Source organism: Peromyscus maniculatus, chromosome 13 (genome assembly GCF_049852395.1).
Source record: "Peromyscus maniculatus bairdii isolate BWxNUB_F1_BW_parent chromosome 13, HU_Pman_BW_mat_3.1, whole genome shotgun sequence".
In the NCBI taxonomy this organism is placed as follows: Eukaryota; Metazoa; Chordata; class Mammalia; order Rodentia; family Cricetidae; genus Peromyscus; species Peromyscus maniculatus.
Genome location: NC_134864.1, coordinates 8912604 through 9037500, shown reverse-complemented (window position 1 = coordinate 9037500; position 124897 = coordinate 8912604). Strand labels below are relative to the sequence as shown.

At 50.7% G+C, this 124897-nt stretch overlaps 4 protein-coding genes across 43 annotated transcripts in view; 1 reads left to right on the top strand and 3 right to left on the bottom strand.

Annotated features, from left to right (window-relative positions):
• Positions 1-10094, bottom strand: part of Lrrfip1 (LRR binding FLII interacting protein 1) — a 132310-nt gene extending 122216 nt beyond the window's left edge. For 19 of the 38 annotated variants that reach the window (XM_006988679.4, XM_076549571.1, XM_042259824.2 and 16 more), the window contains exon 1: positions 9921-10077. In XM_006988679.4, the coding sequence (XP_006988741.1) occupies positions 9921-10016 (96 nt within the window). In that variant the 5' untranslated portion in view covers positions 10017-10077. Of the gene's footprint in view, positions 1-9920 lie in introns of all 38 variants that reach the window. The other 19 variants (XM_076549585.1, XM_006988676.4, XM_042259840.2 and 16 more) reach the window with 6 other exon arrangements.
• Positions 10095-36050: 25956 nt separating this feature from the next.
• Rab17 (RAB17, member RAS oncogene family) lies at positions 36051-50767 on the top strand. The gene is made up of 6 exons (XM_006988659.4): positions 36051-36252; positions 41607-41766; positions 47753-47904; positions 48879-49004; positions 49677-49770; positions 49924-50767. The coding sequence occupies exons 2-6, from the start codon at positions 41610-41612 to the stop codon at positions 50037-50039; spliced, it is 645 nt and encodes a 214-aa protein (XP_006988721.1). The 5' UTR covers positions 36051-36252; positions 41607-41609; the 3' UTR covers positions 50040-50767.
• A 3832-nt stretch (positions 50768-54599) lies between these two features.
• On the bottom strand, positions 54600-56828 carry Prlh (prolactin releasing hormone). The gene is made up of 3 exons (XM_042259673.2): positions 56657-56828; positions 55302-55458; positions 54600-54835 (listed from the first exon to the last, which is right to left on the bottom strand). The coding sequence occupies exons 2-3, from the start codon at positions 55399-55401 to the stop codon at positions 54675-54677; spliced, it is 261 nt and encodes an 86-aa protein (XP_042115607.1). The 5' UTR covers positions 55402-55458; positions 56657-56828; the 3' UTR covers positions 54600-54674.
• Positions 56829-57639: 811 nt separating this feature from the next.
• Mlph (melanophilin) lies at positions 57640-104314 on the bottom strand. Of its 3 annotated transcripts, XM_076549569.1 has the most exons (17): positions 104133-104270; positions 97412-97498; positions 96569-96702; positions 83801-84022; positions 83574-83686; positions 81037-81140; positions 79604-79726; positions 78071-78275; positions 76126-76265; positions 73549-73632; positions 71733-71885; positions 71346-71501; positions 69544-69636; positions 67974-68060; positions 66556-66607; positions 64119-64219; positions 57640-60851 (listed from the first exon to the last, which is right to left on the bottom strand). In XM_076549569.1, exons 3-17 carry the CDS (start codon positions 96676-96678, stop codon positions 60825-60827), a joined length of 1770 nt encoding a protein of 589 aa, XP_076405684.1. In that variant the 5' UTR covers positions 96679-96702; positions 97412-97498; positions 104133-104270; the 3' UTR covers positions 57640-60824. The 3 variants fall into 3 exon arrangements, with proteins under 3 accessions (XP_076405684.1, XP_015862603.1, XP_015862602.1); XM_016007117.3 differs by lacking the exon at positions 97412-97498 and having other exon boundaries at positions 79604-79723; positions 104133-104314; XM_016007116.3 differs by lacking the exon at positions 97412-97498 and having other exon boundaries at positions 104133-104288.
• Positions 104315-124897: the final 20583 nt, after the last annotated feature.

Genomic DNA, 124897 nt, shown 5'->3' with positions numbered 1-124897 from the left:
GGGGGGAGGGAAGCCTCCAGAAATTAACATTAAATATAGCTCAGGTATATTTAGTAGGAGTAGATTCATCTGAATACTCTCCCAGACAATCCAACAAAAGTCAGAAAGGTAGAAAAAAAAAAACCAAAAGGAAGATCTGTGCAGACAATAGGCATGCCTGGAAGAGAGGAGGGAGCTAACGGGATTGGGATACCCACAGACCTCTCAGAACAGGAGTGTCACCTCTCAGAACTTCTGGATAGTCATTTCCAGATGGAAGGAAGCTAGCCATGCTCAATACACACGGGCAAAGCCCAGGATGGCAAGAATAAAGGGGCTGCTATGGGACCCAGGCAATGAAAGCAGATTACCACATTGAAACCGTGGACAGCACTACCATCCTCAGAACAGCCCCAGGTGCCAGAATAAAACAGGAAGATGTATTGGGATGACGGCAGAAATCCATTTTCAATTTTACTTTTCCATGTTGATTTACTGACTTATTAGGTAACACCGGCAAGTCCTTGGCAAATCTGCCAGCCCTACTTCCCACACTCCTCTGGTGTGGTTCTGTTAGCGTTTCAAGTGAATGCCAGCAAATGCAGCCTTCCCCCCCACAGAGGATGGCCTTCCCCCCCAGAGGACGGCCTTCCCCCCACAGAGGATGGCCTTTCCCCCCAGAGGACGGCCTTTCCCCCACAGAGGACGGCCATCCCCCCCCACAGAGGACGGCCTTCCCCCCACAGAGGACAGTCTTCCCCCCACAGAGGACAGCCTTCCCCCGACAGAGGACGGCCTTCCCCCACAGAGGACTGCCTTCCCCCCACAGAGGACGGTTTTCCCCCACAGAGGACAGCCTTCCCCCCACAGAGGACAGCCTTCCCCCCACAGAGGACGGCCTTCCCCCCACAGAGGATGGCCTTCCCCCCACAGAGGATGGCCTTCCCCCCACAGAGGACGGCCTTCCCCCCACAGAGGACGGTCTTCCTCCCAAAGAGGACAGCCTTCCCCCCACAGAGGACGGAGCTCCACCCCTTCCCTTTCTGTACAGGACTCTTTTCAATCAACAGTGCCAACTGGGAGCCACTTCCGAGGACAGAGAAATTGTTGACATTTTCCAGAACCTTATTTTTAACCTAGATCTCTCTATAGAACCAAACTATCCATCAAGCATGAGAGTGGAATAAGGCTTTTTTAGATGTGCAAATATTTGGAAAGGGTACTCTTGTTCAGAAAGTGACTGAAGGATGTGTTCCAGCAAAACGCATTTTGATCCGAGAAAGACAATGTACAATCCAGGAGACAGGGACTGAACCCTTCCACCCAAAAGGGCAAAAGGATCCTTCAGAGCTGTAAAAAGGGAGTAAGTGCCGGGGTGGGCAAAGCCTGGGGCACCCAGACCTGACTAGATGAGTTGTGGGTAACAAATGGAATGACATGATGATCTGACTTGTCTAATTATATTACAAAATGGGTCCATAAAGAATTCTGTTAAGACTTTGAAGAATTACAGATCAGGTGAGCAATTTAAATAAAAAGAAATAACTCTAGGAAAAACAGAAAGGTGGATGAGATGGCTCAACAGTCAAAGTGATTTGTAGTATGCAAAATGGTCACCTTCCTTGGCATTTCCTGAACACTAACTTTGGCCTTTGGCCATTGTTCTGAGATTTTTACATGACATCCCTCATTTGTCCTCATAACCACCTCACGGGAAGTGGACTATTAACATTTCCCTACTGTACTTATGGGGAGACCACATGCTTATGCAATTAGCTTTTGATCATGAATAGAGGACAGATTTGAACCCATGAAACCTTATGGTAATATTTCATTTGTACTGAAATGTGACTTTATTTGTATGTTAATAAATAAAGTTGTCTGGGGGTCAGAGCTAACAGCAAGCCATAGCAGAAGCCGGGCTGTGATGGTGCACACCTTTAATCCCAATCACATGACAGGCGGATCTCTGTGTGTTCAAGGATACAGCCAGCATGGAGACACACGCCTTTAATCTCAATACCAACTATAGAGACCTGGAGGTCTGAATAGGCAGGCAATGACAAGGAGGAGGTCATGTGGTTGGGTTTACAAGCAATGAGAAGGCAGAACAGAAAGTCAATAAAAAGACAGACACACAGGAAGTAAGTCTCTTTCTGAGGGGAAGGATGACAGCAGCAGTGAAGGGTAAGAAAGGGTTTTTAGTATCAGCTCTTAGCTACTGCTCTGAACTCTTGGGCTTTTAACTCTGCATTTGGCTCTGTGTTTCTTATTTAATAGGATGGTTACATCTACAAAACCTGACTCTAGTGCCCATACCTCAATCACCCTGTCATTACACCAATGAGCATATTATTTAACCCACAACAGTGGAAATACACTATGGAGATGTGGGGATGGAGAGAGGCCTTACTTGGGTCCACGGATACCCACTCTGATTCTTCAACCCAGGAAGCCAACATCGTCATCTAAACTTGATAAATCCATAAAGAGTATTCTTTTTCAAGACAGGGTTTCTCTGTGTAGCCTTGGCTGTCCTGGAACTCACTTTGTAGACCAGGCTGGCCTTGAGCTGACAGAAATCCACATGCCTATGCCTCCCAAGTGCTGGGGGGGGATCAAAGGCATGTGCCACCACCACCTGGCTGAGTATTTTTTATAAGTAGTATTTTAGTAATAGAATATCTATTTATATGCATAATATCTGTGAAAATTTTGATACTCACCAGGGCATTCAGGAACTTATGGGCCCTTTAAATATTTGTCTTTTATAGGGTTGTGGCAATGTAATATTTATGAAAATATCTCTTATAGTCTAGAAACAAACTCTTGCTGGACCTCACCTTTGAGCTGGATGATGGTGGCGCATGCCTTTAACCCTAGCACTTGGGAGGCAGAGGCAGGTGGATTTCTGTGAGTTGGAGGCTAGCCTGGTCTACAGAGAGAATTCCAGGACAGTCAGGGCTACACTAAGAAACCCTGTCTCGAAAAACCAATACACACACACAACATACAATACACACACACAACACACAACACACACACACACACACACACACACACACACACACACACACACACACACACACACACTGTCTTAGTTAGGGTTTCTATTGTTGCGATTAAACACCATGACCATAAAGCAAGTTGGGGAGAAAAGAGTTTATTTGGCTTACACTTCAGCATTGCTGTTCATCACTAAAGGAAGCGAGGACAGGAACTCAAACAGGGCAGAATCCCGGAGGCAGAAGCTGATACAGAGGCCATGGAGGGGAGCTACTTACTGGCTTGCTTCCCCTGGCTTGCTCAGCCTGTTACAGAACCAGGACCAGCAGCCCAGGGATGGCACCACCCACAGTGGCTTGGCCCTCTCCCATTGATCACTAAATGAGAAAATGCCCTACAGTTGGATCTAATCAGGTATTTCTTCAACTGAAGCTCCTTCTGCTGATGACCCTCACTTGTGTCTGGTTGACACGGAAAAGCACACAGCACTCATACCTTGAGGTCATGGAAGGCTCAAGGCTGCTATCCTACTGTGTGCTCAGCCTGTTTGTTTAATTTGCCTTCTAGAAAACAATGTAACAATCAACCTTACTTGCCTTGGATTTCCCATGTAATCAGCGTTTACAACCTAAGTCAATGCATGGCTGTAATATTAAATTACTACTCTTCCATGACCCTGACCCAGAGAGCAATGTGTGTGTGTTATGATATTCATTTGCTAAAAAACAGCAACTATAGGTTGAAAACAATCTTGTAAACTGAACATCTACCATTAATATAGCACACAACATTTGCATATCGCTTGATAAACAATTCTGTTTCTAGTACTGTCTGCTCATTGGGGTCAGCTGAAGTTTGTGACTTAAGTCCCTTGTAAACTCCGTTAAAGACTTCTGTAAAGTATCCCTCATTCCTCCCCGAAGTGACGCCTCCTGGGCTGCTCAATAAAAGGTAGCGCAAAGCCCTTTGTGAGACACCTACAGACACAGACAAGGGCCCAGATTCAGACTCACACGACAGACAGGAGTAACAGAAGACAGAAAGAACGAAGAAGGCAATTAAAACCTGGACTGGCTGGCCGGGCGGTGGTGGCGCACACCTTTAATCCCAGCACTCGGGAGGCAGAGGCAGGCGGATCTCTGTGAGTTCGAGGCCAGCCTGGACTACCAAGTGAGTTCCAGGAAAAGGCGCAAAGCTACATGGAGAAACCGTGTCTCAAAAAACAAAAACAAAAACAAAACAAAAAAACCTGGACTGGCTATTGGCTGCATGACACCAAGGGGGAGATTCTGTCCTTACTGTGACACCATGGCACTATTGGTGACTCTGAGCTTATTACTAATGCTTTCAAACCAACATACACAGTCTTGTAAGAAGAAGCCATGGGAGAGTTCTCACTAGAGAACTTGTCAGGGTCTGACAAGTATTAAAAGGACAGTTCAGGAAGCAGAGATAGCTCAGCCATTAAGAACCTTATCGCTTCTGCAAAGAACCTGGGTTTGGTTCCCAGCACCCTATATGGTGGCTCACAAGTGCCTGGAACTCCAGTTCCAGGGGATTGAATGCTTTCTGCCCTCCTACATGCATACGGTGCACATAAACTCACACAGATACACACAAATACATACACTTAAAAAAACACCCTACATCTTAAAAATGATTAAGAGAACTCTCCAGCTGTGTGAATCACGGCCTGAGAACTTGGCAAAGGTAAAACCGCACATTAGTTTGCTGGAAAAAAAATTAAGTTTTTACAGATGTAGGAGTGAAAGAAGAAGGTGCCGGATATAGGAAGGCAGAGGACACTGGTGTCTGCCTCATGGAAGGCTATGCTGAGGGCTCACAGGTCAGTTGGGGACAGCTGCCCTAGGGACAGGTGCAGCTGGCCTGACTGCAGGATGTCATCTGCGGTGAAGTCTTAGATGGGGCGTCAAACGCTCTGCTCTTCTCATGGACTCAGCACACACGGGATGAAACGCCTGAGGATGGCTGGCTCGCTATGGTCCCCTCTTCCTCCTTTTGTGCCCCACACTTTGACAGGATCTCTAGGTTGACAAGCTTGATTACAGTCCAGGACCGTGGTCTTTACTATTCACTCTGGTCTCTTCAGCCTTTCCTAGTAAAATCCCAACACTGAGCATGAAGCCAGGACTCATGGAGACTCCACAGATGGAGGAAGAGACAGCTGGCTCTGGTAGAAATAGCTGTGGGTGGGGCCCAGAGGCCACCAGAGACAGCAGGCTGTCCAGCCGAGGCCCTGAATCCTCTCTAGTCTCTTCCATCTTTTGGCAATCACATCAACAGTCCAAGCTCACAGGCCCAGGAACTCCTGTTCTGGCCATTCATAATACCTCACAGATGACGTCCATCCTCCAGATCTGTGTCTCTCTTAGGAAGGCCACCCAGGGTGGCTTCATTAGTAGTTGAGGTGGGGAAGTTCTTCACATTGAACAATGAACAGCCATATGTTTTCCCACCCTATGGAAGTTGGGGTACCACCACTTCCTGACAGTACTAGCCACCCTGGATGGCACTGCCAGCCAGTGTCCATCAGGTTCTTACCAGCTGACCCGACTTACAGAGACAATGGTTCAAGTCAAGTGGCTGGGTAACAAAAAGGACTACTTTTCGTCTTTGTCTCCTCCTCCTCCTCCTCCTCCTCCTCCTCCTCCTCCTCCTCCTCCTCTCTTTGTCAAATCCAGGCAATAGCTGGCCTCAGTGTGCTGTCACAATGGGCATGGGGATTATGACAGAGGCCAGGAGTAAGAATTCCTCCCAGATCCCTCAATCCAAGAAAGCCAGGTCAGCTGGATGCTGTAGGTGGTGGAGGGAATGGGTCTCCAATGAGCTAACCCATGAGCACACCCCAACCCATGGCAATCTCAATGGCCTTGAAGCTTGAGAAGACACAGAGGCAGGGTCGCTTCACGAAGGCTGAGCTCTGAGGCCTACTGGAAGGGTGGTAAGGAGACAGCATGTGGAAGGATTATCTTAATGGGCTTGCCAATACAGATGTGGTGCTCATAGCAGGTTCCCCAGAAGTAGAGCTTGCAGCAGGCATGTGGCTGCTAGTGGTTTCTTGCAAGAGCCCTAGAGGCAAGCAGGATGGAGCGTGGGCTCATCAGGGTGCACATGCACAAGTACCACCAGCCTGATCTTGCTGTGAGCCTATGGCAGGAGGTCACCAGAGTGGGAGGTGACATGCTCTGTCCTCACGTGAGCTAATGGCTGCAGGCTCCCTGTTCCAGGAACTCTGCTGGCTGCAGGACCTCTCCTTCCACACATTAGGAGCTTTGCCCAGTGAAGGTGAAGTTGGGGGGTCGGCTCTAAGCTTTCAACATTCAATGCTCCTGGACCACATGACAGGGGGATGCACTTACAAGTGGGTTCCTTGGACAAGAGGCTTCAGGAACAGTTATGGACTAGAGTCCCCCTCCCCGCTTCCTGCCCTGCCCTGCTGAATGAGGAAAGGCATCTCTTATGGGCCACAGAGGGAGGGACCAACTCACCACCCGAGGAGATGCCTTCACCAGCTCATAACAGACTGACCCATATGAAGCCAGCTGCTGTGACAGCAGCTGGAAAGGCCTGAAGAGGACCCTGAACAGCCTTGGGCAGAGTGCTGAAGGGGAAGTCCAGGCACTCCCAAAGTCCTTGGCAGAAGCTCCAAGTGGGAGGAGGGGAGACTCAGCCCTGGGATTTACCTTCTGAGAACTTCAGAAGCACGTCTGCCCAGATGTGAGATCTGGCACTCCTAACCTCCTAGAAGGCCATGTCTTAATGTCTGAAGAATGCTGGCAGGCCCCTTTCCCAGCATCATGCTAGAAGTCTACCTCCCAAAGACCATCCAATTAATGCTGATGGGCCAGAGGCATATTAGAGGACAGCCTGTCTGCTTGCTGGGTTGGAGCCAGGTGGGACCCGTGGATGTGCAAAGACAAGGCAGGCTGTGGAGGGGACACTAAAAAGTTCTCCTCTGTCTCAGAGAACTTCAGACCCCCAGGAGAACTGAACATGGCTCAGGATTTCTGATGACCTTGACCCAGAATCTCCACTTGTTTTCTTGAAGGCCACCCACCCCTTGTCACTTTCATAACCACTCTGCCACTTTCAGGTCTCTACAACATCTTAAAAAAAAATTCAGGGCAAGCTGGCCCACCCCAGCTCCAGGCCGGGCATGGGTAGTCCTGTCTCCTTTTGTCACAGGGAATTCATGGAAGCCAGCAATCTGTGGCCTTGGAATTTGGAGCAAGAGAGCCATAGAGACCTGCAGAAGTTCCCTAAAGAGATGCTTCTAGCTCTCTGGAGAGAGTCAGGCAGAGGAGACCGCACATTTCAGGGGGCCAGCTTGGGATGATTCCTTTTGTCCACCCGGAGGCCAGTGAACTTGCACACAACACCTCTCCACCTGTGGATGGGGTGAGCATTCAGGAGCCTGTAGTGTTGAGATACGAGTACCAGCAGGAGGGGAATCCTGCCTCCCCTAGGATTTTTGTACTCCATTGGTATGTGTCCCCCATCTAGGTCAAGTGGTTAGGGTTTTTGTCCTGGCAGCCGAACCATCTAGCTGGTAGATACATCCTTCCAGAGCTCAAAATGCCATTTCCTCCAGGAAGCAGCCTCTGATCCCATCTGCTAGCTGGAATTCTCTCTCATTCCAGACCTCCAGGCCCTTCCGTGCCCTTTCCGATCAGATCGTGTCTTTTACGGGCATTGTGGACCTACAGGTTCCAACCCACCCTTCTCTTCTGTGAGACAGAGTCTCACTATGTAGCCCATGCTGGCCTCCAATTCTGTATCCTCCCAGCTTAGCCTCCCCAGTGCTAGGATCACAAGAGAATTCTACTTATCTTGCCAGACCCAGTTTTGATCCAAATCCTTGCCAGTTTCCCCACTAACTGGTGTATTTAGGATAGGGCATTGGATACCACGATCCAATTAAAGAGTGAATAGCAAAGTACCAAACCTGAGACAATTTGGCTAATGTTCATAAGAATGCTCAACAACTCAGGGAATAGATATTTGCCATCTGAATTCTGATTTAATTTCACAGTTGGGCAACAGACTTTAATTGCAGAGCAGACAGTATCACCTGCTCCCTGCAATCTTTCCAATGACTGTCACTAGGTCTGGGTACGGGCCGCATCTGTGGCTGACTTTCACTGGGGCTTTGGGGGCATGTGGCGGTGGTGGTGGGGTACACTCATTTCCAGAGTTAGTTGGATATACTTTATCTGCTGTTCCTTTTCGTCTCCCACAGCCTCGGGGAGTCTGTCCCTCTTTCAGAGATGAGAATGGGGCTAAGAGGGGGGCTGGGGAGCTGGCTTTTCTAGACCAGCACAGCTGGTACAGAATGGTCCGTCTAGTCTGCAAGCTCAGGTCTGACTCCTGCCCGTCTTTATAACTGCTGACTGCAGCTCCCTGGGTGCAAGGCAGAACCATTCCCCGGCCTCGCGTCCAATCTATTTTTATAACAACCAGCCGATAAGAGACTGGTTGACGGGACTCCCAATCTTCTCATTCCTTTGTCCTGCAGCCACCGGGATTTGTGGGGCACTCTGGCTCTCCCAGGGACACTTGTCTGCTGTGTGGTCACATACTCATGTAAGAGACTGTTGTGACCAGGACATTAATTACAGCCCAAGGTCCTGTAACCAACACCATTAATCAATCACCTACCGTCCACCTGTCTCTATGAGCCCTTGGTGTAAGATATTGCCTGACTGGATGGCACCTTCTACAGATTACCAACTACAGGCAGCCCCAGCACATTCTGTCAACTGCACCAGGTACCCACCATGCTCCGGGAGGGCTAAGTGTCAGAAAGCCTCACAGAGGATAGAGCTGTACGGTGGACTTCAGGGGATGGATAGGAGTTTGCTGAAAAGACCTCTCCTGTCTTGTACAGAGAAAATCCTTTCCCAACTCAGTGTTCTGCAAACACGAATCCACATACCAGTAAAAGTGAAGTCAAGCATTTTACAACTACCAACTAGAAGAGCCCTTCCTGGGCAGACCCCAGCCACTACCGGTACCATATAACAGCACTCTAGATTGCTGGGAAGTTTTTCCACGTGGAAATAATATGTAGGCTAACTCTCCATCACAACCTGCACGGAAGAGATGGGAGGAGCCCGGATTTCATCTGCATTGACTTTTTTTTTTTAAGTTAGTATGTGCACAAGACACTCAAAGGGAACAGAAAAGCAGTAGAAATTTCTCTGATTCCTTTGTCCACCCTACGTCTTAACCAGTCGGCCCCCTCCCCCAGAGCGGCTGCCACCAGTTTGCTCAAGTCTTTCCACGTGTCACGCATGCTGTTGCAGCCTGAAGGGTTGCATCTTTGTGGGAGAAAAACGGGGCGTTTGTGCAGACACGCACACCCATGCGCCCTCCTTTGCCACACCAGAAGTTCATTAAAGAACCGGTTTGCCGTTGTAATGAACTGTCCAGGAAACTTTATGAAACCTCCAAACATACCCTGGCTTGCTTTCAGACTGGTCTAGACACGGGACCCCGAAGTTACCCACAAGCTGATCCTTATGTGGCAATGGTCACCAACCAACTGAGGCCATTTCAGCAAGGCCATGTGGCTTCTGGGGCCGCTACTGGTCAGCAGGGTCGTCCTAACCTTCTTTCCCGGTACAATGAGGGGCACTGGGGCCCCACTCGACTGGCACCCGACTACCTTGAGCCGCTGGTGGCCCGATTCAGCCAGTCCCCGGGACTAGAGGCCCACAAGGACCAGGGGCTGCGGCTGAGGGTAGCAGCGCCACCGGCGTGTGGCGGGCGCGGAGTGGTCCGCAGGCCATGATGGGAGCTGGGGCCCAGTGCTTCTGCCCCACGGGCCCGGCCCAGAGCGCGACCGCTGGGGACCGCTGGGGGCGGCTGGGGACCGCGGGGGACACTGACAGCTGTGGCCGAGCCTCGCTTACCTCGCGCGCGATCTGATTCAGAGCGTCGTCCTCCGCCGTCAGCCGCTCCCGGTTGGGGAGCCGCTTGCGCCCCGATCCCTGCGTACCCATGTCCATCGGCCACGGCGCACAGCTGCTGCGGGACCGGTCTCGGAGCCGCGCTCGCCCGCCTGCCCGCTCCGCCCCTCGCTCCGCCGCGGCGTCATGGCGTCAGCAGCGCGGGGCTGGGGACGCGGGGGGACGCGGGAGGCTGGGGCCAGGACCACTGGGATCTCCGGGTACCCTGGAGACCGCGAGGTGGGATGCAGGAAGGCAAGGTGGTGATGGAGATGCTGAAACGGTGGCGATGAGAAAGCTGGAGGACAGAGACGAGGGTGACCCCCACGTGGGGCACTCGGGGCAAGGCAGAAGCAGAGGATACTGAAAGTAGCATGGACCCACAAAAGAGCCTCCCTCATAGGGGCGGGCCAGGCAGGGACCTAGGAGTAGCAGATTGTGGAGGCGATGTATTGGAATACCAGAACACTGGGGTCTGGGCTCGAGGGATACTGTGAGACCAGGGGCTGTTGGTGGTGCTCAGGGGTGTGAGTTGTGGAGGGCATACTGCTTGGAACTGGCATGACACACGTCATGGTTGGAACAGTGGACAGTTGAGTGGAAACCTCTGCTGGGGTCATACGAAGGCTTTCAGAAGACTGAATGGTCTGGAAGAGTTTGCATTGAGGGATGGGCCCAGGCTAGGGTTTAAGCTGGCATCCCTGTCTCAGCCAGTTAAGATAAAAGTCCATCCCCAAGGAGAGAGGGCCTTGCTCTGGAATCAGGTCCAGGTGCCTTCAGATGGCAGTCCAGGTACCAGTGACTTCCCAGCTCTCTGTGCTCTGGGAACCATCCTGTGAGAGGATGCAGTTCTGTGGGCCTGTCTTTCTGCCGATCTTTCTGCTCACACTGCCTACAGTCTGCCCCTGACTGGCTATGGCCACTTGCCTAGTGTGTCTCCAGAATCTGAGAAATGGCCGGGCGTATTCCCTGCTGTCCGTGGAAACTGATGCTCTGAAGCTCTCCGGGTGCCCCAGTGAGGAAGCTGGAAAGGCTGCCCTGGGGCTAGGCTAGGCACACAAAGTTCTTCTGCCCCGCCTTGTCTCCCTTGGCAGACTTTTTTTTTTTAATTAGACAGGGCACCTGTAGAAGTTCAGGCTGGGAAAGGCATTGGGGTACCTGAAGTTTGGGTGAAATTCAAGGTGGCTGGACTCGGGGGAGGACAGGAGGAAAGATGGCCTTCTGAAGGACAAGCCTTCTGAAGTCACTGGTGGTAGCCCTGCCCCCACTGGAATCAGGACGGCTAACATTCTAACGTGTTTCCGACCGAGTTGTATGACCAAGTGGGTGGGAGCCCTTAGAAACATCATGTGGGAACTGAAGGGGATAAGAAGCAGACCCCTCCTCAGTGACAGGGAAGCTGCTGGAAGTGTGTGCCAGGGAGGAAAAGATGGTGAGAAATTCTGGTTACATCGCTCAGGGTGTGAGTAGACCCAGCTGGTGCCCTGCTTGGCACACTGTAGGCACAAGGGAGATACCTGTCGGCTGAATCCCCGATGCCATCTTCACACCATGTGGGGCCCCCTACTCCGTAGTGATGTAATCCTGCTCCGAGAAGTCACAACCATTGTCTTTCTTTGCCCAGACCGGCTGGGGGCTGCTCATCGTCTGCTCTAGCCAAGGCGCATTAAGATGAGCCCATGCCTGCCAAGGCTGTGTCCTGCCAACCTGTTCCTGACCTCACACCTGCTCCACACCTGCTGCCTGTCAACCGCTTGGCCAGGCTCTTCAGCACAACCATAAAGGAGACGGGCCTGGTGCCGCCCTCTCAAGGCTAAGGAAATGCTGGGTGTTCCTTATCCACAGCCAGTTCCAAGTTCTAGCATCTCCCTTCTGGGAGAAGCCTGCTGGATGCCTAAGACCTTTCCTTCTACCTTAGATCCTCAGCCTGCCCACCTGGCACCCCAGCATACTGGTCCTTTTATTCTGAGAGGTGTTCTACCAGCCGGGCTGGCACAGTCTTCCTCCATAGCTCTCTCCTGCCCCACACAGTTACATCAGTAGATTGTTTCAGAGCAGTGAGAGAAGACACCTCAGAGATCTAGAGTCCAGGGCCACCATGCTCATCTCCAAGACCATCTCTGATGTCCTCCATAAATACAAACGCCACCTTAGAAAGGGTCCAGGGAAAGTGTGTGTGGGGGGGGCAGTCTTCATAAAGGCCACTGTATAGTTGAATGCTATGGAGTTTTCCACCCTGGATGTCTTTGTTCACTGGGTAAGCCCGGCGGGAGGCTTGAAAGTTACAAGCAGTCTAGTCCAGTCTGCGTGAGGACTGAGAGCTTCTGGGAGAAGAGGTTCCCATGAACTGTCACAAGGCTCAAGCTGGGTGCACTGAGTCACCATGTGATCCTATCCCTGCCTCCTCTGCTGTCCTCCACCAGCAAAGGATGGAAAGATCTCTCTTGGACTATAGTGGAAAGAGTCAGGGGAGCTACAAACCCTCCCAGGGATGGCTGGCATAATGGAGCAACGCCTCTCATGCTAGAACATGGGGCCAAATTTATGGCCACCAGTGGGGCTTGAGAACAGGGGCTGTGTCCTGCCAGGGGGGTTGGCGGCTTTGACCAGCCACCCATTTTCAGTTGCTTCTTTCAATGGCTCACACATATATTTCCAAAAGAGCAAAATGGTTTAGCTCGCTCACTCTGATGCTGCCATCTTCGATATCTGTGGACAAACATTTCCTGCAAACTTCAGGTTTGCTGGAGGAAACACTGAGGGGTTGTCTTGGGCTCTTTCTCTCCCCCTCCCCAACCCAACCAGATGCCCGAACTTGTTTTTTCCCCTCACCTCTGATCAGTTCCCCTACCTCTTCTGCATCCCACCACGGCCAGTTCCCAGCTCAGTTAGACTCCGCCCAGTTAGACTCCGCCTCTCTAGATTGCTGGGGTGGATGGCTTCCTGAGTGGACTGTATGAACCAACCACAGGGGGTTCAGTAGGAAAGTACTAGAACTCCTATTAATAGCCAGAATGGTCTATATAAGGATGCTGTGCTTCAGAAACAGGGATCTGGTGCAAGCTGCTGGGTTCCTCTTTCAGGGCAGGAAAGGAGCACATGGGCATGAAGTCCGAGTAGGATTCGAGTGGGTTTCATTAGGAGGCCCCACAAAGGCCGTCTGAATGCCATCGAGACTGATGCCATTCATTCTGTTCTAAAAGTCCCCTTCCATCAAGCTGCCCACTCGGATCTGCAGAATGGCATCTCTGTGGCTGTCACAGCAGCTCCGGAGGGGACCAGGAGGTGTGACTGTGTTGCTAACTTGTGACTAGTTAGAATGCTGAAGCTCTCGAAGCCATTTAAAGTGTTATTCCCGTGGAATCTCACACTCCCAAGTGCTACCTAGTTCAGGAATTTTCTAGAAACGAGGAGGCTGAGTGGGAGGGTGTGATGCTTGGACATGCCATGCGTGTCTCTGGGAGGAGGAGAACTGTGAAGGTGGCTGTTCTGAGCATAGCCAACTCCTCAGAACATTGTCTTTCTCCTCTTCCACCCCCTCCTCCTCCTTCTCCCTCTCCTCCTCTTCCTCCTCCTTCTCATCCTCCTCTTTCTGGCCTTTGATCAAAGTCAGGACTCTGTACCTGCTAAGCATGCTGCCTGTCATTCTTAGAGCATCCCTGTGTAGCTCTCTCAGGCAGTTTCCTGAGGCCTAGGACCTTGCCTTTTTATTCCCCCAAGAACCTCGCTCAGGCTTGTGGGTCCATGAGTGTTTAGAAAATGTACTTGAGGGGCTGGAGAGATATCTCAGCAGTTAAGAGCACCATCTGCTCCTGCAGAGGACCTGGGTTCAGTTCCCAGAACCCACATGGTGGCTCCCAACCATATATGACGCCAGTTCCAGGGGATCCGATGTCCTCTTTTGACCTCCTTAGGCACCAGGAATGAACATGATGCACACACATATATACATTCAGGCAAAACACTCATAGACATAAAATAAAATAGATCTTTTAAAAAAGAAAATGCACTTGACTGCATACAGATTCTTTTTTTTATATTGCTGTGTATAGTAGGTATGAAAACCAATATTCACTTTACTTGTGAAAGAGAAATGCTACAAAGCCTTGTTGATTAGTGATGGAATTAACTTTCTCCGGTGTGGGATTCATTAGCTATTGAATCCGTTGGCTTTTAAAAAAACACAGGACAGGGAAATTCCCAGGCCTAGCAATGAAGACTAAGCTACATAAAAAAAAAAATCATTCTTCGAATAATAGCAATGCAAACCTGTCTGTACAAAGAGGGGCCATTGGAGAGCACCAGGGAGTCAGATGCAGACAAGAATCCAAATGGACGCAGCCTTCACAGTAAGGGAAAGCAAAGGAGGTGACATCTCCCCTATGAGACGTTTGCTATCGTTGAGACATGTTGTAGGATAGTTGATCACATCGTGAACCCTGAGATTGTGTCACTTACTGGAAAAACCTGCCTCTAGCTGTGGTGTGGCCCAGTTCTAGTACACACCCTTAATCCAAGAGCTTTCTGTTTATTGTAAACAGGATTAGATAAAAGCAACCACCGGTCAAGAGGTAGAGCAAGCAACTAGTTGACAGGAAGTAGCCACAGAGAGTAAGAGGGAGTCAGGGAGACAGATAGAAAGGCACACAGGAGGTAGTAGGGAGGAACTTTGAGTTTGGTGGTCCTCTTGAATTTGGGATGGCAAAAGAGTAGCTCTCTGTCTGGGACACTGGTGAAGAAGGAAGGTCATCTGGCTGCTTTCTCTGTCTCTCTGAGCTAGCAGGTTTCCACCCCGGCATCTGTCCCAAGTCTTTATTGGTAAAATAAATGATAAGGACTTAGTTAAAACGACATTTGTCTCCCTATGTGGAGCTGAGGAGGCTGTGATGGGCCTCTGCCTGAGGAGTTGAGGTGCACTCAGGTGCTGAGACAGCAGTAGGTTTAGGTGTAGCCACTGTGCCACAGATATAAAACAACAGAGATATGCCAGGAACAAGTCTCAAGATGGTGGACTCAAGAGTTACATGTCAGAGTCTGGGACTATAAAATCAAGGGGGAAATCAAAGAAATGGGGAACCATGGAAGAAGCAAGTTACAGGATGCTAAATATCCTGAGACCTGAACTGCACATGTGTGGCTGACTCCAAGAAACCTAGAAGAATGTAACAGCTAGAATCCTGAAAGAGCTGAGCAGAGATTGTTAGCAACTGCCTAGTACTAGGGAGATAAAGACAGAAGCTTGGGTCCAGTGGAGCTACCAGGGCCTGGGGCTGTGGTTTGGAACTGTCTCCCAAAGGTGTTTTGAAAGCTCACCCAACAGCCACTGACACCTCTGGAGAGGTTGTGCTGGTTAGTTTTTTTCAACTTGACAAAAACTAGAGTCATTTGAGAAGAGGGAGCCTCAGTTGAGGAATTGCCTCTATCAGATTGCCCCGAGGGCCTGTCTGTGGGATATTTTCTTGATTAGTGGTTTGATGTGGGAGGGCTCAGCCTACTGTAGGCGGGGCCATCCCTGGGCAGGTGGTCCTGGATGGTATAAGAAAGCAGGATGAGCAAGACATGGAAAGCAAGCCAGTAAGAAGCATTCCTCCATGGTCTCTGCATCAGTTTCTGCCTTCAGGTTCCTGCCCCAACTTCCCTCAGTGATGGACAGTGACCTAAGATGAGATAACACTTTCCTCCTCTAAGTTGTTTTGGTCAGTGTTTTATCACAGAGAAGCAAACTACAACAGAGGTGATGGAACCCTTAGAAGGCAGGACCTGATGGGAGGGAGTTAGGTCATTGGTCCATGTTCTTGAAGAGCAGAGTAGGACTCTTGACCCTTCTTGTCTCTTTGCTTCTGAATACTATGAGGGAAGCAGTCCCGTCTCAGCAAGGTGTGTTGCCTTGCCACAGGCTATAAACCAACAGAAACGATTGACTATGATTTGCAACTTCTAAAACCATGAGCCCAACAAAACCTTTCTTCCTTACAAGTTTCTTCCCTCAGGTATTTTGTCATAGTGACAAGACTGTTGACTGTTACACCTGGAGGACACCTCGAAATCCCAACCACGCCTTAATGGTGAGGCCACATATTTTGGTTAAAAAGTATGATAGGAAAACCCAAACAGATACATTGCTACAAAACCTGGAACCAAGTCTCAATAGGACCAAGGTGACAGTCAGGCTGTGGAAAGTCAACTTACTGCTGGGATTCACATTCTTCAAAAGAAGACAACAGAATCCAGACTCTGCAAAATAATGCCAGCACCATACACCATCCTAAGGAATTACTAGACAAGAAAGAGATTCACAGTCGGGAGGCACAGTCAATTGGGAAAAATTCAGAGATGACATAGATGTTGGAGTTAGCAGAGAAGCAGCATAAAATAGCTATGAAAGGTGTGGGGATAAAGAATGTAGAGACGTGGGAATTCTAAACATGAACATGCCAAGACATGGTGGTACATGTAGAAGTTCCAGTTCCTCATGAGCTGAAGGGGAAGACACACTTAAATCTATGCTTGTGTGAGTGTATGCCACTTGAGTGTAGGTGCCTATGGAGAGCAGAAGAGGGTGTTGGATCCCCTGAGATACAGGCAGTTGTGAACCATCTGATGTGGGTCCTCTGGAAGAATAGCAAGCACTCTCAACCACTCCCCAGCCCAAATACATTTTAGCAAAAATATATGGAATAGTATTATGAAGAGTTTGGATAATATATAAGAAAGGACTAGGAAACTTGAGGAATAATCAATAAAATTACCAAAACAGAATGACACATTGAAAAAATGTAAACAAACAAAAGTGGGTTCTAGGGATTCAGGCTCCCATGGTGGTCAATGCATTTTCAACAGAGGCACCATGAGGATTCAATGAAGAAGAGGGACTGGAGCTACTGGGAATCCATATGGGTAGGGGTGGGCACCTTGAATTTTACCCTCTGTCTCAGTTAGGGTTTCTATTGCTGGGAAGATTAACCATGACCACAACAACTCTTATAAAGGAAAACACTGGGTGGCTATTAGTTGAGTTCAGTCCATTATCATCATGGTGGGACATGGCAGCATGCATGCAGACATGGTGCTAGAGAAGGAGCTGAGATCCTACATCTTGATCCTGTAGGCAACAGGAAGTGGTCTGAGATACTGGGTGTGGCTTGAGCATATATGAGATCTCAAAGCCTGCCTTCAAGTGACGCATTTCCTCTAACAAAGCCACACCTCCTAATAGAGTCACTCCCAGTGAGCTTATGGGAGCTAGTGACATGCAAACTACCACTCCTTCCCTCACACTGTATATAATTATGTCACAATAGATTTTAGACTCATACTTAAAAAGTTTCTAGAAGAAAATGAATGAGAACATCTCTCAGACCATATAAAAGACCAAAATTTCATAAATAGTACACAGAAAGCACAGATCTAAAATGAAAATTTACAAAAGTCTAAAAAAATTTAGATTCTGCTGATTTATGAATTTCATTATGAAAATGAAAAGACAATCCACAGATCTGGAGGCAATTTCCATAACAGACTGTGGTGACAAAGTACCTGTTTCCAGAATAAAGGTTTCTGAAGCAGTACTGCCAAGAAGTAACCAAAAAGGTGTTCAACAGTGGTCTTAGTTAGGGTTTCTATAGATATGAAGAGATGCCATGACCATGATAACTCTTATAAAAAAACATGTAATTGGGGCTGGCTTACATTTTCAGAGATTTAGTCCGTTATTATCATGGTGGGAAGCATGGCAGCATGCAGGCAGACATGGTACTGGAGAGGTAGCTGAAAGTTCTACGTCTTGATCCGCAGGCAACCAACAGGAAGTGAACTGTCACACTGGATGTAGCTTGAGCACAGCAGACCTCAAAGCCTGCCTCCACGATGACACACTTCCTCCAACAAAGCCACACCTATTCCAACAAGGCTACACCTCCTAACAGTGCCCCCTCCCTATGGGGGTCCATTTTCATTCAAACCACCACAGGCAGTACTGTTAGGGAGGTGGAAAATTAGTACCAGGCTCCTGTTAGAACATTTACATCCAAAAAGACTGACAAGCCCAAATGGTGAGGATGCTGAGCCAAGGTGGGCATAAATCAGGCAGCCATTGTAAACTCCCACGGGCAGTTGCTTTGAAACATAATACATCAGTTACTTTTCTTTTTGTTGTGACACCCAACAAGAGTGACCTAAGGGAGGGAGGGTTTATTCGGGCTCATGGTTCTAGGGATGCAGTCCATCCGAGCTGGAGAAGTCACAACAGTAGGGGTGGGGGCAGTTGGTCATGCTGCATCGTAGTCAGTAAGCAGAGAGACAAACGCTGGCGCTCAGCTTGACTTCTCCTTTTTATTCATCCAGGGACTCCAGTTGTTGGAACAGAGCCACCCATGTTTAGGGTGGGTTTTCCCACCTCTATGAACCTGATCTAAATCTCCCTCACAGACATACCCAGTGGTTTGGCTTCCAGCTCCTCCCAAGTTGACAGTACCATCACACATAAACTGCCACGAGATGCAGCCATTCTACTCCTAAGGATTTACTGAAGACAGATGAAAATATGCCCTAAAAGACACACACCAGAATGTCTGTGGATGTTTGATTCACAGCTACCAGAAGCTGAGAACAACCCACTGTCTGTTGACAGGTAAATGGACAAGAGCAATGTAGAATGCACAGTCAGTTCTCTTTGGTAGCAACAAACATAATAATGTAGACAACGATGATGGATTCTAGAATGGCTGTTTTGCTGCTAATCCCCGGGGGTACCATGCCCACAGGGAGCCCTGATGTGGACTGGCTCCCCTGCACCCTTAGAGCATTCACACACATCTGCACATCTGGATACAAATCCACCATTCCTCCGAGGCTTCTGGCTACCTATCACCAGCAAAACTGTGCCCAGAGCATCTCAGTATTTATACGAAAAGCACCACCCTTATCAGTCACACAAGCCTCTTCCTCCACAATGGAAACTGAGCACAGATGTTTCAGCTCTCTTTTCTGGGTCTGGAAGATGCGTCTCATATTTTTGGCAGTGACTTTTAAAGCACGTCATGTCCTTGATTTGGCAATTTTAAAATAGCACAAACATTTCATCAAGTTTTTTGTTCGCTGAATAATGCCCTGGAGACTTTTTTTTCTTTTTTTCTTTTTTTTTTTTTTTGGTGAGAAAAATCACTGGAAATTTCCCCCACATTAAGATAACGCTGACAACGCAACCACTTTGAAAGCCTTACTCTGCCTGGCTTCACTCAGCCTAACTCTAGGGAAGGTTCGAGGTGAAGCATTCCACACCAGCATCCAATCTATTTTAAGAGCATACCAGAAAAAATAGCTCCTGGAGCTGGAGAGACGGCTCAGCAGTTAAGAGCACTGCCTACTCTTACAAAGGACTTGGGTTTCTGGCCTGAGTGTCCACATAGTGGGGATCACAACTGTCTATATACCCAGTTTCAGGGGGGTCTGATGCCCTCTTTTGGTTTCCTTGGGCACTGCACATATGTGGGTGCACTTATATACAGGCAGGCAAAACATGCATTCACGCACACACACAAAAAAATAAAAATAAATAAAGCTTCTGATAAAAGAGGAACAGCTTCTCACTTATTCATTTGTGTGGTATGTTCAAGTTGAATTTTTTGTGGTAACATCTTTAGGCAAAGAACAGCTAATAAAATATGCTGTGATTTATCAAATTTAGATCGACTCAGAGTAGAGGAAAGGTCGTGGAGGTTCTTTGCTGTGGAAGGCTTTTCTCGCAGTGGAGTATGATAAAACACAAGGTAGGATCATTGAGGAGATTTGTGGGAGTAGATTTGTTTGAAAATATCTCATGCCTTCAGAAATTGAATGCTTGCCAGATCTTGCAACCAAGCTCATAATATGCCTGAAAATCATTTAAAACTCTGCATTCTGCTTCTCTACTACGCACTCTGCTTGTTCAATTTGCATTTAAGAAAACAATGTAACCAATCTTACTACGCCCTAGACTTCTTATGTAATCAGCCTTTACAATCTAAGCTAAATACTTAGCTTTAATCTTGAATTATGTACTCTTCCATGCCCCAAGCTCAGAATAGTGCATGAGCGCATGTGTGCGTGCGTGCGTGCGTGTGTGCGTGTGTGTGTGTGTGTGTGTGTGTGTGTTGTGGTAATAATTTAGCTAATAGGTTGAAAGCAGCCTTAAGGAAAACAGGTATCCACCATAAAGGCTGGAGATGAGGTGTGGATATAGGCTTGTAACATCTGTTTGCAGCTTGAGTGTTCTTCTGTGTCGACTGGAGTCAGGCAAATGACTTCTTCCCTTGTGAAACTGTTAAGGATTTCTGTAGAAGAGAACTCATCACTCCCCATGCCATGCTTCCTGTGCTGTTCAATACATGCAGAGCAAACCCCTTTTTTGGGGGGCAGAGGCTGGACAGACATCGAACACAAACGATAGACAGACAACACACAGGCCATAGACCACAGATGACAGACAGATGGAAGGTACAGGGAGAGAAGTGGAGATGTCACATTTGGGCTCAGTCTCAGTTTAAACTACTCCAGGAGGACGACCCTTTTCATTCTTGGATGCTGTGTTGACATAGGATCCCCTGAAACTTCTTCTGTTGGGTCTGCCGTGACCCAGATCCTAGGACACTGTAAACGTACAGCAGAGTGACTCCTGAGAGGAGGTCTGGGATGAGCTGGGCTCATAGCTACCTGTGGTGTGTCTCAAGGTATTAAGGCAGAGTGATGTATGTGGGGAACTAGGGATGCTCCTTGGGAAGAGGGTCGGGTAGATGCTGAGGCAGGGGGATGTACACTGGTTCTCTGTACCTGCCTTCTCTTCCTTACAGTGACTTTTCTAAACCCTGTGTCCCCATCAGGACTTGGCCTTTTCAAGAAAGCAGGTCAGGATCCTTGCTCAGCCTGAGGCCTCAGCTGCTGCCCAGCTCCGAAGCTGCCCTGGTGGAGTGGAGAAGAGATGTTCTCTTGGGAAGAGAGGAAGGTTTTAGACTCTAAGAAAGTATTCTGAGTTGAAGAATATCCCTCCCCAATCCATGCCCATGTGGACCCTTGAGAAAATCTAGGTGCAGTAGTTACCCCTGAATTCCCAGGGCCCAGAAAGCTGAGGAAAGATGTTTGCTATGAGTGTTGAGGCCAGCATGGGCTACATAGTGAGTTCTATGCAAACCTGGGTTACAGTGTGAGACCTTATCTAAAACCAAAACCAAAACCAAAACAGCAACTAACAGATGGGCCTGGAGAGATGGCTCAGTGGTTAAGAGCACTCATTGCTCTTCCAAAGGTCCTGAGTTCAATTCCCAGCACCCACATGGCAGCTCACAACTGTCTGATGCCCTCTTCTGGTGTGCAGATGTACATGCAGACAAAGTCTCCATATACATAAAAAAATAAAAAGAAAAAGAAAAGCCAGAGCTAAGAATGGTTGTTTATACCTGTAATCCCAGTATTTGGGAGACTGAGGCAGCAAGGTTTCTATGAGTTTGATGACAGACTGGGAAGAAAGAGATGGTTCTCACATATGCTGGAAGAGGCATTCCTTCACCTTGAACTTGACCGAGGGGGCATGAAACCTTTATCTCATACCTAGGACATCCAGAAAACAGTAGTTGAATTTGCAAGTGAGCAAACAGTTGGGTGCATGAAAAACAAACCCAGAGTCAGAACTCCCACTGAAGCATGCCTGGCCTGTGCAGACCTGAATGGCTTCTGGAGGGAGTATGTGGATAAATGAATGACCCTCCTTACACACACACACACACACACACACACACACACACACACACACACCAGTGCGTTCTCTTTCATATCAAGGCACTGATACGTCTTCATCCTCTTATCTGGCTTGTTTGAAGGGTCATCTTATTCCCTGAGGTCAGGCCTGGTCCTGCCCATCCACCCTAGCTCCTCTCCAAGGCCTCAGTCTCCTAAGTACTGGGATTACAAGTATAACCAAGCATTCTTGGCTCTATTTTTATCTATCTATCTATTTATTTGTCTGCATGTACATCTGCAGGGCATCAGACCATTGTGAGCTGCCATGTGGGTGCTGGGAATTGAACTCAGGACCTTTGGAAGAGCAGTGAGTGCTCTTAACCACTGAGCCATCTCTCCAGCCCTAATCTGTTCATTTTTTTCTGAGGTAACATTTCACACTGTAGCCCAGGTTTGCACAGAACTCACTATGTAGCCCATGCTGGCCCCAAACTCCTAGCAATCCTTTTTCCCCAAGGGTCCACATGGGCATATTCTTCAACTCAGAATATGTTCTTAGAGTATAAAACCTTCCTCCCTGGCTCACAAACCCTCAGAGGACAAGTCCTTGGGAAATGTGCACACAGGCTCATCTTCTCATGAATATTGAAGACACATCATGAATATTTATCACTGGGATCGTGTCTCCCCAGGATGATCTGTTTGAATTCCTAATATGTGCCCCTTAGAATGTGACCAGACCAGAAACAGAGACTTTTCAGAGCTAATCAAGTTAAGATGACGTCACTAGGGGGTGCCCTAATTGAGCAGGACTAGGGGTATTAGAAAAGGGAAGCTTGGTGACAGGCACTAGCACAGGGAGAAGCTGTGTGAAGATGAAGGCAGACGTTAGGATGCTGCTTGACAGGCCAAGGGTACCCAAGGTTGCCAGCAGTCTCCAGGAGGAGGACCAGCTACTCCTGAGAACTTCCAGACACCTTGACCTTGGGCATCTGGCCTCCTGACTATGAGACAATATAGTTTTAGTGTTTAAGAAAGTCAGTTTGTGGGTCTTCTGCAGCTGTTTTAGCAGATGCACACACAAGGGTTGAGGGGAGCACAATTTCTCTGCTTTCTGTAAGATGGGTCTTCCTTTATACCGGACCTTCTCCAGGCCTGCCTGGGTCTCTATGATTTTGGCTGTGAGCCTCATTTCTGGAGGAGCCCTAGCCTCAACATTTATCCTACATGTGGATATGGGCGTAACAGCCCTGGAGACTCAGGAGTGAGTGTGGCTCTTTGTTGTTAGATATTTGTTTGTTCTTGTGGGTGGTAGGGGGGGCCGCCACCCAGCTCCCAAATAAATCACACAAGGAGGCCTATTCTTACTTATAAATGCCCAGCCTTAGCTAGGTTTATTTCTTGCCAGCTTTCCTTAACTTATCCAATCTACCTTTTGCCTCTGGGCTTTTTCCGTTCTCTTACTTCTGTAAATCTTACTCTTACTCCATGGCTTGCTGTGTAGCTGGGTGGCTGGCCCCTGGCATCCTCCTCCTTCTCTGGCTACTTCTCTTTCCTCCCAGATTTCTCCTTCTAAATATTCTCTCTGCCTGCCAGCCCCACCTAGCCTTTCTCCTGCCTCGCTGTTGGCCGTTCAATTCTTTATTAGACCATCAGTAACACAGTAACACAGTTTCACAGAGTTAAACATTAAATGCAACATAAACAAAAGTAACACACCTTAAAATAATATTCTACAACAGCTTTTTCCACTGACCCTCCAGGTTTGGGAAGGGTCACAGGTGCCTGAGAAGGCTTCCTTCGGAGCCTGTTAGATGGGTCATTGTGGGAATGTCAGTGATATGCAAGAAGCCATCAACTGGACACCCAATAACTTGGGACTCAGACAGTCACCAGTGCCTTCAGCTCAGGTCCCAGGTGATAATTAAAACTCAGCTGGATCTGTGCCCTTGTTCTGCCACCCCCCCCCCCCGTGGCCCCTTTTACTGAGTTTCCAAAAGGCTTTCATAATGCATGCTTTGGCAGGCTGGCATGAGGGTGAGCAATGCTGCCATCAGCATTAATGAAGCTTTGAGCAACAAAAGAACCAGAGGACTGAGTCACTTGTGCCACTGTGCCCGCTGGGCTCCGGATGCGCTCCGAGAGTGTGACCACAGCACTGAGTGCTGCTTCTCCCCGGGCAACTGCTGAGTCAAAGGCTGTATTGTTACCCGGCCCATTGATGGACATTCCTGTGTGTCTCTCAGCAAACAGCTGCCCTGGTGTGTGAGCTGCAGCTTGTGGAAGTGCCATCCGCCCGCTCTCTTGCCAACCTTGGATACGATGGCTCTGTTGATCTGCTTTCTGTGGGGCCTGGACCAGTGTTGTGTACACTGGCCAAGTGGGATGCTTGTGTGCTTACTGCCCATCTCTGACCTGTTTTCAGTGAATTGTTTGTGCCTTTGTCTTTTGTTTTTTTCTTTCTTTCAGATTATTAAATTAAGGATTCAACAGCTCTACAGAAGTCATTTCCTCGGTGTTTCGTGGGAAGATGGCTTTGATTGGCAGGAGCTCATTTCCCCTTAGGGGAATGCATTCAGCTGTGTGGTGTAGTAGTCGGCAAATGTGAAAATGTGAATCTTGCTTCAATAGCTGCATGGCTGTGGGTATGTATTTGTGCTCTCCCGAGCCTCAATTTTTCTACCCTTGAAGTGGAGATAACAATCTAGGGCTTCTTGGGATGTTGTGAGGATTCTTGTTATAATTTATGTAAACACTGAGCTGAGCAGGTGCCCTTTAGGCATTCTGAAAACAAGAGTTCAAGGCAAAGGTGCTGTTCTTGGGGGTGAAGGGAAGAGAAAAACAGAGTTGCTGGGCCTTCTGTTTGTGCCTTCTGGACAACAACATTGGACAGGGGTGTTAGTGTGGAAGTGAGTAGGCGAGACAGTGAGACCATGTCCAAGAAAAACAACATGTGCTGTAGAAAAGTGCTTGCCTAGCCAGTACAAGGCCCAGGATTCCACCTTCAGCACTGTAAAACCAAAACCCAAACCAGGAACTAAACAATGGAAACAGACCCGTCGTGGAATAGAATCTTTGTTTAACTATGTGGAGATGTGTTGTTTTTGTTTATGTTGTACTTGTTTAACTATGTAAAGATGTGTTACTGTTTCACCTTGCCTGCCTAAGGCACCTGATAGGTCTAATAAAAAGCTGAATGGCCAATAGCTAGGCAGAGGAGGGACAGGCAGGGATTGTGGGCAGAGAAAAGGGGAGCCAGCTAGCTAGATGCTGATGAAGCAGGAAAGCAGGATGGACAGTATGTAGATGAGGTAAATGAGCCTCGGGGCAGCACATAGATTATTAGAAATGTTTAATTTAAGTTAAAGAAAAAGAGCTATCTAGAAATAAGCCTAAGCTAAGGCTAAGCGTTCATAATTAATGATAAGTCTCCATGTCATGATTTGGGGGCTGTTGGTCCAAGAACGCCTGCTACATAGATCCACGAAGCACACAAGTACAATGAATGGATATGGAATCTAAGATACTATGTGTAATACAACAACAACAAATCTGTAAGAGAAATGTGTGCACAACAGGCAAATGAGTGGATTTCAAGAGAGATTTAGCAATCTGTGAATAGAACCATGTAGAAACAACAGGACTGAAAATCTGCAATCTAGTTCACCTAAGAACCCAGTAAGGAAAGAGAATGGAAAATAAGGATGTTTAGTTACATTAGAAGGAGAAGGAAAGGAAGAAAAAAGAATAGAGAGCACAAGACTGTATTGTTGCTGAGCTCTGACAACCGGAAGCCGTGGTGAATTGATGATGTTACTGGTCAGCTGACTTGGGTTCTTTTGTGAGGAGAAAGTGCTCAGTGTTGGTCTTCAGAGCTTCGGTCTCCCTCCGACACCTAGCCACAGGGAACAGGGGCAACAGGCCCCCAGGAGCAGCGGCAGGTGGCTCTTTCTAGTATTAGAGCACTCCTGTGCAGACCTGGGATGTCAGGACATTGGGCCACTATACAGGCCTAAGGCAGGATTCTTCAGTGGCCAGTGTTTGGTTTCTCAGGCCTGAGCTGTTTGAGACCCTCGGCCCTAACGACTGGACAACTCTCTAGAACTCTCCCGGGCTATCTCTGGCTCGTTACAGCCTGTGTCCTTCAGCTGCACCTCTCTTCTCTGCCCTCCTTGTTCTTGCACTGGTTGCTCTCTTGAATCGCTTAGCTGCCTTCCATTGCTACGGCCATCGGTCATCGTCACAGCCGCTGCCACCTGAGCAGCTGTTGCTGCTGGCAGCGCCGCTGTCAGCCTGGGTCTTGTGGTGCTGCTTGTGGTGCTGCTGTCAGGGCAACTGGCAGTCCTGCTGTGTCTGCAGCTCAGCCTGCTGCCGGCTTAGCTTTGCCTGCTTGGCTGTCAATTAGCCATGGCTTTGCCCCTTCGGTGGCTTGTTCTGTCATCTGGTCAACCACTGTAGACACGCTACTCCTTCTGCTTCTGCTTCCTCTTCCTCTTCTTCTTCCTTCTTTTCTCCTCCTCTTCTTCTTCCTCCTCCTCCTTCTCTTCTTCTTCTTCTTCGTCCTCCTCCTCCTCCTCCTCTGCTATGCTACAAGAGCTACCCATGTGTGCTGGCTAATTTTATGTCAACTTGACACAAGCTAGAGTCATTGGAGAGGAGGGAGTCTCAGTTGAGAAAATGCCTCCATAAGGTTATAAGCAAGCCAGTAGATGTAGAGTGTTTTCTTAATTAGTGATTGATGGGGAAGGGCCCAGCACATTGTGGGTGGAGCCACTTCCTGGACAGATGGTTCTGAGTTCTATAAGGAAGCAGGCTGAGCAAGCCATGGGGAGCAAGCCAGTAAGCAGCTCCCCTCCATGGCCTCTGCATCAGCTCCTGCCTCCAGGATCCTGCCCTGCTTGAGTTCCTGTCCTGATTTCCTTCAGTGATGAACAGTGATATCGAAATGTAAGCCAAGCAAAGCCTTTCCTCCCCAAGTTGCTTTGGTCATGGTGTCTCATCACAGCAATAGAAATTCTAAGATACTGCGATGATACTAAAAGTAGCCAAGAAAAGACCACTTCAGAGAAACCTTGTGTTGAGCTTAATGTTGTATATCGGCACAGGAGGGCACCCTTCAGCCAGCTGACTTTGTCAACCAAGCATTGTGCTTGTGTAGCTAGAAAGGGGATATTTGGATCAATCACAAGCAACCTCTCATGCAAAGGAGGCTTGATGATTGCATCAATCACAACATTATCCCTTTTACACCAGTCATAGTGTCCTTGTGCATGGCCACTTGGGGAAATGCTTTCCATTCTGGCTAAGATAGAATAATTTCAGGGTCATCTAGAGCTCGCCAAAGTGTGTGAGAGCAGAAAGTCCTGTATGAACTGTCCCAATCCTGGCTGGGGCTGTGCCTTAGCGAGCTGGAGCATCATTATCACTAATGCTGATTTTTAACAGATTTTAATGCACTTTTACTTGGCCAAACATCTCTCCAGTGACCCAGGGAGAGGGCACTCTCCCTGATCTGTCTTATGGAAACCTTTTCAGTGATGGGAAGGTGGAGCAGGTTCCAGAGTGAATGGGAAGCCAGGCACAGTGAGCTGAGGGCCGAGGGTAAAGGTGCTGGGAGGGAACCATGGCACATCTGGCTACTCTAGAAAGGTCATGTAAGAGATCGGAATGTCCTTTCTCGGGCTGATTGTGTAGCATCGGTGGAGGAGTATGCATGCTCCCCTATTGAAGAACAGCCTTCTTGAGAACATCTAAGTCTTCCTCCATAGGCCAGGCAGAAGGGCAGAGTGGGCCAGACCACCCACAGGATCAGAGGCTGCTCCATCCCCTGCTCTAACCACAGAGCTCTTGCACTGGTTTTTTTCTGTGGGGCCTTGGGTCAGTCTGGGCTTCCCTTTCCTCACCTGTGAGATGAACTGAAAGAGTTGAATGCTGTCCCCCAGCACTGATGGGGACTGAGTGCAAGAGATAGCCCAGGTTCCCGGGATATAAGGAGTTAACAGTTACACAGAAAGCTGAGAGCACTGAGGATGGAGCACACCCCAACCCTCCCCTGGTAATATTGTTGGTTTTGGTGCTGACTTGCCACAAATTAGCATCACCCGAGTAGGGATCCTCACCTGAAGAACCATCTTGACGGTTTTCACTGACATGGACAGCGTAGTCTAGGGGCAGTCCAGATTAAAAAAAAAAAAAAAAAAAAAAAAGCATGGCAGGGCTGGAGAGATGGCTCAGTTAGGAGCATTGGCTGCTGTTCCAGAAGACCTGGGTTCAGTTCCCAGCACCCACATGACAGCTCATAACTGTCTGTAATTCTAGTTCCAAGGGGCTTGACACCCAAAACAGAACATCAAGGCACACAAAACAAAAATAAACAAATTTTAAAAAGAGCACGGCAGAAGGAAGATTACTCACCTTTAGCTCTATTAACCTTCCCTCTGGTCGGCTCAGATCTCCCTCTTGCTAACAATTGATTCACCCTGTTGTTGCTGATCCTTCGCTGATACCACTAATCCCAGAAAGCAGTATTTCTAGGCTTCCATTGTGGACTAAAGGTCAGAAGCTCTCCAGGAAACTTCCAGGTTTTTGGCACAAGATTGGGACTTAGCCATGTGGGCAGAGCAACTATGGAGTTATCAGTCTCTTCAGGGAGAGACAGCCACTGTGGGATGACTCCCACAGCTGAGGCAGTCAGCCTCAGGGACTGAATAACTACTGGGTTCTCAGCCTTTCAGGTGCAATTCAGCTGGTGCTGCTATTTTAACATAAGCTGACTTAATCAATTCACACACACACACACACACACACATCGGTTCAGTTCCTCCAAAGAACCCCACACTGCTATACTTACATACCTTTGCTGTGGGATGGTCTATATGTTAAATTGCTCTGATTGGTCAATAAATAAAACACTGATTGGCCAGTGGCCAGGCAGGAAGTATAGGCGGGACTAATAGAGAGGAGAACTGAGGGAACAGGAAGGCAGAGGAGTCACTGCCAGCCACCGCCATGACAAGTAGCATGTGAAGACACCGGTAAGCCACGAGCCATGTGGCAAGGTATAGATTTATAGAAGTGGATTAATTTAAGCTATAAGAACAGTTAGCAAGAAGCCTGCCATGGCCATACAGTTTGTAAGCAATATAAGTCTCTGTGCTTACTTGGTTGGGTCTGAGTGGCTGTGGGACCTGACGGGTGACAGAGATTTGTCCTGACTGTGGGCAAGGCGGGAAAACTCTAGCTACATACCTTCCTGCCACCAAGAATCCCAAGTTTGTATCTGGAACCTTAGAACACTGGCCAGGATGGACTAGCCTGGCCTAACTGCTGCCTCTCTGTCCTACCAGGTCCATCCACACCAGGATAAACGTGTGGGTCCCTTGCTACATATCCATCCATGCTTTAGGTACACTCCCAACAAGCAGCTGCTCCTTGCTATGACTGGCCAGGGACCCATGATGGTGCTTCTGGGAGGGTGGATCCAGGGCAGAGTTCCTGGAAGACCCCAGATGTGGACTTGGGGCTACTTGGGTGGGGAACTTGGGTTGGTTGGTCCCAGGATGTGGGAGCACAATCTGGAAGTAGTGTTCTTTGGTCCCAAGTACTCTGCATCCAGTAGTTCATAGCAGGGGGACAAGCTTGGACAAAGCATCCAGACCCAGCTTTGCCGCCTGCCCCTCCTGTTGCCCACTCAGTTCTGCCTGCTGACACATCCCCTGCCTAGCACACACTTGGCCTTACCCTGCTCATTCTGCTCCTGGGATGAGGGCACCTCTGCCCTCTTGGCTGTGCCCACGTAAGCATTTCCTCCTGGGAAGGGTCTTCTCTTGACCTTTCCCAATCCTTTCTGGCCTGGGGCTCCTGAAGCCTGCACAGTGACCTGTCGCTCGGCGGGGCTCTGTCTCCCCCTGCTGGGGTATCTGAGGCAGGACCTGACCTTCTTGGTTTCCTGCTGCGTTGACTGTCAGCCATGCGCAGCAGCATTGATCACCGACCTGAGGAATTTAGCTCGGCCCTCAGGAACCACTGCTGGAATTTTACACTGCGATAAGAAAGAGAGATAAAAAGGATGAAAGGGAGAGGCAGTCCCCAGCTCCTGCCTATCTCAAGGGCTGCAGGAGATGAGAGCATTGCGGAAGAGGGGATCTCAGAGGATTATCAGTCTGTTTGTCCTTAGCCACCAGCTCTGCGGGGAAGCCCAAGAAAGAAGTGGCTTGGGTCTCCCTCCCTGCTTCTGCCTGTCTCTCCCCTACCCCCACCCCCAGGAGGGCACCAGCATGCCTGGCTAGCCAGAGCTTGGTCATCTGGCTGCTTCTGTTGGAAAGGTGGCTACATTAGCGACGGGGCCCACAGCTGTGGTCTGTGCACACAGAACAGGGGCGCTGGTCTGCTGCAACCCAGAGAACTGCTTGGAAGTCCCACTTGAGGGGCTGGTGAGATGGCTCCGTGGGTAATTCCAGACACTTAACGCCCAGCCTGGTGACTAGATTCCACCTCCAGGACCTGTTCCCTCAAGTTGTCCTCTGACCTCAGCAAGTTCACCGTGGCATGTGCACGCATGTATGTACATACACACAAAATGAATGAAAACATAATAAAAAAAGGGGCCTGGAGAGACGGCTTAGGGGTTAAGAGCGCTTGCTCTTCTTCCAGAGGGTCTGAGTTCAGTTCCCAGTACTGAACTCATGCTGGGCTCACAACTCCAGCTCTGGGGGATCTGAAGCCCTCTTTCAGACCTTTCTGGCCTCCACAGCACTGCATGCACAAGCCCACACAGAGACACACATGCATGCATCTGTTTACAAGTGCAGTCAAAAGTGTTTACAAAACTCTCATGCATGTTTAAGCAGCATTGGGTCTGGCTGCTTCTGTGGGGCACAGAGTAGGAATTCTGGAGGTCATAGTTCTAGAGGTCATAGGTCAGCAAGGAGCGCACACAGAAGAGCTGTCTATGGAAACAGAAAATTCCTGTCACGGAGTATTTGAACAGAGGTTGGGGGTGTGGTGATATTTTGCTTGTGCTCTGACAAATAAAGCTCGCTTGAAGACAAACGCAGGAGCTAGCCACTAGTTAACCATAGAGGTCTGGAGGTCTGTATAGACAGGAGACAGGAAGTGATATGACTGGGCAGACAGAGGAATATAAGGCAGACAGAGAGAAGAGCTCAGTCCTTTTCAGTCTGAGGAGTTGTGGAGGTAAGAGGCGACTTTCGCTCTTCCTTTATTTCTCTGACCTTTCAGAATTTACCCTGATATCTGACTTCAGGTTTTTATTATTAAGACCAATTAAAATTAATGCTACATTGGGAAGGGTTTGCATAGGCTCTGAAGCCCTTACAGTTGTACTGGATTCTATTATTTTTTTTTTCCTTTTGAGATAGCATCTCATGAAGCCAAGGCTATCTTGTACCCTGAGTACTGGAACTTTAGGTGTGTGTCACCAGTCACTAAGCCTGACTTCTCTTAAAAGGTGACTGTGTGCCCTGGAAGTTAAGTGCGTGTAGATGTGACCTACTGAAGTGGCTTAGTGAGGATTCTTGTCAGGGCCCAGGCAGCAAGGCTGATGAGCTGTCTGGAAATGTAAAAAGTAATAGAACATTATAAAAATAATGCTAATTTTGTCCACATACTCGAATTACTTAGGAACCGGTTTGTTTTATTTCCACTGCCAGCAACTATGGTGTTGGGTACAATCTGAATTTTTGAGTTGTGGGTCCTCATCACCCTGAAGTAGAGTTTATCACGTCTAAGCCCGGAGGACACAGCCTTTGGTTCATAGAGCCCTGGAAGTTTCTCTCACAGCGGGCCGCTCTCAGCACCTGGTAGAATGACCTGGTCACACACAGCAGAGAGGCAGGCCTGGGATTGCCTGCTCCAACCTCTGCCTTCAGGAGTGAGGAGACGGGTGTGGGGTAGGGGCTGACTGGCCCAACGTCTCCAAGAGAGGACCTTGCAGGGGAAGACCGCCCTAATGACCTTTGGTACAGGGTAACCTCAAACAGAGAGAAGGAATGCCCTGCCTCTAGTTCCTGTCAAATGTCTGGATTCTGGCTTATCCTGGTACACCCTGGGAGAATATCATCAGGTTGCTTGAAATCAGCTAGAATACCAGGGCCCCAGTATACTGCTAGAATTAGTAGCAGAATTCTAGGAGGGGAGCCTGGTGCACACACCTCTTCCTGCTCAGGCCTGTGATACCATGGGCAGCACTCCTGAGGTTAGGTCATGTTACAGGAACAAGGTGAAGATGGGTTGCTAAGTCATTGGAGGCCTTGTCAGCTGACTCTGAGTTGAGCCAAAGGACTGTGCTTCGTGGGCCTGTCCTAACCAGGCAAGCCCTCTAAGAGAGGGGTCTAGTGCTCAGAGGGGGCCTCTTCTGACTTTGAGATGGTAGCCTGCCATGTGAGAGAGGCCTATGTGGGGATCTGCCACCCTAAAAGCTTCAAGCAGTCAACAGGAATGGGGGACCCAGTCCCTCCATCCCAAAGCACTAAGAACGTTCTGTTAGCATCAGGCGAACTCAGGAGGACTGTCCTGGTTGCCTTATTTGATGAGGGAAGACCCACCCCCATCGTGGGCAGCACCTTCTGGTAGCAGCCCACATATAAAGAGCACGGCAAAAGGAAGATTATTTACCTTCTCTCTTGCCTCTGAGTTGACTCCTTCACTGACGTCAGAACCAGCATTTCCAGCCTTTCCCCGTGGACTGGGGACCAGTAGTTTCCCAGCATTTCCAGCCTTCCACTGTAGATTGGGGACCAGCAGCTCCCCAGCATTTCCAGCCTTCCCCCGTGGACTGGGACCAGCAGTTCCCCAGCATTTCCAGCCTTTCCCTGTGGACTGGGACCAGCAGTTCCCCAGAAACCTTCCAGATTTGCAGCACCACACTAGGACTGCTAAGGCACCCCAGCAGTTCCAGAACCTCATTACAATTTACCCGGCATGATCCTTAGCCTTTAAAAAACGGTCATTTCTTATCGGCTCTGTGTCAGACCTAACACCCTGCGACTAGACAGACCTCATACACTGACAACAGGTAAAATACTTTTGAAACTTGAAAGAACTCCACCAACCAAAGGGCTGGGTGCTGTCGTATAACATCTGAAGTCTGTAGTTGAGGTTCCCCCATCTTCCTGTAACCGCCTGCTTACTGTTTCCACCAGCGTATTCTAGAATTGGCTTCCCCGACAACTTTCTTTGTTCTGTTGTTTTAAAACTCCATAAAAGTGCGTCCATGTTCTAGACATGGACTTGGTAGCTGAAACTTGGGATCCCGGCGTTAGCATTCTGAACTGCCTCTTAGGGACCCACCCAGAGTCTGATGCCATCTTATGTAAAGCCTCCTTTAAGAGGAAAAAACCCTCCCCCTCTTCTCCTTCTTCCTCCTCTTCCTCTTCTTCCCCCCTCTCTCTCTGTCTTTCTCTCCCCTTCTCCTCCCTTCTCCCTTTCCCCTTTAATACTAAAACTTTCCACGTGGATGCCGTGTCTGCGTGGTGTGAGTAACTTTCCGTGCCCCCTTGGCTGCCTCCCACATGGTGTGTCTCCTTGGCTCAAACCCGCCAAGGCCTTTTGAGCGCCATTTCTCAACACCCTGGGTCCATAATCACTCATATTTTGGCTCCTGAATAAACTACCTCCTATTCCCCTTGAGGCGAGGACTGTGTTTCTGGGTTGACTTTCTGTTCCTCTAGAGAACTCTGACTAGTGAAAACAGCGAGTACTTTAGCTGCTGGGCCATCCTCCCAGGCTTTTACCTGACACAGTCTTGGCTGACAGATAACCTTGTTGAAACACATCAGTAAGCTTAGAAGGCCTCCCCCGGTCCCAACCCTAAAGCTCCTGCATGTGACATCTGAGTCCTGTGATGGGATTCCCCTGCTCTGCTGCAGCCCCCATCTGATGCTCCACCAGTGTCACTGGCAAACATGTCGATGTCTGTCTTTCTTCTCTCCCGTAGCTGTAAAAGCTCATGTCACCTCTTTTCTAGTGGAAGTGCCATCCCAGGGGACTTGCATCTGTTTTCCTGGACCGCAGTCCGTCACATCTGGCTCAGAATAAAGTCTGTTTTTGTTTGTTTAATCATTCATTCATTGAGGCAGGGTCTTGACCTGGATCCTAGGTTGTCTTAGAATTTGCTATGTAGCTCAACTGGGCCTCAAACTCTTGCGGATGGGAAAAACACAGCATTCATCTCAAAGGGAATAAAAGGCAGTTCATTCTGAAGCCAAATCTGAGTGGTCATGGCCTGGGAAACACAGAGCTAGGTGATCCCAGTTTCCATGTTCTCATATGGAAGCAGTTTGGGGGAGTTTTTATAGAGTGGTGGGTTGAATCAAAATGGCTCCCAGAGGTTCATATTTTTGAATACTTAGTCACCAGGGAGTGGCACTGTTTGAGAAGGATTAGGAGGTGTGGCCTTGTTGGAGGAGGTGTGTCACTGGGCGTCAGCTTTGTGGTTTCAAAGGCCCGCACCAGGGCTAGTGTCTCTCTCTGTCTGCTCCCTGTGGATCTGGATATAAAGCTCCGAGCTTCTGCTCCAGCACTGTGTCTGCCTGCTTCCTACCATGAGGATCATGGACTAACCTTGTGAAACTGAAGGCAAGCATCTAGTTACATGGTTTCTTTTGATAAGAGTTGCTTTGGTCATGGTGTTTCTCCACAGCAATAGAACAGTGACTGAGACACATAGTAATAGAATAAAGAGAGTTATAAATCAAGGCATTTAAAAACTACAGTGGTGGAGACATAGAGAGGCAGGTTAGACCAAGATGGGGAAATTTCCACCATAGACTTCAGATACTTTCTGACGATGTTCTTAGCTTCTGGGTGGGGGATGCTGGTGTCTGCCAGGATTCCAAGCAGTTTTTTATCTATTAGTGATAAGACATTAGTCCCAACACAAGGAACTGGGCAAGGAATGGCTACTCAGGGATAGAGCTAGCCTGAGATAAGGTCATTAGCCTCTGGACCTGCAACATTCTGCCCTCTCCATACAGAGCAGCTAACTAGTCAATCAGTCTTTGCAGACACAGCCGCCTACCAGGAGTTCTGCTTACACTGTCATCCTCTGACCTCCCCTCCCAAGTGTGATGTCTTCCCTTTCTTCCTTGAAAGCAGAGCTACTGTTCTAAGTGGACATTGTTAGGATCCAGACCAGGTCAGGCCATGACCCCTGCCATGGCTCCTCCCTCCTCACAGACACCACAGCCCCCCTGCCCAGAGCACTTTCTACTAATCTCTAGCTATGGACTTCCAGAAGGTGCACAGCAAAGGGCCAGCTGTGGCTATGGTGGCCATACATCCACTTCCCGACCACCCTTCCTGTATCCTGCAGGGGACTCTGGGAGCTCAGCTGCTGTGCTGTGAAACCTTCCCGATCTTCAGAACCTGTATGAAGGGACTGTCTTGTGGGCCCAGTTCCTTCTCAGAGCCCTCCACTACAGTCTGTCAAGCTATTTATCAGACTTGGGGTATCCAACCTGTGTCCCAAGGAAGGTCTGCCCACCCATCCTTAATAAGCCAATTAATCCCAGCACTCGGGAGGTAGAGGCAGGTGGATCTCTGTGAGTTCGAGGCCAGCCGGGTCTACAAAGGGAGTTCAGGACAGTCAGGACTACACAGAGAAACCCTGTCTTGAAAAAGCAAAGACCAAATATATATATATATATTCACACACACACACACACACACACACACACACACACACACACACACACACACACACAACTGAAGCTCAAATGAGGATGGGTCAGTGATGGGTAATACCACACCTGTCTGGGACTGCTTAGATGTATGTCCTTGGCCCTCTATTTAATCTCTGACGTGGTCAGGGACTGTTGGAAAGCCTCTTGGGAACCTGAGACAGCTGCGCTCCCATTCATGGTGCTTGGGAACCCAAGCTAGAAATCAAGGTGAGTTCTGAGCACAGAGAGAATAACTGTTTACCCAGGATTCATGGCTGACCAACCCCAGTAAACCCAATCTCCATCTTCCTTCAGCCTAGAGTTTCTCCTTCTGGGAATTAATTCTCCAGCCCTACCTAGGCAATTACCTACCCCAGGGCACACCATTCCCAGGCTCTGGCCCCTGGCCCTGCCCACCTGGGATACTGCCCCATACCTGAGCTGTGTGTATAAAGAGTTAAGAAGTGAGCTCAAGTAACCGAAGAGCTTTTGTCTAAGTCTGTGATGCTTTCGGGTGTAAGGAGCCGTGACAGGTAAGACCCAGAAATGGGTGAAATTCTGGGCTGCAGCTGGGTGAGGCCAGAGAGAACCAGAATGTGACTTCTAGCCTTCTCTGTCCCAGGTGATCACATGATCATGTGGGGACTTTGCCCTGGGCTTTACAGGAAGAGCAGAGAGGCCTGACCTGCAGGCTGGGGCCTTGGCAGGAGGCAGCCTTCCTACTTCCTTTGCCCTGCACTGGCTGTCCAGTGGTACACAGCTCCTCCCATCCTGCCCCGGAAGGCCCCTGACCAGTCCATCTAGCACCCAAGGGAAGCATAGCCAGCGGACAGGAGAAGGGAAGTAGGGGAGCCAGCTGGGGTCCTGTGGGATGATGGTCTGTTGAACTTGCTCAAAGTGAACAGGTGAGTCATTGTTTTAACTGTACTTTGCAGAGTGCTGAGTGTGTGTGTGAGTGTGTGTGTGTGTGTGTGTGTGTGTGTGTGTGTGTGTGTGTGTGTGTGTGTACATGCATGCAGGTGTGGATCCCTGTGTTCTCAGGAGCTTAATCAGAGGCAGAATGGAAACAATACACTCCTTGTGTTTGTCCTGGGCCAACAGTGTCCTTGTTTGGATCACGGGTGGCTCTTGAGGTCATACTCTGGGAAGGAAATTCATTTGAATTTTCCTTGAACATAAACGCCAGTGTGAGGAGGTGCCTTCTAAGGAGGCCTTTTCAGACGGCAGCAGAGGCACAAGCAATAACAGAGGAGTTTGGCAGACTTTCTTCCAAAACTCCCTTCTAATCTGCGGCTTGCTTTTTCTCTCGTATCAAATGCCGCATTGTTCTGAAGTTCAGAGTGTCAAGAATGAACAGCTTTGAGGATCTGGGCAAGGAGGATGGGGTGCAGCCTCCCTGGACTTCCTCCTTCCTTGAATATTTTTTCTTTGGTGGAAGAGAGGCAAGTTTGTGCTAGCTGAGGAAGCACCAAGTCGGGATGAGAAGAGAGTCCTAGTCACAGCCTGGCCGCCACTGCCTTCAGAAAGATTCTAGAGTGGGGGCAGATACCACACTTCCACCTTTCTGTCCTTACAGAGTTCTTGCTGGTGTTATTGGAAGCTTGCAGCACATAGTTACTCAAAAAAACATCTGCTGTGGTTTTATCTATCACAGAGAAAAGTAATTAATACCAGAAAAAATCCATTAATAGGGAAATGAAGCATTAAAGTGAGGTAATTGTAGGAATCTGACAGAGCTGTGTGGACGCTGCAGTTGATGTTATGAACAAGTTTTATGATTTTAGGGTGGAGTATATGATCACATTAAAGTGGAGCGGTTATTTATTTAGCTTTTTTTTTTTGGAGATAGGGTCTTGCTACATAGCCCAGAAAGGCTTGAAACTTGCGGCAATCCCCTGCTTCAGCATTCCGAGTGCTGGGATGATAGGCTTACGGCAACACATCAACATTGATTTGGAGGTGCAAAGGCAGCGATCCCCTGTACCGTTCCTGAGGCTGATGGCACTTCCTGCCACCCTACAGCCGCTAGGACCGAGCTAGTGCCTCGGGAGTCCCCGAGAACATATGGACAGCAGGCTCCAGCTCCACATTCTGTGTCTTGGCCTTGGCAAAGCTGCTGCTTTGTCCTGTGGAGGTTGTGCCAGCCCTTAAGCTTCTTTCTCAGCTTTGGCAGGTGTCTTTGTGGGGGATCAGATGGGCTCAGAGAACACACCCGCCGTGTTTCTCTCTGGAGGGCCCTGGCAGCTGCACCCTCGACAGCCCTACCTGAGCCATGTACAGGTTGGCCCCACAGTGACCCGTGAAGGTGCCTCTTGGGGCACCACTGTCTCCCTTTCTGCAAGTACACCGGGCACTTTTCCAACCAGCATCTGCAATGGGAGTGGGACTGGCATGGGAGCCTGGAGGGGGGAAGAAAGCACATTGATCCAATTAGAATCCGTGGAGTCACTTCCGGGTGCGTTCAGGGTAGAGGGAGCACCTGTTGTTCCCTCAGTGGCTACAACATGCACACTGAAGGCAATCCAGTTTCGGGGTCTTGGTCACAACCCAGTGAGAGAGCCGAGCCACTGATAACACAGGCATACTTATTTACACGCCGAGACCACTTCAACCAAGGGGACTCAGGGAGTGAGGCGCCATGATGGCAGGCCTACGGTCTATGCTGCCGGTTGTCGGAGGTGGAGACATGATAGAGGAGCCGGGGTGACAGGTGTGACATCAGGCAGGAGGCTGTTGCTGACTCTGAGAGTTGTCCGACTCTGGTGGCAGTGAGTACGACCACATCTTCCGTGAGGAAGGGACCTGGCCTGTTTGGTGTGGAGTTGGTGGATGGCTCCTGGCAGTGAGTGCCTGAACTCCAAGACAGCTTGTCTCTCCTGGTCCCTACTTAGGATTCTGGACTCTGGCTTGCCCTTAGGCTCAAAGGGTAGAGTTTCTGGGTGGAGGCTGCCCATATCATCCTGGAGGCTGACTGCTTGCTCTCTCTTTTTCTCTCTCTGTCTCTCTGTCTGTCTTTCTGTTTCATTCTCTCAGTTAAGTCAGAGATTTCTAAACACAGGTGCTGGGTAAAGTGTTCATCCTGTCAACTGACTAACCCATCCATCCACTCCAACCAATCACCTACCCACTTACCCACCTATCTATCCACCTATCAATTTACCCACTTACCCATCATCCACGCACATGCTCACTCATCTCCATGCATGCACCCATGTGTGCAGCCCATCTTTCCAGTACCATCTATCTACCCACCCATAGATCTATTCACTCACCCATGTATCCATCAGCTCACCCATGTATCCACCCACTACACGCATACATGCACACATCCATCCATTGCTTAGGTATGTGATGAGCACTTATTATGTGCTAGGCCTTGTTGCCACACTTGAAGAAACACAGGCAACTAACTCTAGCCGTGGCTCTTGGACTTGGCTTCAGGCTTTGGTCATCTGTATTTTAATTTTAAGTTAATTAACTTTCGTGATGTTGGGTTGTCTTAGTTAGGGTTTTATTGCTGTGAAGAGACATAATGACCATGGCAACTCTATAGTAATATATTGTGTACCCTAATAAACTTGCCTGGGGATCAGAGGGCAGGGCCAGCCACTAGATTAGACATAGAGGTCAGGCAATGGTGGTACACACCCTTAATCCTATCACTCAGGAGGCAGAGATCCATTTGGATCTCTGTGAGTTCAAGACCACGCTGGAAATAGAGCCAAGCAGTGGTGGCACACACATTTAATCCCAGGAGTGATGGCAGGGCAGAGAAGGATATACAAGGTGTGAGGAAGCAGGAGCTGAAGCAGTTCAGTGAGATCCTTTCGGGGTGAGGACTCAGAGGATTTCAGTCAGAGGAAACAGGATTGGCTGAGGGGTTGGTGAGGTGAGGTTCGCTGTGGCTTGCTCTGCTTCTCTGATCTTTCAGCTTTCACCCCAATATCTGGCTCTGGGTTTTTTTTATTATAAGACCATCTAAGAGTTGTGTTACATAACTCTTATAAAGGAAAACATTTAATTGGGGTGACTCGCTTACAGTTCGGAAGTTTAGTTCATTATCATCATGGCAGGAAGCATGGCAGCGTGCAGGCAGATGTGGTGCTGGAGAAGGAGCCCAGGCAGCAGGAAGAGACAGTGAGCCACTAGGCCTGGCTGGAGCTTCTGAGACCTCAGAGTCCACCCCCACAGTGACATTGACTTCCTCCAACAAGACCACACCCACTTCAACGAGGCCACATCTCCTAACAGTACCACTCCCTATGGGGGGCATTTTTATTCACACCACCACATGGGTGAACAGGATTGTAAAACGCTTTAAACAGGGAATTTAGTTGTTTGTGATCCTGCCCTGCAACCAATACATGGGGAAACTCTAGAGGTCCCTGGGATGGGCCCCACACCTGTGCTGTTGGCCTGAGCTCCTTGCCAGGGGCAGAGGAACCCTGGAGCCTTCTCTCTCGGACTCCAGCTTTTCTCTCTACAATTGCTCCTTGGTAAAGGACTCTGTGAGAGACTTGGTGTCTATGCGGTGCCCTTTCCTTCGGTTACCACAGTCTCAAGTGGTCTGTGTTGTGGTTCCTGTCTGTCTTCCCTTTGCCCCTCCTCGGTTTCCACCCATCCTTTGCCCACTGTGGTGGGAGAAAGGCTTATTTGAGAGGCTAGCCACCCATAATGGGTGTAGACATTAATTAGGGGACATTCCTAGAAGGGGTCCAGATAATAAACACCAGGGATGACTCCACGGTCTCACTGTTGTTCATTCTCTTCGTGACACAGCAGACCCGGGCAGGGGACCCTAATGACTGTAAACATTAAAAAGAGAGAACCAGATATTATCTGCCTTCTGTGAGGTGTGCACACCACACTCATAAAACGTCCTGCCCTGTGCTGTCTACATGAGATGAGACAGACCTCTGTCCTGAACCACAACCCCATCCAGAGCTCACAGGCATATCCGTAGCCAGGACATCCCAGGGAGGTTGCCAGCAGTAGGCTGGGGCACAAGAAACCTGATGTCTTCACACATGGGTTGTAAAGGAAAGTGTCAGGTGTGGTGGTGCACGCCTTTAATTCCAGCTCTTGGGAGGTGGAGGCAGGAGGATCTCTGTGAGTTCGAGGCCAGCCTGGTTTACGAAGCGAGTTCCAGGACAGCTAAGGTTGTTACACAGAGAAACCCTGTCTCAAGACAAACAAACAAACAAACAAACAAACAAACAAACAACCCACTCACCCCCCAAAAAAGAAAGAGCTCACGGATCTGTGTGGAGGTTTCCTTTGGGAGCTTGGGAGGTCCTGTGGGAGTGAGCACTGGGCCCGCAGCTCCTGCATCTGTGGCTGCTGTCTGGTGTGTGCCTGGAAGCTGCTGCCATTGACACCATGCGGGCTTCGGAGTTTTTACTGCAGAGCTGGGCTCTGAGGCCTCAGAGACAACAGAAAGGATGACGTGTGTGTTGAGGTCCCAGAGACACAGATATCTCCCTCACCCCACCGCTCTCCCTCCCCTCTCTTTCTCCCTCCCTCCCTCCCTTCATCTCCTTCTTCCCTCTTGTTTGATGGAGTCTTACTGTGTAGACCAGACAGGTCTCAAATTTGACATCCTCCAGCCTCAGCTTCCGGCACACTGGGATTGTAGGTGTGCCTCACCGTTCCTGGTCCTAGGAAGATTACCCGCCTCCCACTGCGAAGTTTCAATTGGAAAACAGGGGATATGAGGGAAAAGGGACTGGCAAGTCATGGGAAGCATAGGCTGATGCTGACAGGAAGAGCTGCGTTTGCTTGGGTCTGGGGCATCTGGGGGGGGCGAGTCTGGGATGTTGATAATGAGGGTGGTTTTTTTTTTTTTTTAATCCCTCTCTCATGGGTTGAGGGAGTTTTCCTAGGGGGAAATTTGGAAACATCAGGGACAACCAAGAGGTGCTCAGGTGCTTTTGACCTCTCTTGGGTGCTTGGAAGCAGTGAGAAACAGGGTGAGTGAATTAGGATAAAGCCCCATGTGACGCTGGTGGAGGCCATTGTAGTGAGGGTCCACAGTCCTTCCCATGCAGCGGTTTCCCAGCACAGCTGCTCTTGGAACTCTGTGCAAAGTGTCTGTATTTTATCTAGGAAGCAGACCCCCTGACTCCCACCCCAGCGTGTGTGTGTGTGTGTGTGTGTGTGTGTGTGTGTGTGTGCGCGCGCGCACACGCTCATGCACGTTGTGTGTGTTGGACTTTGCTGAGGTTTTCCACCCTCCTCAGTCTTCTGTGGTTGTTTGCAGGCCATGGCGCAGGCTGGTGGGCCGCCACAGGCCAGCACTACTTCTGGCCAGCCCTATGTGAGCAAACTGGTCCTGCTTGGAAGCAGTTCTGTGGGCAAGACCAGCCTGGCCCTTCGCTACATGAAGCAGGACTTCAGCAGCGTCTTGCCGACTGTGGGGTGTAAGTGAGGAGAGCCCTGGCAGGGGCAGATGGGAGTGTGGTCCACCTCGGGATGGCTGGCCCCTGTCCTGAAACCCAAGGCTAGGTGTGCCGGGTTTGCAGGGAGGGGCGGGCTGTCCATCAGGGGCAGGCAGGCACACTATTCCCAAAGTGCGTGTAAACAACCTTCACTAGGGGCCAGGCTTCGGCTGGCATTGGTGTGTGTGTGTAGATCCTGGAACCGAGGTTCTGGTCCTAGAAGGCTTGAGTGTGGGGGGCTGGCAGTGAGGGCAGCCTGGGGAGGGCCTCCTTTCTAGCTGTCCTCCAGCCAGCTAATGAAGCCCCCTAATAATTCACTCTATTGAGAATTTGCTCTCTGCCCGACATCATGTACCTAGGCTTCCCTCAGCTTTCCCTGATTCTCACTGAGTCCTTATATTTGTAGCTCCCACTTCACACTGTCTGCAATTCATCAGCATCAAAGACTGACCCCCTTTCTACTTGGATTTGGTCCACTGGGGCTGGGCTGGGGCTGGGGCTGGGGCTGGGCTGGGGCTGGGCTGGGGCTGGGCTGGGGCTGCGGATGCTATAAGGGAAGAGAGGTGAAGCCTCTCTGTGTGCTTGCTGTATGTACGTATGTGAGACAAGGTCTCACTGTGTAGCTCAGGCTGGCCTGGAGCTCTCCATCCTTATGCTTCTGCTTCTCACGTGCAGTGATGATAAGTGGGTGTCATCATACATGGCATGCTTAATTTGGAGCAAGGATAGGTTAGAGAGCCCCCTCCCCATGCCTGTCTTTTTTTTTCTTCCAAGACAGGGTTTCTCTGTGTGGTTTTGGTGCCTGTCCTGGATCTCACTCCGTAGACCAGGCTGGCCTCGAACTCACAGAGATCCGCCTAACTCTGCACTCGGGATTAAAGGCGTGCACCACCACTGTCTGGCCATGCCAGTCATTTTGTTATTCAATACCCATCAGGGTTTTCTTAGCTCCCTAAGTGGATGGTCCTGCCTCCAGGAGCCCAGTCAGAGAGAATGAGCCGTGGTGTGATCAGGGGCTGGCCTGGGTAGGAGGGGTCCCTCGTGCTGAGGCTCTCTGCTGGGAATGAACTTATGCATACGGGGCAAGCACTCTACCATGAGCTGCTTTCCAGCCCTGGAAATTCATTTTTGAAAGACACCTTGACAGTCCTTGGAGAGCCAGGGAAGGGCTAAACGACCCTCCAGCTGCCTCTGCTTTTAGCTCCTGCCATTAGCGGATGTTAAAATGGACTGGTCTTTGAGGTCACACGCTGGGCAGCCGGTTGAACCTCTCACTCACTTTGCTGCCCTCCTGACGTGTGTGGGCTGCGAGACAGCAGTGATCAGGAGCCACGAAGTCTGCTTCTGCCCTGATGGGTTCATCTCTAATGACGTTCCCTTTCACTGAGTCACTCTGCTTTGTTAGAAGACAAGTAGGGTTGGAGAGATGGCTCAGTGGTTAAGAGCACTGGCTGTTCTCCCAGAGGTCCTGAGTTCAATTCCCAGCACCCACATGGCAGTTCACAGTCTGATGCCCTCTCCTGGTCTGCAAGCATACATGTAGCCATAGCACCTGCATACATTAAAAAAAAAAGACATAATATTTGAATGTTATTCTTTGAGAATTTTACCCCCACCCCAAAACCACCCACACACTTCCCCCCTCCCCCTCCCAACTCCTCCAGAAGTCCCACACCACAATCTAGCTTCATGTCCTTGTTCTCTTCCTCTTCTTTTGGGTAACCCACTGAGGCCAGTTAGTGTTGCCCTTAAGCACATGAGTGTAGGGCCATCTCCTGAAGAATGAGCAACTTACCAGGGGCCACATCCCTGAAGAAAACCTTTCTCCTCCCCTCAGCAACCATCTATTTCCAATAGCTCCTCCGAGAGAGGGAGGCCTCCTGAGCATCCCGCATTCATGCTGGGATGCTGACTCCCTTCATCTTACAGAGACAACCACAGCCACTGTGACTTCCTGGGTGCAACATCCTTGCCAGGACCAAGAGACACTGTTGCATTGTATTCCTCCCTAAGCCCTGGCTCTTCTCTGATGTTCCCCCAGCCGTGGGGAGGAGTGTGATGCCGATGTCTCATTAAGGGCAGAGATCTCCACAGTCACCTTTTCCTCCAGTTTGACCAGATGCAAACCTCTGTATTTACTGGTGTCCACTGATGAGGGCTAAGATCTGCACTAATCTAGGGCACAGAGATAACTTATTCGAAGGCAGCTTGGTACTGTTTCCATTTAGCAAAATAGAGCAATGGGTTCTCTCTTAGGGTCCATGAGCCTCCAGCCACCTCACCCTGGTTTTTTAATTATTATTATTATTATTATTATTATTATTATCCCAGAAGTGACAGGAAGCTTTGTCCTCAGTGTCTTGAGTCTCTCCTTTCATGCCGCATCTTATTAATGCATCCATCTCTCCCCCAAAACTCACTGCCGCGGGGATTGGCACTCTGTGCAGCCAGGCCTGATGGGGTGACCCCTCCCTTCTCTCCAGGAAGGCTAAACTCTGTTGTGTAAACATCTCAGCACTGGCTGATGGGTTGTAGCTCCAGTGGGAAGCCGGCCATGCTACCAAGATTTGACACTGAGGACTCCCGGCCACCGGCCACCGTGTTTAAACTGGAAAAGGAAAATGGGGGAGACAAAGATTGTCAACGGAGAAGGCAGATCTGAGTTTTACACCCACGTGATGCTTGCTCTCCCCCCTCCCTCCCTCCCTGCCTGCCTGCCTCCCTCCCTGTCTCCCTTTCTGTGTGTGTATGTATAAGATGTGTGCACATATGTGCATGCCCACACAGAGGCCACAGGAGGATGCCTAGTGTCCTGCTCTGTTACTCTGTACCTTATTCTCTCTTGAGAGGGCCTCTCACTGAATCTAGAGCTAGGCTAGCCGTAAGTGATCCTTCCATCCCCCTGCTCCTCCACCACTGGTCCCCCACCCTTACCCCACAATGCTGAGAATCCAGGGCTGCATGAGGCTGTGCCTTGCTTTTTTTTTTTTTTTAAATATTTATTTATTATGTATACAGTGTTCTACCTGTATGGAAGAGGGCACCAGATCTCATTATAGGTGGTTGTGAGCCACCATGTGGTTGCTGGGAATTGAACTCAGGACCTCTAGAAGAGGAGCCAGTGCTCTTAACCTCTGAGCCTTCTCTCCAGCCCCTGTGCCTTGTTTTTTATGTGGGTGCTGAGAAATGAACTTCGGTCCTTATCACTATGCAGAAAGTGCTTTTACCCACTGAGCTCTCTTACCAGCCTCAGAGACAAGACAATGTTTATCAGAATATCCCCCAGTTGACTCCAAAGCCAGAAACATGATCGGAAGTGAGAATGAACAGACCAGAGTGTGGACTAAACACCAATGTTGCTATGACAACAGTCCAGGGGGTACAGGAGGAGGAAGTAGATGTTGCTATGACAGACCTGACATTACATGTGCTTTCTCTCAGGGTTTTATGACCACTCTGGGGGAGGGAAACATTGGGTCATGTTAAACAGGAGGAAAACAAGATATTGGAAGTTTAAGCAAGTTGCCGAGGCCCATGAAGCTGAGAGGCATCTGTGTCCAGGGCCACCCCAGGCCTTCCCCTGCACTGGGGTGTCAGCTGCATTGGATGGTCAGTGCCCAGCAGTAGCCATGTGAGCTGGGAGCCCCGTGTTCTGCTCTCCACAGGAAGATGCTGCTTTGAGTGAAGAGCAGTTTAGTCAGACCTCACGTTCATGGACCCTCAGGTTTACACAGCCTACGTCAGTGTCTGCTGAGATGTGGCTCCAGTTCCCAGAGAGAATCCGTATCTTTCCAGACAGTTCTGTCCAGCCAGCCCTATCTCTGCTCTTTGCAAAGTGGATGGAAATGTGTCCCCAGAGCTGACGGAGCCCTAACTCACAAGCCTGCGGGTTGTGATGCCTTCTATGGAGATGAGAACACCTTGGACTTGGGTCCTCCAATTCCGTGACTGTCATTCTCAAGAGAGGAGGCGAGGGTACAGGGCTGGTGAGGGGAGGCGGGTGCTGTAGCTTCATTTCTGTTGCTGTGATGAAACACACTGACAAAAAGCAACTTGGAGCCGGGAGGGCCTCATTTGGCTTACCCCTCTAGATCACAATCCATTACCGAAGGAGCTCAGGCAGGACCCGGAGGCAGGAACCATGGAGGATGCTGCTTGCTGCCTTACTCTCTGGCTCTCTCTTAGGCTCATGTTCATCTTCCTTTTTAAAAAAATATTTTTATTTTTAATTTATGTGTGTGGTATTTTGACTGCATGTATGTGCACGAATCACGTTGAAGACCCTGGAACTGGAGTTACAGATGGTTGTTAGTTACTATATGGATCCTGGGGATCGAACTCTGGGCCTCTGGAAGAGCAGCCAGTGCTCTTAGCCATCTCTCCAGCCCCTCAGCTTGTTTTCTTAGACAGCCCAGAACCTCCTGCTTAGGGATAGTAGCCCTCACAGTGGGCTGGGCCCTCTCTTGTCAATCATCAGTCAAGACCATCCCTTATAGACATGGCCACAGGCCAGTCTGATCTGGGCAGGCCCTCTGTTGAGACTCTTTCAAATACTCTCGACTGTGTCAAGTTGTCAGTTGGAGCTAACTAGGACATCAGGTGAGGCCAGAGGCCAGACAGGGGCGGTACATCCATAGCCAAGGAACACTAGAGGTGGTTAGAGTCCCCAGAAGCTGGAGAGAGGTGGGAATGGGTTCTCCCCTTGTCCACAGCTTGACTTGGGACCTCTGGCTTCTAGCACTATAAGAATGGATTTCCTATTTTAAGCTGCTCTGTGGTCATTGTCACACCAGCCCCAGGATACTTATTCAGTGTCCTTGGGCTGGAAGTTTCATTTCACCCACGGAGGTCTGTCTCCCAGATTCTCCCCAGGTGGCTCCATACCTACCTTGGGTCTGTGTGGGGAAATGACTCCGAGCGAAGCCCTTGGCCTCTGCTGACCCTGCATGTCCTGGGCTCCCCGATTCCCCTTGGCTCTCTCCTTCCAGCTCCTCTAGGAGCTCCCACACTTGACATAGGAGTTTTTGGTACCATGACTATTTAAAAATCACACCAGGGCGGGAGAGATGGATCATCGGTTAAGGACACATGCTGCTCTTCCAGAAGACCTGAGTTCTATTCCCACCCCCCACAGTGGACAGCTCATAACCATCTCTAACTCCAGCTCCAGAGGATCCAATGTTCTCTTCTTGTCTCTATAGGCACCGCGTACATGTGCCCAAACCCACCCAACACCTACACATGGATACATAATTAAGTATAAAAATTCAGTGTTGGAAAGCAAAGTTCAAGAACAAGTATCTTCAAGGAAGAGATGGGTTGCGTGTTATGTGAAGGGGTTGGAATAAGTCTCTGTGATTGGTTAAGCAGGTGCCTGAGTGAGGAAAGGAGGCCCCGGCAGCTGCGCAGAGCACTCAGGAGAAGGTGGGGAGCACAGCAGGTGCTCCCTGGGCTGATGGCTGCAGAATTCAGTCACTCCCGGGAGATTTCTAGGTGCAGAAGAGAGGACAGCGGCAAAGGAGCCATCAGGGGAGGGGAGCTGAGGAGGCTGGCTTCTGGTGACTGAGGGTGGCTTCAGAATGGGGCGGGCGGCTGAGTGGCTCATGGACCTGAGGGGCTGAGGCACAAGGATCCTTAGAGTTCATTGCATCGCTGGACACTGCGGAGACACGTCAGATTATTCACTGCTGGAGGTCCCTTCCGTGTCGTTCTTAGCTCAAGGTCTTTCACTTCACCCCAACAGTTCAGCTCCACCCCAAGTGGAAATTTAAAGAGGCACAAAGGAGTTGCCAGCTGTGCTTTGCTTTATAGGGAAGCTCCAGCTTCCAGAACAGGCATTCACTCAGCCTCCACCAGCATGTGCCTAGCTGCTTCTCGCCGGGCTGCTGACCATAGAGTGCCGTGACACACAGGAGCCATGGATGACCATCGTATCCCCAGCAAACACTCACTGGCCTCCTTGCTACAGGTGCGTTCTTCACAAAGGTGGTGGATGCGGGCTCCTCATCTCTGAAGCTTGAGATCTGGGACACGGCTGGCCAGGAGAAGTACCACAGCGTCTGCCACCTCTACTTCAGGGGAGCCAATGCTGCGCTCCTGGTGTACGACATCACTCGGAAGGTAGGGTTAACCCTGCCTCCGTCCCCGGGCAACTGTACTGTTTACTGCCTTCTTCAGGGATCGATGGCGAGAAAGCAGGACTGGCACCATGTTTTGTGGGAACTTCCATGTGAGCAAAAAGGGACTGTTAAGCCCATACTATTCACCTCATTCGGGAAGCCCTCTTGGCAACCCCTCACACCCGAAGTTAGGCCCTGTTTCTCTGCAGTCTCCTGGCACACCCCTTACCCCACAGCACCACCATCACTGGTGCTGGTGTGCCATTGAGATGGTAAGGGACTGTTACAGACCCAGCCTACACCATGGGCCATCCATCTCATATCACCAGGGGTGTAGAACACGGAGCATGCGTGGAAATGACACTGAAGAACTGGACTCACATGTCCGTGTGTGTCCAGCCTGGCCTAGGGCAGGGTGAGCTTGCTGCCCCGGAGCCTCTAACAGGAGGTAGAGAAGGGGGGGCAGGCACACTGGGTGGGGGGCAGGAAGACATACTGGGTACAAGAAGCCTGGGAGAGGGTCTCAGATAAACAGTTGCAGTGCACCCAGAAAGTATGCGTTAGGCGCAGGTACAGGAGTGTGGAGAGAGGGGTCCCCACATCAGCCTTGATGCCAGAGGTCAGGAGAAGGGTGCCAAAGGACCTGGGGCCGAGTCCCCCCAGTTAGGAACTGGGTTGGGGTAAAGACAGTCCCTCAAACGCTCCTGCACAAAATGGTGTCCAGAGGGGAGCTCCTGACCCCAAATGCCCTGTGACCTCCACATCCCTGGCTCTCTGGTGTGCTGCCGGGTTGCACAGCCCTCCCCTACCAGGGTCAGCCCATCCTGGCTACCCTCCCAGAGGAGCAGAGCAGTCCCTTGGCATTGCATTCTGGGAAAAGGCCTCGATGTAGCCACATACCCTCCAGGGACACTGGCTTTGCTCTTCTGGCCCAGCAAGGGGAACTCCAACATGGTTTCTCTTCTGTCTCTTTAGGATTCCTTTCACAAGGCTCAACAGTGGCTGGAGGACCTGGAGAAGGAGTTCCAGCCAGGAGAGGTGGTGGTGATGCTGGTCGGCAACAAAACGGACCTCGATGAGGAGCGGGAAGTGACCTTCCAGGTGCCACATGGTGGCAGGCAGCAGGAGGGAGCCCTTGTCTCTGTGGACTTGAGGGCTTTTGAGACCTTGAAACACACACACATGCACATGCACTCGCACATGCACACACACACGCACACTCACCCTGTGCTTCATGTACTCATGTACCCACCTACATACTTGCACTTGCATGCACACCCATGATCCCTCTACCCACATATATGCTCATACCTCATAAACACACATGCTCACACACATGCAGAGTTATGCTGTATGAATACACTCTTCATAAGCACAAACACGCATGTGCCTCCAAAGTCATACATGTTAATACCTCCACATGCAAACCCACATGCACATGCACTCGTGTGCAGAAGTACACACAGAAGATTCCATCATAGTTCCCCTTTTGGTTGGAAATTCATGTAGGAGGTGTGTGTACACATAGGTACTCAAGGAGTGTGTATATGGGTAGGTGTGCGTGAAGAGTGTGTGCACACACATGCAAACCAGCACAACCAGTCTTCTTTTGTTTTGAGGCAGGGTCTTATGTGTTAAAGGCTGGCCTGGAACTCACAATCTTTCTGCCCAAGCTTCCCGAGTGCTGGGATTATAGGTGTATCCCAGTTTCTTGTAAGCCAACCAGGTATGCTTGGAGGGACTCTCTTTAAACAGAGTGACTTTCTCCTTCAGGAAGGGAAGGAATTTGCAGAAAGCAAAAGCCTGCTATTCATGGAAACCTCAGCCAAGCTGAACTACCAGGTGTCTGAGGTCTTCGGCACTGTTGGTGAGTGATGGCGCTCTGCTGACCCCTTCCCCTGGACCTTCTGGTGTTCCTGGGACTGGGGAAGGGTCATGGGGAAGAGTGGTGGAGTGCTTGGGTTAGGGTTCTGGGGGCCGGGATTCCCCTTCCCCCCCAACAAAGCCCTGTTTTCCACAGCCCAGGAGCTGCTGCAGAGAGCAGGAGACAGAGGGAAGAGCAGCTCCCAGGAAGGCGAGGCTGTAGTTCTGAACCAGGGACCTGCTGTCAGGCAGAGCCAGTGCTGTGCACGATAGATGCTATGGATGCTGCCCCCACAGGAGAGCATGTGGGGACATCTCAGCCTGTGCCTCAGAGGCTCCTCGGCCCGGGCAGGATCTTCAGAACAAGGCTGGTGGCTCTTTGTCCATGCATGGTCTCTGATGAAGACGGACTCTGACCGAGCCCTGGAGGCTTCCAGAAGTTGGCTTCCTTCATGATAACTGCTTGCCAAAGCTGATGGGAACTGTCAGGGATAGGATCCAGTGCCAGATGGCTCCCAGAAGACTGTCAGCCCCACCTTACCAGATACTACCTGATTCCTGGATGCCCTGAGCCGGTGTGCCTGGCCCACCTGGGCTGTCCCATTCAGCTGCCTTGCTGCCAGCATGGAAGAGCTAAAATGAGGCAGAGTAGAAGCATGGACTGGAAACATTCTTTGATCTATGTGATGGGAAGACAAATGTTTCATCCTGGGGCAGCTGGTCCATAACTGGACCACCTTAGTTCTGGGAGTTGTCAGGGGAGAGGGGGGCTGAGAAAGGCATCTGTGCCAGGAAAAAATGGAGAGATGAGCCCAAGGTGGTGGGTCTCAGTGAGGTGACCCAGGAGAGGCAGAGTCTGGAGTGGCTGAGATGGGAGTGTCCCCCTTCCAGCTGTGGATGTACAGAGCCAGGGTTCTATCTAGTGTTGCCTGGACTCTAGAGCCTCCATCATATTGTCTATGCATCCTTCTCTCTAAATATTAAATGTCTCGACAACGTGACCACTTCACAGTGTTGCACTAGGACCGCCGGCCTGACAAGTCACACTATTCAGTCTTTCTGCACACATTAGACTGGTTTGTGGGCATCAGACATGGTGAGGGCTCGTGGGGCAAGTGTAACAAGGGTGGGCATGGGCATTGGTCTGGGTAGGCTGTCTCTCCTGATGGTGATTGTGTTATCTGCATTGAGAGTTCTCATCCTTGCAGAGAAACCCAGGTCCAAGTTCTTGTCTAGGGAGGAAAGCCCCAGAGGGTCTCTCTCTTGACACGTGCTATGACAAGATGGAGGTGTTTCAAATGTGGCCATTTGGGGTGCAGAGCTGTTTTTTTTTCTTTTTTCTTTTGTCTTTGCTTGTAGGAGTGTGATAAGCTGTTGAGTCTGAATAATGAGACACCGTCGTTGGGTGTGGTGATATCGGCCTCTAATTCCAGGACACTCATGGTTGATGCAGGAGAATGACAAGCCTGTTCTGGGCTGCACAGTGAGCAAACAAACAAACAAACTTAACAGAACGGAAGAAACCCCAGAGAACACCACCAGTGGAACATGGTTGCCTCACTGAGGAAGGCGGCCCAGCTGTGTCCACTGTAAGTGCAAACGGGCAAACATGACATCCTCTTTCCCCCTTTACTCCAACTTCTCAGCAAAGTGAGCTCAGGCTGGCCAGGAGCTTGTCTGTGCCTGGGGTGTGCCCTCTGCCCTTCACGCTTCAAGTGGGGCTCAGTCCAGGGAGAGCCTTGCCTGGGTGGGGACTGGCAGGAGCATCCTGGGTCCACTGCACCTCTGGAGGGTTCCAGCTTCTGTTCTGGGGCCTGGAAACAACCCTGACTTTTTGGGTACAGATGTAGTCCCTACCTGACCTAGAAGAAACTCCTGTGGCCACTGGACAGATGTGGGTCTGCCACTGAAAGGCTTGTTTTCTAGTGAGGCTTTTTTTTTTTTTTTTCCGAGACAGAGTTTCTCTGTGTAGCTTTGTGCCTTTCCTGGATCTCACTCTGTAGCCCAGGCTGGCCTTGAACTCACAGAGATCCACTTGGCTCTGCCTTCCGAGTGCTGGGATTAAAGGCATGCGCCACCACTGCCCAGCCATCCTAGTGAGGCTTGTTGATGGCTGTACATCTGCTTTTCTGATGCCAGAGAAGATGGACAGTGGCCACATGATGATGCTCTACAAGTGAAGTAGGGGAAGTGAATATCCCGGCATCCCAGGCTGTCCCCTTCATCTTCAAAATCTCAATCAGGCCTGGGGCATCATCCAACAAGCAGGCAAGCCCCTCCTAGAGGTGATGAGAGGCCCTGCTCACCTATGACCACTAGGTGGTGCTCCAATATCACCCAAGGCAAATCCTTCCGCTCTGTCCCAAGTGCCTAGAGAGACTCAGGCGCACCTCCTAAGAGCAAAGTCATTGCTTTGAGGAAGCAGGACGTGGGGGAAACACCAGGGAGATTTGTAGGGTGCCTGTCTGTTTGATTGCCAATCGCCTCTCTATCTTGACTGATGAGTAATGCTCCTTTTGACACACTCCACCAGAAAGCCCAAGACCGGACAGATCTGGTACCATGCAGCTTCTTGCCACCTCCCCACCAGGCAGGTGAAACTCAGGGATGCCCTGGAATCACACTGGAGAAATTTCTTACAGCTGAGAGGCAGGGTCCCAAGCTCATGGTCAAGGTTAGCAAGTCAAGGCGGGACCCAGGACCCCATCAGAGGACCCAAGGCCTTTGGACAGTGGAGCAGTGTCTAGCTAAGGCCCAGGTCCTTTTCTATAACAGGAAGTGCAGGAGCAGAGCCAGGCACACCAGCAGGGGGACAATCGGCATGGATCATTTTAAAGAACGGCTTACTGGGTGCTTCAGAAGGTCAATGTTATGACTAAAAGCAGCAACAAGACCAGGGACTAAGAAAAATAGGGTGCGCGTGTGCACACACATGCACACACACACACATACACACATGTAATTACTGACTTTTTCAGGCTCACATCCTGTCTTATTCTTGTGAGGAACGTGCTGAACTATTTGGGGGCAATGTCTTGGTGTCTGCAACTCACCACCCAGTACACGTGACTCTAGGACACAGAGCGGAAGTGGGAAGACAGCACACAGGCTAGCTGATGAGTCCAGGTGGGCAGGGTAGTCATTACAGCATCTTTTGGAATTTCCTGCATGCTTTAAACCTGTTCCAAGACTGTGGAAAAAATGAATATGCCTCCATTCATCTTTCTGGATAAGGAGATGGTCCGTTCCTGGAGAACGGCTGTGGGAGATAGTTCTCCAAGCCCAGCAGCTACTACCATTGCCGTAAAAGCAGCGACTGTTACCTGCAGGGAACTGTCAACAAGATCCAGCCTGCGTAGAAGGGGGTGGAGTGGGGGGGGTCATTAGACCTTCATCTGAGATCCCAGCCACTCCCTGTGTCCCCCCCCCCCCCCCCCCCCCCCCGCCCACCTCAGCTGCATGTCATTTTGCCCCAGGACCAAGTGGTTTTGGAAGATGTACAGGGAGTGGAAAGAACTGAAGGGCAGACAGCATGTCTCCCTAGGCAACAGTTGCAGCAGATGCCCTGAGCACAGCCCGAGTAGAATAGCTTAGACAGCTGACCCCCGGCTGAGGTCCAAGATGGTCTGTGGGTGGGATGGCACTTTCTGAGCCGGGAGAAGGCCAGCTCAGGCGTCTGCACTGGCTGATGGGGCTGCTAAAAACCTCTGGCACGCCTCTGTGCAGGCGAATCTCATTGCTGCCCCAGCTTCCCATGAAGCTCCTGCCCGAGTGTCCCCCCTTTCTAAGGACACTGGCTGTGTTATGTTGGCATCCCTCTTACTCTGACTCAGGTACTCAAGTCCAAAGTCCAAAGTTTGGGTGTAGAGACACCCCGTGAGACTTGAAAGGGGCATATAGGATCAAAATGGTTGGGGTAAAGCCTCTCAGGGATTCTCCTCTGAGCGGGAAGGAGGGTGACGTGCCCACATGTGTTAGTGGCTGCCAGGATTCTGCAAGGGACAAGGAACAGGGTATGTTCAGCGTGGTGAGGGACACCATGTGTCTCTGTACTGGTGGAACCAAGTAATGCATTTGCCCAGACAGCAGGCATAGTACTGAACATGAACCCAGTGGACACCACAGGTTCTGGGCAATGGCACCATGCCACTTCCTGGGCTGTAGTGCATGTTCTTTGTCCTGAAGGGTGCTGGAATGGTGCTCTGGGGATGGGGCTCCTAGGACCATCTCTATATCTTCTAATTTTTGCAGCAAACCCAAAATAGCCCTAAAAGTCAGTCTTGGAAATGCATTAAGAGGAGGACATGGGTCTCACCAGGGGAGTTATGCTGCCTTTATGTGGGACCAAGTACCTTATACACTGTAGTGTGTGATCCCCCTGGCTTATGCAGTGTGCAAGCTGAGTATACATTCGGGGTAGCTTGGGTGGGTGGGAGCTTGTGGAAGCAAGTGACCAAGGAAGGGGCACCCCATTTTCTGGGCAGTGGTGTGGCTTTGGGGGGGGACGACAAGAATTTACAAGAACACCAATATCAACATTCTCTTCTTTCCATCCATTCAGGTTATTAGGGGATCAGGGCCAAGCTCTGCAGGGCCTGGTAAGGAGGTGTCTCAGCTGTTTAGGGGGCAAGTCGGAGCCTTTTCTTTCCAAAGAGGCTACTGGGCTCTGAGCTTCTTTCCTGGCTAACCTCCCACGAGAGAAAACATCTTTGTTATCACGCAGCTACAGGTGCACGGTGAAGAAGGCAGCACTTTATTAGATTAAAGGAAAGCAGGGAAGAGGGAGGGTGGGGGAGGCTCTGCAGGGGAGGGGGGCGGGGGCGGGGGGGGAGGCTCTGTAGGGAGGGGGCGGGTGGTGTCGGGCCCAGCATCACTGTCATCACGAGCTCGAGCTCGGCTGGGCTGTCGTCAGTGCGGAGAGAACTTGGCACCTCCATCCAGCGGGAGGCAGCTCAGCCGGCACCGCAGGCCGGGTACGGTCACGTCCCTCAGGGCTGCCCTCCTCCTGCCGAAGCGGCCCACAGGCCTGATCCCACGGCCTGTGTACCAGGCTGGATTGATGTCAGGGGCTGGGAAGGAAAGATCCAGAGCAGCATATGGGGTACACGACACACAGGTGCAGTGTCTCCCACACAGAACCCCTAAGCTGATGGAAACCAGGGCACCAGGCCATGTTGGCACCCAACCCGATGAAAGTGGCCAGGGCATATCTGGTCAGTGGTGTGGCTTTGGGAAACTAATTTAGATGTATACCAGGAGAGACATTCCCTCCCTGTCCCACTCCATTCCACCCCCTCACCACCACCAAGTTCTTAAGGGACCCAGCCAAGATGGGTGGGGGCATGGTGAGGACAGGAGAGGCCCATTCAATAGGATCTTGTTACCAAGAGGTCAGCCTCTAGAGTGAGCACATGGCAGGGTAGCTTTGACTTAGGAGATGGCCAAGCCCCATTCAGGTGCTGAGCACTCAAGGCATCTAGGGAGGGTATGGAGGGGAGGGCGAGAGGGGTTGCCCACCACAAGCCAGGCACTTACTGCGTGTCTCCATGGAGTGCTGGTGGGCTCGGCTGGAAGCTCCTGGGAGGACCAAGGCTAACAGCAGCAGGCACAGAAGCCACGCCCTCAGAGTTGCCATGCTTCTGGCTCCCTCGATGATGCCCTGGAGACGGGATCTCACAGGGGACGGTATAGCCTGGGGGTCGAGGTGTAAGAGTAAGTTGTCTGCACAAAGCTGGGACCCTAGGTTGTGTGTGCAGACGCACATGTGTGTTTGGTACATGTGTGTGCACATGAGATATACAAATGCGTGTGTTTGGTGCACATAGCCACACTTCTCCGGAGAGAGGTGTGTGAGCTGTGCACAGGTGGCTGTCTTGGGACATTCTTGGGCTTGTCTGTCCATCTGTGTGAGGAGCCAGGAGGTAAGCACCCAGGTCATGGTGGGAAGCAGTTTTATGGGGAGGCCCGGGGGCAGCAGAGATGGGGGAAGAATTTTCTGGACCTCAGAGGTACTTAAGGGTTTGGGAGTTTGGGACTTAACTGCCCAATCCTTCACACTTGCCTCAGGATCTCCTGACATTGAGAGACAGGCAGGCCATGGAGAACACAGCATCCTCCATCCCTAGTGAGTACATACCCCACCGCCCCCACAGTAACCCAGGACTTCAGACCTAGTTTGCTGAGACTCCAGAATGAATCTGTGGCACCTGCTTCTCCTCACAGTGCCCTTTTGAGTGACAGAGGCTGATGCTGTGTATGGGAAGGAGTACCCTGCTGGAGTACCCCTCCTTGTCCACACCCCTGACATTTCAGTTCCCATTAGAAGATGCTCTAGGGCCTCAAATTCTTCAAGGAAGACCTTTAGCTGACCTTGACTTCCTAGCCCCTCCTTGACCACACAGAAAGATTTGTCCATCAGAATTCTTTAAAATGCCTACTCCTTCCTCTTCACAGCATTGCTGGGGTGCCCCACACAGGGCAGGGGAGCCCCAGCTAGAGGAAATGGAGGTGCCACCATGAATCATTATAGAGACTTGGTCCACTCAGGCTAGGTGATGGATACCCAGAATGCTAGTTGACCCTGATTCCTGAGCTCCAAGCACCCACTTTCTGGAGCACAGTAGACCTTGTCTGCTCAAGTGTGTCTTCTGGGCTCTGTTTGAGAAGGTGCCCCTCAGTGGGACACCTTCACCTGCCCTCCACCATGGACAGCTCTTCAATGTCAGAGTCCCTAGGAGAGGGTGTGATCTCGGACCCCAGACTGTGGGTAGCTCTCTCTGCTTGTCCTGCTTGGTCCCCGCACCTGGCCGCCAGGTGAGCGTGGCAGAGAAAAGACTTGCTGGCAGTCACAGCACCCCCCCCCCCCGCCCCAACACTGCCAAGCTACTCACCTGCTGTCCCTTGAGTGTGGCGACAAGGCTGCCTGGGTGTGAGGTGACGCCTGCCTGACCGCTCACCTTTTATAGGCTAACAAGGAGGCAACAGACGCCCCTGGCCCCTCCTTGAGATGGCGTCTTTGCTTATAGCCAGCTGTCCCCAACTGCGTCTCCTCCCTCATCAAGACACTCCGTCTTTTTGCTTTCCTTTCTTTTTACCTTAAAAAAAAAAAAAAAACACTCTCACCAGCAGTGTGATTTGTTCCTTCCTGAATTATATAATTTCATTTGGGCCAAGTGGCTTTAAAACACATTAACCGCCCCTCTTCACGCTCGCCTTTGGGCAGACTCCGCAGTTACGTGTCCACCCATCCTCTCAATGGGAGGCGGCCATCGAACTGAAATATGCCCTCTTCCGAACGCTCTTCTCCCCCTTTCCTGCCTCACCTGAGCCATGGCTTCCTGGAATGGTGGCCAGGAAGTCTCTCGCACCCAGGTGGGTGCTTCCTGTTCTGGCTGTCCCCTCAGCTTGCTTATCCACACCCAGGGTCTTTAGACACATTTCCTCTATTCCATCCTGCCAAGTTTATTTTTTATAAAACAAAGAGAAGTTTTTGGTGTTGTGGTATACAACTGTAATCCCAGCACTCAGGAAAGTGAAGCAGGAGGATGGCTATGAGTTCAAGACCAACCTGTTCCAATACAACAAAACAAAAAATTGAAAACAGAGAGAGCTCCTTTTATTATAAAGAAAGTTTAAAGGTGGTACTCGGCAGTGTTCTAGCTATAATCCCAGTGCTGAGGCAGACAGAGCAGAGACAGAAGAGCCTCAAAGCTCATTGGCCAGTCAACTTAGCCAAATTGACGACCTCCAGGTTCAAAAGAAGAACTTGGAGAAATGATTGAGGAAGATCTCCGGCGTTGATCTCTGGTGTCTACACACATGTGCCCCACATAAATGTGTACATACCCCATACTTCACATATACAAAACAAAAGTTCTAAAAAGCAAGTTTATTTTGCTGTAAAAGCAATTTACAAGTAATGAGAAAAAAATTAGTGCACTTAAAAATAGAGAAAAGAGCCCAGATAATGTGCAAAGGCTAGTGTTTTCACTCCGGGTGTGCCTTCTGGTGAGTTCCCTGCACCTGCTGGGTTGACTCATCCTGTTCACAGGTGCTGAGCCTCATTCTTCTTACCATCACAGCCTGGAATTGTTAAAGTACCTGTAGATCTATGCTGTTGAAAATAACTATGTAGCATTCTGTCATTTAACTTGGACCCATCACCACCTTGTCAATAGTTACAGATTATATGAAATGTCATTTAAGTGGAATAGAACATTCTTCAAGGAACTATGCGTGAGAAGAGACAAAGCAGGCGGACTCCCTGGGATCATCATTTCCTGGCCTCCATCAGATGTGTAGAAAAAGCTTCAGGCTGCCACTTCACCCTTTGGGGACTTGGTCAATGCAACATCCGTGTTCTCAAGGCATGGCTGCCTCTTCCTTGGCAGAGGAGGGCTCATTGGGAGATGTGGTAGGAGGTGGGTATGGTAAGGAACTCTAGGAGGATGGCATAGCCTGTAGATTAGGGTCACGGGGAGCTTTAAACATTTGCTTGGTGCCTCGGTTCCATCTGTGGATAGCTCAGGCATAAGCATTGATGTCAGCCCAGCCTCCCACCGCGGTGAGAACAGTCATGGTGGGACATGCTCCTGTCCCGGGGGTGGGTCTTGTGGGAGATTTCCCCGGATGCATACTCAGTCATAGGGCCCAAGGGGACTGCTGTGAGACCTTGGGAGGGGGAGTGAGTGTCCTGAACATCATTGTGGGTCTGGGTCTGTCTGTCTGTCTGTCTGTCTGTCTGTCGTCTGTCTGTCTCTGTGTGTGTATGTGTGTGTCTGGGATCATGGGTTTTTTAGCAGAGTAGCTTTATCAAAGTGTAGTATGAACATAGTATCCCTCTCCCAGTCTCCAGTCCCCTCCTCACCCCATACTTGATGGCACCAGGCCAAGGATCTGTGGGATTGAGGGACGCTCTGGACGGCTGGCGATGTTCCAACGGCAGGTGGCAAAGCGCAGGGCAAGTGTGGCCTGGGCTGCTCTTGTGTGCTGCTCTTGCAGTACTCCACAGAACCCCAGCTGTGGGCCTGGCCCGGGTACCTCAGAGCCGAGAAGTGGGATGCCTGGAGGGTTTGACCACAGAGATCAAGGAGCTTTTCCCACATCTTATTGATGGGCCGTGGATCCCAGGACAGGAGAACCAAGCAAGGACTGTTGAATCAGCTTTGGGCACAGCAGAGGGCTTCGTCATCCAGCATAGGCCTGCTCGAGGTGACCAGCACTGAGGCCGCACATAGCCCTAAGTAGCTGCCCTGGGTCTGGTCTAGTGAGCTGCGGCTGTCAGAGGGGAACAATCACAGGGTTGTAGCTGAAGGGACCGTGACTATGGGACATTGGCTGGAATTCTGGACAGTTGACAAAATGAAGAGGGGGGGCATGTGGAGAGGGAGAGGCAGAGGCTGTGAGGGTGCGCCCCCCCCTTGACACCCTGAAGCTGGACGGCTTGTGTCTCTGGGCTGCAGGAGAAAGCTCCGTGTCTTTCCCCACACTCGTACTTAAATGGATTTCTGCTCCTTGCAGTAAAGGGAGCCCCATTTGAACAGGACGCCCTGGCCAAGGCCCCACCTCTTGGTCTTCCTCTAGCTTTCAGCAGCGATGGGGACCCCACTGTTTGGGGGTGCACTGCAAAGCTTTGAAGTCTTTGAGCTCTCATGCTCTGTAGTGGGTCAGACAGTCTTTCCCCAGTTCACAGCCACATAGAACTTCAGGAGACAGTCATCTATGGAAATAGGGTCTTTGGAAGTGTGTTGACTGAGGCGAGCACCCTGGGTAAACTGAGGCAAGCATACCGGGAAAAGGTGGCCCTACACACAACACATGGTGTCCTGGCAAGAGGGCAGCCGTTCAGAACCACACAAGGCAAGGGGCCATGAAGGTGGGGATGGGGACTGATGTCAAGGTAGACTGGGATGGCGGCAGTCCCAGGAGGAGGAAGAGGCACCTACCCCTCTGAACTGCAGATCCCACGGACACCTCAATCGGACTTTTGTCCTCTGAAACTCAGGAGGGCACATCTCCTGTGGCTGTGGCTGGCTTAGTTTGCGGTACTTTGCTAGGAGGACACGGGACACGAACGTGGGACTCCTGAGATGTGGGTCTCTGAACCGGTGGGAGGTTCCTTTCTGAAGTTCATTCTCAGAGTACCCTAGGCTGTTTGTGGCCCTGGCCTGGGTGTTCTCTGGACTCCTGGGACATGACACAAGCCGATGGGAAGAGGCAGCCCTGGGAGTAGGAGACTGCCTCCCTGGAGTGGCAGGAAGGCTGTGAAGAGCAGACTAGGCAATCATGAGCAAGATTGGTTCTGATGCACTTGGTTTGGAGAACCTAAATTCTGACAAATTCCAAAGCCGTCATTTGTGTGAGCTACAAACCTAAGTTTAAAGCATGAGCTGTCTTGAAAGTGAGGTCCCTATGTAGTGCACCCCAAAAGCCTGTGTTAGAGGCTTGGCCTCAATGTTGTCCTGCAGTTGGTGGTTATGGCGGCAGAAACTCTGGGGTGGGGGTCAGCGTTATGGCTCCTGTCTGTGACCCACAAGGAGATTTGAAGAACAATGTCTGTGTGTGTGTGGGGTGTGAGGAATCTAGCCCTCCTCACTCACTCTCTGTAACTGTGCACTCTCCCATCATACCCACAGACACTCTTGCATCTGTCTCTCTCCCTCGCAGTTAGGAACGCGAACATGCTCAGGGCCTCCATTCTGTCTGTGAATGTGGCTCAACAAAGCCAAGAGACAGGCTAAAGGATCACAGCAAAAGGGGATCTAGGTGTCCTGATAGAGAGCATCATCCGAGGATAAAATCACGTCAGCTTGTATCTCCTGGGTCAGAGGCTGGCAGGCGCCCTGGCTCTGGCCAGTGGCTCGGTGACAGCCGGAAGTCTGAGAACTTGCTGTCTCCCAAGTGGACCCGCACAGGAAGTTCTTCTTATTTCTCACTGGGATGGTGATTATAAGCAACCGTGAGCATCAGGAGGCACAGAGCCCGTGGGGATGCGATGACTGTGTGGAAGAAACAGTGTGGGGTGCTTTGTGGTGCTCTTCTGTGTCTGTGTGTCTCCTTTTAGGGCTGCTGGGCCATCACGGGTTTCTGCAGAGCACAAACACACACATTTCATTCGGGTGTGCACATGGGTTCATGTGCAAAGTGTACACACAGATGTATAAAAAACTACTCACAATTATGCTACAGATACAGATGTAACAGAGAAACATACAAATATACAGGTGTTCAGACAGGTGGGGATATAAACACAAACTTAGATATATGTATTTACACACGCACACATGTTGACACACACAGATATACACACCAGCATGTGCACATAGAGCTAATGTATGTATATACAGAGAGACATGTGCTGGACACACAGACACACACACAGAAGCATGTACACTGATACCCATGTGGGCAGGCACAGACATACATACCAGCGTGTACATGATACATGGACACACACATAGACACAGACATAGATATGTATGAAGAAAAACATGTGGGTGTGAATACATATAGACCCAGTCTCAGACATGTGAATGTACACACGGTACACAGGTACACAGGCAAGACCCGGTTCTGTGTATTCACATGTGCACACACGCTCAGTTGCTTGTGTTTGTACCAGCCTTAGTCAATCCCTTGGTTGCTTTCTTTGTTTTTGTCTTTCAATACAGGGTCTCTCTACACAGTCCTAGCTGTCCTGAAACTCACTATGTAGACCAGGCTGGCCTCGAACTCACAGAGACCCACCTGCCTCTGCCTCCCGAGTGCTGGGATTAAAGGCATGTGCCACCGTGACTGGCTTCTTCTTTTTTTAATTTATCTTCTCTGTAACTCTGTTTTCCCAGATACGAGTTTCCAGTCACTGTGTGCATGGAAAACATTTGACGCTCCAGAGCTTTCAATGACAGGGAGCTTGATTTCAAGATGGTTAAGATTTAATTGGCAGGCATGCCCTGTATCGTCCTCCGCTCTCCTTAAGGGATGACTACCCCCAGCTATGAGGGTCAGGTAGACTGATTCCTGGCCTCAGTGTGGAGTATAGGGAGGGCATCCCTGCCCTACCACTCGCCGCGGTGGGCATGCGGACTCCAGCAAAGGCGAGGTCTCCAACCTCATGAACGTCTTTCTACTGTTTCTGTATCTCTGTCCTGTGACACGCTGGCCTTTAAACATGGAGTTCATGACGGTGAGAGGCCATGATTCCTGTGGGCTCCCCAGTGGGGCCTATATACTGAGAGGATGGACGGGGTACTGGCTGCATTCTGTCTTTCGAGGAAGATGAGCTTGCAGGGTGTGGCAGGTTCATTGAGCTCCTGTGTGGAAGCTTTCTCTGGAGCCTGGCCACAAGCCTGCCTGGCTGCCGCCTCTACTCACTGTGGTCTCTGCCCCTGCTGCAGCTCTTCCAGAGATGGGGGAGGGAATTTAGAAGATGCCCTGGATTATCTTACTCAGTCCCCTTCTGCTCATGAGAAGAACACATACAGAACACAGGGAACAGTGTGAGCAGAGGTTCCCAGGACACAGAGGTTGCCTCTCCTGGAGAGGGCTCAGGGACCCCAGGCCAAAGCACCTATTTAGTGGCAGAAGAAGGGCTAGCTGGGGGCTTGAGGGTTGTTCCCTTTCATCATGTGATGCCTACATGGACTGATTAGGGTTGGTGCTGGTTATAGAATTCAGCTAAAACTCGCTTGCTGAGCACATATTAAAATTGAAGAGACAGCAAAGAGCTGACTGGTACATGGAGACCTGTCCTTGGAGGAGGTTCCATTTGGGATCCAAGATACAGAGAGACAGTGTTGTCATGAGCTATGAGCGTGACATGTGGCCTGTGCAGACTGCTGTTGTGAGGGGCCTCATGCAGAGGATAATGGCTGAGGCCACCCTTGATGCTTTGCATTGAAATACCTTTCCCCGGTGGTCATTAATATTCAGCCTAGATAGCAGGAAGATTCAGACATACATTTTAAATCAATACTTAGACCACCCCGAGAGAACTACTGCTTTCCCTGTGTCATGGGTGACCAACTCCAGGGTCCTGTGCATGCTGAACAGACAGCCTGCCACCAAGCTACACCTCTAGCCCAAGGCAATTTTTTAAGAAAACAATAAATCTGGAGCTCAGTCTCCTTGGACAAGGTTTGAAGAATCGAGCCAGGCAGATCTCTGCTCACCCATGAAACCAGAAGTAAGCTGAGGTAAACATTGGACAGTGCACTGGGTTGGTAAAATAGGGGGAGGGAGAGATTCGGGGGCAGGGGTTGGCATAGCTTGGATGTAGGGTGTCCCTCAAGGTTCGTATATTGGAGGTTTGGTCCCAGTGTGGTGATGGACCTTGATAGGCTGGCCTTAGTGCGAGCTCTGTAGGTCATTGGGGGGCATGCCTTTGGAAAGGATTAAAGACATTCTCTTGGGGCCCAGTGAGATGGCTCAGTGGTTAAGAGCGCCTCCTGCTCTTCCAGAAGACCCGAGTTTGGTTCTCAGCACCCACATCCAGGTGGCAAACAACCAGCTGTACCCCTGGCTCCAGGGGATCCAATGGCCTTTTTGCAGGTACCCACACACATGGCACATCCTGGCATATACTCACACAGATACACACCCTCACATAGATACACACTTTTTAAAGTCTGCATCTGGCTCCTGTTCCTCCTGAATGTTCCTTGCTCTGTCTGGTGAAATGATCTCTCCTCACAGATATTCCCACCATTACAAGCATCTGCTAATGCTGATTATGTTCTTGAACTGTGAGTCAGGTAACCCTATTTTCTCTGTAAGTAGCCTGCCTGCCTAGTGTATTTATTTCATTACAGTAATGAAATCTGGACTAACACAAAGTGTGTTTAGGCCTTGACTAAGGACACTTGTCACTGTCACCATGAGTATCTCCAGAGATGAGGGCCACAACCTTGTCATCTGACAGGTCACAGTGTCGTGTTTGAGTGGAACTGCTGGGCATGCCCTTGACTCAGCGCAGAGGCCTAAGGCAGTTCACAGCTGTTCTTGTGTCCAGTGCTCATGTTGCTGAACTGAGGGCCTCAGGGGTCAAATGGGGGTCTTCATGGTCCACCCTCTGTATCTAGTGGCCCTGCCTGGCCCGAGGGCTCACTGGAGAGCAGCCTTGTAGCTTCTGGATCGCGATCCCTTCCCAGAGCTGAGCCTGCCCCTTGGGAACTGGGTGCTGACTGTTCCTGCCATTCTTCCTCCTCGCTGGACTCGGGTGCTTTAAAGAAACGTCTTCACTTCTCCTTTTGCAGATTGATGCTTACCCCCAGCTCCCACCTCCCTTTCGCTCTCGTCTAAGACTCAGTATCAACACGTGAAGCTGACAGGTCACATGGAGAGAGGAGACATTACCGCGAAGATGTGGCTGGCCGTCCCTCTCCTCCCGTTGGGGTTCCTCTGTGTCAGAGAGCCACGGTACACTGATTTCCGATCAAAAGAACCACCATCTATGCCTTTGGGAAAACAGAGGGGAGGCGCTTAGTGAGCCAAAGACCAATCAAAAAGAGCTCTTATCTACTTCAGACATTGGACGGCAGCGCACCATCAACGTGGACATGTCCTCTGTCGAGGAGGTTTCACACCGTGATACACTTTGCCAAGAGCACTCAATGGTTGTGTGAATACCAGCTCAGAATGCTTTTACCTCTTTTAAGAGCCAGGGCTGCTAAGAAAGTAGGCAGGGCCGATAGGAAAAGGGTGGGGCCAGTGGCCAGGAGGCGGGGCCAGCGGGAAAGATGGGGGCCAGTGAGAAAGGAGGCGGGGCCAAAGCGTTTAGGTGGCCGGAGCTGGAGTTTGCGCCTTTTCTCGTGGCCCTGGAATAACAGGGACTTAGGACACTTGGGTCAGGGGCACATGTATCTTCTGCCACGCAATTCTGTGACGGGACAAGGGACCTGAGGTGAGGGGTGCTGGGGCTCTGGTCCTCAGAGCAGAAGGCTTTTAGGCCTGTGGCTGCAGAGATGAGGGCCATGGCCTCCAGCCTTAACCAACTGTTTGTGTTTAGGTGAGGGGGCTGGACAAAAACCGATACCTGCATGGCTCAGGGGGGAGTTTCCTGACTGAGGGGGTGGGATTGACTCACAGTACGCCAGAGTCCTGAGAGTCTTCCTAGACCCATATTCAGTGATGCGCTACACATCAGGCCGGTGTCTCTCCCCTCCCCTCCCCTCCCCTCCCCTCCCCTCCCCTCCCCTCCCCTCCCCTCCCCTCCCCTCCCCTCCCCTCCCCTCCCCTCCCCTCCCCTCCCCTCTCCTCCCCTCCCCTCCCCTCCCCTCCCCTCCCCTCCCCTCCCCTCCCCTCCCCTCCCCTCCCCTCCCCTCCCCTCTCCTCCCCTCCCCATGTCTTCCCCTCCCCTCCCCATGTCTTCCCCTCCCCTCCCCTCCCCATGTCCCCCCATCCCCTCCTCTTCCCATGTCCTCCCATCCCCTCCCCTCCCCTTCCCTCCCCATGACCTCCCATCCCCTTCTCTCTCCCCCTCCATCTCCCCTCCCCTCCCCTTCCCTCCCTTTCCTCTCCCCTCCTCTTCCCTTTCCTCTCTCCCTCCCTCCCTCCCCCTCTCTCCCTTTCCCTCCCCTCCCAAACCTTCCCTCTCTCCCCCCTCCATCTCCCCCCTCTCCCTTTCCCTCCCCCCTTGCGTCCCCCTCTCCCTTTTGTTTTTGAGAGCTGACTTATAGCCGCACAGCTGTGATGTTATTCATTCCCAGGAGGGTGCATATGAACATACATTCCATCCCCAGGATTAGGCTCTGCCTGACGGAGCTCTTGTAAGGATCACAGCACCGAGTGGAGAGGATTCAGCTGGCTTCGCAGGCCTATGGATGACCTGCCATGGGACCATGCGGGAAGACCCAGTGATGAGCCATCTTGCCTACACACTGGCACTGAGACAGTGATAGGAAAGAACTGGAAAGGGACACTCAGGGCCTGCAATGGCCTGGCAGTGGGATGCTCTGGCCTTGGGCTGAGTGTGAGCGGCCTCTTGGCAGGACCCAGCCGGTTCTTGAAGACAGCCACAAAGAGGACTTGGGCTCACCTCTGTCCTCTTGTTGCACACTCCTGTGTTTGGAGGATGGCAGAAACTGCCCTTTAAGATTAAACCGTGATGTTCCAGAGCCTCAACATCTCAACAGCAGCCCCTCATCGATCCCTCTCTAAGTTAACCCTGACTGCCAGGGCCTAGGTGCCCAGGGTACCAGCCCTGATCTTCAAGTGAGCAGGGTTTGTGCTGGGACCTCAGTGGATGCAAAGAGGTCTCTTCCTGGGCTCTGCTTCGCATCTGGCAGGAGGTAAGGACCCTCCTCCGCCATACACTCCCACCACCCCAGTGTGCTACCCAAGGGCATGGGGGAAGCTGAGACTTGACCCTCTGAACTACAAGCCAGAATAAATCTTCATTCCTTTGAGCTTCTCAACAGGAATTTTCACAGTGATAGAAGTCGTCACTGGTACACTTCTATATGCCCAGGACAAAGCTGATGTCCTCGTCACCACAGAGACCTCAAAGTCTTCTAACTGCCGGATAGTCTGTGCTTCCTGCAGGGACTGTTTACACTGAAACCATGGAAACACAGGCACTATCAGCACCACCTGCACTTGCTTAGAGTGACCCGGGACACCATGCACGGGCCCTGAGGTGGCACAGGGGCCTTTCTGGGTGTTCTACAGAGTCAGGGCCTGGCGTGGCTCCCGTGGATTAGAGAGGAGTGTGCAGAGCCTGGCTGGCTGTGTTCCTCCCCTGAGCTCATTTCTCAGTAGTATTGAAGCAGGCAGGGGAACAGGTGGCTCTTACCTTGACCGCTGGGTGAATACTTCCTCCTCTGGAGACAGGGCACGGCTGTCACCTAGGAGGAAGAGAACATCCCTGGGTGTTCCAAAGTGTAATTTGAACTACTTTGAGACTTTTTTTATTCTGATTTTAACTACCAAGGTCACCTGTTTTCCATTCTCTGCCAAATATTTGAACCCTAATACAGGAATGCACACTATCTGTAAATTATGTGCCAGTGCCTATGTGGAGGAGATGCCAGGGAACTGCCTGCTTTGGCTGGTGGGTTGGAAAGAGTACAGGGACCTGGGTTCGAATCTCAGTGCTGTTGCTTACTAGTGCATGCTAGAACTCGTCCTCAGTGAATGCCACTCTCTTCCTCTGTAACACACGGCTCACAGCTGTAAATTGTCTCCCTATGGCTCCTCTCCACACGGCCACCTCTCTACAACATGCTAAGAAATCCAGTCTCTGTCTGACCTTGTCAGGGGTGGAGAGAGCAATCGGCCCAATTGCCACCGAAACATTCCCTGGTGTCAGGGCTACTCCGGTGTGTCTAGCAGCAGGTCCTGCAGGTAGAACTTGGAGCCTGTAGGCTGGCCTTCTTGGGACTCACAGGAATCCCATGGATGTCAGGACCCAGGGTTCAGTCAGGATCCTGCTGTCATTCCCACAGTTTGACCTTGGCCATACACCCACCTCCCTGCGTGGGGTTCATGTGCCAACATCACAAGGTGTCATTGCCCACCCAACCAGGTTCTGTAATGCTGGTAAAGGGTGACAGAAACCAACAGCTTAGAACTGATAAGCTGACAAGTGGCTGGACTTGCCGTCTGGCACTCAGTGGGTACCTGTGCCAGGGTGGGCAGGGCCTGGAGCAGGCCTGGAGACAGCACCCCAGTCCTGTTCCTGATATCCCCTAGACACAGGGAACTTTCTCCTCCCGGGCCTCTCCTCTACTCACACCTCACAGAGTGTCTTCCTGTGCTGTTTGAGTCCTGGGGCCATTTTCCCATACAGTGGCTCCTGTGGGTTTTCACAACCAGCAATGTGACTCTCCGACAGAGGACAGGTGACAGGCTGCTATGCCTGAGCTGGGTGGCAGAAACATCTGGACACACATGTGGCTCCGGCAAGACCCTTAGCCAAGGCTGATATGTACGGAGAGATAAAAGCCCCAGCTACTTTGACCCTGAGTAGGATAAGTGGGGTGTGACATCCCTGTTCCCAGAGCTGCTTAAAGAACTGAGCCAGGGAGCCTGGGTGTGCCTGACAGAAGTTCCTCCCACCCCCGCCCCCACTTCTGCATCTTGTGGGCTCTCTGGGATTTCCCCGTCTGTGGACCCTTAAGGCATTGCTGAGCTGCTGGGTCCCTCTCCACACCCTGCCTCAGCACTTGCTCTTCTGGGGGAGTTGCCTTGGAAGGCGGTGGTGGAGTGTACCTTGGGCACGTTGGCTTGGTCCTCAGGGTCTGCAGATGGATCCTTTGGGATCCTGTCAAGTCTCTCAGTCACCCGGGGAAGAAAGATCTGGAGACCAAGGAAGAAATATGTTTCCTTGCTGAACCATGAATCGGAGAGTGGAATATTTGTTTAACCAGACAAAGCCGTGTTACATTTGTTCATGCTGCATTTGTTAACGACGTAAAGACGTGTTGCATTTGCGTTAACTAAATAGAATTAACCTGGGCTCAGAGAGGCGGGGTTAGCAACTGGCTGACAGGAAGTAGCAGGGAGGAGCTTAGGGAGGGTTGTTTTAGTTGGGGCGGTGTGGAAGGCAGTGGCTTCTGGGACGCCAACGAAGAAAGTTCGTCAGCTGCTACTTGGACTCTCTAAGCTCACAGGTTTTCACCCTAGCCTCTGACTCTCGAGTTTTGTTAGAGCTATAGAGATTTAGTTAGAACTACCTTTAGAGGCAGCAAAGGGCCATTGTCTGGGGGAACAAATTTCCCCCCAGGCTACGGCCTTAGCAGCCTGGGCAGCTAGTAGTTTGAAGTGGAGCCATTGTAACGATGGGAAAACCAGAAGACATGGCCGTGGACTCGGCAAATTAAAACACACTTTCTGTTTTAGATAGCACCAAGCAGTTTCTGCCGTAGTATGGACTTGAGGTCACACAGGGGATACTCACATGTGAAGGTCACTTTTTTTATATTTTATTCTATTATTTTAATCTGAAACACCACATTGACTGGGCAGTAAGGATTTAATCACTGACCCTACCTAAGGGTGCTGCGGTCATTCTTCTACCCCAACCCCCCCCCCCCCACCATTGCTCTATCCGGAGCCTCTGAGTGGACTTGGGGAAGGATGCCAGGCTCCGGTCACCACCATAAGGACAGGTCCAGCGAGTGGCACCAGCCTTCCCTTCTGTTACTCTAGCCACACCCATCTCAAAATGGCAGTGTAATCAAGTTCTCCATCACCAGATGAGGTTTGACCAGGTAGTGGCTGGGTTCCACATGGGTAGCTGTGTGTATGAATGCATGGGCAGACACTGTATGTGTAGGCCAGAGGACAACCTCGGGGGTCACTCCTTAGATGTTAGCCATCACTTTTTTTTTTTTGAGATAGGGTCTCTTTACCACCCTGCCGCTCACCAAGTAGACTTGGGTGGCTGGCCAGTGAGCCCCAAATCTCTTCCTATTGCTGCTTCCCCAGCCCTGGGCTTATAAGCGTACACCAGCACCACCATGCCTGACATACTTTTCCTTCTTCTGTTTACAAGTTCTGGGGATTGAACTCAGGCTATCATGCTTGTGTGCCAGGCACTTTATAGATCTCTGGTCTTCCCAGCCCATAAGGAGTTTTTTCAGGTCAAAGTGAAAAATGATTAAAAAGCTCCTGTATGGCTCCAGCTCACCCACTGGCTGTGGGAAACATGATTGGCAGCCTCAAGAAAATCAGGGCTTTTACTCCATGGGTTACGGGGAGGTCCTAGGGGGGCACTGTGGGCTACTGAGGAAGTCTCAGGGGACACAGGCTTGGTGTTCCACACCTTCACTCAACTCACCGGGATGTTTGACTTCCTCCGGGGTTTTCCTGAGGGTTTCACAGTGAGCCCCGCTGCCCTCAGGGCTGCAATCCTGGACTCGATGTCTGAGACCTAGAAAAGAGAGGGACAGATGACAGAAGACAGACAGACAGATGCCACTCAACATCCCATCTCAGATCATAAAGATCAGAATCCCAACCGTAGCCTGGTCCTGGGGTCTCTCTCTCTTCTTCCCTGGTTGTGAGGGTCTTGAAGGATGTCTCGGGGTGCTGTGCACATCTGGAGGCACATCTGGAAGGCTGGCTTCCACTAGCAGGATGATGTGTGTGTGCGGGGGCGGGGTCATCTTGCACTAATCCTGACCTGGCCACCTCTGCCACCACCAGAACCGCCCTTGTCCTGTTCTCTTCTCTGGTCACTCTTCCCACAGGAGCCAGAGGAAGCATCTAGACGCAGAAACCAAGTTAGTTGCTTCCTCCTGCATTTCTTTGTGTCATGGCATTAGGAACTGAACTCTGGGCCTTGCACATGCTAACCATGGGCTGTATCACCGATTCACACCACCAGTCATTTCCCTCATTATCTCCGTGGTCCCCAGGGTTCTCCATCCGCCATCCTCTGGAACTTTCCGCTCCACTTCCCCATCACCATGCTTGGGTCTTGGGGTCTCCCAGCCAGTCCATGAGCTTACTAAGCTCGACACCACCCCAGAGCCTTTGCACACTCTGTTCTCTCTGCCTGGACTTCCATCCCCTCGGGCAAGTGGTTCTCAACCTTCCTCATGCTGCGGCCCTTTAATACCGTTCCTCATGCTGTGGGGACCCCCAACCAGAGAATTATTTCGTTGTTACTTCGTAACTGTAATTTTGCTACTGTTAGGAATTGTAATGTGAACGTCTGATATGCAGGATGTCTGATATGTGACCCCAGGGGGGTCGTGACCCATGGGTTGAGAAGCACTGCCCGAGAGCTCCTGTGCTGGATCTCTTCAGTGTTTCTCCCACCACGCTCTCTAAGCCCCCCTCCCTGTGCACTCTGTGCGATAAACCTCCACACTGTCCCCACAGCTGTTTCATGGTGTAATGATTTGATCTGCTTTCCCTTTTTGTTAGGTATCTCCTGTCACAACGAATCTAAGCTCCACAGAGGCACGGACTGGGGCTCAGGTCCTCACAGCTGCCCCCTATGTGGCCTGCCCACGTCAGCCACATTTTAGAAGGGACCCCTTGAAGAAGAGGCCTGGGCCTGCCTTACCCCTTGGATGTGAGTGGCACTGGCTCACACCCCCCTTCCTTGGGCACTGGCAACCACTGGCTGGTGAGGGTAGGGGCACTGGTTGTCCCCATAGCCTGGATGCAGACCTCTTTTCTTTACCGGACTCCAGGGGGAGGACACTGCAGTCCCCGGCTGTCCCCGGCCCTGTCCACACAGGCTTGGCCTGGACCTGTGCACTGCTGAGGTATCTTCCTCCCCCAGGCCCCTGCTCTGCAGTCAGGCTCAGGAGAACCCTCTGTCAAGTCCAGTTGTGAGCCCTGCTGTCCTAACTTCTCAGGCTGTGTCTAGGCTCTGCTCATAGGATGGGAGGTAGTAACAATATGAATCTTTTTCATGGCTGAAAAGCTGGCCTGCACTCCCCAGGTTGAGCAGGGAGCAGAGAGGTGGGAAAAAACCCCAAGCTTGCACTCCGCCCCGCTCCTGGCTGCCAGGGAGGCCTCTGTGAGCCCGTAGGTGGGCTGTTGGATTCTCAGACCTCTGACTGGGTCCCATCGCCAGGACAATGTCACCTCTGGGGACATTCCATCCAGGGGAGGTGAGGCTACCTCGCTCTCAGACTGCTGAACTTCAGAGGCTGTCAGGGCCACTCTGTCCTCCATCTCCGACAGTTCCTCATCTGTGCTCTTTGTAGTCCGAGTAGGGTTCTTGGGGCCCTGAGGGCTCTTTCCCTGTGTCTCCAGGGGTCCCGTGTCTGCACACACCTAGGGACAAGAAGGGTAACACTGGTCATCCACGAAGCACAGCATAGGCTGCTGCTGCCTCTCCGCTGAGTTCCCACGGTTGGCCTCCAACCTCTTCCCCTGTGTGGTCTTGGCAAGCCCCGCCCCCCAAAGCCTGTAGCTAGTTAGCTGCCCTCCCTGAAAGGGTGGATGGCTACCCGGGACTGTCCCTCTTGCCCTGCCCTTTGTCTGGGACCGTAAGCAAGACCTCACCTCTGGGGATACCGCATGGAGGGTGCCACCTGGCTTGACCTCGTCTTCTGATGAGGTGCCGGGATCACTGATGTTGCTGGTCAGTTCCTCCAGCCTCTTCCTGAGAGCCTCCTCCTCTGTGTCTGCACTGGAGTGTGATTCCACAGCTGGTTCCTGACAGGACAGGACAAGAGGCTCAGAGGCGGCTTTGGGAGGTCAGCCAGCCTGAGAGGACTCCAGCACTCATTCCCATTTAAGACCCCTCCTTTGCCCTGCTTACTCATGCCCTAAAAAGTTCACCTAGGTAATATAGGCATATGAAATGTACCACCTCCACCATTTTAGGGTACACAGCTGCTCAGATTCTCACCCTGCACCCAGTACCACCCTCTCCCCACAGAACTTGCCCCTCTTGCTATAGTGAGACTCGGTCCCCACTGAACCTCGCCATCCTTCTCCCAGTCCTAGGCATCCATCACGCTCCTGTCTGTCTCCCTGAATCTGACCTTGCTGGGCTCCTCGTACGAGCACATGGTCTGCCTTCAGGGCAGCTCATCTCACTTAGCCTACGTTCTCCTGGTCGGCCCATGTTGTAGTACGAGGCTGAACATCTTTCTCTCTTAAGGATGACCCACCAGACTACAGGGTTTGAACAAGACATTGAGCTTTCTTTGCGGGGAGTGCTCATATGTGGAGGGCACCTCCTCCCTGCTCCTTACCCCCTCTGAGCTCACAGCCCTTCCATTTTTTTCCCCAGCTCTGGTCCTATGTCCAGTACCTAAACTACTGGTCCTATGTCCAGTACCTAAACTGCAGCCATTTATCTGGCAGGGGCTCATGCGGCTGAGGACAAAGGTCCTGGTTCTCTGCCCTCTCCCTTTGTGAGGCTAAGGTGTGCCACAACAGTATTATCTCAGCACTACCTAGATGTTCTGTGTTCCTATAGGACTTTAGGGTCTGTCCTGGATTCCCATAGCAACAAGGACCCTCATAATTTCCAGTAACTGTGAATCCAGGGACAAGGTGGAGGGGTCACACCATATCTTCACGTCACTTCTGCAACAGGGACTAACCCCCTCAGGCCAACAGCAAGTTGCAGGATGCTGACAGAAGAGGAGGTGGCAGTGTGTGGTGACTCCGTGGTGTCACCCTTCATAGGCGAGTCTTCTTGAGTTCAGATCAAGGGAGGCAGGCTGCGTGGGGCTTGTCTCTTTGTCTTAGATGAGACTTTAAGGACTTAGAATATCTGTTTGCTCCAGCTGGTAAAAAAAGTCCACGAAGGCCACATGTGTGTCTCAGGCTGGCTTCGGACACCAGACAGTGGCTATGTATTTGCTGCCCAAGGCTACTCTCCAACGTGATGAACTTCAGCCACAGGTCTTGTAAGTGGCATCATGACTTCAAGTGGAGTTGGACCATGAAGGGACTGGAAAGTAACTATCTAGAATAACGTAACCATGACCAGCTGGCTGCTGCGCACTTATCCTGCACTTGACTTAGGGATGGGGAAGAGGTGTGAGAGTCACGAGTTTCTTCTGTGAGGTAGTGCAGGCTGGGGATGCTGGTCCAGTTTCAGCACCCATGGTGTCTACAGCTGGGTGAAGATTCATCTCACCGCAGTTTCGGTGATACCTACCCATGCTATAGCACCTTGTTATTGGCCACAGATGGCTTCACGTGGGTGTGCTATGTAGAAAACCTCATCTATCCATCCTTGGAGCACCGTGCATCAATCAGCTGCAAGATCTCTGAGACACTTGCCCTGAAGTTATAGCCGTGACTTTAACCTCCTTTAATAGGAGGCTGTGGGATGACCTTGCATAGCCCAGGGAGTTACCTGGGCCGAGGGCGGCAGGACTACATTCTCCAGGTGGACCAGCAGATGCTCCACAGCTGACATGCGCTTGTTCAGCTCCAAGATCTGCAGCAGAGGAAGAGGAGCAGTGGTCTGGTTATAGAAGAGGGTCTCACTGCATCTCCTACCAGCGTAGGCGTCTTCCTCCTCTGAAGCCTCGAGTCCAGCTCTGACATGGCCCTGGAGGTTAACTAGGAAACAACTCCTTTCTGATACCAAGGGCGCTGGGACCAACAGAGGAGGTAAGTGGGGTGGATGACCGTGTAGGAGAGATGAGAAACCAACCAGACACCAAGGCAGCTGAAAGCAGTGACTGTGTCTGTCAGTGGGCAGCCCCTGTCACTGGCCTGGCTGATCAGCACAGGAAGGTGTGCATTAAGCTGGACACGGTGACCCAAATCATTAGGAAGCAGGAGCCCTGGGTCAATTGTGACCTAAAGCACAGCTTCCTAATTCTTTGAGTCACCGGACTCTTGAGTCAGCTGGTCTATTAGCTCCCAGACAGAGCCCAGAAAATCAATTCCTCTTTGCTTTGCTTCCTTGCAGGCGGCCCTCTCCGTCCTGAATTATCTCATTTACCGCTCGCCCGGCCTTATGAGAGGGAAGTGACGTGTATAGGGTGGGAAGCTGCCATTGTTGGTGGGTAATTACCACAGCACTGAGGACTTGGAGTGGAGGAAGGCCGCTCACTGGAAATGTCAACCCAAGTGTCTGTGAGTCCTCTGCCCAGGCTTGCCCTCTGCGGGCAGCCATTGACTGAGGGTTCATATGGCCCGGCCCATTTGGGGTTTGCTATGGTGGCAATGATCAGTGTCCTCAGCAGACTGCTCAGCACATGGCCTTTGTCTGCTGGCCCAGGAGGCACAGGTGGGGACTTGGAGAGAGGAAAAGGCACTCAGCGCCACCATGTCATTGTGAATGCCACATGGAGTGAATAAGCTAAGCTAAGGGGGCCTGGGAAGCTGGGGCTGAAGAGGCAGGCAGAGTCTGAGAGGGGCTGTCAAAACAACAGATTGGGCAGTTCACTCAGAGGGCGCAGCAGGGCTTTCTGATGAGGCCCTGGCTGTAGCTAGGCCCTGTGAGAAGTGGGGGTCACCAAGCCAGTGAGACACACAGGGAACACAGCCAGTTCCAGTTTCTGCCTGGTGGCTGGAGCCTCTGGCACTTTGAAGACAAGGGCACAGCACAAAGGGTCTCACGAGGGACCACAGTTCCAAGGAGCGCTGGAGTCTCCCATTTTGCCAAGGTGGAGGTAAACCTGGGAGGGAGACAAGCAGCCTCATTTTCCCTGTGGAAAACAAAGACCTGGGTGTTCCAGGGACACTCTAACCCAGCACTTGAGAGGCGGAGGCAGGAGGATGGCAAACTTGAGACCAGCCTGAGCTACAAAGAGAGAACCTGCCTCACAAATCCAAGGGCTGGGGCTGTGTGTGACTCAGTGTTAGAGAACTCACCTAGAGAGCTTGAGGCCCTGGGCTCCATCTCCAGCCTGGGGAGGGGATTCCTCCCAGGCTCTCATTTCAGACTTCCCTCCTCTGTCCATTCCATATGGATGTAAACCTTCATAGCAGATTAATAAGCCCTGTTTCGGCTCAGAACTCTGGACCACAGCCTTTTTGAAATGCAAATGTCACCATCCCCTGCAGGAAGGAGCAGGCTGAGTGCCGCCTAAACCTTGCTTGAACAAGAAAAATCTACCTCTTGTCTTAAAGACAGGGGTGGAGGGTGTGGGTGTGGGGTGGGGTGTGGGAGTGTGTGGGTGTGGGTGTGGGGGGTGGGGGGGGTGGGCACAGGTTCTTCTCTGGCTAAATCAACACAGGCTGTCTCTTGGGGGGCTCTGCTTTCAGTCTTGGTGACCAGCTAATCAAAATTAATTATAGTTCCGTGTGTTATCACAGAAGAACCAGGTGGTAACTACATTTTTAATTTCTCCTTGCTGACAGATTCTGGATATGTAGCCTAAGCTGGCTTTGAACTTGAGATTCTTCTTCTGTCTCTCAAGTCATATGATTAGCCACTGCACATGACTTTTTCCTTTTTCTTTCTTTCTTTCTTTCTCTTTCTTTCTTTCTCTTTCTTCCTTTCTTTCTTTCTTTCTTTCTTTCTTTCTTTCTTTCTTTCTTTCTTTCTTTCTTTCTTTCTTTCTTTCTTTCTTTCTTTCTTTCTTCTTTCTTTCTTTCTTTCTTTTCTTTTCTTCCTTCCTTCCTTCCTTCCTTCCTTCCTTCCTTCCTTTCTCTTCCTTCCTTCCTCCCTCCCTTCCTCCCTTCCTTCCTTCCTTCCTTCCTTCCTTCCTTCCTTCCTTCCTTCCTTCCTTCCTTCCTTCCTTCTTTCCTTCCTTCTTTCTTTCACATTTTGATGAACTAGAATACTTAAATGTCCGCTTTATGTTATACAAATCCACTTCAGTAAGGCTTATCTATGGACATATATTATGATATAGGCAATTTCATGTCTGAAAGTGCTGAAAGCTTCAGCTTCTCTAAAGCAACGTGGTGTGAAAGAGGAAAAAAGAATCCATCCAGAGAAGCACAAAGATGGAATTCTCTCCAGCCCCATTACCTGAGTGTCAGGCGCTGCCCGGGCCTTCCTCTTGGAATGCTGGGAGGCTGCCCTGGGATCCCGGAGACTGTCTTCGTCAGAGGTGTCCACGTCAGCCAGGTACTGTGAGGGGGGCTGTTTACCTTTGACATTATCTATCCCTTTGGAGAAAGAAGGGGTTCGAATTGGAGTGAAGGGACATGTTTGCTCCAATGAGGCAAAGTGAGCTGTAGCCACATTCCATGAGGGTTTGGGAAGATTCTTGGGTTATAGACCTGTGGATCCCACATACACCTTCAGGAAAGAGGCCCCTGGCAGCCTGGATGGCCTGGTGGCATGGGGCGTGAGAGTTGAGGAGCGTAGATATAATATAATCCTAAATTGCAAATAGCACCAGATTCCACACATGTACAGGGCAGGGCGTAGCTTTGGAAACCTTTTCCATACCACTGTGGCCACTGCTGATCATCTTTCAGTCACAGAGCCTTGTGGGTAAGAGTCCCCTGCAGAGTGGCTTGAACAATTCTTTCTGAGCCATAGGGCGAGGTGACTCCGTCTTATTGTATCTCACCCACAATTACCCACCACATCTGCTTGGCCCAAATGGCACCTCACATAACAACAGAGAGACCAGGAAGGAGGTACACAGTGGTCCCCTCCAGAAAGTTCAGGGAACACACTTTGCCTGTGTCAGATGCTCAGCAGGTCCCACCCTGTGCTATGAATCCTGCCCAGAAACTGCTTGAGTGACATTGCAGCCCCCTCAACACAGCCTGGGAGACCCTGTGCCAAGGATAGCCCAAACCCAGCAGCCCATACCCTGACTCCCTGTGAGATCACACTTGTCATTGCTCATTTGGTGATGATTTGTCAACACATATGACAAATCTCATTTAGTCCCTACAACTTCAGGGTGAGTTAGAAATTGCTGCTTTTCCTAGCAAGGACAATGGGGGTAGGAAAACCCTAAGACCTGGTGGCATACCATATCATCATGTCCCTGATCTTGGGAACAGTCTGCTCCATCAAGAGAAGAGCTGGCCACACCCTGGCACTCCTTTCTCATCACCTCCACTGTGATGCCCCTTCTCCTCATCTAAGAGATGCCATGTGGAAAGTCTTGTGTGGGCACCATTGAGTGCTGCTGCCTGGGTTCCAATCTCAGAGCCTCCCAAACAAAAGGGCCTTTGCATGGCATTGCTGGGTCTTTGTCCCTGACTTGCCTCTTCCACATGCTCCAGGGTCACGCCATCATGGGAAGGAATATAAAGTCTTATCAGTGGGCAGGATTATTCACTCACAGTTTTGAAAACAAGTGGAACCCCACTTCTATCCCCAGGACCCCAATCACGGCAAGGGACATGAGGTTATATGGTCTCTAAGGACCCACAGCAAGGAGGCAGGAGTGAACAGGTCTCCCTGCAGCAGCTGCCTGTGTGGGGATGGAAGACGCGGCTGCTGCTGTGACCTCATTTACGCTAATTTTATCCGTGTCTGAACTGCTGAACCCGGCACGCTGGCACCCCTGTGCACAGGAAGAGGCATCCTTGGGGATTCCACTTGGAAAGCTAAACTGTCTGATAAAATCGAATGGATCCTGTTTCCTTCTCTTGCTCTTTGTCTCCTGATGAGTAGCTACAGGCCCCTGGGGGAGACCTGCTCGGCTGCTCTTCCAGTGAAGCTTTGGACTTGGTGGGACTGTAGCCGTTTTGAGGAAATTGGCATGTTGCTACCCTATACCAGTGGCAGTGGACTGGGGAAGACTCAACTTCTTTCTTGGTATTTCCAGATGTTACAGGGGAGCACTGGTCCCAGGGAGGAAAGGGTCTATGAGGTTTGCTGAAGAACAACTGCACTGAAAGAATCAGCCCATCTGTCTATGTAAACTAGAGGGAAGGGCTGGCTTCTTAGGGACTCCTAGGCCCCAGAGCCCCTCAGAAAAGAGGTTGGCTAGGTAGGTACCTACCAGGCATAGCTGTGGTCCCTAGGGCCCTCTTACAGGATGCTCCGGGCAGGTCCAGGCCAGTGTGGGCATCCTCTCTGGAGGGCAAGGGGATGTGTGGCTGCTCTTCTGGACTGGGGTGACACCCCAGGGGCCCTGCATCGGTATCCTCCAGGCCCTCAGGCTCCAGGGAGGTGGTATCCTCAGAGCAGGGCTCCCCTGAGAGGGACTGAGAACACAAGCTGTCAGCGTTGGCTGTCCCAATGTTACCGACTGAACACCAGACAGCCATCTGCTCTGGCAGTGTGCCGTTCATTTCTGTTTCCAAACACTGTGCCAAGAGCATTTACCACCCTTCTGCTTCATGTCTGTGACACCAGGGTTCCCTGGGACACCGTGCCCAGGCACCAGACAGGAGACAGAAGTATTTCTGAGTAGCCAGGAGCCCAGGCTCACTGAAGCTGAAGCCATGAAAGCATTCCTGTGAAGATTTTCCTTCTTTCTTGGGAGAGAGGAAATGGTTACCGTGTCTATTTTAGCAATCCTGGATAGTCAGCGGGTCAAAGGGGGAGGTGAGGTTTCCTGAGCAGATTGCCCTCAGGCTGAGGGGTCTGCATGGAGCCACCGCCCCCAAAGGACCTAGGTATCGAGGGCTCCCAGAAGCCGCTGCTCAGCATCTCCACAGTTTCACCTTGGCTGGTGGGGTGGCGTGGGTTCTGGGGAGGGGGGGGTTGGAGGAGCAGGGCCTATGGCCCAATGTTCCCTTAGGGGCTGGCTCCTATGGCCCCTGCTCTTTGTCCTCTCCTTCCTCGGGGGTCAGAAGGCCCAACCCTCCCTAGCTCAGTCCATCACTGCCTGAGCCTAAGAACTCCTGAAGGGTTCATAACAACGGGACCTGCCGGGTCTCATGCTAGCTCTTGTGTTCACAACTATTTTTACTGCCTATCTGCATGTCTCATGCATGCTGGGCATGGACCCTCATCTCAAAACCAACCCTGAAAGGCAGAAGCTATCAACCTTCTTCCAAATGAGTGGATAAGGTTGCAAAGAATTTCCAAGGACCAAGGTCACATGGCTAATGAACAGACTGTAGCAAGAGTAGGCGTTACACTCACAAGACCAGCCTAGTTTGAGCAATGAAGTGCATGATGTCCCGGTAAGGCACAGGTGCAGCTCAGTGCTGGGTCCTGTCTGGCTCCTTGGTGATGCCATTGTCCATTCTGCCCTCCCAAGTCCTTATTTCTAGGCTGAGCACCAATCCTCACATCCCAAGACCCCAACTAAGCCTGGTCTCAGTTCCTGCCTGCCCCCACCTCTCCAAGTGTTTGCTCAGTATCTTAAGATGCTGGCCTCGGGAGGAAGTGAAGTTTCTGAATCTTATTCTCCCACATCCTGTCGCCAATCGTCTCCCCGTCTTGAGAGCCTATTGGGACCAACTATATGACACTGGGACCCCAAGCGCAACCCCAACTGAGGCCTAAGCGCCTGCCCCTCTGCTCAGGTTCCTAAAAGGAATGGGGGGGGGGGGGAGGTGGGCAGATGCCAGAGTGCACTGACCTGCAGGCTGTGTGCAGACTCAGGGACTGTGGACAGGCCCAGGGTATGGCTGCAGGGCTGCATCGCGTGCTCTGGGTCTTCCTCGAAGTCCACATCACTGAAGGAGAGCAGGCGCTTTTTCTTCTCGGGGGGTAAGATAAGCAAGACTGGTCAGCCCCCTGCCTCACACTCGGCCTCCAGACAGTCAGCAGCCTCCCGCAAGGGCACCCACCTCTAGCTGGAAACTGACCCCAAGGAGCCCCGAGGTGGCAAGGGGGCCGAGGAGCCCTCACTGTCCACCCCATCAGAAGTGACAGGGTACCCATGGCTCTAGCTGTGCCCTAAGGAAAGAGAGTTCTGGGCCTGCCAGGGACTCCTGGGGTGGGGGCTGCTGCAGCGCAGAAGGTACCCCACACAGAAGGCTTCCTGGGACTCTAGGTATATGTAGCTCACTGAATGTGGGTGGAGAAAGGTGACCGCTCCATTAAAAAATAAATATATGTTAACATTTCTTTACAACCGCCACCCCTCAATACAATTACTCAGATCCTTTAAATGTATATTTTATTGTAGAATATTGTAGACACTGGCTGGGTTGTATTCTGTCAGCTCAGCAAATGGTGTTGAATCAGATCTTGTTCAAAAGATGACCGAATGTCCCTGGAGCATTTCTCAGATCTGATTCTACAGCCCTGTCACCTTCAAAGGGCTCAAGGCCAAGCTCACACTCTCCAGGCCACTTCCTTCTCCCTCCGACTCATCATTGTCATCCAATCCCCAAACTGAGGCGCTGCCTGGTTTGCCTCCACCACCAAAAGTGATTGAAAAGATACAGGAGAAGAGAAACAACCTCTTATAAAGACAAGTCCCACTCTCACGTGGGTCCCTTGAGCTATCTGGACACAGGCCTGTCTTCCTGCATACTCTCTGTCACAGCACCTGGGTGCCCCAGAACTCCAGTTAGTCAGGCCAGGCCTGGCAGTGGGATTTGTCCATCTGTACCTTGGAGTTTGGCAGTTCTGAAGTGAACACTGGGTTCCCATGCTTGGGAGGGAGGGCCTCAGGAGGGAGGGGCTTCAGGAGGGAGGGCCTCAGGAGGGAGGGGCTTCAGGAGGGAGGGGCTCGGGAGGGAGGGGCTTAAGAAGGGAGGCACTCAGGAGGGAGGTGCTCAGGAGGGAGGGGCTTCAGGAGGGAGGGGCTTCAGGAAGGAGGGGCCTCAGGAGGGAGGGGCTTAAGAAGGGAGGGGCTCAGGAGGGAGGGAGTCCCATGCTGGGGATGAGGAGCCATTGAGGGCACAGAGGTTCCTAGGTGGGTCTGGGGTGGGAGTAGGGGAGAAACGCAGGTCCCTGAGCTATGGGCTGGCTAGGAGGAGGTATAAGGGAGCTGAGAGGCATGAGGACGGGCAGGAGAGGTATGGGGTTTGGGGAGAGAGACAGTGCCAGGGGAGGACTTACTTTGCTGTTAAGGGGCTGTGCCTGGGCCTCCACATCCAGGTCTCCATCCTCATCCGTCTGTTCACTGTCTCCACTGCCTTCCCCCAAGCTTGTCTCAGATCCACCTGCAATACACAGGTGCATGGCTCCACCCTTGGAGGGCTGGACAGGGAGGGAGACCACTTAACTGTGTCTCGATTCATCCTTCCACTCACCTGCCGACTGCCCAGCTGTGATGGTGTGAGTGAGAACAGCCCCCATAAGCTCATATATTTGAATACTTGGTCTCTAGTGGGTGGAACTGTTTGGGAAGGATTAGGAGGCGTGGCCTCGATGGAGGAGGTGTGTCACTGGGGGTGGGCTTTGAGCTTTCAAAAGACAAGTGCCATTCCTAGTTACCCCCTCTCTGCCTCATGGTTGTGTCTCCAGATGTGAGTTCTCAGCTACTGCTCTAGCGCCATACCTGCCTGCCTGCCTGCCTGCTGTCATGGTTTCCACCATGATGGTTATAGGCTCAAAGCCTCTGAAATTACAAGTCCCAAATAAAGTCTTCTATAAGATGGTGTCTTCACAGCAATAGAAAAGTAACTAAGACACCCTCCCTCTCTCCTTTTTTTCTTCTGTTTATATATCCACCTACCCATCCACCCAGCCAAGCACCTGTTCACTGCCATATACCCATCCATCCATCCATCCATCCATCCATCCATCCATCCAGGAACCCTGTATACTGTCACTTTGGCATTTTCACCGCAATGGACTGTTCTAAAGTGAGCCAGGTCTCAGATGGCTCTGGTTCCTCAGGGTGTGTCCTAATTCACAGTGACCCTGTTCAGTTTACAAACACTTTCATCCCTCATCCTGCCTGTGGCTCTGCTGCCTATGAACAACCACCTGGGAAATGCTGGAGGGACCAGCTTCCTGCCTTGTACTGCTGGGCTCCGGGGTCATGGGCCCGGGAGGCTCACAACTTGATTTTTCTCCTTCCCTCTACCAGACATGCCTGCTCAGTCTGAACCTGAGCCTGCAGGGAGCGTGGTGGGCAGAGACGCCTTTGCAGGGCGGCAGAGGGGGAGGGGTCTATGCCAGCAGAAGCAAGCATGCAGGCTGTAGAGGTATCAGCTGACTTCTTGGGGTGACATCAAAAGCCAAGCACCCCCCTCCAGCCTTCAGGATCCTTTTAGGTACGGCTTCTGACTTCTCTCTACACTGAGGACACAGGTCCCAGCTACACTAATCACCTGTCGGGTCAATCATGCTACACAAGTCCAAAGGGTTTCCCACGGTCCTGCCACAGATCAGGGGTGGCCTGACCTCACTTGACCGGGAGAAGAAAACGAAAAGGAAGACAGCTGAGGCCTCACTGTGGAGAGCGAGTAAATCCCGCTGTCTGCCAGGAAAACCTGCACGCAAACACGGGGCTTTGGGAAGGAGGGGGATGCCTGGGTACCTAGCAACAGTGATTGTCCTTCCCTTTCTCACACTGAGGCTGCTCATGAGGAGCCCATGGAAGGCACAGCCTGGAAACAGGCCTCACTGGGGAGGTCTGCAATGACACCGTGGCCGGGCTGGGTCAGCTCTCAGAACGGTGACTTTGCTCCTTCAGTTGGTTTTTTTTCTTTTAAGAAGTCCCCTCCAGTAGGTTGGGGTCATCATACTGTTCATGCAGAGGATCTGGGTTCAGTTCCCAACACCCACACTGGGTGGTGCTGTGGGGTCCACAAGCACCTGTAACTCTAGTTCCAGGTGTTTGGACGAGCTTCTTTAACATCCATGGACACACACACACACACACACACACACACACACACACACACACACGATCACACGATTAGTTTTAAAAAATACTGGGGGCTAGAGAGGGGCCTCAGTGGTTAAGAGGACTGACTGCTCTTCTAGAGGACCTGGGTTCGATTCTCAGCACCCACGTGGCAGCTCACAACTGTCTGTAGCTCCAGTTCCAGGGGACCCCCCCGCACCTGCACAGACGTACATACAGGCAAAACAGCAATGTACATAAAATTTAAAAAAAAATCTTTTAAAAAGAATAAAATAGAAGAAAGCGCCCTCTCCTGACTGCGTCTTGCCCTGCTCTGTTTACAGGAGCCCAGCAGGGGAGAATGAAGCTTTGGGATCCCTGGGCAGAGATCTGAGATCTGCCTCAGCTGACTTGCTGGGACTCCTCGCAAGGACGTGCCTCTATGTTGTATTTTGTTGTCCCACAGCGCCACCTCCTGGGAGCGTGGCAGGTTATTGCAGGCAGGAAGCCTTAATTTCCACAGCTGGCAAGATGGCTAAGCCGAGTCCTCAACACCATGGTGTAAACTGAGTCCTCAACAGGGTGTAAAATTTTAGAAAGATAAGATTCACATAAAACAATGACTTCAAATATTGGGGATGTTTGCAGCAAGCTGGAAACCCCAGGAGGCTGGAACATGACTGAAGGCTCCAGAAGTCTGTCTCACACAGAAGCCAGCCAACCACGCTCTTAATGGTTCATCACCATCAAAGCATGCCTGGCACATGCCCAGGCCAAGTCCTCGCCGCCGCCGCCTTACCTCCGCCCTGCAGCCGCCCACAGAGGGACCGGATCACTTTGGCACTCCCGAAGCGCTTGAACCGTGCTCTCACGTGCTGGTAGTACCACTCCAGCGAGCCAATCTTCACGACTCTGCCGGGAGATGAGTGCAGGCCTGAGGCAGTGTCTCCCCCTTCCCCGGCCAGACCCACCAAAGGGACACACCAGCCTCAGACACCACGAGGGACGCTCTGCCTCCAGGCTCACCTGGCCAAGTGGCAGGGGTCACAGAGCCAGCCCTGCTCTTCTGGGTGGACGTGGCTGCAGCTTTTGCAGACGAAGAGGCCACACTCTCGGCACTGCCGTCTGCTGTTCACCAGGAGCCGGTAGGGCTGCAGGCAGCGGGCACAGTGGGTCTCATTCAGGTGGGCTGTGTCCGACAGCAGCTCTCTCTTCGAGCTCTCCTTCTGTATCTTGCCCTTCAGTTCCCTGGGGAAAATGCAGGAACAAGAAATACATCAGACACCGGCTTCTATATCAGGTGTGTGAGTGCACACAGTGTGTGCATAGACACACACACACACACACACACACACACACACACACACACATACACACACACACAGGGCACTTTCATATGCAGAAGGCAGTGGCCCAGACGGATGGAGGGCACTCTTGGGCATCCTGACCATCAGCAGAGCGCCTGCTTGCCTTCTTTCTGGAGGGGATGAATAGGTTGGGCTTAATCATATACAATTTTGGTAGGCTAGAGTCGAAACCTATGATTTTCACAGAAATGGCACTGCCCTTTAAGCGTTGCTGTGGCATTATGATTGTACATTATGCCCTCTCTTGTGGATCAGAGAATCCCGAGGCAAGGCCAGGTGACATTTCCTCAACAAGTGGTTTTGGGTGTCTTCCAGCAAGCCCCAAGCTGAGGCCCAGGATTGTTCCTGCAGAGCCTGACCAAGGTGCTTGGCTTGGAGAGTCTCCAGACAGGAATCACCCTGCACCCACCCGGAAGTCCCAGGAGAGAAACTTGTTCTTCGAGACCATCCGGTTTAAAATAACACAGCTTCCTGGCAAGCCTGCCAAGTGGAACCAGCTGCAGTGGACTGGAAGATGTACCCCAGATCCTAATGAATGCACCCCTTCTGTTCTGAGTTTCATGGACTACCTGCCAGACATAATATTTTTAGTTTTAGGTGGGATAATGGTAATCTGTCCTTACTGAGAAAAATTAGCGAGACACTGGGTCCACTGTCTCCTGAGGACTTTCAAGTTTTCAGTTTCTGTGGGGACACCCCAGTGTGTGTGTGGGGTGGTGGTGAGGGGTGCTGGGAGGTTAAATTTGGCTTGAAGTGGAAGAAGGGAGAGAGAGAGAGAGAGAGAGAGAGAGAGAGAGAGAGAGAGAGAGAGAGAGAGAGAGAGAGAGAGAGATTTTAAACATTTTAAATTAGACTACAAAGCACTGGGCTTCATCATGGCATCTTCACACATGTGTCATACTCTGTTCTCAAGTGTCTTCTCCCCGCTACTCCCTGCCCACCAGGTGATGCTGATCACCCTTTGCAAGTATCTAGTGTGTTCATAGTTCTTCTGAGAGATCTCTGTTGAGTTCATTAGCCTACTTACTGATTGCTGATTTTTTTTTGTATTTAATTTTATAGTCTTGTTATGTGTTTTTATAATCGTTATTCTATTTTTAGCTGTGCTGTTACTCTTTTCCTGTACCTAGTCTATACGCTCAACTGTGTCTCGGGTATGGACCTATGGCAAGAGACACAGTGTCTACAGGCTCGGCTCCATCCGCCACTTCAGACATTGGAATACATCATTTCTGAACAAGAGTGACTGGCTGCTTGTGCTGGCTAATTTTATGTCAACTTGACACATGCTTGAGTTATCTGAAAGGAGGAAACCTTACTTAGGAAAATGCCTTCATAAGATCCGGCTGTAAGGCATTTTCTTAATTAGTGATCGATAGGGGAGGGTCCAGCCCATTGTGGGTGATGCTATCCCTGGGCTGGTGGTCCTGGGTTCTACAAGGAAGCAGGTTGAGAAAGCCACGGGGAGCAAGCCAGTAAGCAGCACCCCTCCATGGTTTCTGCATCAGCTCCTGCATCAAGGATCCTGCCCTGCTTGAGTTCCAGTCCTGACTTCCTTCGATCATGAACAGTGCTGTGGAAATGTAAACTCTTTCCTCCCCAAGTTTCTTTGGTCATGATGTTTCATCACAGCAGTACTAACCCTAACAAAGACAAGTTGGTACCAGGAGTGGGGTAATGCATTGCTGTGATAGACCTGATCATGTTTTGGGGAGAGTTGTGGAAGGGCACTGGAACTTTGGACTAGACAAGACATTGAGTCTTGAGAGCTCAGTGAGCTGTTCTGTAGGCACTTGGAAGGTAAGACTGGTGAGGGAAATGCAAAAGATGGAGGCCTGGCTTGTGGAGTTTCAGAAGGAAGTTTAAAGACTCTGGGGGTGGGGCATTAGTTTTTTGAATTAAGACTATGTAGTTCTGGTTAGCTGAGGCTTAGGAATGAACTGGGATTAACAAGACACCAAAACTATTAAAGTGGAACCGTTGCTTTGCTGGGATACTTGATGCCAATTAGCTGGAACTGGTAAATTAGCAGTGATTTAAGAAGAGACTAGCATCGTTGAGGTGAAATCTTCTGGGAAGTGTTTCCCGAGAGTCAGCACACAAAAGCTGTTTTCAGAGGCAGCCAAGGTTTTACCTTGCACTGGCAGATGAACTTGGCAGTGCAAGAGTGGTCCAGGCAGTACTGGTTTTGAAGGCATGAAGGGGTCGTGAGAGCAGCTGGGGCTTGGCACTGTCAGAGGTCATGAGAAGTCACTGGTGAAGGTGCAGCCTCAGTAGCAGTTGAAGGCCCAGGGTCAAAGGCGTCATGCAGAGAAACTGAGGCTTGGAATCATGAAGAGCCCAGGGGAGGCTATTGGTGACAGTGCAGCCCAGTGGCGGCAGAGTCCCTAGCATTTTGGAAATGCCAATGCCATGGGACAAACACCATGAGCAGCAGCAGTGGAGCCAGCCAGAGCCTCGAAGGCAAGCTGTGGGTGCTGTAGAGGCAGAGCTGGAGAAGCGACCCAGGCCCAGTGGAGGAGCCCAGAAGATCATGAATGAATCCCAAAATTGGGATTGAGCTATTTATACTTTTTGGACTTGGTTTTACTTTGTTCAGATTGTGACTGTATCTTGGTTCTTTCTTCAAAAAGTAAGGAAATATTTTTGATTTTACAGGAGCCCATGGTTGAGAGACCTTTAAAAGACTGGATCTTGAAAGGGATTGGCTATGTTAAAGAGACTGATTTTTTTTTAAGTGTTTGAATTTTTAAAGACTGTGGGACTTTTAAAATTTGGAATGTTTTATTGTAATGTTGAAATTATTAATGCTTGATCTTGGGGAAGAACAAGAAAGGAAAGGTTATAGCTTAACAGTGTCGTGTTTGTCAAGTTGACAAGGGGTCAATTGTGCTGGCTAGTTTTATGTCAAGTTAACCCAAGCTAGAGTTGTTGTTACACTCAAGACTTGTGGTCACACTCTGAAAGCCAAGAAAAAAAGGGCAAGGAGTGGCCAGAAACTTGGAGCAATACTGATATTGCTCCACAGCACAGTGAGGATAAAGCCATGCCCACAAGGCGCCTTGCTTTAAACAGAGCCACAGGACCTCTGGAGCCAGCTGGGAAGGGCCAGCCTCCTCCACTTCTGCTATTGCCTATCTGCACCTACCAGGGAAGCTATGGGCCACCCCTCCTCCATCTCCCTCCCAATGGGAAATAGAATCCTGGGGCCAGCCCAGCAGGAAAGAGGTGCAGACAGAATGTGAAGAGGGTCTGGGCCTGGGGAGGGAGCTGGAAATTTGGGGGAATGCACTGTTCCCATTTCAGGTTCTAGCTGGAGAATGGGAGGAGAGAAGCAAGGCTATGCTGGGGGATCGGGAGACATGTGTCTGCTGTCAGGCATATCACCTAAGCTGGAGCATCGATCATCTGGGGAGAAGTGTCTGGGACCAGATATTTTCCCCAAAATGAACAACACAAACTAGCAACTTCAAGAGAAAGACTGATTATTGACCACAAGAAAAATGAAAGTTTCAAACACAAAGAAGAACTTTAGAAAGCTCTTGTCCTCCCCACAAGAGTGACAGTTTCTAGCTTTTACATTTCTAAGAATAGTAGGGCAGTGTGACTCAGTTTCCTTCTGTCAAATGGACATGGTACCATTTGGAGATCTGAACAACTCAGGGGAGCCATGTTTTCCAAAGGCTAAGTTTAAACAATTACAGTTGGAAGTGCACAGTCATATCTGAATGGAATGGCAGAAGTCACAAAGCCAGCACAGCTAATTGACAAAGATCTAGCAGAGCTGAGCCACTTGATGGCTGCCATGTCATCTTTGGTTTTCATGTCCACCTGTTACAAACTTGGGGCATTTTTAATATTTGTACAATTTGAGGATGTTGGATTGATGGAAAAAGTCTTTATGAATCATTTATGCCTTCTTCCAGGAAAACAACTACTCTTTCCAAGGGGAAGACAGACTGGATGTCAGAATGAAAAGCTCATCAATAAGGTTTGAGAGCCCACATCACAACCAACCCTCAAGAAACTATAAGGAGTGGCCAAACTTAATGCCCAGAATTACCAAATTAAATAAATAAATAAATAAATAAATAAATAAATAAATCACCCCAAAAGCAAGTCAACTTCTCCAACCGGATGTAGTGGCATACACCAGCAATCCCAGTTCTCTGTGGCTGGAGATCATCCTAGATTACATAAAAAGACCTTACACACACACACACACACACACACACACACAAACACACACACAGAGGTAGAGCAGAGACAGAGAGACATACAGAGAGAGAATAAAAACAAAAACCTACTCTTCCATTTTGTAGACACTGATATACACATGACTGGATTGTCTTCTGTGTCTCCCCAAACACCCTACCATGGTGCCCAGTGTACAGAGGCAAGATGAGGCCGCCTTTACCTTCAGTTATAGCCGGCATTGGATCAATTTTCAAATCTGTAGACCAACACCATTCTCACTCAGGGGTTTGTTTTGGAAAAGTAGTTATTAAAAATTATAAATGTGTTAGAATGTAAGTGGTTTATTGCTATTAATTATTAATTTTTGAGACAAGTTTTCACTATGTAGTTCTGGAACTCACTATGTAGACCAGGTTGGCCCTGGACTCATAGGGATTCACCTGTCTCTGCCACTGGAATTCTGGGATTAAAGGTGCATGCCACTACGCCTAGCTATTATTTTTTAAATAAACAAACATTTCCAAAAACCAGTTTTGTGCTCTAGTATGCCAAGTGTTATGATATGAGGCTCATAAAAATAACTCTGGGGCTCTCAGTAATGTAAGCATGGAAAGGGATCCCCATGCCAGAGATTGAGTGACAGCTGATTTTTGAGGTGCGCTCTCTCTCCCAGAATGCTGAGCGAAGCGAGGGCTGAGGGGAGGAGGATGAAGGCAAAGCACAGAGAACAAGGCTTCAGCTGCAGAGCGGAGGCTGGGAGTGGAGATGATGGAGTATGAGCAGGATGTGGATCCTGGGTGTCTTTGCAGTGTGGGCAATAAAAGTCAGGGCTGGAGGGCAGGGAGGGGAGGGAGGGGAGGGTAGGGGAGGGGAGGGGAGGGAGGAGAGGGGAGGGAGGAGAGGGGAGGGTAGGGGAGGGGAGGGGAGGGGAGGGAGAGCCTGCTCTTAGGAAGGCCCAGTGTCCCTGGGGAGAAGATGGGAATGAGGGAAGAGCAGCTTCTCAGACAGGGGATGGGGTGACCGAGGAGAGTCAGACCTAGGGCTTGTGTTGGGTAGAGCCCAGGCAAGAAGAGGGAAGGATGCCAAGAGTAACCTAAGGGAGGGTGTGGGGGCTCCCCTGCACCACACCGAGGATCTGCCTTGCTGGGGCCGTGGCTGCAGGCCCAACAGTACAAGGAGAGGGGAGACACTAGTACTTGTGTCCAGACGTCAGGGGGATGGGCTCTGGTATCTGGTATCCCTGTGGTCCTCAGAGCATTCCCATCAGACCAATGTGAGGTACTGAGCAGCCAGGGTACCGACTAGCAAAGATGTAGGGCTGGTGTGAGATCTTCATGGTAGGGATCTTCATGGCAGACACTATTTACAACCCCACATCCAGCCAGGACCACCGGCACAGAAGCCAGTGGACAGTGTATGGGGTCTAGGTCTCGTGGCCTGTGTTACTGTGAAGGACACGTGACCCAAACCTCCGTAGAGTCCCCATTGTTGGTCTGGCCCAAGCTAGGGAAGGAGACTCGTGAGGAGAAGATGATGCCAGGAGAGGAGGTCATGCAAGAGGCTGGGAGACCAGCAGCCACCAGAATTCAGTTTTCTGGTTAAGGAGTTGAGGGCTTGGGACTAAGATTGGACGAGAAGCATGAGACCAGCCTTTCCTTTGCACACTGTGACGGTGACCACAAGGTCACAAGGACATACACACAAAACCCTCCCAACCAGAGAAAAGAATCAGAAAAGGAGCTGGATCTGCACATTAGAAGGGTCAGAGGGGACTCCCAGCTAAATGTAACTGAGTCTGAAAGAGCAAAACACAGACTCCTTACCACTTCTGTGAGCTGCGTGAAGACACGCCCCTTACTCCAGCCTCCATGAATGAAGAGGTAACCCAAAGCAGGGTGACCATCAGAGACTGCTGCCGGATGCACGGGAAATGAAAGGGTAAGGGGTGGAAGCAGAGACCTGAAGGTAGGAGGTAGGATCCAGGGTCAGGAATGTGTGGGAATGAGCGTGGCAGCCTTCCTGAAGGCTCTGGGAAGGGAACAGTCAAGGTGGTAAGGAAAACACTGGGGATGATGCAGGGGGTGATGCGTGAGTGCAGGAGACAGGAGCAAAGCAGCAGAGGAGAATCCCACCGGCCATCCCACACCAGTGCTACCCTCCAGCCCCGGCACAGGCAGCTCACTTCCGGTTTCAGCCATTGTTCTTTGCAGCCCTGGATCTGCTTGTCTTCAGGGATGACGAACCAGCTAAGGGTGACTTCAGTCTTCTTATTTGTCTCCTGGTTTTTAATTTTAGTTTTATTTTGTGTGTGTGGATGTTTTACCTCTGTGTGTGTCTGTGTACCATTATGCATGCTTGGTGCCCATGGAGGCCAAAAGAGGGCATTGGATCCCCCGGAACTGGAGTTACAGATGGTTGTAAGCCACTATGTGGGTGCTGGGAATCGAACCCAGTTCCTCTAGAAGAGCAACAAGTGCTCCTAACCACTCAGCTGTCTCTCCAGTTCGTTCTGCCGATTTTTAAATGAGCTGGTGTGTGCCACAGGTCTTTCACGGATTATCTCAGGAATTCCTGTGTATTTGCAGAGATCAAAACTCCACACTACCACCTATTTGCATTTGGGAAGGTTAGCAGGTCTAATATTTGATTAGTGGGCTGTGTCCTTTGGTCAGGATGTGGCATTTAAGCACACTCCAGTTACTCCCTTCTTAAGGACATGAGTCACAGAGGCTGGCAGTTCATCAGCTGGCTGGCTGCTCTTCCTGGGTTAGGACCATCAGTGATTTCCACCACAGCCTCAGCTGAGCATCGGACCCTTACACATGGAGGGAGAGATGTTGAGAGGACTCTAAATATTCGGGCATGAGGCAAGACCAAGGCACGGGCTCTCAATTTTCTTTCTCTGTACACAGAACCAGGCCACTGAGGTCCAGGATGGGGGTGTCCCAGGAGGGAGGGGCTAACATGTGGAGGGTAACTGGGTGTTCCCTCTAAGGTTTGCTTTGGCAATACTGTGTTTATACAGCATAAAAATAAAAACACGTGATTATATTTTCTGTACTTAAAGCTTTTAAAAGTCCCAGGTGACACATGTGAATATGGGATGCATGGAAGATAAGAAACACTTCTCTGGAATTCTCTCTCAACTCAGGGAAACAAGAGGAAGGAACCTTGATCCAAAGGTCAGCGGGACATAGCAAGGAAACCCCAGAGTGTGGAAGGACACAGAATTAAGCAGTCAGCTCCTTCTATGACAAGCTTCAAAGGAAAGAGAGAGCAGTGTGTGTGTGTGTGTGTGTGTGTGTGTGTGTGTGTGTGTGTGTGTGTGTGTGTGTGTGTGTGTATGGTGTGTGGTATATGTGTGTATATGTTAGTGTGCCTGTGTGTATATGTGTGTGTGTGTGTGTGTGTGTGTGTGTGTGTGTGTGTGTGTGTGTGTGATATGTATATATGTGTGTAGCTAATAGATTAAACATGACTGAAAAGAGCTGGGCATGGTATCATACTCCTATAAACCCAGCATTGAGGAGGCTGAGGCAAGAGGATCCTGAGTTTGAGGCCAGCCTGACCTACATAGTGAGATCCCCATCAGAGGTAAGAGAAGGGGAAAGAGGAACAGAGGGTGCAGGAGAGGAAGAGGAGGAGGAAGAGGAGGAGGAAGAAGGAGAAAACTAGTCACCAAATACCTTATTTGAAGGTAGGCAGAGAAGCCGACCAGGTTGGACCCTAATACATTTACACGACATTGCTGGGAGTTATTCTAGCTGGAGGAAAAGGGATGAGGATCATCTATAAAGCACCACAGCTACTTGTCCCCCGCTGGCGTTCCTCACGAGCGCTCACGGGGCGTTCTTCACATCTGGGGAGCCTGTCTCCTTCCCAGCCTTCCCCTTCACAAATCAGAACAACAGCAGCCACATCACAGGGTCGCCTGGGGGTGAAGTGGGGTCACACAGGCGGAGCTCAAGTGTCATTGTGTGACCCTGCTGGCTGCAGAGCCCACTAGTAACCGTGACAGACACTGGTGACACCCAGCAAGCTTGTGCAGTGAGGACAGAAGAGGCCAACAGCCAGCCACTCAGCTGCTGTCCCGTGAGGCTGTGGGACCTCACGGTGGGTGGGTGGGTGAGAGGGGGGGAGGGGAGTACGAGTCACAGTGAGCAGGCAGCTGCTTCCTTAAGCATGATGGAATGTTCTTTAGAGAATAGGAGTGTGACATGACTTGGGGTCCAGTTTTTAAGCCATGACACTGGGGTCTGTGGGGGGATGGACAAGAGGGCAGCGGTAGAAGGAGGACTGAGGGGGCAGGAGTCTCCCTCGGTTGGTGTGGCCTGACTTGGGACTAGCATTGAAGGCGGTAAACGGATGTTGCACCCGTATTCTAAAGGGCTTGTGGGTACATGAGTGAGAAGGGAGACGAACAAACGTGACTCCTGGGAGCTTGACTTTAGTAACTAAGATGGGGATAGATCTTGGTGGAGACAAACCATGAGTTGTTGACCAGATGTCCAATCTGAGGGCTAAACAGGGGTTCACTGAATCAACAATTTAGAAGGGTCTTGGCTTGCTGTGCAGGCCTACTGTGACACCCACTGACCACTGGCCATAGGTGCTACTTAAGTTCCAAATAAAATAAAATGGGCTGGAGAAATGGCTTGGTGATTAGGAGCACTTGCAGAGGACCCAGGTTCAGTTCCCAGCACCCACATGGCAGCTCACAACTGTCTGCAACTCCAGTTCCAGGGGATCTAATGCCCTCTTCTGGTCTCCATAGGTACTGCACACAGGTGGTACACATACACATATCCATATGAAACACTCATATTCATACAAATTTAAGAAGTATAGAATAAAATCAAACAAAATAGTCCTGTCAAATACTCATAGCCATGGAAGTGGGTGAATGGCTGCCATACTGGGAAACAGTCTGGACAATTTTCCCCCCTCTGCAGGTTGGGCCATGCCATTTGACCTTGGGCATAGCTAGGTACGTATTTCAATGGTAGAGTAGCCTGAGTAAGGCCCTGGATCCAGTCCTCAGCAGTGCGAAACAACACCCTTCCTCCAAACAAAACAATAAACCAAACCCCTTAAGGCTGGACATGATCATAGGGGAATGAATACGTACAGAAGAAAGAGAAGGGTCGAACTCAGGGCACTGAACCCTCCAAAGGTGAGTATATGACAAGTCTAGACATCACCAGCAAAGGAGCCAGAAAAGGAAGAGGCTAGATATCAACACACACAAGCTCCCAAGAAAGGGCTCTGGGAGTGCTAAGACTGCCATTATTATATCTAATATATTTAAAGATAAAACTACACTTCCATAACCTGCTTTTTCTGCTCAACAGTGCCTTGTCAGCTGCCCACGTCAGGTGTCAGTTTATTTTTACAGTTATTTTTAATGGATGCCAAGAAATCCATCATGAAGCTCATTGTTAAAAGTTGCCATTTTGGGGGCTGGAACAACGGCAGCCACAACATTTGCTCGTGGCTTGGGGACACTTGAAAAGTGTCTAGGGAGACCTAGGACTTAACATTTTACTTGTTTAACTTCTGTAAATTCAAATAGCCACATGTGGGTGGTGGCTTCTGTCACCTGCCTTTGGGAGGTCAATATGGTGACTTCATCAGGCTGTATTTTCTTTCTTCTTCATCAGTGGAAGGCATCAGGGTGAGGTTTGCAAACACACTCTGGTATGCAGAAATTTAAACAGTGCAGGATGAATTTGTTCTTCGAGTGATTGACAGGTTGCTCACAAAAGCACCTGACACCAGCCAGTGAGGGAGACCCGATGGGTATTTTATCCCATGAACAAGCCGGGAAGAACACTACTCATGGGTCCCTCTACCCTGAAGGGCGACCTCTGCTACACCCAAGCACCGACCAGTAGCGAGTGTCATGGGGCATCACAGGTTATATCACAGGTATGCTGCGCCTGTGAATTGCAAGACGGATTTTGGCCACAGCTGCTTCATGACAGGCACTGCTGGAGAGAATGAGGGGACATAAGAAGGATTGGGACTCTTATCTTAGCTCACTTTGCGGAACCAGTTTTGCCACCAAGAACCTGGTTTTGATTTTGTGCCTGTTTCAATCTTGCCTTTTCAAAGAGTCAGCCCCGCCCAGTGTGAGCAGAGCCTAATCCTCCTGTTGTGACCTCACGGTGCTCCCCACAACCTGCCTCCGGACCCGGACCTAGGCCCTGCACCCTGCTACTTCCTGGGGTCAGGTTGGACTGGCAAACAGGCTAGTCACAGGGAGAAGCAGGGCTACCCTGTAGCAGTAGACTTCCCAGGACAGCGAACACGTGACCGAACAACACCCTCCAGAAGAACCATGCGAAATCCTCCTGTCAACTCTCTGCTGCACGACTGTCCCCCGGGTGTGCGGCCAGCTATAATGAACTGTTTGCACAGTGAAAGCCAGTGGGCCACTCAAGCCTCAGTGATTTTGCGGCTGACTTTCCATCGCCGTCCCTTTGCAGATGCCAGGCCCGTCCTCTATGATGTGAGTGCTGTGCACAGCCTCTCCCCACCTGATAGGCATTGGACTTTTAATAAACCCATCCCCTAGTCCCTCGGCTGCTGCGAGACACAGCATCCTGGGGCAGCTACATCAACCCCTGCTGGCTCATTCTGTGCAAAGGGCAGGTACCCTGACTGTGGCTAGCTCACCAGCTGGGGAGGTCCTCTCAAGATGCTTCCTATCCAAGAGTGCTTAGAAGTACTTAATAGTGCTTAAGGGGGGGGGGGGACCAAAAAAACAAAACCCTGGGGGGAGGTGTTTTTTCTTCACAGGGAGAAATGACCAAAGGAGCGTGGAATAAGGAGAGCCAGATGTTAGAAGGGAGTGATCCAGAAACTCTCTGGATTTCACTAAACTTGGGATGGAGGCGGGGCCTGCCCTCTCCCAAGTCCCTGGGAAGGTAGTGCCTGCCTGGCACCCTGTGCTTTGCTCGCTGCAATATGAAATCTCCCTCCCTTGCATGTCAGTGTGGATGAGGGTCTAAGTTTCCATTCATTTAAAACAAAGGCTGGCCACCACCAGGTTGCTCTGGAGATGGGCAAAGTACCAGTCCTGCGCTTGGGCAGAAAGGGAACTCATGGAGCTTTGGGTGTCCGTTGCTTGGAAAGTGGGTCCAGGCTGTTGTGTGCATCAGGCCTGTGCTGGGGGCGGGCTTTGCCCCAAGCCAAGCAGGGGTGTTGGTGAAGGAACTGGCTCAAGATGAGGCTGATTCACGATCAGGACCCCGGGGTGACAGGCAGGGCAAGGCAGGAGGGAGAGTGGAGACGACTCCGAGAGATGGAGCTGATCGGCCCCTTCCCATAATACTGGAGCCTCTTACTGTGTGCCGGCCTTGAACTGGGCTTGTCTTTGTCAACTGGTCCTAGACTCTGTTTTGGGACCCAGAGGCTCTTCATTGCCTGATCGCCACTTCTCTGGGCTCTATCTAAGAAGGAAGCTCCTACAACACTCTTTCCTCCCGGCTTTAAACACTGGGGTCAGATGAGCCATGTCTCCCAACGCCAAGACCTCTATCTATGTGACAATCCCTAGAGCCTGTGTGGTCTGCTCCTACCCCTTGCATTTTTCAGGCTGCCCTTAGTTGCCTTCCTTTGCTTCTGTTCAGTCTTTGCTCGGGTCTCCTCTGCTCTTCTCAATAAGCTGACCACAAAAGACACAGAGAGAAGATGCATAGTTGCCAGGCAGACTGATAACCTTTCCTTGTGGGCAGAGGCAGAAGGGAGGCAAGGGAGGTGTAGGCAATGAGGTGAATTTTGGCTCAGGTGGTGGGGAGAATGAGGGACATAAGCTGGGGTCACCCAGGAAGAAGGGTGCCCCCCACATCACTGAACAGGATAGAAGCCAGCCTCTGCCTGAATCTCTTCAATCTCAGTGTCCAAGTGATTCAGAGCCAGACCACATTGTCCACACGGCCCCATTAGCTCTTTTTCTCTTTTCAAGGTGGGGCCTCGGGACCACGTGGCTCATGAGACAGCACCAAGAAGCCCAGTCAAGCCCAAAGGATCTCTTCAGAGAACAGAAAGCCTCGTTTTCATGATGAGAAAAACACAAGCTTGGAAGGGGAGCCAGGTCCCAGATCATAGCTTGCCATCTAGTCTGCTCACCCTGTACCTCTGGCCACATACCCACCCAGGACACTTGAGGTGACAGCTGCTTGGGACATCAGAGGACCTGAACTCCATGGCTTAGCTAGACACTTACTCAAGCCTTTCTTCTTCTCTTCTCCGGAGGTCAAAGTCCCGCTGAAGCACGGCCCATACATGCTTGGCCTCCTCATCTGTGAGCTTGGAGAGGTCCAGTTTCTTCCCCATCTCTGTGCCTCATCCAGGCCACACCTGGAAAGTCACAGGATCACAACCAATCAACTCCAGGAGGCCCCAGGGACACCAAATAAGTCACAGAGTACGAGGCAGATCATAAAAATACCCGTGAACCACCCCCCCCTCAAAAAAGCCAGGCGGTGGTGGCGCACGCCTTTAATCCCAGCACTTGGGAGGCAGAGGCAGGTGGATCTCTGTGAGTTCAAGGCCAGCCTGGGCTACCAAGTGAGCTCCAGGAAAGGCGCAAAGCTATGCAGAGAAACCCTGTCTCAAAAAAAAAAAAAAAAAATACCCGTGGATTCCTCAGGATGTATGTACACTGAGGTTTTTTTTTTTTTTTTTTTTAAATGGATGAATATCTGTCTGGGGCTAAGGCCATTTAATAAATTTTTGCACAGTTAAAGGAATAAAGTAAGATGTGTAAGGGAATTAGTTCTTGCCCCTGGGGCATAGACAGCCACCCTCACTGTTCCTACTGTGAGGTTCATGCCAATGGTTCCCCATTACATTTGCTTGGAAAAGAGGAAAACAAGTCAAGTCTGGTCCATCTCTGAGTCAAGTCTGGTCCATCTCTGAGTCCCTGGGGCCATTCCCCACGACCTTCAGAGCTGACAATGCTGGTCTCCGAGAGCTGGGGTGCTTTGGAGACCGGCTCCCCATGCAGGCATGATGGGTAACCTCCACTGTCAATGTGACTGGATTTAAAATGATCAGGAAGACACACCTCTGGGTCTGTCTACAAGAGGTTTAGCGGAGGAGGAAAGATCCACTCTGGGTGTAGGCAGTCCATCCCATGGGCTGGGGTCCCTCACTGAAGAAAAAGGACAAAGGAGAAAGAGAGCTGAGCACTAGCATTCACTTCTGTCCTCATGCTGACTGTGGACTCAATGTGACCACCTGCCAGATACTTCTGCCACCAGACTAGTCACTTGATGGACTGTGTCCTCCAACTTTGAGCTAAAAATCAATTTTTCCTTCCTTAAGTTGCTTTTTTCATAACAAGAAGTAACAAACGCCATAGGAAAGGTGAGACGATTCCTCATCATCCGAAAGATATATGTCTTCTGGGATGGGGCCTGCTTGCTTAGGGTTGTCACATGGCAGAGAGACCCCCATAGGAATGTCACACTAGTATGACGCCCAATGTGCTTCCTTCAGGAATGTTCACGCACGGCTCACAGTGAGACTAAAGGAAGAACACCTGAATGGGCAAGGTGGTTAGGGCTGCAGACTTTGCTCACTGGAAGAGGTCAGCTGAGGGACTGTCCCGTGGGAATTCTTGTGCCCAGTGTGTGTTAGGGTCACTGACAATGGCAACAGCCAGGGCTCCCGGGATTCTGGATGGTTCCCTTGCAGTCAGAGAAGCAGGCCCGTGAGAGCACTGGTGTGCTGTGTTTCTAGATGACCCAAGGGAGTGGAAGTCAAACCAGATTTTAATTAATTAATTAAAATAAAATTAATTAATTAATCAAAATAAAATTAATTAATTAATTTTACTTAAGGCATAGTCTTGCTGTGTGACCCAGACTAGAATGAAACTCTCAATCCTCCTGCCTCAGCCTCCTGAGTTTTGATATTATGTATTTGTACCTTCACATGGATTCCACATGGAGACTTCAGATTTTGAAGTTCTCCAAACCTGATATCTTTGTTAACGTCAATGTTAATGGACACAGAGAGAAAGATTCAGACGTCAGACGGAAAGACGGCAGAACCTGGGGATATTACTCTAAGTGTGGTTCACACTGGTAGCCTGCTTTAGAAGTTGGTTAGGATGAAGGTTCTCAGGCTCTGCCCAGCCCTGCAGACCAGGAAGCTGCATTTTGGCCAGCTCCGCAGGCAGCTGTGAGCATGTTAGAGTGAACCGAGCTAGTCCATAGATTCCTGTGGGTGGCAGTACTGTGGGTGGGTGGGTCATTCATTTAGTAGTGACTAACAGATTCAGTCTGCAAGCTCTGTGACAGGACCGCTGTGGGGTGGGCAGTGGGTGTGAGGCAGGCCAATGATGGTGATGGTGTAGATGAACAGAGAAGGGATGCGCTCATGTTGGCTTTTTGGATAGAGATGCCACACGGTTCTCACAGGTCATATCAATGTGACACTGTCTAGGCATCACTGACAGTGGAGGACCCTCCCTCATGCATCCTCACTGAGTGCATGGCACAGCTCCACCCATGGCCAACAGAGGGTGTCTCTGACCACATGGTGGGCTCTACTCCTTTGCTGGTCACTCCCTACTTCCACCCTTCTGAAGTTTCTTCATACTTCCTAGTGGTCAGTGAGGTCATGTGACTGTTAAGCTCCACGGGGACAGTAACTCTGTTTGCCTCTGTTACATAGGTCCTTTCTATGCTCCTCACTGTTTGCTCCTCAGTGTCTTGCCGGGAAGCCCATGGGTGACCCTTAGTCCAGATGGCTCCAGGAACCAAATAGTCCTTGAGAGGGCCATGTTTAGATGCCAGAAAGTCCTGTTTTGGGTGACTGAGAGTTGAATAGCACTGGGAGAACCTGGCAAGTCTTCCTTAAGGATTTGACCCATTTTCAAGTGCTCTCATGGGGAACCTGCAAACCACCTGGAAGTCTCCACCTAGCTTTCAAATTCTGAGATACACCCTCCTTCAGACCCACCAGTCAGAAGCAGTCAGTGTGAACATTTGAGAAGAACTGGTTCTGTGCCAGAGAAGTACTTTAATTTGACCACACAGAGGTTAATTATGGCCTTTAGCCTCAGCACTCAGTTGGCTGAGGCAGGAAGACCTCTGGCTGGAGGTTAGCCTGGGCTACATAGTGAGATATGTATGTCTCACGAAAAAAATTCAAAACTAGCAACAAAAAAGGCTGTGACGGTCATTGTCAGCCTGACTGGATTCGGGATCCCCTAGGAGACACACCTGTGGGCGTGTCTGTGGGTGCATTTCTAGAGAGGGTTAATGGAGGAAGGAAGACCCACCCTGAATGTGGGCAGCACCATCCCACATGCTGGGGTCCTGGACTGAATCAAAAGGAGAAATTGAGCTCAGTGTGAGCGTCCATCTCTGCCTCCTGGCTGTGGGTGCAACGTGACCAGTTGTCTCATACACTTGCCACAGATACGGTCACTGTCACTGACATGCCCCTCCCCCCATGCCATCCTCAAACTGTGAACGAAACTAAACCTTTCCTTGAGTGGCCTTTGTTCAGGTATTTTTTCCACAGCAAGGAGAAAAGTGAGCAATAACAGGTTAATGACAAGAAGGCAGATGTTATTAAACTGAATTCCCAGAGTCCACCACTGCCAAGCAGAGTAATCCCCCAACTTTCTGTGTGGCTGCCAACCAGAATAGCCCCCCACATTCTGGGTCTTCACATTGGTGAAAGATAATTTCTCAGTATTTTTTCACTCACTCCTCAATATCCCCAATCTCCAGCACAGTGGTGATTTTGAGGAATGTATTTAGAGGGTGCCTGGTTGGCGGGGGCTGGAAAGGGCCGCGAGGAGCCAGTCCATTCTTCAGGCGCCCCCCTCAGAACACGTGGTGTCTGGCTTCTAAAGAACAGAACAAGAAGTTCTCAGTAGACGGGTGACTGGGGCTCATTCATTCTGAATTCTCATCATTTTAAAGCAGTGTCTTACGGCCCGTATTCACTCAAGTTCTATTCTTGGAACAGATGAGCAGCGTGACCCTCAGCTGAGGGCTCCCCCTGCCTCACCTCCTGAAGCAGAAGTCAAAGTCCATGGGCACTTAACTCCTGAGTGTGAAGGGAAAGCCAGAGGAGAAGCCACCTCTTTCTCATCCTCATAGCTTGAATTCTTTTTTAAAAATCAATTTTTCAGGTTAGCATACAAAGTAATGAGTTTGTATCAAGGAATTCTCATACATATTTGTCATTATGTTTTCTCAGAGGATGCTCAGTGCCAGTAAGTGGATGTACAACAATATTGACACATGTTGGTACCAAATCCAGAGGCCACGGCGTACTGATGACATGCACCCCTCCAGCCCAGGTTGAGACCACGGCATACTGATGACATGCACCCCTCCAGCCCAGGTTGAGACCATGGCATACTGATGACATGCACCCCTCCAGCCCAGGTTGAGGCTGTTTCTCTTCCTATGATGCTTGGTTTTCATAATGAGAGTCACTTGGTTTCTTAGCCACATGCCAATGATGCCTGAAGCCAGGAGGAGGAAAAGGGCCGGGGAGTTGGCTGAGCCTGAGAGGAGTCTGAACACTTGCTGCTTAGGATGCTGCCAGGATGAGGCAGGAGAAGCGTCCAGACAGGTGGTAGGACAGCATGCCTGGCCATCAGCAGTGAAGCCTTGCTAGACATGTAGGGGGAGCAGTGGAGGGCAAGTGATCTGCGCCCCACACCGAGTTGGGAAATCTGTCTTGACAAAGCACGTCTTGGAGGATCTGTGAATGATCCCAAGTTCACTTTGCTCTGCTTACGAGATCCAGGAAGGGTGGAATTCAGTGTTTGGAAAGCGTGCACACACACCCATCACTAAGCAAAGAACAATGCGTTGGCACCTTTGGTTCGTAAGCCCTATGAAGTTTTCCTCTGATGCCCCTTTTTGGATCAAGTCCCATGTCCTTGAGCACAGGAGGCTCTAGGGAGAGCATTTTCTGAGTCTGTCTGATGGAAACTTCGGAGGGTGGTACTACTACAGGACGACACTTGTTGAGTGTATCATTGGACAATTAGAGGCTGAGCGCCAGTCCCCAGCATGGTATGTGTCTTTACCTACCACAATAAAACCTTCCCAGTAAGTGAATTAATACAAGGCCGGGGCATAAAGCTTAATTAAAATAACTATTTCTAGAAAATAATTAAAATCAAATGAAGAATTGGTTTGATGCCAGTATTTTAAAATTGCACAAACTAAGTCAGTGGCATTTTGAGGGCATGCCGACAGCTTCACTGCCCAGCCCAGGCCAGGATAGGACATGCACACTTGAAGTGGGTGAAAGGACAGCCCCTTGGTCTGCAGCCTCCAGCAAGTCAGTGCTCCCCTGTCATCCCCGCTTGGCTTGCTCCTCAGGAATGAGTCTGCTCCTATGTCTGTACCTGCAATAGTGAGGGGCAGGGAATGTGCCAGACCATGGAGGGCCAGGCTGCCCTGTGCCAGGCTAGGCAGCGGGGGATGGGTGTGTGTTAAGGCAGGACGACGCCTCTGGGCTCTGACTGTTCCTTGTCTGTGCTGATAACCCAGTCACGAGCTTCCTGAGCCCCAAAGCACTCTGAAGTTCTCTCTGCTCCACCGCTCAGTGGTGGCTTTAATCCTATTTCAAATCACCCAGATGCCAGCTGTCCCTAGTTACTTAATGATTATATTGGGGAACAGGGAGGCATCAGAAAGAGCGGCCCGCAGGAAAGAGAGATAAAAGCTAAGGGGGACCACTCAGACCCAACCGCAGAGTTTCAAGGGAATGTTGTCTTTAGCTATTAAAGATTTGAATTAACGTTTCGGTCACATTGAAAGGGAACTTGTAGACAAAGACCTGGCTTATCTACTTCTAGGGCCATCTGCCCAGAAGCTGGCACATCAGTGACTGTGAGCAAACAACCGGGGAACAACTCAACAGATACCAGCCGACAGGGGCAGGGATACCAGCTGTGTGGACCAGGCAAGTCCTGTTGATAAAAGTGTAAGCAGATGTGCCAGCTATGACCCCTTGGGGGCTGTCTCCAGAGCTTCTGGGTATGGTTATGTGTGTGGACAGGGCTCACACCACGCAGGTCCTGGGGACTCCAGCCTCCAGAAACAGGATGAGCATTCTGCCACCCAGAAGCACTACTCGCTTCCCCACAGAAGTGCCAGATGCCAGTAAAGCCCTGGGAAGGCTCTTACGAGCCGGGGTGCCTGCCATCTCTTCTAGCTCGATCTCTGTTCTCAACAGTTTCTTGGGAGCCTTACTTACCCATGGCCATAGATTCTGACCTGCATGCAGCCTCTGGTCCAGGCTGTGGCAAGAGCTAAACCAAGTACAGCTGCAGGGCCTGCAACTGGGCTTCCACCCCAGTTCAGTCATGGCCAGCTTTGCTGCAGACTGGTCCCTCTTCTCAAGATCTCAGGCTCCCTGTCTCGACCATGAACGGCTGGGCTCCATGGCCTCTCTGGTCATCTCTAACCCAGCATGATGCTGGGAGCTTAGAATTAAGAGGCACCAAGGTGGTAGGGTACAGGGTACATATGTGTGTGTGTGTGTGTGTGTGTGTGTGTGTGTGTGTGTGTGTGTGTGTATGTGTGATCTTCTTTCAGAAGTTGCTTTTGAAAAGAACATGCTAGTGAGCCCTAAAAGGTGCTTTAAACGCTTGACCAGGGCACACGCACCTCTTTGCCCCTCCCCAGCTTCCTCCCCACCCCACCCCCCTCAGTGCTCAGCAGCTTCTCAGAGCCACCAAAGCTTCAATCAGGAAGACCCACCGACTTCTTGTGCATGTGCCTGGACCAGGTTCTCAGTCCTGTGAGGCACCTGCCGCCGCGGTCCCCAGTATGGAGATGGGACGCTGATGAGATGGAAGAGCATGTCTCCCCTTCCCCTGCCTGGTGCTGCTTGATTCCATACAGTGACACCTCGGAGACTTGGGCAGGGGTGGTGCTCATGGCCAGGAAAGCTGTGTATTGCTAAGGCCCAGTAGTCCACTGGGGGATGGGTGTCAAATGACGCATCCCAGAAGGGATGCAGCAGGGGTGCAGCAGCCCTCTGCTCAGCTACTCCTGATCTTTTCAACGCATCCCTTTTCCTGAGAATTTATGGCCTGGGCATCTACCGAAGTCTTGAACCCTCATTATCACACAAAGCCCTCCTAAAGAAACGTGAACAACCACACTGCAAGAAAACAGGACAGGTAAACTTGCCAACCCATTTCAGATGAAAGCCAAGAGCCTCGTTTTTAGTTCAGGTCAGTAGGATACAGGTGTGCCCTCTGTGAAATCTCCCTGGGTCTGTGAGACTCAGCTCCCTCACAGGCTTGGAAACCGTGGTGGAGATGACGGCCACGCCTACAGCCCACCCACCTTTCTTTCCATATCTTCACCCAGGGAACCTATGGTCCAGAAAAAAAAAAGATTCCACTAACTCTGGTGCTATCAGCGATCTGGAGGAGGGCAGGTGCCTCTTTCATGCTCTTGCTTGTTCAAGACCAGCTGGGCAGCCAGGAGGAAGTCTCTCTCCAAACAGCCTCTCACCCTGGGCTCCAGTCCAAGTCTCCCGGGGCGCCAGCTTTTTACCTCAAACGAGGCTTTTGATTAAAACCAACTGTTTAACACCAAACGGGCTCCCTAAGGATGTAGCCCACTGTGATCGAGGCATCCAGAAGCAGCCTAGAGTTTGGGGTTTGCTGAATGAACACTCTCCTCACCAGCACGGACCTAAGCCGGAGGGTGGAACTGCACCCTCCCTGAGCTGGGTTCCCTCTCCCGGGGGTCCTGCAAGCCCCAGGTTCTCCATGCACTCACCAGCCTCGCTCCTGGGAACTCGCAGCCCCTGGCTTTGGCTCTTGAGGCCTGGGCTCTGCTCCTTGCCCTTAGGTCCTGAGAGAGAAACCCCGAGCACTGAGCACCGAGGCCCGTGTCCGGTCAGGGCGCACTGAGCTAGACAGATTGGAGTGCAGGGAGCCAGGCAGCCGTGGCACAGGACCTGCCCAGCTTGCCGCCTGCTCAGATCACATGGCTACTCCCCGACCCGCCCAGCTCCGGGATCACCGTGCTGTGCATCCCCGGGTGTTCTGGCACGCCTGTCACTGAGCCGAAGCCTGGGGACCTCCTGAGAGGCGCCAGTGCAGTGTGGAGGACAGAGCCTCCTTGTCCCCCAAAATGGTTGGGGGCGAGAGGGCGGAGAGGATGGGAAGAGCCAGTTCTACCACTCCACCCAGGTGCCTCAGAGGAGGGACCCGCAGGCAGAGCACGTCCTCAGGGAGCGCTGCATCTCCTCGAATACCCATTCTAACTCTTCAAGGAGATGGCGTCACAGATAAGGACACTGAGGCTCAGAAAAGCACCCTGCCCAGAGTCACCGACTAGTCAGTGAGACTGTGAGCCCAGGGTTTCCAGCCAGAGTTATGCATCCCCCAGGGCCTCAGATTTCAGGATGCAACTGGACCCAGAAAACCCCTCCATGGGCAGTCCAACCATCAGGAAATGAGACGGGCTTTAACTACTCAAAAAAGTCCAGTAGGTCTCGGGTCGGCTGCTCTCCACCTCTTTGCAAGTAGAGTAGAGAGACATGGTGATGGGAAAGGTCTTCAGATCAGGATGAGAGCCAATGCATTTTGCAGGCTTCAGGCTCTTCAAGGCCAGCCAGTTTCTCTCTAGCCCAGCGGCCCTCCTCAGCCCTTAGGGGATTTAGCCCAGCTAGTCCTTCTGAACTGCCCTGGATGTTGAGAGAACTCACCGCCCCCAGCACCAGAGCACTCTAACCTGGCTCCCCATTGCTCTATTTAGAAACAACTAAACAAGAAATATGCTTAGTCAGGTGTGTGGTGGTTCACACACAAAACCCAACACTTGGGAGGTAGAGGCAGGAGGATTGTTGAGAGTTTCAGACCAACCTGTGCTAGGATTGAGTTCCAGCCAGGCCAGCCTGAGCTACAGAGAGAGACCCTGTCTCAAACAAACAGTGACCTCTGTTTTTTTAGGGACAGCTTTTCCAAGTCAGTTCCGGTGTCCACAAAAATAGAGACAGGGACATAAAAATTAGACAGCTGCAGGGTGGACAGATGTGATAGTATCGTCTGTTGTCCCTCAGCGGGAGAGGAAAGGGAACCTTGATCGTGCTAGGTCATCTGCAGAGAGCTTTCAAAAGCCACATTGTGTGTGTGTGTGTGTGTGTGTGTGTGTGTGTGTGTGTGTGTGTGTGTGTAGCGGGGTGGCGGTGTTCCAGAGGGTTGGTTGAAGTTAAGAGTGGAGCTATTATCGACGACCATCAGTTGGTGTGTGTGATCCCAGAACCTCACACGCTCAGCAGCCTTCACAGCCAAGGCGTTGTTCTTGTGTCCTAATGTCCTTATTGTACACCTTGCTGTTGTGTGAAAACTTAATACTTGCAAGTTAGGATTGCGATTGTGAAGACTTAAGTTTCTTTCTACTTCAGTGCTCACTTATGTGAACTAGTTTTTTTTTTTTTTTTAAGTATTAACAGGGCTGGAGAGATGGCTCAATGTTTAAGGGCACTTGTTGCTCTTACAGAGGACACAGATTCCATTCCCAGCACTCACGTGGCAACTCACAGACATCTAGGATCTGTCTGGCCCCCCTTCTGGTCTCTGTGGGCACTGGACGTGCAGGAGGTACATATAAACACATGCAGGAAAAACACCACACATACAATAAAAATAAATAAATCTTTATTTGTTTGTTTGTTTTTCAAGACAGGGTTTCTCTGTGTAGATGGCTCAGCCGCTAAAGGCTAGGCTCACAACCAATAATATAAATCTTTAAAAAATTAAAGACCTTGAAAACTTTTAGATGGATTCAGGGTGGTATACATTAAAGTGAAGATCTATGGCACAGAATATAAAGAATAAAAGGTCAAATTCCTCTTGCTCTCAAGCCCAGTCTGCAAAAGCAATGGTCATTAATGATTTATGCGATGTTTCTGACTTGTTCTGTGTGTACAAGTGAGCATGTATGTGTGTATATGATTGAGTACATGACTCTGTGTGTGCATATGACTAAGTGTGACTCTCTGGGGGCATATGATTGAGTATATGACTCTGTGCATGTGTACATGGCTGATTATATGACTGTGTATATGACTGAGTATTTGACTCTGTGTGTCTGCATATGACTGAGTGTGACTCTCTCTGTATGCATTTGATTGAGTATATGTACATGTATGCATGAGTGAGTATATGACTCTCTCTTTCTGTGTATGACTGCTGATATGACTCTCTGTGTGCATATGATTCAGTATATGACTCTGTGCATGTGTGCATGAGTGAGTACATGACTCTCTGTGTGTATATGAATGAGTATATGACTCTGTGTGTGTGTGTGCACAAGACTGAGTGTATGGCACAGTACACTATGTGTGTGTGGCGGCGGCGGCGGCGGCGGCGGCAGAGGGGTGGGGGTGGGGGGTGGGGTGGGGGTGTTAAGCAGATGTCTGACTGGGGTTCCTGGGAGAAGCATGACTTTCTGGCTGCCTCACCCTGGGCAGGCTGCCTCCATCAGGCTCAGTGCTGGTCCACACCTGGTGGAGGGAGTAACAAAATCAGTGCAGTGAGTTCTTTGGATTCAGCACACACAGTACACAGTGGAGTCTGCCATGTGGTGAGCTCCTGGGAGACAAACATTCACTGCAGCCCGCAGAGATCTCTGTCATCCTGTCTGATGACTACAGGACATGCACAGCATGACTGCTAGCTGTCTACTGATGGACAGATGATTTTTAAAGATAATTCTTCCACAAATATCAGCCTACCAACATTCTGTATTTATGGTGATAAATATATGGTGCAGATATGATCACTCCTCTACTTACACACTTAGAGCAGTATCTCTAAAATAAAATTGAAATTTGGAATTTTGATCTGAGTCAAAGAGTTTTGTGGTTTTTAAGAGAATAAATACTTTAAAATTAGAAGCAATTTTAAAATTGTCAAAGCAATCTCAATAGGAAGTGACACAAAGAATTCCCCACGTCCCTCAGCCACTTGGGAGGGACTATGATGAGCAGTGACCACAACAGGCTACCTTAGCCCTGCTTCAGAACCTGACTTGGGGGTCCAGTTTCCTCTCTTCACAGATGAGGCCCCCTGCCTTCCATTTAGTGGCATAAAGGACTAGGGTCCATTGGTTTTTGACCCTCCCCAGAAGCTCACCTAATGACAATATGTGGCCCAGGGGAGTATCCTCTGTCCCCTCAGAAAATACCAGAAGGAAGAGAATAAGGTAAGAGAACAGACAAAGATAACATGGCAAGATCCCCAAAGGGAAAGTTGTCATTGATGTGAGAACCTAACCTACCACTATACAGGGTAACTGACTGCCAATACAGATTTATTCAGCTCAAGTTTCCTGATGCAACAGTCCAAACGACCAGGAGACAGGGCAAAGTTACTGGCTGTATCCAGAGGCAGGACAACATTTGGACAAAAAGCGACAGTCAGTAGGATCTAGTACTTAGATGCACCAGATGTTGGAATCATGACAAAGATTGTCTCATAGTTTGAATATGAAATGTCAATCTATTGAAAGCTTGGTCCCAAACTGGTGGCACCATTCTAGGAGGTTCGGGAAATGTCAGGAGGCGGAGCCTAGCAGAGGAAAGTGTACCCGGTGCCACTGTTCATCTGTCTCTCTGTTTCCTGTCTTCAAGGTGAATGCCTTTAAAATGTTCTCCCCACCACAGAGCTCAGCCTCATGGAGCAATGGAGTCAATCGGCTGGACAGAAACTTCTGGAACTTGGAGCCACACTAACTAAATCTTCCCTTATTTACGTTACTTCCTCAGCTCTTGTCATAGTGGCGAAAGGTCTCACCAACAAGGACTTTATGGCAGTTATCATAAATGCGCCTACAAACCTATATCATAAAATAGCTCATCAGCCCATTTCAAACCATCACGCAATCAACCATAACCCCGAAAGCCAGGAGGCCAAAGTGTCACCCGTTAACTGTGCCATCTTGGGGAAGAATTTCAATCATACTGTGCCTCACTTACTCTGTCTACATAGTGGAAACCTCAGGCTTCACCTTGGAGGCAAAGCATAGCACAGGATCGCACCATGCAGTGTCCACCAATGGCCATGTCCCTTCTGAACTAATGAGTCCCTGTTACGTGCAGGGGAGGGACACAGCTGGAGGAAAATCTGTGTGTTTCCATCGCTCTTGTAGTAGGATACATGGGACCCATTTCTGTACGGTGAAGGTGGGGGGTGGGGGAGGCCACTGGGGACAGAGGCCCTTCACAAGGAGAAAGTTCTTTGCCATTCTGTTTCTTTCACTTCTTCAGGCCTGGAACTTAGATAGAGGTGTAACTTGAATTGCTAAATGGTCTTATTAATTAAAAAAAAACCCCAGAGCCAGATATTGGGGTGAAAGCTGAAAGATCAGAGAGAAAGCCAGCCACGTCTTACCTCTAGCAAAACCTTAGCTCAAGAGAGCGACTTCCTGTTTCCTCACGTCTTATATATACCTTTCTGTATCCTGCCATATTACTTCCTGGGATTAAAGGTGTGTGTCCTTCTCAAGCAAGGAAGCAAAGACATGAGATCTCAAGTCCTGAGATCAAAGGTGTGTGCCACCACTGCCTGACTCTGTTTCCAGTGTGGCCTCAAACTCACAGAGATCCAAACAGACCTCTGCCTCCCGAGTGCTAGGATTAAGAGTGTGTGCACTGGCCTCTATGTCTAATCTAGTGACTGGCTCTGTCCTCTGATCCCCAGATAAACTTTATTGGGGTGCACAATATATCACCATATAGGGGTCATGGTCTAGAGCTCTGGAAAGTGTCTGGCAACCAGGAGGAGATAAGTGTAAGGCTCCCTCAGGAGAAAGAGGTAAGCATCTTGAATGGAAGGACAGGTTTGGACACCTATTATATCACTGAGCTGTCTTCTCAGTAGACAGTCCATCTCTAAACCCCTTGCTATGGGAACAAAATTAACAGCCGATGTAAGCCACTGTCAGGTGGGCACGGAGATGAATGTAGCCGACTCTCTGGAGATAGTAGGAGGAAAGTGGATCTTTGTGCTCTGTCAGGCTCACAACTATCAAGTAAGGTGGCTTCCTTCCAAAACGATCCCCAGGAAGCAAAGGTGTGAAGACAAAACTTCCCCCTGCCTGGCTTAAGATACAAGGGATTAATATTTGTCTTGTAGATACCTTTTGTGATTCTCCTGCCTCAGCCTCCTGAAGGCTGGAATTGCATCTTACCCTTCTCTCTTGCTTACTTTCTTTTCTCCATCCCTGAGTCCTTCCTGAAAGTCTTTCATTTGCTGTGTGCCAGAGATAAGGGTCTGGGACACCCTGCAGGACTGGTCCCCGACATTCCCTATAAGGACGGTAAGTCTGTACCAGGCTCCATTGACATCCTTTACTGGCAGGGCCCTCCTGGGATTGTATGAGGGGATTCTCCCCAGGCTGGCCTCAGGGACCCAGTCCTGGGCAGGATGAAAGCAGTGTCCTGCTGTGACTCCTCCATACTGAGAGGGGGCGACAGAACCACAGCTGGTGGACCTGGGGCGCAGTGCCAAACCATCACCCGCAGGGCAGGCAGGAGGGCGGTCACCTGTCACAATCAGCTGACCGGAACCAGCCCTTGTCCAGTCTCCTGCGTTTAATTCTGAGACACCTTCCCAGGCCCCTCGACACCTTTTCTTAGTGATGGCAAAGTCGTGTTTTAGCCTCTCACCCTCCGCCTCCCTCATCTCCCAGGGTCTGTGTCCCCTCCTTCCCGTCGTCCTGGCTTCCCTCGAAGCCTCTTGGTGTGCAGCCAGCCACAGTGACTCACACGGCCTGAAGGGCAGGGCTGTGGCTTCTGTGCAGGGTGCTCGCCCTGTCTGTCCCCGCGGTGGTGGCCTGGAGCCCACCCAGGAGGGTGGGGGAAGACAGTGGGGTTCAGGCCACCCACTCCTGGGACACTGTTGCCTTTTGTTAGGAGACCTTCTTCGGGGAACCTGGTTCCACCACCCTATGTTCTGGTGGCCTGTCCTTGTCTCTGCCCTGCACTTCAAAATAAAACCATGCTAAGTCATAACCAGGTTACTAGCTTGGTACTCCCACTCAACAGTTCTCATCCCTAAACTTCTTAGTGCTCAATTTTGTTCTCCCTGTTCCCCTTCGCTTCTGTCCCTCTTCCCTTCTGTCCCCCTTCCCTTCTGTCCTTCTCCCTGCTCCTTCCTTCCATCCCCTCCCCCTTCTCCCTCTCCTCCTCCCAATACTAAATTAAACAAACAGACAGACTTTGCTCCCGATGTCCTGGCCTTGGTTGTTGGCCAGCCCCGGGGACTGCTTTGTAGAGCCTAGGAACTGTTGAGTCATTGGTTCCATTCCAGCTCTGCTTGGGGAGTCCCTTGGTAGGGGTGGAATGTGGGGATTTCCCATCACCAGGATCCCTAGCCCATTTCCTATATACATCCTGGGACCTCTAGGCCTGCAGGGACCCACCCACATACAGCCTCCTGGGGACCTAAGGCTAGGAAAGCCCCCATCTCTCCGTGAAGCTGCTACTGCTGGGAAGGCTGGGCCCTGGACCCTGGGAAAGTCCTGACCCCTACAGGCCAGCCTCTAGAGGCATCACTGCGGGCAACATTATGGCAGGTAGGGCATCACTGCATGTAGGTTGATGTTGGTAGGGCATCACTGCATATAGGTTGATGCTGGTAGGGCATCACTGCATGTAGGTTGATGCTGGTAGGGCATCACTGCATGTAGGTTGATGCTGGTAGGGCATCACTGCATGTAGGTTGATGTTGGTAGGGCATCACTGCATGTAGGTTGATGCTGGTAGGGCATTACTGCATGTAGGTTGATGGATGTTGGTGGTTAGGTGCAGTGAGGGGAGGGGACAGGCATTGATTTCTAGTGGGAGGTAGAGCCACCGTAGGGGTTTTCCAATGGAGCATCCTTCTGAACATCCTGAGATCTCCTCCTTTTCTGGTATCCAGCTTGATGGAACAGGATGGAGTCACAGAAGTGAGCGCACTGCAGGACAGAGCCCAAGACCGTTCAATGCTTGACTCCTGGTGGGGCGGGGGTGGGCATCCCAGCCATAGCCTGAGATGGAGATGGGGCGGAAGTGTTGCCCAGGGACTCCTGACGAAGGTTTGGTAGAGCAAGGCTAAGCGAGGGGTGATCCCTCCTTTCATCTGGCCACAGCAAAAGCCACCTACCTGAAAGCCAGAAAAACAGAGGAGGGCGTAGGTTCTGAGACAGGACAGTGTATCCCTCAGGCTGCTGCCACAGAGCTGGGGGGCACAGTGCATCCACACCTGGTGGCTACCATGGCTTTCCTTTGCCCACCGAGGTCCCCTGGCCCCTCATTGGCTGAGCCCAGTGAGAAGACAGAGGCCAAGGCCGGTGGTGATGATATTGCCCCCCCCTCCCCCTGCAGCTGGAGTCAGGGAGGCAGAAGAGAGCAGAGAAGGTAAACCGAACTTTCTGGCTCCAGGAGCACTTCTGGCCTGGGATTTCTTGGGACTTTGGGGTTTTATATGTGTTCCTAATTAGAAAGCAGCTGGCCATGTACCCATCCTGGCAGGAGGGTAGATATTCTAGAGAGAGACACCCATGCTCTCCCACCCCGCCCCCCTGCTATCAGACTATTAAAGCAAAACCCCAAGAAATAGGAATTTCCCAGGAACTTGCTTGGAAAAGCAAAAGGCTGGGACCCCAGTGCCAGCCAGAGGGAGGACATTACTTCCTAGGAAGAGACTTCAGTTTGAACAGTTAGTCAGATCACTGGAGACCGGAGCCGAGACGATGATGACCCACCTTGGTCGGGACTGCTTATTTCTGTGTGCTTTTTGCTCTCTGGTTAAACCTAAATCTCACGATAGTGCCTGGAGATGGACATTTAGGGGTCACTAAACCTCTTTATCTGTTCCTTCCCCCAGCGTGGTGAATCTTATTTTCTGCCTTTATTCATCACGTGTCTTTGGAAATAGCCAATTGACGAGAGGCGATAGGCCTAGCTTGTTAGGGCTGCCAGGCCCCAGGCTTGTGTGATCTAAAAGCTCTAGAGGGTAGCAGTGCTGTGAGCTGTCAACTACATCCCAGGCCATCTGCCATACCATAGGCCATCTGGGCTCTTGGCATTTGGGGGAGAAGGTGAGTCTGGGGGAGGGGGGAAGGCGGTTTTCAGGGTTTCCCAGGACCATGTGGTTACAGCCAAGCTTTCAGCACCCATGTCTGGCCTCAGCAATTGCCGTTAAGTAAACAGAGTCCCGGGGCCTCTACTGTTAATTCTAGATCAGGTGAGTTCGGGGTAGACACTGTAGACACGGCCTCAGGAGCGGAGAAGGGACCTTGGACTCCAGGAGATGGTGTGCCTCCCTCAAAGGGGCAGTAGCCAAGGACCTTGAGTGGGGTGTCACCCAGATCAGGCAAAGCCCATTCTCTGTATTGCAGTCCCAGCTGAGAGTTGTTCGCCCCCTTGCGATGCTCACGGTGGCTTCCGGTGATACAGAGATGCTGTCAGGCCCACACTGTTTGAGGCCCTGCACTAGGCATCCCCTCTGTGACCTCTCAGCTCTACAGCAGGCCTGTGGGCAGCCGATGCTTCTGACATTGTACTTTACTGATGGAGGAGGGCCTGAGGCTGAGGGAGGCTGTGGCCTTCCAGAGAACCTATGACAGTATGTGGTGGAGCAGGACCCCCCCCCCCCCCCCCCCCCCGCCCTCCAGGCTCGTCTGAGGCAAGTAGGACTTTTGTGCCTCTTTCCTTCACAGATTCCCCTCAAAGGCCACCGGGATACCGAGGTCTCTGAGAAGCTGGAGGCCATTGATTTAGTGATGCTAAGCTAGGTTCTCAGTAGAGTCACTTGAACTCCTTCAGGTACCAGGGCATGTCCCTTGGACCTCTAATATTCTGCCTTTGGAGATGCCCTTTCCTCTCCTGGCCCAGGCCCAAGCATCCTCCTCTAGGGTATGTATCTTAACAACCACACTTCACTTCTTTCTTCCCTGCAACCAAACATCCCCCTCCACCCTCACCAGATACCTGCTTATCCTTAGGGGAAGGAGAACAGAAGAGCCAGTGCCTAAGGGTCGACAACCTGATGATCCCTGCGTATGTGGTTTCCTCCTCTTCTGGATGCAGGCTTTAACTGCCAGGTCTCCCCAGGCTAGATGGTGGTTTCTCCAGGCATCTGGTGCCCTCTTCTGGCTGGTTTGATTACTGCATGGGCTTTAAGGGTCCAAGAGACCTAGGATGCCACGCAACAGGTAGCATTTAACACAGAGCTGTCCCAGCCCACTGGCCATGGCTGCTAGTGAAACTTCCAGCTGTGGTGCCAGGGTTCCAGCCCCTGTGATGAGAGCCCTGCTTAGACTCCTGTGGCAGGTGGGAAATCCCACCGATCTCTGTTTTTCTCTCAAAGATCGGACACTCACTCCTTGTCTTCCAACATGGCTGGGTCTGGAGCAGCTGTTGCTACCTTCTTGATTCTGATTTGCCCTTCATCTGTCACAGGATCTTCAAAAGAGTGAGGGAAGTGAAACTCTCCTTATAAGTGAGCAGGTTACAATGTAGGGGTTACTTGAGGGCCACAGGAATCAAAATGATGGGTTTGATGGCATGATAGACACATGGCTCATGATTCCATTCGGGGAGTGAAAAGTTTACAGAGCATTCTGGGTAGTTTTATGACAACCTGACACAACTAAAGTCGTCTGAGAGGAGGGAACCTAAATTAAGAAAATGCCTCCATAAGATCGGGCTTGTAGGCAAGCCTGCAAGGCACTTTTCTTAATTAGTGATTGATACGGAGGGCCCAGCCCACTGTGGGTGGTGCCATCCCTGGGCTGGTGGCCCTGGGTTCTATAAGAAAGCAGACTGGCAAGCCATGGGGAGCAAGTAGCATCCCTTTGTGGCCTCTGCATCAGCCCCTGCCTCCAGGTTCCTGCCCTGCCTGAGTTCCTGCCCTCCCTACTTCTGATGATGAACTGTTATAGGAACTGTGAGTGAAATAAACCCTTTCCTCCCCAAGTCGACTTTGGCCATAGCATTTCATCACAGCAATAGGAACCCTAACTAAGACACAGAGGTTTATAGCACTGCCCGGGCCACTAATGCGAAAGGATGGAGGTGGTTGTAGCTGTCAGGTTCCTTAAAGGATCTTTGTGACTGATCTTTACTTAGGTGGTGTTCACATGAATTACATCTGCAATAAAACTGCTAACAACTAGACATGCATACACAGACATGCACACACAGAGACACATACCCCCTACACACAGAGACACATACACACAGGCACGTACACTTACACCACACACACAGACACAAGCCCAGACACACACACAGCCACACACACACAGACACACAGATGCACCCAAACCCACACATACACATACACACACCCAGACACCTAGTCATACACACACACACACACACACACACACACACACACACACACACACACATACACACACACACAGCCACACAGGCACACAGTTACACACAGGCACCACACAGACACATACCCAGACATACACACAGCCACACAGATGCACCCACACCTACACATACACATAGACACACCCAGTCACACACATAGCCAAACACACAGACACACACCCACACATACACATACACACACCCAGACACCCAGTCACACACACACACAGGCACACAGTTACACACACACACACACACACACACACACACACACACACACACACACCACAGCTGTGTATTATGTAAGACATTGCCACTGAGAGAAACCAGGTCAAAGGCTTGTAGATCCCTCTGTTATTTACCACACATGAGTTAACAATTGCCACAAAGCAAAAAACTTATTATAAGTGGGTTCTGGGAGAGATGAAACTTTTACACAGTGTTTGTGTAAACCGAGCAAGTGACTGCCAGTGAGTAAGCAGGCAAACACGCTGTCACATGTGTTTATCATGGAGGCTATGTTGCAACAGAAAAGGCAAACTGAGGGCTTGCAGAGCAGATGAGTGAGCCCCACAGACATCGCCCCATGTGAAGGAGACACAGGTGTCATGGAGTATGGTTGTGTGTTTATGAGTCTCTAGAGGGCAAATCTGATCTTCAGGTTGGATGTGTGGCTGCCTGGGCTTAGGGTCAAGAAGGGCTGCCACAGAATTTGCAAACATCTCTTAGGCTGAAGGAAGTGCTTTGCATCTCGCTGAGGGGGTGGTATGCATTTTAGTGCGTTTGCTGGTCTCAGATATACAAAAGTGTCAGGATTCACTGAGCTAGGCATTTCAAACAAGTTCGTCTTACTGTATGTAAATCATATCCAGTTGGGAAGAATAGTTTATCCAAAATCCAAGTGGGAGGTTTTGGCCCCGTGTGGGAGCAGGTAACTGATGGCAATTTTAGAGGAAACTTTCCCATGTTCCATTGACGACCGCTGGAGATTTATTGCTTTAAGTATTTCCCTGTCCTGTGTAGATAATTTAACTCATCCCAGCTGGGCCCTAACGATCCCATCCGCTGTGGTCTCGTGCGGCTCATCAGCTATTTAAAAACTTCCACAGCAAAGAGACTTTTGGCACGGAAATTATATACATCAGTATCCCAAGGCAAGCTGCCCCCCTCTTTGTTCACTTCTCACTCACACGGAGTTCCTTCAGGATGGAATCAAGATGTGTGACTTCAGCGTTTTCTTCCCCCCAAGGATGAGTCTGCTGAGGCGGATATGGCGGAACACCACTTAGATCTTTCTTCCAAAAGAACATGCTGGAAAGCTGGAGGCGGGAGTTGGCCGGCAGCCTCTGCTTCAGCGCCTTCAGCATCTGCTGCAGTGTGCGAGCCTCAGCCCTCTCTACAGGCAGCCCCACAATAGTGCTTTTCTAGAAATACCGGGGCCAGACAGAGCCTGGTGGCTTCTGCCCAGCACAGCTGCTCGTCAGGGCTGCCTGCTGGGCTCATTCAGCATCACGGGCTGGGGTTCTCTCTCCAGGGCCAGACTCTGTGCCACCAGAAGCCTTCTGTCCTCCTACACCAGCTCCCCTTTCTTCTTTTGTGGGCTCTGACCACTACATGTCTCTGCCCAAGTGGTCTGCCTCTGCCATGCTTCTCAAAGGACCAAAACCATCTGCCAGTTAGATACTCATTGTAGCCAAGGCCTGAGGGACAACAGGTCAGGACCCAGAGGGTTACCCGAAGGCCCAAGATGCAGAGGTGTTTCCGTGGAAGGAGGTGCTATCTAAAGTCGGGGAGGGCAGGGGTAGGGGTGGGAGGGAGAGACAGACAGACAGACAGACACGCACATATAGATACACACAAGAGAGAGTGAGAGTGTGAGTGTGTGTGTGTGTGTGTGTGTGTGTGTGTGTGTGTCTTGCTCACTGGTCTTCCCCAGACCTCCCCCAGTGCCTGTGCGTCTGAGCCCACCCAGAAGCTAGAAGACAATGGTTTGGGAATGCTTTCCCTTCACCACCAAGCATGGGAGGTGACGCTCACATGTGAATCTGAGGCAATCCCAGGATACCACCCAGTTTCTCATCCTACTAATAGACCAGAACCTCTCAGGATTCTGCATCCGTTAGTGCATGGCCTGCAGGCTGGAGAAGGGTCATGGGACAGAGAGAAAGCTCTGCAATGCCCATGCCGAATCCAGCGGAGGAGAGGCAGGGGTGCCTTGAAGGCTCTTTTCACTTTGCTGGATGTTTGTACATTTTCAGGATAAACGTTTCAAAACGGGGAAACCCAAACCTCTTTAGCGGAGGACATGGGCGGGAGTCTGCCTGCCTCTCTTTTCTCTGGAGCACGGCCAAACAGCCTCCTCTTTATCCTTGCAGAGTCGGCAGCTAGGGTGAGGGGACCCTATCTACAGCACCCCTGCTCAGTCTGCCATCATGGTGGGACTGGAGGTCCGTGTCCATGACAGGCATCCATTCATGATCTACCCTGTGTGGCTCATCCACTGTCTTACAACTCCCGAGTGAGCTACTTGGGTTTAAACAGCTGACCCCGGGCATAGTGGTATGTAAGAGACACACCTACTTGGCTGGCTGAGGTAGGAGGATTGCTTGAGCCCAAAAGTGTAAGGACAGTCTGGGAACATAATGAGACCCCGGGAAAAGGTGTGGGGAGCGGGGGGGGGGGGGATGAGGAAGAAAAGGAGTGGGGAGAAACACATCATAAAATACAAAAGTCCATCTTTTATTTATATATTATATATTATTTAGCATGACAGGCTTGGGGCATTGTGACTTCCTTGCTGTGGTTGGGTGACCATGACCTAGCTCACTGTGCCCTCCACATTGTCCTGAATCCTCCACTGCTCCCTCCTGGGATCTGGGAACATCTGGACTTGGAATGCTGAACTCATCCACTTACCTCTGGTTATCTCACAGTTGTGTTCCTCAGGATAGGCTAACCCAGGACCCAGTTTGCAATTTGCCTTATCTGAGGGCCACATCTCTTTGCCTAAAACTTTAATATGGATTCTTTTTTTTTTTTTTTGTTTTTTGTTTTTTTGAGACAGGGTTTCTCTGTGTAGTTTTGGTGCCTGTCCTGGATCTCGCTCTGTAGACCAGGCTGGCCTGGAACTCACAGAGATCCGCCTGGCTCTGCCTCCCGGGTGCTGGGATTAAAGGCGTGCGCCACCACTGCCTGGCTTAATATGGATTCTTTAGAAGTGAGGTCCTGTTATGTTTCCCCAGTAGCAACTGCAAAGTCAAGCATTTGCAGTGTGCTCAGCAAAGCTTCATCAGATACAAAACCAAACAGGCTCTGCCTACAGCCTCAGAGATGAAATACATTCCCGTTCCACACAACACTAACTCACTGGTACTTAGATCAATTGTCAGAGGTACTGATCCTGTTTCATTGCCTTTGGTCTCTCCCTTCCCAAAGCACCCTGTCTGCCTTCCAACAATCCCAGGCCACACATTCTGCTGAGCCAGGCTGTCTTCTAAGTGACTTGGGGACACTCAGAGCATGAAGCATGACCCTCACTGAGCCCACCTCTGCAGGAACTTCCTGGCTCTTGCTCTTCTGGTTTCAGCTCTTCTGCATTTCCTTGGACTCAGTACTTCCTGGGGGTGGCTTCAGCTTGCTTAAGTTCCTTTGTTGATTGTATAAACATCCCATAATCAGCCAAACTCAAAGGCATGCATCTGGATGGGGTATGTGGTGTGAGGCAGGTACGTGATGGAAGAGAGTGGCGTGGCTGAAGCTAAGAGGATCTTCCATGATACATCAGGGTGGAGCTGTTGCGTCATTAACTATGATTTCTCCTCTCAACGCAATGGTGTGTGGAAATCATGCTATTCCAACAGAGGGTGGCATGGGAATAATTTGACAGGTTGACTGTGTTTTTTGTTGCTTGGGTCTAGAAACCTGACTGGGAATGGGGAGGGAATGAAGAAAGGACAGACAGACACATATGGAAAATCTAGGTTTGGGTGGGCTGTGAAAACTGATAGAGCAACCCCAATACTGCATAATAGCATAGAACTTCATTGTGGGGGACCAACACCCACTTTTACGTCCAGGGTACTCTTGAGCATGGAGAAGTGGGAAATACTAAGATATAAAGAGATGCCTAGACAATGAGAGGAAAGACAGAAACACAGGACAGCTTCAGGAGGGCCTGGACCCACCAGCCTAGGACTTTATTCGAAAAGGGCTTTTTATAACAATGCCAAGGGGAGGGGCAAAAGACATCCCCCTTGAGAGATATAGCCAAGTGGAGACCGTTCCGAACACCTGGTACCCAGGCCTGTGGCCCAATCATCCTCTTATGAAGCCCTGCCGGGTAAAGCCACTAGGAAACCTCGGTGGGCTCCAACACCTCGTCATGTTTATTATGTACAGCATATGGGGAAGAACTTAGCCATTCTCAGTGGGAGGTGTCTGTGGGTGCAGTTTCAGGGTAAGCCCCCAGGGAGGAGGAAGCTGCAGTTGCTAGCTTTTGCACACATCAGTCAATCATTTATAAGCACTCATACTTGGACCAGAGGAAGGCTTTGCCAATTCTTGAGCCTGATCCATATGGGTTTGCCAATTTCTCATGGGTCTGAGGCGTGGGGTCCTTAACATGACTATTCCCATTTCAGCAATACACATTCACTCAGGACTTAATCCGCTCTTGACACATCCGCTCAAAACGTCCTCAGCTTCCCACATAACAGCTACCATGTAGATATTGACCAAGTATCTCCTGGTAGCCTGGCACCTCCTTTTTCTTGGTTATAAGAACCCCATGAGAAAGCTAATGTGACTGATTTTATAGATGAGAAAAGTAATATTCAGAGAAACATGACGAAGGCCCACGACTGGGAAATGATGGAGTCAGTGCCCAAATCCAGGCATATTGGACTCCTAAGTCCTTGCCCTAGATGGCCTGGGGCATCTGATCCTGAGTCATTTCCTGTGCCTTTGGCCTGTTAATCCTCCTCCTTTCCACCTTCACTTATAGGTCAAGTGTCTTGTTGCTCTTGGATTTCCCTGTGGCGTTGCTCTAATATGGCTCCATGTTGTAAAAAGAGTGCACCAATCGACCTGCCCTGAGTGGCCAATCGACCTGCCCGCAGTGACCAAATATGCCACCCACAATGACGCTGTGTGTTCTCCTTAACTAGGTGGGAACCGTGGCCCTCATACAAGTCACCCTCACACAAGCAGCCTCCACCCTTGAGTGGAATGAATTCCTTCCCCTTCGGCCAACACCACAGAACTTGGGAAGGAAGATGGGAAGTTGGTATCCGGAGGTTGCTAAGCCTTTATTTTTCTCTGGCTGAGTAATCCTTACTGAATCTTACTGAGTCAGAAGGTCCCTGGGCACTATGGGGTCCCCATGCTCAGTCTGGCGAGCACAAGGGTGCGAGCCCATCCTGCCTGTTCTAGCTTCATTTCTGTTGCTGTGATGAAATATCCTGACAGAAAACAACTTAGGAGAAGCTTGCAATTCCAAGTTTTAGTCTGTCACTGTGGATTACAGCGGCAGGAGCTTGAAGCAGGTCACATCAAACCCACAGGCAAGAGCTGAAGGGAAAATGCAGGCATCTCTGCTTGCCTGCTTGTTATTTTCAGCTAGCTTTCTCCTCCCTTACACTGTTCAGGATAACCCACCTAGGGAATGGTGCCGCCCACAATGGATTGGCTCTTCCTACACCATTTAACAATCAAGGCAACTCTCCATGGACACTCACTCCCACAGGATGGCTTGATAATTTCTCATCAGGACTTTCTTCCCAGGTGACTTTAGGTTGTATCGAGTTGACAGGACTGACAAGCACACTGCCTTCCAGGAGAGGGTGGCCCAGTGCCCACACTCACTCACAGGGTGTGAAGGTCTTGCTTGTGCTCACTGATATTGGCTGTACTTCTGTGTGGGAAGTAGGAAGCAGCCAAGAGACAGTTTAGATCAACCTAGGAGTAAACACAGTCTCACCTCTAAGGCTTCCTGTAGTCAAGTGACTTGTCTTGGCCAATGGAATGAGTGTAAGTGATATTTTACTTCTCAATAGACACTTAAACACTCCCTCCCTCCCTCCCTCCCTCCCTCCCTCCCTCCCTCTCTCCCTCCCTCCCTCCCTCTCTCCCTCCCTCCCTCCCTTCCTTTATTCTCCTTTCTTCCATCAGGATGACTCTGAATACTAAAATTTAGAAATATTGATGGCTATGGATCTCAAAGGCTACTGACTGCTCAAGACTGTATGGACTGTACGGAAACTAGTCTTGAAGGGTGGCCCCAGTGAACCACACCTCCTGATGCCCACAGCCTTGTGAAACTTCCTCCTGGTCAGTTCTCCCTTGAACCAACAGAATGTGGCTGGAATGACGCTGTTTCAGTTATGGACACAGAGTTTATAGCTGGTGCTGTTCCATTATTTGGAAGCTCTGACCTACCACACAGAGAAGAGTGAAGCTCAGACAACAAGGAGAGGATTGATGCTCTGCTTAGTGATCCCAATGGGAGGGTTTCAAATGTGCGCGAGACATCTCGGATGCTCTAGTGAGTCCCCAGGGTGACTGTTCCAGCCAACACCCAGATGCAGCAGACCACCACCCAGCTGAACCACAGGAGGGTACAGCGTGAGGGCTGCTCTCAGCTACTCAATATGGATGTGGTTTTCAGCAGCAATAGACAACCAACACCATGAAAGAGACGCTAATAACATGTTGGCTACTGTGACTGGGGAGCTTGTCCGTGATGCTGTAACTGTTTTTTTTTTTGTTGTTGTTGTTTGTTTTGTTTTTCATATAAAGAGATTAGTGAGTTAGAGGCATCGGGGACAAATTTGAATTCCCCTGATGGCAGGGTGTGCAGATACAATATGGCCACCTCCATTTCTTGACTAATCAGATGGGAGAATCAGAGGAAAGGAAGGGGTGGGACTTTGGCTCCTGCAAACCTGCCTTTGAGAGAGAACTACAGTTATTAGGGAATGGAGACCAAGGAGGAGAGTAGCAGAAATGCTTGAGGCAGTAAACACGAACAAGAGGGCGTCTGGGGTTGGACTTAAGATACCGATGGGATCTGAACACGACAATAATCCTCAGGAAGACTCAACTTTACTTTGCCTCTCAGACAAGAGACCAAGGCTGGAGGCGTGTGGGGAAATGAGAGCTAACTTCATGGGAGAATGACATTCAGAGAGACGCTAGAGGGACAGATAATTGGATTGAGGGGTAACCATGGAAACTGCCTTCATGGACATGGCCCTGGGGACCAGTGGTGAGGCAAAGACCTAGAGAAGGGCTGGAGCAGAGTGATGACTCCTCAGAGCCAGAGGTCAGACAATTGTGATCAGTAGATGGGATTCAATTGCTTCAAGGCCCATGGCGGAGTTGGGAGGCAGTCTGTGAATGCTAGTATCTTCAGCTTGACAAGTTCTAAAATCACCATGGAAACAAGCCTGTGGGCACATCTGTGAAGGATTAGATAATCCTAGCTACCTCAGGTTAATTGAGGAGGGAAGATCTACCCTAGGAGTGGGCAGCACCGTTCCGTAGGGCCAGAGTCAAAGATTGAACAAAAAGGAGAAAATGAGCTGAGCCTGAGTTTTCATAGGTTGCTGCTTCCTCACTACGGATGCAATGGGACTTGTCCAGTGTGACCAGACCAAGCTTCTGCAGCCATAACTTCCTACCATGATGGAGTACAACCCCAATGGTGAGCCAAAATCTACTCTTCATTCCTTAAGTCATTATTGGTAGGTATTTTGTCACAGCAGGGAGAAAAGCAACTGATAAGGCTCTAGGAGAAGGGCACTAAACTCCCAGGAGACAGGATGTGCATGATCTCCACCCACATGTCCATCTTTTTATCTACCCATCCACACCCCCCCACCCACTCACTCATCCATCCATCCACCATTGGATCCTTGTTAGAGAATGCCATAAATCAGGCATGATGATCAGCTTAAGAACAAAATGGTTCATCCCTTAGCTAAGGACATGTTGAAATTCCCCTTGAATTCTCTCCTCTGTGGATAAAAGTAAATGGACAGTGAGCGCTTGCCAAGCCCTGTTCCTTGGGCACTGTATACTTTCTATCACTTCATAATTCCAAGGACAGTAGCACGAGTCGGCACCGGGTGCAGGTGAAGTGACTGAGGCCCAGGAACACCGTCTTAGCAGAGCTTGATGTGGCCAGGCCATCTCTCTCCACCACCTGTCCCTGGGGACCCACATTCTGCCCATAGAGGCAGGGGCTATAGAGGAACAAGAGAGAATCCCTTGCTGTATTCATGAGCATCAGTTTCTCACAGAAGTGATAGATGTGAGAGGAGGGCCTGGGAAAGTGAAGCAATGATGGATTCAGTTCCTTGGCTATTGGTGAAAGCCATCAGTGGGTTAACTTTACTGTCAATGAGCAGTTTCTATGGGAAAATCCATCCCACACTGCAAACAGTCACCTTGGAGGCAGCCTTGGAACTGAGCCAGTGTGTAAACCTGAGCATCTGTAACTGTAGCATCTGGCCATTGTGAACATCCATTCACTGGGGCTCTTCTCTCTCTCTCTCTCTCTCTCTCTCTCTCTCTCTCTCTCTCTCTCTCTCTCTCTCTCTCTCTTTGCCTCAAGCACCTTTCTCTGTATTGTGCCATGCAAAGACCCTAGGCTTCCTGTTTCAGTTAGCCAGCAAACCCACACTCGTCTAACCCAGCATACATTTTGTAACTACCCCCTAGAGGTTTTCTTCATCAAGTAAGGAAAATCGAATCCTGTTTTCCTAAGTGACGGGATGTGTTTATCCAGGGACTCCAAGCGGGATCCAGCGCCTGGCCAGATGGATCCAGATATGCTGAGCAGAATGTGAGGCGCCGGCCCCAGGGCCCTCCCTGACCATGTGACTCACAGAAGATTGGTGCCAGAGACGTGCACTGTGTGTCCTGCCCATGCTGGGCTGCACATAGGGTACACACGGGCTTCTGCTCCTTGGCTGCCTTAGGTGGTGCTGGGGAGTGGGGGGGAGAGGAGGGTGTGCTCTTGCTGGAACTGTGGTCCACCCTCCCAGCCCAGTGTGAGTCATGCCTATTTTTAGCTTACCACTCAGCCAGGTGGGCCAGGTTCCATGCGGACGGCTCGGAATTCTGCATCTCTATCTCTTACACGGAGTAGCTGAGAGACCTGGGAGCTTGGGAGCCTGCATTTCAGCACACGTGGCTCTGGCCAAGGAGGAAATTAGCCTTTGGGGGCCTGGGGAACTTATGACAGGGACATCTGCTGATGCCTTTGTGAGTCGCTGGAGATGGCAACCAGAACCATGCCTGCCACTGTGCCCAATGTACTTTGCTGGGGACAGACATGGCTCGTAGGTCTTGGCACGCACTCCCAGGAGCTTGGACACTGCTGCAGAGGAAGGGTCTGTGGTTACTAGCCACATCTGTCTCTGAAACTGTGTGAGGAGGGGAAGGGAGGTCAGGGTGGCTGTGACTGCTCTCTGATGCCCTGGCTTGATAGGCACCGCATATGATTTACCTGTTATAGAAAATTGGTTAGGTCTGTCTATGGCCATATCGCCCCGAATGTGCCAGATCTCCCAAAGCTGAAGCAAGGTCAGGCCTGCTTAGTATGTGCATGTGAAAATTTACTCACATCGGCTTGATTGGCCTCAGTTGTTACCTCTTCCTCTCCCCTCCTCCTCTCCAGCCTCCCCCCTCTCTTCTTCCTCTTCCTCATCCCTCTCCTTCTTCCTTTTTTGAAATAAGGTCTCATGTATCCCAGGCTAGCCCCAATAACTTTGACCATTTGGTCCCCCTGATCCAATCTCCTGAGTGTCAGGATTGCAGATGTGCACTCCCACACTTGGTCCAACACAGCGCTAGGGATGGAACCAGGCCTCAGTGTCTGCTAGGCAAGCGCTCCACCCATGGAACTGCATCCCCAGCCCCTGACTGAGCAGTTTACTAGTATGTGCAACAATCCAACTTGGGATGCCTTAGAGCGGGACTGAGAGAAAAAGGGAGTCTAAGTCATTTATTTGGGAGGTGATCTCGGGGAGAACGGGGCTAGAGCAGTAGGGCAGGGGGTGTGTCTTAGGATTTTTATTGCTGTGCAGAGACACCATGACCACAGCCACTCTTGTAAAGGAGACAACTGAGGTGGCTCCCTTACAGTTCAGAGGTT

Bases quoted from the DNA above. Each gene is read 5' to 3' on its own strand.
- Rab17 (XM_006988659.4), top strand. From the start codon at position 41,610: ATGGCGCAGGCTGGTGGGCCGCCACAGGCCAGCACTACTTCTGGCCAG. The intron at 47,905-48,878 runs GTAGGGTTAACC...CTGTCTCTTTAG, and splicing joins TGTACGACATCACTCGGAAG to GATTCCTTTCACAAGGCTCA. The intron at 49,771-49,923 runs GTGAGTGATGGC...TGTTTTCCACAG, and splicing joins TGAGGTCTTCGGCACTGTTG to CCCAGGAGCTGCTGCAGAGA.
- Prlh (XM_042259673.2), bottom strand. From the start codon at position 55,401: ATGGCAACTCTGAGGGCGTGGCTTCTGTGCCTGCTGCTGTTAGCCTTG. The intron at 54,836-55,301 runs GTAAGTGCCTGG...TTTCCTTCCCAG, and splicing joins GCACTCCATGGAGACACGCA to CCCCTGACATCAATCCAGCC.
- Mlph (XM_016007116.3), bottom strand. From the start codon at position 96,678: ATGGGGAAGAAACTGGACCTCTCCAAGCTCACAGATGAGGAGGCCAAG. The intron at 84,023-96,568 runs GTAAGTGTCTAG...CATTTTCCCCAG, and splicing joins AGAGAAGAAGAAAGGCTTGA to GGAACTGAAGGGCAAGATAC. The intron at 81,141-83,573 runs GTAAGGCGGCGG...TGTGTATTGCAG, and splicing joins TGGGCGGCTGCAGGGCGGAG to GTGGATCTGAGACAAGCTTG.